The 144179-nt window shown below is 40.9% G+C and overlaps 1 protein-coding gene across 1 annotated transcript; it reads right to left on the bottom strand.

The window, feature by feature from the left end:
* Positions 1 to 48499: 48499 nt before the first annotated feature.
* Positions 48500 to 125367, bottom strand: STAC (SH3 and cysteine rich domain). Its single transcript, XM_074891331.1, has 11 exons — positions 125108 to 125367; positions 100842 to 101118; positions 79550 to 79650; positions 77244 to 77325; positions 75383 to 75498; positions 70950 to 71031; positions 64771 to 64835; positions 63794 to 63882; positions 60623 to 60674; positions 60360 to 60497; positions 48500 to 51540 (listed from the first exon to the last, which is right to left on the bottom strand). Exons 1-11 carry the CDS (start codon positions 125222 to 125224, stop codon positions 51442 to 51444), a joined length of 1218 nt encoding a protein of 405 aa, XP_074747432.1. The 5' UTR covers positions 125225 to 125367; the 3' UTR covers positions 48500 to 51441.
* Positions 125368 to 144179: the final 18812 nt, after the last annotated feature.

Genomic DNA, 144179 nt, shown 5'->3' with positions numbered 1-144179 from the left:
TTTTCCTCGGAACTGCTTAGACTTTTGTGTGTGCTTGAGTGAATCTTTCTTTGAATTCAGTGCCTGAGATGATGATAAGCTTCCTTAATATCTTTACAAAGAAACCTATCTAAAATCATCCAGCTGCTGTGGTCCAGAGAGCTGTACACCAAAGCTATATTTATCCTGTGATGAACTGTTCTGGCACTATATGGGTGTTATGTAGGTGTGATAAGGCCCTTCTTAATGATGGTTTCTCATAATGTCTGTTCAGAGCTCAGAGGGAAGCTGCAAGGGATGAGAAACTTCCCTGGTCTCAATGATTCATTGTCCTGACTTGGACCCGTGGCCTCTCCCATGACAGGAGTTCCTGTGCTTTGTCCTCCACCATTTTTTTCTATTGCAGAGGAAAATGCAGAACTCTACTTATTTCTTAGGTAAAATGACAGCTGAGATCCTAGTGAATGGCAAAGGGGCTGTTTTCCTCTGATCCTAGCACTGTAGCAGTGCAGAATCCTTCTCTATCTCCTCCTCTCCCCCTGTGTCTTGCTCTCCTTCCGCTGTGGGGTTCGTGTTGTGTGATCTGCTTACATAGCTTTCTGGGATGCACTTTAATCACACCGCTGCAGGCAGGGTTGTCGCATACTGTTAATGATGATTCTTAGGAGATACAAATAACTTGCTGGCTAACTCTCTTTTCTAGCAAAACCCCATGAAAAGTGTACATGGATGTGCAGAAGGAATACTGATATGTGTGAGCTACAGAATAAAACCAAAAAACAGGCAGACTGTTTTCTCTAGATTAAGTAGGTGAGGACCTGTAGGTCCACCCCAAACCTGAAGTGAGCCTAAACACGGTGTTTGGAAGAGTGACTGAGCAGTTCAGGTATTTGCCAGCCTTTTTGCTGCTAAGTTACTTTGCAACCCCCAGCCTAAATTAATAGTAATTAAGAGCCTAATCTAAAAGCTGATGAAAATCAATGAACATTTTCTGTGACTAACAGAGGGGGTCCTTCCAGAAGACTCTATCTGCTTTTTCACTTGTCAGTAGCCCAGATGAAATAAGGTCTGTGTTTTCATGGGCTGCTGCGGCATGGAGACCTTATCACTGGGGCGTCTGGTATCTTCCCTGACCACAACAAGAGCCATATCTGACCATCTTTCTGCTTTCAGGACATAAACAAACTTGCCTTCTGACTTTACCCCTTTAATGCAGGCTGGGGCATTTTGCAGAGCGGTGATAACGTGCTTTCCCTGCAGCTGAAGTCAGGATGTGCTGTTGACCCTGATATATATCCTGCTATATCCTTCTGGGGGTCTTAGAGGATTTTAAGCTGACCTGCCTAGAAAGAAAATGCTCTCACTGTATCTGTGCTATAAGGTGAAAAGTGGGTCTGAGAGCAGGCAAGAGGAGATTATTTGCTGGCTGTAGTTCCTGTTCAAAGCATGCACTCTGTGAGTAAGAAGAGTCAGACAAGGGCTTAGGCTACTCCTGTATCTGGTGAGGTTTCATCACTTCTTTGACCAATTTTTCCCCTCATCTGGACTGTTTTGCAGGTGGGTAAATGCAGTACAATCTCCTTTTCTCACCGGGACAGAGTAAAGTGAGTGGCAGAGCCAGAGATAAAATGCAGGAGTTGGACCTGCAGGACCAGATGAGCATCTCTGCCATGGGAGGATCCTGTAAATCTGCCCCATTTCTGTTCCCTAAGAAGTTCAGCCATCATTAACACATCCTGTCTGCAGGGAGGACAGTTTGCTGTCCATTGACAAAGCAATTTAACTATTAGGGAAATCTGTGTTTGATGGGTAGCCTATATGATCTGTTAAAATGAGTGGCTGCAGCACATACAATGGCTTGGATTTTGACCTTGCTATAAATTAGAATTTATTACAATGTGTGTCATGCTTGAGACTATATCTGAGCTGGGAATGTTCCTTCATGATTGCTTCTCTTGGGATACAGAGATTTTCAACATATTCTTTTCATGGCAGTCGATACGCTATTAAGGTGATGACAAACCTTAGTGACTGTAATTTAGCACTGAGTCTGAAGTGAGGTAACCAATTTGCTTACCTAATGATATAATCGATAGGCACAGAAATGGTGCAAGGGCAAGTCTGTGCTTTTCTGCTTGCTGCTGGCAAGGAAAACAGCAATGTAGCTTAATGAATTACGTGAACTGCCTGTTACATGACTTGAGAGTCATTAAAGATTAAAAAAAATAAATCACATCTCTTTTGGGAAAGTTGCCAAAGTGTTTTGGAGGGTATAGCAATGTCTCTAATCAATTGTCATTGGCAAAATACTGTGTTGCATTTCTTATGATAGTTTTGCAAGACAGATATATATGTATATATATATATTTTTTTTTCCTACCAGTTTTGTTGTCAGTGAGAGACCTGCAGGAAACTCTTACCTGGGTTTCTCGGTGTTGAGAACCTTCTCTGTAGTAGCTAAGCCAACAGTCAGTTTTACTGTGTTTCAGGGGTGTTCCTGTCCATTTGAAAACATTAGCAACACTGTTCACAAGGAACTAGAGAAAAGATACAGAAATCCCTTTAATGAGCAAATGATGTTTCCTCCCTGTCCAAACCAGACTAGTCATACCCATCATCATTTAGGAAGACCTTGCTCACCTCAGTTACAAGTGCTAGTACTCCTAGTGATGTTCTTTAGTTCCATCATTTTAACACTCATTTTATCAAACCAGTCTTGCCAGTTAATTAGTGCCTCTGCTCTCCCTTGGTGCCACATCTACGCTCAGGGAAGCAGGTAGGCTCAGAGTACATGCAATTCCCACAATATCCCACAATATCCCATGATGGCTGCAGTGCCTCTGACCCACACAGAGAAAAGCCAACCTTCTTCATTTGTCGTTGTCCAAATTAAGCCAACGGAGAGGTAGAACCTTGGAGGATGCCAGCAAAAGCCCAGGCCTTTGACGCTGAGTTCCCCTGTCCTCCCATAAATGACAGCAGTGCCTGGGGCACAAGGCACCAGTAGCACTTTCTCCTTAATTTCTTTGTAACATGCCTGGGAGGGAAGTCAAATACTAGCACCTTGCATGGAGGTGCTAGTTAATGATCATGTATCAAAGGCAGCTTTTAATTTTCCTTGTCACACGTTGCTGCCGTTTCCATCCCCTTCCACCGGTGGAGAGCATCTGCATGCCGTCCTCATTAACCACACTGATATTTGGCCTGCTGTGCTCTTTCCTGGTGTCATGGCTCTACAAGCCAGGTTTGCTCAGATGCCTGTGGTTTAGTACCTAATGGAGCATGCTGGCTCGGGCAGCTGAGGCTGGACCCGTGGGTCATCTTTGCAGCATCCCGAGAGTGTGTGCAGGCTAAGTGAGAAAGCAGCCCCTCCTCTGCAGGAAGGCTGTGCTTTTCCAGCCAGCTCGGAGCTCCTCTGGGGACACAGGTGTTCTGCAAAACTTAGAGTGTATTTAGGTGTCCATTCAAAAGAGCACCCAAATCTACTCTGAAACAGATGAGACTTAAGCACAGCCTAACTTTAATGGTGTATTTATGGCACTTTATGTAACAAGCATGCATTCCTGAATGGTGTCATTTTCTGCTTTTATATTAATAGGTTATGATAATTTCAGGGGTATGGAATAGCAAAAAGGAAGCATTTTCCATCTGAAAAATTCTTGCTGTCAGCAAAGGGAGTGACTACTGCAGTTTTTAATTTTTTCAGGCAGATTCTTCACTGTCCAACACAGGCAGCTTACAGCAATTATATTGCTTTGCATTGCTATTCATCCAGTTAGATGTGGATTGCTGAAACTTGGGACAGTTATCTGCAGACTCATCAGATCAAGTTCTAAAAATTTGAACTCTCCTGGGGTGGCAAAAAAAAAAGAAAAAAATGAGTACATGAGAAAAAAAAAAGAAAGAGTGAGTCTACTGGGCTTTAACCCTGCAGTTGCCTCACTTAAGATTTGGGATAAATTAGGCTGAGAAATATTGTGTATTATCATATACCTATATTCCAAAGAGCCTCTATTTTCGTACACCCTCTTTCAGAGTAACGGTGTTATGGTTGAAGATTACAACATTAATTTTGCAAGACAGGAGGGTCTCATACCTTGTGAGGTTTGAATGAGGGATGTAACCTCTATGTATCTGAAAATTGCACCGTGCCCCATTCAAGTGTGGGTTGAACTTCCACTTCTTGCTCTGCAATGCCATTGTTTTTTTTACGTTCAGTACTGATTTCTATTTATTCATCTCATCTGAAATGAGTTTAGAGTTTTTTCATTAAGCATGTCTGCCTTCCACTTTTTTCTCAAGTGGAATCTTGTGAAACTGCATACATTTTAGGTTTTTTTAATTTTTTTCTGAAGAAGTCAGTCTCTAGCTTCTAGCCTCTACCTCGCACAGGGATGAAAAACTACACAAGATGTGAGTAAATCTGGGAGTGGGACTTCACCGAAACGTGTGATCTACTTTTTAAAAATGTGGTGATACAAACTGAAGATAGCTACATCTCAGGACAATTTAAGGCAAAAGATAGCTCCATCCAGTAAGTGCAGAGAGGTGACAGATGCTTAGTTGGGTTTCCCCGCCCCTGTGGCTGCCGGGAGGTGAAGGCACCTTGGCTGCCCAGTGTGGCTGTGCACAGGAGGTGGTTGCTCATCTGGTTTTCAAGCACTTGGCGGTGGCTCCTGAAGCAGCAGAGTAAGGCTGGCAGGTTGTACTGCCTGACGTACTGAATCCACCTTCTGTGTGCGAGAACGGTTCTGATGCGTTGCTGCAAAGCCAGGTTGTGTGCAAAGACCTACGCCGAGTGCTTGCACTGTGTTGAAACATCTGCTGAGCAAACTTAAATTAACCAGCTTAAACAGGGGCAGCTGTTTATCCTGGGAGTTACAACAGTGCAATTAGCCTGATCTGAACCAGATTTGGGCACGTCAGTGCAGGCTCTCTGTGGCAGTTTGTGCCTGAGTTTCTCTGTATGTTGTCTCAGTTCAAAGTAGAAACATGCTGGTGAAACAGTGCTCTTGTCTTTCTTCTCTACGGTTGTCACGGGACTTCAGTTAACTTTTTGGACACATTGGTTACAATTGCATTCAATCTGACCAGAGTGGAAGGTTGGCTGTAGCATCAACCATGCTGATACTCCTGTCTTCCTAAAGCCAACAGGTATCCAACCAGCCGATCCTCCTGAGATAATGACTACTGAGTTAGATTCTGTCTGGCTGAAAGCTAACAGCAGGGAAAGAATAACGTCAAAAACATGTGAGTATTAGCCAGAAGAAGAAGGGCTGCTTTAGTATCAGATCTCCACAAAAGATGCAGTGAAAATACTTGGAAAGGCTCCGTGTTTTGTCCCTTCCAGACTAACTTGGGGAGCTTCACAATGAATGGAGCAAAATACTTGTCTGGGGGCATAAGTAGTCACCTGCGTCTCTTTCTAATCTCCTTTGTGGTTCCCTGTTGGCTACTGTGTTAGTCTTCACTCCCATCTGGCTAAACTTGGTTGAGCCTGCAGCTATTTTTATAACAGTCCCTTGAGATGCCCAGTCGGAAGCTGCCTGTTTGCCTCGTGTTAATGGAAATCAGGCCCAATTATATGCATGTGGGGGTAAGTTGTTTCCTCTTACTCATAATGAATCCTGACCTTTCCCAGGATCTGTCTTGTCTATTTATTCAATAACACGCTACCCATCACACTAAGGAGGGAAATGGAAAATCCCCAAACCTGCCCAGTGGCAGCCATCTGTCTTCTGTTTAAGCAGCTAAATATGATAAAGCACATGTATTTAGCAAGCAGATATGACTGCCCAAGTGGGCAGGTTTGACCCTTCGGCAGAAGGAACAATTCAGCTGCAGTATTTGATTGGAGTGTGCAAAAGAGGGTTCCCACCCTCAGCCTGGAGAAGCAGCAGTGGGCATGGGGTGTAACAGTGCTTTTGTTCTGGTCATACTGGTTTATGTCTCTAGAGACCAGTCCCTGAGAAGAGCCCAGCCTTCTGGGGAGCACATCTAGGTGTCAGTGTGGTATGGTTGTGGGTGGCGATGTGCATTTGCCTTTGTGCCTTGGGGCTGCAGCGTCAGCAGGGGAACTGGATTTCAGCATGATGGTTTTGCAAGAGGAGAAGTGTCATGGAAATTTAAAACTTGTGCTCTGGGGTAGGATATGAATACATAAACCACACTGAGTCTTTTGAAAATTTTACCCTCTAGCCTTTGGCCGTGGTAGTTTTAAGCCCAATTTTTCTCTTGTTGTTTTAATCCCTGTGTGTGTGTGTGTGCGTGAAGATGAGGCAGCTGCCAGCTGCTGAATTACTGGAACAAAGGCAAGTTTTCTAAAGCATTTTATATAACACTTGTTCCCTTTCATTTGATGAATGATTCATTAATGCCTCTGTTTGAGGTAATTATTATGAAGGCTATAACCTTTTTCATTATTTGAACGAACACAAAACATTACAACGAAAAACTCTGGAAGGACCTAATTCACGCCTAGCAAAAGAGGTGCTGCTCTCAGCAAGCTGTCTACACATGTGTTAAACAGCAAAATCATATTTACTTCATGGGTTGCAGAGCAACAAAGTCTCTCTCCCTAAGAAGCCGAAGCATTTCTGTTGATGTTTGGGAAAATTTCCAGTCATTGCTTCCTTGCTAGTGTTTGTCCAGCCCTATGTTTCCTTGGCGGCTCTTGGCTCTGCTAGACACATCTGAATGGACCAAGACAGTAAAACCACTGGGACAAGTCTGAGGGCTGGTCCAACCCTTGACCATCAGAGTTTGTGTTTAGTTTCTGTAGTTTTTCCCTACCTTATTCTCCAGTTCTGAGAGTAAAGGTTTGCCCTGTGGAAGGTAGTGATGGTATGTTATCCTGAAAACCGTGAGTGGGAAGGGGCTGGCACCGCCCTGCAGTCTGTGTGGGAGGGGGGAGTGAAAAGGGACTGACCACACACAAAAGAGAGAAGGGGGAAAAAGTGGGTCAAGCAAGAAGAATAAAGTAGTTTTTACAACTGAGTGTGCTGCAGACCTCTTTCACCATCCTTGGTGCAGTGTGGTGCATCCAAAGATCTTGAGGTGCAAGATGGTGCAAGGTCCAGTGATGCTACCCATGGCCCCAAAGTAGTGTGATCATTTAAAGGAGGATGGTTTGCTCTGCTGGTAATATCTGAGCTCAGCAAGAAAATAATCTCTTGCCTGTTAAATCTGAGCTGAACCTCTTTATTTTTAGTCTTAGTTTTCTCTGGTGGCTTCTGTGCCTTCACAGGAATCACAGGGGGAGCACAGCCACTTGCTTCAACCACAGTGTCCCCTTCAGTGTCCTGGATATTTTCTGACAGTTAAGTTTTAATTTTACTCTGTGTATTAATATTTTGAAACTTTAGTTTCCTAGCTAGTTGGGAAAATGTGAGATCATGGCATCACTGTTCAAAACCTTAATTGAGAATAGTGCTTTCTAATCTGCTGTACAATTTCATTCATTTGAAATTTTTCCTCATTTTCCAATGAGTTTCTTAGTTAATATCAGTTCTGATTCACAGATTAGAAGGCCAGAAGGGGCTTTAGATTGTCTAAAATAAGCCCAGTTTCAATGAAATATTCCTTGAAAATATTATTTTTGAGTATTGAAACCTTAGGATGGCAACATCCTTTTTGCCAAACCAGAATTTTTTTATCAGCCTTTCTAAACTTTTATTGTTCATTTTGTGCTAACAAATTTTCCAGAATTCTCCCAGATAAACCATGTGTCCAACAGGTAATTTTTCATCACAGAAAGCCCCATTGCTGAAGTGTCAGTAAGTGATAATTTAATAAGAGGTTGTCAGTTGGCATGAAAGTTAGTAGCTCAATGGGTTGCTTGTAAACTTGCCTTATAACTGTGTAGTAATAACAGATATGTTACTGACACAACATCTCTTTAGAAGATCTGTAGGTGATTTTAACAATTTATGAATGGAAACTTGGTGTTAAATGTAATCTTACTGCATTCTGTGTCGTGAAAACTATGGGGGATAAAGAGTATTGTGTCATTTTAATGGATGAGCTCTGCCATAGGAATGAGCAGCATTACCACAGGTGACTGGGAGCCAGGCATCAGGACTCCAAGGTTTTAATGAGAGATTTACCACTGATCTGTTGTGTAAACACCAAAAAAGGTAATTGCACTTGTATATCAGCAATGATGAAGCTTCATAGCATGTGGCTCTTAAATTGTCATGAGCAATACCCCTGAAATAAACCCAGCGGTCCCCATGGGTGGAGGCAGTGGGCTGTGTGGAGGGCAGAGCGGGACAACACTACCTGTCCAGCTGTAATGAAAGGGCACCATCACTCACCAACAGACTCCTTGGGTAAAACTTTGCAGGCAGGATTAGCGTTCCCAGGAATTAGCTGTGGGAGCACTGCGTGTTTGCTCAGTCACAGCAGTAGCTCTGAAGGGATCAGGCTGAGGAAAGTATCTTCCTCTTTTGCCTTCTTAAGCGTGATAGCTGTGTCACTCTAATTCCGACAGCAGATGTTTCCTGACGCAATTGGATGCAGTGGGGAGGAGGAAGGGTACGATCCACTTTGTGAAAGGGTTCTGCAAGGCAGCCCTGCCCTGTCATCTCTTTTTTTTTTTGGCAGAACAGCAGTTGTTGAAAGTACATTTTTAAAAAAATATTGATTTGTTGCACATATTTCTCTCTGCTGGACTGATATGTTCCATGTATGTCATTCAGTACCTTTTATTTACTCAGAAAATGGAGCAACTGAAAGTTAAAAACCATGCACATGCACTTTTTGTTTCCAAACTGAAATGCTTCAGCCTAAACTCAAAGCATTTCTTGAACACCACTCTTCAGCTACGTTAGAGCCGTCAACATTTTAAACTCCTCTCCAGCACCACAGTTGTTCTCTGTCTCCCAAAGCTGCTGTGTAATTGCTATGATCTCAAGTCCCTCTTGACCAGACATGGTTCACCTACTGTAGGGAACCATGGGAGCTGTAGCTTGATCCAGACAGCACAGGCTCTGGGAGAAAATAAGAACCAAGGCATCCAAAGTACAACTTCTCCCAGGCATCATGTGACATTTCAGTAGGTGGTTTAAAAAACAAAACCAAAGCCCAAACCCCCAGCCCACACCCCCACCCCCAACATTAACATCAATACTTTTTTAGTATTTTCTTACAATGGAAACTTGCCCTTCCCACACGGGAACCCAGCACTTTCCAAATCTCTGGTCTGGGAGTCCCTGTGTGGGAAGCAGGTAAAAGTCACAATCACCTTGATAAGAAAGGATGATTCACTGACAGATGTGAGGAGTTCAGGTTGCAGCTGTTGATGTGAAGGGTTAAATCCCACCCTCCCCTGTGCCTGGCACTAGCACGAAAGGAAGACATCGAACTCTCCAGAGCAGTGAGGATTGCTGGGGAGGTGCTGCAGTTACAGCTGGTGCAAGTGAAGGTTTCAGGAAATCGAGGATCCACAAGCAATAGCCAGGTACAGAGGTTGATCACCTCTGGCATTTCACGCAGCGTTGTTTTAGGGTTTGACACATGTATGGATTACATATGCACCTTGCTTACAGTCAAGTCTCCTTGGGACTGTGAGGCTATAGGAGGTTGTTGCACATTGGGCTTTTTATTTCCCAGGAGGAGGTGCAAACCTTGGAGCTATGGCAGTTGCTCAGCCTTCCCAAACAGCTGTCCCTGGTAGCTGCTGCCCTGCACTCCTCCACACTAGCTGCCCTCATGGAGGTTATTTATCTTCCAGCTGTGTTTTTGTCAACACGTGTGCATCACCAATCAGAACAATGTGTTTTGAGGGTCTACTTTGGCTGCTCTTTACCTTCTTTCCTTTTTGTGGGTTTGCCAGTGGAGGGTGCCGAAGGGAAAGAGCAAGCTCTGAGATGAGGTGGGGGTGAAATGTATTGGACTAGAGGAATATTTAAAGGATTTGTCACCGAGGACAATTCATCCATAGTTTATCTATAAAAACAACTCTCAAGGTACTTACTGATGTGAGGTCTTTTGAAGGGTATATATCCTTTGAGCATTTGTCCTCTTAGTAATTAAACAAATTCATACTGTTGACTCTTAAGTTTGACAATAGACAGAGACAATTAGTGACTGGTCCCAGCAGGTTGGGAAGTAAAATCGCACATAAAAGTATAAAGGCATCTGGTTGTAAGTGGGGTAACTGAATCTCTGATAGAAATTATAGTTTCCTTAATATTTTGCAATGATACCAGAGTTGTGTGAGCTTTGAGATGGACAAAATATTATTTCTTAGAGCTGTCCACAAAGAGATGCAAATAGTACAACGTATTTGCTGTTTACATTTTTGGGGGCTTTTTCTGGCTTTTGTGTGTGTGTGTGTGTATGTTTTGTGTGGGTTTTTTCAGTGCAGTTAGTGGGTTTGTTATTTTATCCCAGCACTATGGGTGGGGTTTTATATGGAGGTATTAGTGGAGAACTACCTTGATTGAGTCATAAAAATATACATCTAGAACTTTGTGTTTGCTAAAGGATGAAAAAGATATCAGGGAAAAATGGGCTATGAGTACCTTTGAGCCTGATTCAATATAATTTTCTTCTGTGAAGTCTTTGGAAACCTCTGAAGAAGGAAGAGGGTCCCCATCCACTTGCCAAAAGGGGAGATTTGGAGGCATCTTAATGTTTTTGCAGTCTGTACTTTTTTGTATCTGACAGAATTGGCTTTTTAATTGGAAAACTAATTATTCAATTAATTTGGGAGGAGGTAAACAAACGAATAGTTTCTATCTGATGAACCATGCATAAAAATGATATATTTACCATTGTTCAAGTACAAAATGGAAGGAGAGCACATATAAGATGTAAACTGCCAGCTGTTATTTTGATTCCTGCTTTCCACTGATGGAAAACTAGGAAGTTCTGCCACTGCTAGTTCACAAGGCAGGATTAGAAATGGATGAACCACCATGCCTATAATGAAAACTAGCGTAAATTGAAAATTATGAAATGAATTCTAAAGCTTTCGATTCTTTAGATTGAAAAGAGTTGTTTTTTTTCTTTATTTTAACAGTTTTATTCCTTTTTTCCCCCCTTTCTGCTTGTATATATAACATGCATGGATAGGAGCAAAATTAGGGAAATATAACAAATATCTTGGACCTAGAGAGTTTCTTGTCTCCATTGTTGTCAGAGTGCGGTTGAGCCTGAGGAACTGGAACTATTTTCTCGAGGCTAGACAAAGCAATTTCCAATTTCTATCCTTCCTTCATCCTTTCATGTGAGATAGATAGGAAGGAACAAAGGAATCTTCCAGCCTACTCCTGACATGCAAGGAAGGATTCATTTTCATCTGGTGTAATATAAGGTGGTTAACCCTATATTGCATTTTCATTCAAAAATATTTCCGTGTGGCCCAAGGATGGGATTGAGAATGGGAATAGTCCAAGTTTGTCCTTAGCTCTTTCAGAAGTGGAAATCAGGCAAGCTCATTTGATGATTTCATGCTTCTGCAAAATGGGGAAAGATACATTATTTAGGATGAATAAAGATAATTTATTAACATCTGAAAAGCAGTTTGAGTTCTCTAGACACAAAGTATTGTAGGAAATGAAAGATATGTAGAAAAGAGATGCTATTATACATCAGGCAAATCTTTCTTTTCCCCCATCAATCAACTTAGTTTGCTCTGAAATGCCAATGAAATGTGTAGTATTGTAATAGCTTTAAGCGTGAGTTGAATTTTTAACTGGGCTGTCACCCTTGTGACTGACCTGTGTTCTTTGGAAGAGAGTGGCCACTGACACACAGTGATGTATGGTATGGACCAATGTGTGGTTTGTGGCCCTGGGGAAAGGAAAGATTTTTGGAATAGTTTAAAAGTTTTCTGACTGGGGAAAAAAAAAAGGTTTCTTAGCTGGAAAAAATGGAAGTGACATATTAGTGACAGAACTAATACAGAGCATCCTCGCACACTGTCAACCAAAAAGCACTTCTGCTTCTTTGCATTAGTCCTAGTCAGTTTTCATAAACTTTGCTAAATCCTGGAAGCTCTTAAGGAAGAGAGAGAAAGGAATAAAAACCTCACTTCTCTCACCTGCTCTCTGCAAACGCAGCACACAGCTCTGTGCCTAGCAGAAGGATGACAGATATGGCTCTCTGTAATGGCGCTGTTGGTCCTGCACTGACAAGTGTAATGTGTGTGCGTTGACACTGTCTGCTAACAGCTCGGTAAATCATCCGTGGGAGCATCATCAGGGGGTCTGTGAACTGGGTCACCGCTACTGGAGGAAGCAAGCTGAAACAACATGCAGACGGTGCCCTGATTTACAAATGTTTCCTCTGTCTAGGCCAAGGACGCCTATACTTCTACAAAGATCTGGTTTCTCTTCTGTCTACTGTCTCTTGCCTGTAAAAGTGTCAGTCCTTAGTAGCTCTCGTTGTTCAGCTCCTCACATTTATTTCTGTCCCTGTGGTGCAGCAAACTGTGTGCCCTTTTTCTACATATTCATGTTCTGAGCAAAGACAGGGCGCACTGTCGCCTTCAGCTCAAGCTAGGTCCACATCTATATGTGCTCACAGTATTTTCTGTGACTTCTCAGACAGACCTGTCCCAAAGCTAACAGAAGTCAATGTGAAGTTTTCCTTCAATGAAGGGGAACATTGCTTCAGTTTTCTCAGTTTTGTCTTACACAGAAATGTATGAAATAGATGCACAAACCTGCAAAGTTATGGCTTTAAAGGTATACCCCTAGTAGGAGTGAAAAATCCAATGAAGGCACAAGGTTTACAAAAATGTGTCATTCCTGATGGCACAAACCTCTCTCTCCCGTTACTTATGGCTCACATGATATGCAATTATTTTCCCAATTGGAAGCTGAGATTCACATTGAATGACTTATTTTTTTCATTCCCTATAATAGGGGAGCCCATCCGAGACTGACGCACAGTGAATATCTTCACCTTTGAGTCTACATTTGTTCCAAACCAAGGTCCACTGCAGGGTAGTTGCGTTTTTTAATGTTTTCTGTCAGGACTGGTTTCCCATTTACACACTGCTGATTATGTTGAATGTATGGAGATCATGATACTGTCCTGAAGTCTAGTGTATAGGTAATCTGTTTAACCTCTGCTTTGTGACAGGACATGGAGATGAATAAAATCCTATTCCATAAGCAAGGCCCTTTAGAAACATCTACACAACATTTAATCCTACCTGAATGTGTAACTGCACTGAGGGTCTGGTGCAGGCTGCCTGTATAGACAAGAAATTACATTGTTGATAAATTAGATATACAGAAAATCTGCACATGCTTTGGTTAAAACGTCACTGCTTTAATTCTGGTGACACAAAGAATATCTGGAGAGGTAAGATTGTACTTAGGATAAAATGATGCTAGATGCTAGCTAGAGAAATCAGGGAAATATCAGACTATGTCCTGGTTTTTTATATGTCTCCCTGACCATCTCCTGGGGGCATTGTTAGTTTCAGGATGTTATGTTAGCTACACTTTTTGTCTGATCCATTATCATGGTTCTTTCGCTTTTAATAGCTTCAGCATAGTTGTTTGCACTTCTTGTTTGAAGACTTCTAGAGTACTATCAGTCTCATGCAAACAAAATGTGTCTGTTGCTGAAGTGCACAGTTACATTGTTACGTTCAATCACCTCAAACACCATGGGTGAATTTTTTTCCTCCTTAAAGGTAAAAGGGAGGCACCTTTGAAGAACACTCTGGGATAAATATCTAAAACAGGTGACATGAACTGCTCTATGGAGATAACTGTGTCAGTTATTGAGGGCAACAAGATAACTGCCTTAATATAGGTGCCTAAATTTTAGATCATAAAAGTTAGGAGAGATGATACCTTTTTGTAGTGTCATTTATCAGCTGCTCTCTTTTAATGGCAGGGGAAGATCTAGCACTCGTCCAAGATCTAAACTGTATCAATGCTATAGCTTACAATAAGTAAAGAGTATGCCACTCAAATCATGGTGTATCTGGGTGTATCTGGGAAGATTTTTTTGTCAGTTCTTGCATTATGTCAAGTATTACTCTTGCCCCAAGGCTGAAATTTGCTGAATCAAAATGATATGTCCTTGGGTACGTCTCATCTGTAATGCCCTCCAGTGAACGTCAGTGAAAGGTTGATGCTTATTTATTACACTTTGGGAAATTGCTTGGGTTAATTTATGTGGGGAGCTCTGTTACATGGGTAATCATGGCAATCCCATTGGTCTCAGACCGGAGGGGGAAGATTAACAAACAGCTTCATCTGCCATGAAAAAACTTCTCTCTGATATCTGGGCCATTAAAGTAAATGACAGGTTTTACTGCAGTGTCCATCTCTCGGAGGGACATTCACAATTTGCTGCTTAAAACCCAAGCCACATCAGAGCACTTAGCTGACAACTGGGACCTTGGCATCAGCAGCCAATATTGATAATATACAGCACAAACAACACACGAAGGGTGGAAAACATCACTCAGACATGCCTTGCCGGAGCAGGTCAACAAATAATGCTTCCTTCTCTGTTATGCTCCATGGAGAGAACCATTTGTTCAGTGTGTGGTAAAGACAGAAGGTACCAACTTTGATTCTGTTTTTATTTATTCCTGACAAACGTGATTTATGAATTAGAACACTTGTTTCATTACTGAAAGGATCTATCTGCTCAGTGCCCTGACACAATGACTTCCTTCTAAGATTTTCTGCCCCTGTGTTTCCTAGACCCATTTGTACACTGACTTGTCAGTTCCATAAATCATTACAGATAAGTAAATCCTTCTCTTAACCTTTTGGGGTGATAGTATTGCAAATATTTTCTGAACATATTTCTCTCAACCTTTCTAGAACAGAAGACACGTTGCTTTGTTGTGTAGCACAATAAATAAAAAAGCATTCTTGTTCCCCTTTTTGGTCAAATTAGCAGAGTTTTTAACCCTTCTCATTGCTTGCCCACAAAGTCTTTTAAGTGAGAAAGCTTTGAAACTACTTTAAAGTTCATGTGTGCATCATCATATTTGACTATTTTATCACTGAATACAGATATTGAACATGGCACAAAGCTTCTTAGCAATTTCATGGATTGTAAAAAAAAAAAAAAAAAGACTGTACAGCCTTTCAACTCCTCTCTCTGCTAGCAAAGTAATTTGATGTACAGTAGCATGGGATTCAAATTACTTTAGCTTTATCATAGTTCTTTTGCCATATTGAAGAAGAGCTACAGTGATTCAATTAATGTTTGACTTAGAATAAGAAAGTAAAGCCTGGAGCTCAATGGAGATTCTTATGGTAAAAAAATGGAGACCAAAATGGACTGGAGAAAAATTGCAGCAGAGATGAAAAATTTCTATATAGAAGAAAATCAAGAAAGAAATGTCATGTCATCTAAATAACCTTTTTAATATTTCTCCAGAAAAATTATATTTTGGGCTTTAAAAGAAATTTTTTTTTTCTTATGAAGTGTTTGAATACGCATACAGCATTGTTATAGAAGGGTTCTGATTCCGTAGCTCGGTGAAAGGTAGGAACAACTTTCCTCCTCTGTCCAGAAAAGAGATAACTTGATTTAATTTTATTCCCATGACCATTTAGCAAAGATGCAAGAGAAACATCTCTTGCGCACCTGATGTCTTGCCCCCCCACCTCCTTCAAAGTTTCATGTCTCCTTTGATGTCTGAGTAGCCAACTAACCAAGCCTTCTGTGACATGAATTAATTAATGGAGATTAAAACAAGTCAGGAATACAGATGTTCCTTCAAGCATTAGCGCATTAGTAGAAAACCAACCACGAGTGTATCCCTGAGAGTAACATGAAGTAAGACCATAGCTGTGTTGATTATGTCTTCTCTTTTGTTAGGGTGGGTTTTTTTTGTAGCTTTCTAGGCTCAGATAGGTCACATATAGCCCACACAGAGAGGTACTGCTGCAGTGTTTTCCGTTACAGCAGTAAGTTCTTTCTAGTGGAAATTGGGGGGGGGAGACAGGATGGCTGCACAGCTAAGCAGGGGCCAGATTCTGCTATGCTTTGAAGAGGTGAGGATTTACACTGAGTGTTTTAATTCATTTCCCTGACTTGCTCCAGTAACAAGGTACCACTCATTGTGAGCAGAGGTCACCCATAAAGAGAGAAGTTGCTATAATTAGCTGTCATCATTCTGAAATGGCAAGCACTAAAAAAAGCTCTCCAGGTTGGTTTTTTTTTTTTAATTCCCTTTTTTGGCCTCACCCTCTCAGAATGAATAGGTCTTGCCTGAAATCTGTCAAAGGACCGTCAAGTTATGTTTCACAAGATAATGCAATAGGTTTCTGATTGTACTGGACTACGCCTTCTTTTCTAGCAGTGAATCTTTCAATCCAGTGCATTTTCTAAGACTGTGACACATCATCTTGTTTCTTCTCTTTCAAGGTACCCCATCCATATTTAACATCGACTGGAGTTTCATCTGTATCAAATTTCCTCTGCATGTCTTGGTCTAAATAGTTGTCATGTAGCTGCCATTCACAGGAGTTTTATTCTGTTTCCTGGATTTTCCAGTGTTCGGTGTGGTAATTCTCACATCTAGGAGCAGAACTTACCCAGCAGTCTCCATAGAGGTTTCAGGAATGATGACTGATACAGGAATGATGACTGATATACCCCTGCTCTGTTAATCCAATCGGCTAGAGATGAGTGATGAAGGTAAAATATGCCATATTCCTATTTTAGAGATAATTTGAAATGGAAGATGACTACACTTCCCCCCCAAAAAAGTAGATGTCTGATGCTCCATTGCATAGGCATCAGCCTGTTCCAGAGCTCATTGAACTCTGAGGCATGGAGACTGGTAACTTGTGAAAGCTGCTAAGGCTGTGATGTTGCTATTGCCTTGTGGTCTGTTTACAGGAAGGAAAAAAGCATTGGTGTTCCAGATATGTGAAAAATGTTAGCTTCAAGTTTGATGCTACGGCTCCTGATTGTCAGACAATGACTAGCTAGAGCAAAGGAGATGTTTGACTCTGTGACCCATATCTTTGAGCAGTAAGTGTGCATTTAATTTTCTGGTGGCTAATGAGATGAACCTCCATTGCAAACACAGGTATTTGCTAATCTTAATGAAATTGTAGCAGACAGAAGTCTGAATGCAGTGTAAAAAGTGCTCTTTACAAGGAATAGCAGTCCATTCTACCCTTAACCATATCAAGTTGTGGCTTGTAATTTTCCCTTTGAAAAGGACAGATAAAATGAATGACAAGAGGATCTGATTTTGTAAACTCTACTGCTTGAAGATGTCTCTGTTGGAGTCTGTGTGCTGCATTTAACTGAAAAAAAATCCCAAAACGTGATAAGGTAGAAGTTAATCTGGAGAAGCATTAAATCAATACCATCCTATAAAGGTTACACCCCACTACTTTCATTGCCCAAGGACAAATAAGAAATAGAGATCTGTTCTTCTGAACTGTCTAGGAAGGTCAAGGATGTACAAGTTTGCAGTTGTGCCAGTTGCAGTCCTGGAGGTTGCTTATCGGTGATGTAGCAGAGGTGTCTGGCAGATGCCAGCAGAGCTGAAGAAAGCAGTAAAACCGCTCTGTGGAGGTAGGTACCAGGAGGTTAGGCAGTGAGACTTGGATTTCCCTTCACATTTGAAAGGAAAGAGAATGAAAGGATGAGCTGGCAAAGCAGACTTCCTGGTGTACAGCGCCCATGGCTGACACCTGTGTGTCTGGGAATGTGGGCTGTTGAACTGGCTATTAGCCCCTGTCCACATCCTTTGGATGCAAGGAGGTTGAGATCTGGTTCATGCTGTCAAAGACCTGAGTGAGAGAATTAGCTTGACTGGAGAGTCTGATACTGGTACCAAGAAAAAGAAAGTTAAAAATAACCACCATTTGACTTCCAGTAGTGTTTTTAGCTGGTATACTGTTTTGATGGTGGTATCATAGATGTCTGTCAAAAAATAGGATAAATTGCCCTCTAGAAGTACCAAACTCCAAACTATCACATTGTCTGAACTGCATCACTAGTGGCACTCTGATTAATTACTAACATTACAATACCTGCTGTATAGCAGCTCATACATGCACTGTAATAACTATTACAATGTCTTGCACTGCAACTCTAGGCACACTATTCTTATATTGGACCTTATTAATAAGGTTAAAGAATATTCAAGTCATTTGGAGCAGACATTTTGTACTAGCTGTGGAGGAATTTCTAATGAACTGTTTCCTGATGAGACTTGAAGGCTTCTAACAAACAGAACATGACATTCATAGTCTCTGACATAATTTTAAAACTCTCCACTTCCCTTACTAAGTATCTCTTTTCTGTCATCTAGGCAATGGAAAGCACTGCCGTGGTCATGTTTTCATTCTTTACTCTTCTCCTAAGTGAACCTTCTGGTACTTGTCTCATCTTAGTACAGTTCTTCACTTTTTCTGATGTGTGAATTGAGGGGTCCAGGAAAGCCCTGGACACGGATCTTCAGTCAAGCACATGCTCTGACAATTTTGGTACCATCAGCAGTAATGTGAACTGCCTATGCTTTCCCACCAATCCATCCTAATTCACTGCTTGAATTCCTAGTCTTCACCCTCTGTTGAGGTTGCCAGTAGGACTTTTCTTTAACAGTGGTTAATCTTATTCTCTGGCAAAGTCTAAAGTTTTACAAGATTCCCTTTTGTTTTGTAATGATAGCAAAAACTGCTTGGATGACTGTAGAACCAGAAGAGTATGTGATAACGTGCACCAATGCAGACAAGAGATTGTTTGCTGCTCTAACAACATCTGAGCCTCTGTTTCACCCTTTCAGCGTGTCTGCATGGTCTTACATAGCATTTCTGTTTCACTTACTCCTACCAGAGACCCAAAGTCAGACGTATTTTTCTCTTGCAAAGTATCTGAAAACCTTGGGAGACCAACTCAGGGGATTAATTTGGACACTGAACAAGGAACTTCTTAGGGCCATCCAGAGGAACCATAAGGCCAGTGTGTCCACAGCACTCCATGGAACCCAAAATCCAGCAAAGATGGTGGGGAAGGAATGGTAAAACATTAATAAGTCTCAATATTTTTTTTACTGGACCTAACTCAATGTCTTTCTAATTTCTGTTACCAAATTCTGCGTTAAGACAAAAGAAGAAACAGTAATGTGGGTGCAGAGAAAATTCAGATTTCCCTCTGTTTCAGTGATTGAGTACTCAAGCATGTTTAAGAAAAGGTTGTTTCTGCATGCATTTATTATATGTTCCAATAATAGAGCAAATATAGCTGCACTAGTGTGTCCCTTTGCCTGGGTGAAATAATCCTGTCAAGATTAGCTCAGGATCATATAATCTTAATTTAGAGCACAGATTTACTGAACCTGGGATGAAGCTAGGAGATTATTTCCACACTGCTTCACTGCATTGTAAAGCCATTGTGTTGGGCTCTGGCTCCAAGCTGTAGCACCTTCAGGCTGTAATCTCTCTTCCCATCCCTGCTTGACAAAAGCTTGGCCCTGATTTAAGCAAGGCAAGGCTCTGCCTTTAATGTAGCTGCCTATTGATGCTGATGACATGAGTAGTTTATTCAGTAGATGGTATTCAGAGTGGCACTGAGGTTTGGTCTTCTTTCAGCATCCCATCCATCAGCTGAGCACTGCATAAGCAATGCTCTGACACTTACTAAACTTAGAGCTGTGGGGATTTTTTTAGACAACTTGATTTGTTTTGGTGGCTCACAGAAAACATGTGCTTTCTCTCCTGCCAAGAATACAACCACTCCGTTTTTGTTTACTTGCACCTCTTTGGGAGGGGGAAAGGACAGGACAGGATTGCATTCTTAGGCAGAAATACACAGTCAACATGAGAAAGATAGAAACCTGTTTAGTGGAACCTAAGGCCGTAGAGTTGTAGGGTAACACTTTCAGAAGGTCTCAATACATCTGTCTGTTGTTGATTTGACTTCAGGATGATAGAGAAATTTCTAAAAACTGCAGAGTGGAAATACTTGGAACCAGACTGTAGAGCTGTAGCTTTCTAAGCAAGGGCGAAGGGGATCAGAGCATGAGAGCCTTTCCAGTGACTTGGGAGGGAGCTGAACTGGGTCCTCTGTCTTAGGATGAGGCCACCCAAGTTACTCTGTGACTGCTTTTCACTAAGGATGTTCTTCTTTCCCTGTCTCTGTCTTTCTTTGTGTGCTTTCCTTTTTTCAGACAGAGACGAACAGAAGAACAGAACAAAGTCCCAGGCCAGCAAAACCCTCCTACAAATCCTTGTGCAAGACAGTACCTGCATGTAAGACTCCTGTGCCTCCCCTGGAGCCGGTGGCTGTGCCAGCTGCTCAGCCACTCTCTGACAGCCCATCTCGCTCGTCATGCCAGTCCTCCCTGCTGTTCAGTGGCCTCGCAGCTCTGCTTTGCCAGCCACAGTCTTACCACCAGTCCCCCAGCAGATGTTCCCTTTCCAGTTTGTTAGCTGGGGTTGGGAAAAGTCACTGTCATGGCAAAGCAGGGAGGGAGAGAAGTGTTGTCATCTCTGACAACTCTCCACTGCCCCTTTTCTGTATAGGGTCTGGCCACTCAGGACAACAGGGAGAGCTGCGTGCACGGAATCAGGCAGTGAATCTACCTGTCCTTTTCCTGCCTTGAGATGAACATTGGTTAGCTAAGGTCTAGGAGGCAAAAGTGCTGTTGGTGCAGGCACTGGGATTGCTGTGAGCAAGGAGGGTTTGTAGATTTCCTTGCATGTGATGAAGCAAACAACCAAATCATTGTTCATTCTGCCTTCTCAGCATTTTTCTGCCCCTATATTACACATTTTGTAGGTTCCCCAAGTAGCTCACCTTCTTGAGGTATGGAGCCTGATGGGGTGGCATCACAGCCTGGTTGCAAGTGCCTCCGATCTTAAGGGTTTGCCCTCTTCAGTTTGATTCCCTATGGAAATGAGGGCATGTCATCACATGCTCAGAGTACGTGTCCCCCTACCTACTAACTCCTTTCCAACATCAGTCATATCTGACAGAGGTGTATCTGTCTCAAAGATCAAAATTTCCTACAAGGTTTATGAAAGTAAGTTTCTGGGTGGAGGAGCATGGTGCATCCAAAGAGAAGAGGCTATAACCATGTGCTACACAGGCATCAAAGAGTCACTAAGGGAAAGAGATGCTGGAAACCCTGTTCATGGGAATTACTTTTAGAGGGGAATCAGTCCCATTTAGGCAAGAGAGGGGATTTCCTAATGACATATGTATTTTCTTCTGCATTTATTTATAATGTTGCTTAGAGTAGTCGTTGTTTTGGTGTTGCAAAGTGGCAAAGAAGAAAGCACACATTGTCAGTGCAGTTCAAAACCAAGCACTAAAAGCAAAGCAAGCATGGGCTAAAGTAATACAACCTTTGCACAGCTCCCTGCAAAGGTGAGTTTAGTTTAATGGACCATTCAGGTTGTGTTTGGCGTCTCTTATCTTACACAGGAATGCTCTCCAAAGGAACCCACAGACTAAGATGTGTGTATCACTGGCATCATCTTGAATTCAAAAGCTTGTTGATAGCGCCTTCTTGCCTGTTATCTGACCATTCACCAACCAGCTAATTTTACTTTTCTGTAAAATATAAGGTGATTTACTGCATTGTGGGTTAGTATCTCTTTGACCTTTCTGGTCATCAAAGATCACTACCAGTATCTTTGGATCATATAGATGAACCAGGGAGCGTATGAGGCTCCTGATGACTGGTACTGCAGAGCAGTCGTGCATTAAACAGGAGATTAATGTGGGTTCCCATAATCTGGATCAACACACAAGAATGTAAAGCTGGCTTTCTCTCTGAGTGCTTTGTGCATTATGAGCTGTCATTAGTTCCTCCATCTGCCTGAACTAGCCTCATGGGACCTGCAGCTCCCTGCCCCTCCTCCCTGCTGTTCCCCTGCTCTCTGGCCAAGCACTGGTTCTCAGGCTGTGATGTGCAGGATCATGTCTACCATGAATTACAAGCACTCAGTCCCAGCACCAGGGTATGAAGGTGAGGATAGAGGAGGAAAGCAGGGTGGGAGGTCGTGTTTCACTCCTGGCACCAGTGGCAGATGTGCTGTGCCTCTGATGCTCTGTTTTCTCCCTTGCCTTGCTGGGGAGATGCGATGCAGCGGGTGCTGCATTAGTGGTGTCTCTGGAAAGGCTGATGTGGCTCCAGGGATGTCTGATCCAGCTGGGGCCCAGGACCCAAGGGGAAAGTGAGAGCAATGGGGAAATAAACTATGACTCCAGAAGTGCTCTGTAGTAGCTCAAAAGCAGCAGATTTTCCTTTTCAGACAGCTACAGGCACAATGTATGCCTTTCCTTTTGCTAATAGTAAAATGAATGGAGAAACAAACAAACATTGGGGATTTTACTGTTTCCTGGTTCAATAAAACCTCATTTTCCAGTAGGAGAATATGTAATTCCTAGAATTTTCATGCAGCTGTGCTGTTGCCTATTTCCAATTTCCTTCTCATGATGTGGTGTGCACCAGTGGTGTACCCTGAAGATGTGCTTTCATCAACTCCTTAATGTAGGTGAGTATATCTCACTGCAAATTACCCAGGCTTTTTGCAATTTGTCTTTTGGAAATGATCTGTAGACCTCTTACATGTGGTCCTTTGTTGTAAAACCCTCTTAAATCTTTGTCAAATAGGTAATAATGAAGAGAATATATTTCTATGCAGCATGAACCTTCTGACTGCAGCACACAGTAATCTCTTACCCTCCAATGTTCTTGTAGTACATTGAGCTGTCAATCATCAAATGACCTGAAGAGAAAAGGAGACAAAGAAGCTGAAGAAAATTCTAGTACTTGAGTGAAAATAGTGACATTTAGCCAACAGAGCTCTAATAATGTTTCATATCCTAATAAAGATTACTGCAAAATGTGCTTAATGGCAAACTAAATTAGCAGTATATGCTTAATTTGAATCTGGTAAAACTGATGTTTTTTCAGGAGATAAAACTTGCATTGAAAAATTCACAAGAAGAGAATCTCCCTTTCAAGTTGTATCTACAGGTGCACCCACACACCTATACCCTTATCCATTGTACAGCCTTGGTGTCCCCACAGCCTTTACGGCTGCTGCGGTACTGCCTGGATAATGCACATCTGCATCCCGTCCCATCCGCACAAGGGTCTGGGCACCGAACCCACGCACCAGTGTTGCCTTTACCCGAAGATGTTGCAGGTAGAAAAGGCATGAAAGAGGGTGGGCAGAAGGGTAACAGCAATGAGAATATTCATTGCTGTTGACTAGCTGGTGGCTACTGAGGACTGCAGCTGCCAAAATCAGCTGGGGGATGCTATGTGTTGGTGGGTATTGGGGCTTTGGTAAAAACATGAAGCAGCCAGAAGCTTTCAATGAAATGATGAGAGTTGGCGTGGATATGCCTCTTTCTGACAGAGGGCAGATTTTTAGAGGTACTGTAACTGGACTGCATTTCCAAGCACCAGCCTAAAGACAGTCTTCATCTCTGAGCTGTCCAAGAAGGAGTTCTGCAGCACTGATTTTGACCAGTGAGTGAGGCAAGTGTCAGCTGTTGAAACATCACTGAATAAGTTGTTGGTATTGGCTCAAGTAGCAGCCAAGGTGTCCTACAGCTAGTATGAAGGGTCACCCACATCTTTCATGTCTTATTGGGAACTATGTCGAAGTAGCCATGTTTCTGTGAAGATGAGCCAGTCTTGTGATGGATGCAGCATTTCCTGAGCGTCCGCAGGAACCAGAGAACATCTATGTTTCACACACAAGTCCTGTGTTGAAAGAAATTACCCTCTGTCATCTAAATCAGCATGATGCCCTCTTGGCAGGCACTAGAGACCACTTTCAAGTCAAGCTGCAGATCTGCTCAGTAAAAAGGAAGATCAGTAGCATTAGTCTCCAGTTCTGTCAATAAGGTACACCAGTGAGACTTCATTTTTCTCCTCTCAAAGTGTCATATAAAATGTTTCTCACTCATGTGCAATATTTAATATGTAACTCACTGTTTGCACATATGTCAGTAACCCTTTAGATTCCCAAAACTAAAATACATCTTGTTTTTCTGAAAATGTGTGCTGTTGTCAGTACCATATTTTTGTATTGCGGGATGCTTCTGAAGGTTTAGGGCTGTGGAAAATCTGATTTCTGTGTTAGAATAAGAAATCACTGAAGCAAGTGACGTGAAAGTGCACACAATATTACATGGGCATGTAAACGGGGAAGGAAAATATTAGCTCACATTTTGAGTCTTGTAGAGCAGTCTGCCCGTGGTTTCTTCCTCTTTTCTCCTGTACCTGACTCATCTGTAAGTACAAAGTTAATTACTGTCTTTATATGGACAAGCCTCAGATCAGTCTCTCTGTTCCAGACCCATCTGCTTGTGTCCAAATGAAATCTCAGCCTGTCTGTCTGGCATTTCCTCTTGATGTGTCATCCCCAGCTCCAGTTCAAGAAAGCTAAAACTCAGCTGTTCATCCTTCATCACAACTCTTAGCTGTTAATCAACAATCTCTCCCTCTTTTGGGGCAGCTCTGCTGTTTGCTAGGTTGCCCATTTCTTATATTTTTCCAAATACTTTGGGGCTTCTGCTTGTCCTTTGCCATTTACCATTTAGGAGGTACTCCTTAAGCATCCAGAAAAGTGATCTCTCATCTGTTGTTGAATCCTCCAATAAAACCTTCTTTTACTGGGAGGTCAAAAAATCCCTCCAAAAAAAAAAAAAAAAAAGCAAGCATCTTATGTATACCTAAAAATATCAAGATTTTTTACGTGTGCGTGCTTTCCTAAACGGAGGTTTAGATTATTCAGATTTTTCTCTGAAATTTGTTTGTATTGCTAGTTGAGCAAGAAGCTAGCACTTGTAAAAACAGTGTGATTTGGAATGGAGAACAGTCCCATGATTTTCACTATAAATTCATCTACTCTGGAATAACAATAGATTTAATTCTTTCCCCAAAGGACTCCCATGGCAAGAGTTTAATGGTAACAACAGCAAAATCGGAGTAGACAAAACACCAGTGCCCCATCTGAAATCAGTCCTTCAGATCCCTGCATATGGTTGTGATTTGGTACCCTTCTCTGACTTGGGCAAGGGACCTGTGCAGTTGCATTAGATCTGTGTTGCATGCCTTTGAATTTATATGTTTTTTGCCCTTGTATGGGGCTTTGTGGCTACAGCTACGATTTGCAAAGATCAGTGTCTTCTAATTCATTAATTTGCTTGTTGCTGTTACCATGGTGCTTCTATTTGGCAGTCAGGGAGCACTTAACAAGTGCACTGAAGTCAAGCTGGAATTAATTTCTGCTTTCTCTCTGTTTCTCTTCCTTGCCCCTCCAGTGGGGAGGTGTGGAAGGAGCCAGCCAGGAGTATTTCTTTCAGTGTGATGGGAAGTCGCTGAAGCTGGAAAAGAGGCACACGCCTGTAGACCTGCTCTCGTCAAGACATCCTGTCCCCCATCCCAAGTCAGCATCTCCTGGGGAAAGGAGGTGGATGAACCTTCCTGCATTGACCCAGTCCTGATGACCTGTGGTGATGGAGAGGGAAGGCACAGCAGAGGTGACAAGAAACATGTGTGTGAGGTATGGCAGAAAGGTGTGAGGCTGACCTGGAAAGCAGAGAGGTGCCCCAGTGACCACCTCCAGACATGGGGTGGGAGGTAGACACAACCCCCTGCCACCAGCATGTGTACGGGTAGCTTTCAGGTCTGGGGTGGTTCCCCGTGACCCCATGGAAAGGCAGTTAGATAACCTGGCTAAGAAACCTGTTTTCTTGCCACTCCCAATGTCAGAGCATTTACCCTTTCCAAAAGTTATTTTACTAAAGTGTATACTAAAATAGTTTATTGCACATGAATCCTGATTTTTCCAATTACGGAACTAAATAAGATGTAATGCTGTCATACTAGAAGAGCTAAAATACCCACCAGGAAGCCTACTGCAACAGGTCTAAATCCTCACCAGATGTTTGTGAATGGTATATACTGTGCCCAGGAGCTGTGACTTTCAGGAGAGACAGCTGGTTTTGTTTCTTGGATTTCAGCCTAATTAGAGCTACCACAGAGCAAATGTGGGTGGATCAGGTCTCCAGAGCTGGTCTGTTTGTACGGGTATGAGCTGTATGTGCGGTTTCAAAGGCTGGTCACAGTGGGCCTGTGGTTGCTCTGACTCCCACCAGCAGACAGGAATCTGAGTTGATTTCAACAGGGTCACGTCAGATTCATGCTGTGCTGTGAACACAGGGGCCTGGGTCCCCAGAAGCACAACAGCAACTGGGATGGCAAACCCAAGCCCTCTCCAAAGACCTGAATCAGGCAATGGGACAAATTCAGGAGGATCAGAGAAATCTTCTTGTCAGAGTCACTGCTGCAGGGGGTAGCTCTACTAGTGGGGAGGTCAGGAGGCACCAGAGATGTTTGTCCTCCTTGCATCCTGGAAAATGTTACCCAAACTCTTCTCTGCAGCCTGGGGTGGAGGTACACTGTAAATCACAGAATCATTCAGGTTGGAAAAGACCCTTGGGATCATCGAGTCCAACCATCAGCCCTACTCTACAAAGTTCTCCCCTACACCATATCCCCCAACATCTCATCTAAATGACCCTTAAACACATCCAGGGATGGTGACTCCACCACCTCCCTGGGCAGCCTATTCCATTGTCTGACCACTCTTTCTGTGAAAATTTTTTTCCTAATGTCCAGTCTGAACCTCCCCTGTTGCAATTTAAAGCCATTCCCTCTTGTTCTATTGCTAATTACCTGTGAGAAGAGACCAGCACCAACCTCTCTACAAGGTCCTTTCAAGTAGTTGTAGAGAGTGATGAGGTCTTCAAACTAAACAGTCCCAGCTCCTTCAATCAGTCCTCATAGGATTTATTCTCCAGGCCCTTCACCAGCTTCCTCTCCTCCCTGGGAATGTGTAAGAAGTGGGACCGCTCTGCCCAGGGGTGACTCAGAGGTTTGATTCAGTGGGGCTGAAGTCAGGGCAAGGACCACTCTTTGCAAGCCTTGACCTTCCTGCCTTCCTCAGGCACTGGCTGCCGACTGTTGCTCTCATCAGTCCTCACCCTTGCTGGAAATGAGTCACTGAGCTCACTGGATTGTCAGACCCCAAAATGCCATTCCTACCTTGTGCCTGCTGTAATCCTGCATGGTGAATGATCTACATGCTTTCATCCTGATCAGCATGTACAATTTCCGTTAAGTAATATTTGCTCTGTTTCCTCATCAACTTTTTGCCCCTTCTTCTAATTCAGCAATTGCCATTCAGTTTTTTCAATCAATCTTCTAAATTCACCTCTGTGGTACCTTGCCACAGTATCCAAGCTCACAAAACCTCAGTTCTGGGCAGAATCTGACCATATGCTTCACCTCTTGGCTTCGTGTTGCTGCTTACTGTCATAACCCTGAATTCATAGCTGGTTGATCAAGTTTCTGTCCAGGTGACAGTGTTCACATCCAAAGCAATTTGAGCTAACTTTGACAGTAAGATTTTGTGACATGGCATTAAATGCTTTGCAAAATTATTGTATATCATAGTTACTCTCTTGCCATCATCCATACTATTTTTTTATATTCCCTTATACACTCTCCTCAGTGTACCATTAGCTTGGTGTCTTCCTTCCTTTCCTTTCTTCCATTTTTTGGAGACCTGCCTTGTGGTTATTGTAAGTGTGGGATTCTCTCCCCCTCCCTTCTGACTCCCTCGTTTGTTGTAAGACAGTGAAATAATAATGATTATGATACGCCTCAACATATTGACCTGATTAATAAATATGTTAATAGAAATTATTAAAAACATAGAACATGTTGCTAAGTCAGCTCCACATCTTGTAGCACAACCCTTAATTTAATTATGTAAATAATCACCCCACAAACAGTCCTATTGGGCTCAACAGCAGTACATGGACAAGGGAGGATTTCTTATTAAGCATTCGAAATTGGGCCCAATGAAAAACATAATGAGTGTATATTATGGTAATGATGCCTACCAAGGTAAAAATAGGAGAGGTAGATGGTAGAGGAAAGAAAAATGTTGAATATTTATCCGATTAACAGTTCGAACCAATTTGAGTCTTAAAATGAGAGCAGGGAGAGACAGCATTGTACATCCTTTTCCTTGGGGGTTCAGCTTCAGGTTTTCTTGGTCATTAATTCAAATAGCAGCAGTACCTCTGCTTCTATTATGGATAATGCCACATGAATACTTACTGTGCAGGCTCCTATTTTCAGTTTAGTTCCTATGATCAGATCTCTATTACAATTCCACATATTTATTGCTATTAAAATAAACAAGTGAACAGTGTAGGTAACTGAAGCCTCCCATTAAGAAGCAAACAACATAGCCCTTTCTCTTGCAAATTTGATTTTATTGATAGCAATCTCCATTCCACAGCCCCTTTCTTGGGCAAAATTCTTTTGGGAGGTGGAGATAGAACAGAGAATGACAACTCTGAAAAGAGTTTCCACTTTAACATCTCATTGAAATGGGGACTGTGAAGTTATGTGATCCTCAGTTAATTCGCTGGGTTCACCAGTGTCACCCTGCGAGTAATGTGGTCTGTCATCTAGCCAAGGTAATTAGCTCTATGTGCAAGAAACGAATATGAAACTTTGAAATTCAAGCTCTAAGCAGAGTGCAGGATCAGTGTGAAAAGGAGCAGTGGGGATATATTATTTCACTGGACTCTATTACTTCAAACAGCGTTGAATAAATTGACTGACAGTGAGAAATACAAAACTTAAAATGGGGCAGCCTCATGGTAACCAGAGCTCAGATGGGGCAGAACTGGTGTCTTGTCCTGTTTTCTTTCGCATCTTCATGACCACTCGAATGCTTGGTTCTTCTTTCAGATGAAATTCTGGTATCCCTTTCAAAGTGAGTCTTCTCTAACCCTGTGGTTATTAAAGGACTGCATTGCCTTGTGCTGCAAAACTGGGAAAGTTTACTCTCTTCTGGTTTCTGCCCACCATTCCTGAAGGTCAGTTCTTCCCTTCCAGCAAGCCAAGTAACTGCACTGTGATAGAAGATAATTCACCGCCCCAGGCAGAGCCAGTATCCTTTTCCTATTGGACTTGGTTGACATCCTCTATAGAGTTTGCTCAAGGTCCAGCAGGTGCAAGATCCATTAAACTGAGGATATACAAAGCAGTGCAGTGGTTTAAATCCAACAGACATGATGCTTGAGAAAAGTCAATGTGAAAGCTTTACCGGGATTTTGTCTGTGCTGAAAAATGTGAAATTGAAAGGGAGGACAGTTAATAGGCATTAAGATTATTATAATAATAATTGGAATTATTAGAAGCCCCATCCAAAGAAAATAATTCATACTATACACAAGATCACTTTTTAATCAAACTGGTTTTGAATAACAATGATCAGAAGTGTATCATAAAGAAAAAGGTGTGAACCTGATCATTGTATAAGTAGCATAAATAACTTTCAGTTATTGGAAGCTGCCAATTTTCCTTAAGATTCAAGTATTCACAATTTATTTCAGGGAAATAAGGATTGCTAGATATTTTTTTCTCCCTTGCTCTGTAAGCCAGATTTTCTTCTCATTTATCCAGGTGCAAGTCAACTGCAGTCAGAAAGACGGTGTTTCATTCAGAAGTACATAATAAAATAGTTTTATTAAATACACTTGATATTAAATGAAAGTTTTTGCCATGCCCAGTCTGTTTGCATTAGCTTACACTCTCCTCTCTATAGTGAAATCTTTTTATTGACCGCACATAGATAGATTGTAAATATCTAATATATTCTGCTCTAATTTATATTTTCAGTGGTCTCTTTTGTTTCCAAAAGCATTTTAGGGAAAACAAGGATGCAATTTGACCTACAGTTTGATTGTGACTGAGTGACTCAAAGTGATCAAATTTTATATTATCAAATGTTCATGTAAGGGAGGCAGTCAATCAGCCCTAAGTTGGTCCTTCCCTGAGATCTTGCATGTCAAGATAAATCTTAGAGCAAATATTTATTTGTCCCTTATCATTTTAAACCACATGTGCTTTCTCTGAAGGAGAAGAGGCCAATAATGTTGTGCTCCACAGCAGGGTATGAAATTTGGCAGTCTGTAAGGGTCCAGGAAACTGGAGACTTGGAAACTTCAAAGTGAGTTGCTGGTTTTGAATTTTTTTCAATGTCTTGGTCATTTGAGACATCACTTTATCTCCCTTTCTCTTTTAATTTCCTCTGGTCTCCCTCTCTTTCTCTTACATAAAAGTGAAGGAAAAGGGTCACAAAGGGCCACAGCTCAGGTTTTCCATGAGGCGGGTTGGATTAACAGGAGAAATAAAAGAGCTCTGTGCCTTGTTCATCCTCTTCGTAAACAGATGAAAATTAAATGACACATATTCTTGGTTTTCAATAGCCAAACCTGAAATTATATATTCCCATCATATCTAGTTTGCTTACTGGTGCACAGGCCACAATGTGTGGAGGTCATGTTGCAAACAGACTTTTCCTTGAAACAGATGCATATCACACACTTGCTACTTCTTTACAGTGGAGAGGTGGAAAATCAGCATTTGAATGGAAGAATGCCTTGTGTTTCACGTAACCCTACCCTGCAGAGAGATTCTTCTCTGTATTTCAACAGGCTGCAGGTTTGATTATTAATACTGGAGGCTGCCAAGACTGTTAAGTATTCATGGATTTGCACCTGCTTGTCAGAACAAAAGAAGAGGACCATGTTCAGCTTCCAGTTTTTTTTAGCCCTGTGCTATGGCTCACAGGGACAGGGATGTGACTGCGATATTTGGAAGACTAAAGTCAGAGGTTGTTAGGAACAGGTCACTGGGGATGGTAGACCATGCTGCCAAGAGGTCTTATGAACACATTCAAGAAAATGTTAAGATTTGGTGAGAGATGGAAATATTTAATAAAGATTCACGTACGACCACCAGCATGAACTGAGCACATAAAGAAAAATTATATATTATTGTTAAAATCCCAAATTCATTGGTTACCTATTACATGCCAGCATGCAAAATGTTTATGCAAAATGTTTATTTGTCATTTGTATGCAAACATAGGATAGAACACCCCAGTGAAAGCCCATATGGGCATGGTCTGATTGATGTTAGTCCAGGGTCTCTAAGTCCTGTGCATAGAACAGGCTAAGTATAATTTCTGCTTAAGTTTTTTTGTTGTTGCCCTGTGAAATAGCCTCTAATAGCCAATGGGCCAGTTTGTGCTATCTCCTATAATGGACAACAAAGTGTATTTATGGGTAGAAAAGCAATCATAGTCTGACTTCCCTTCCCTGGGGTCAGCATGGCTTCATGGTCTACAATGTTCATTCTTGCTTCCTTGCAGGAGTAAAGAACAAAGTGCTGTACAGTGGCCTCTTGCTGCTCATGTTATACTTTACAACAGTTACATCTGCAGAGCAGTGAGGCAATGCTTTTGCCCCATTTGCACAAATGAAGATAAATCCCAACTACTAAGGAAAGGCAAGTTAATTCCATATTTTTTTTTTTATGAATATAAACATCAGTGTAGGTACTGCAAACTATGTTAATGTGATAAGGAAGATACAAGATATGATAAGCATGGTAACTCACAATAATCTTTTTTCAGTTGTGTTTCAAAGATTTCTGTCACTGTCAACCTGAAAGGAAACATCTATCATTTCAAAGGCTTTGGATAAAGGTCTGGTCATGATGTCAGAAATATGTGGGTGTTTCAGGGAACCAACACAATTCAAAGGACAGACATTAAAACACGTTTTTAACTATGTGGGACCTGCTTCCCCACTCCCATATGTTTAGTAGATCAATATTAGCTCCTCTACAGTCAATAGAGCTCACTGATGTAAAACTGCTGTGTGCATGTTCTTAATGATTCATAGTTTTGAAGCCTGGCCAGTTCTATAATTCAACCCTCGCAAAAGCAAACAACCTTCTGCCAATCTGCCCTTTCTTCTCTCATCCTGTTATTTGTTAGGTGTCTGTAGCCCATTAGCTGGCTTACTATGGTATTAATATGTGGTATAATTATTCATAGTCAGATCTGCTGATAAGAAATCGAATGCTCTGGTAAACAACTGACTGCTTTTTTTCCATGACATCAACAACAAAGTCAAATGGGGTACTGGAAATAGGATAATTCCCAGGATTGTGTTGAAAGATTACATGGTTATGTGGGGGAAAAGCTGTTTTCAAAGTACTGATCAGGAATGTTCTCTGTCATTTCCAGCAGACACACACCTGCATGTCTTCTGCTCACACCAGGAACATATAAACTCATATGGCTGATCACCACGTGCCAGGTCTGTCCACCTTTAAGAAACAGATGGGACTTCACAGTGTAGTTCTTCAAAATAATTTTTTTCCGACCCTCCTCCCTGACAGAAAATTTATCTGGAAGAATTAGGGTCATACTTCTTTGTGCCTGTCCCCTTAACCTAAAAGATTAAGTCAGTGGTAGCTCTGTTAGCATAGTTCAGCTTTTCTGTATGGTCATTGATATTTGGGGTTGCAAAATGCGACTGCAAAGTTAATACACTGGTACTAGCCAGACGTTAGTCTCACACTTGGGTTACTCAGGGCACACATAGTAGTAGTGACAGAAACACGTGCATGCCCTTGATCGATGGTGACTGTGATTCACAGAAACAGACTCTACAACTCAGAGAGAGTTATAAAGCAGGTATGTTTACTCCGGCACTGGGGTGCAAGGGGATTTCTCCACAAAGCTTGCACAACCACCAGCACATTTTACCAGAAATTTATCGAGTGTGGATATACATATTCATTGGATTACATAATACAAATATCCATGTGCATGAGTAAGGCTGGATTAATTCAAAAGGCTGGTGTCAGCAGTTTATGTTCTCTTTGAACCTGCGCATTGCCTCCTGGGGGGCGTCTTCTGGGGTCTTTGGGAGGAAGGCTCACAGTCTTTCTCGCCTTGTACTTTTCCTTGGAGCATGTGCAGATTCTCTTAGCCAATTTCTTGAACAACAAGAGTGGTTCCAGCTCGTTTGCCACCTCTATTTTATCTAAAAGCATCGGTATATCAGTTTCTACCACCCATATATGGCTATCTATCCACTACAAAGACTCAACTTGTTAGAGCACATCTGCTTTCCAAGGACATGTCTCTTATTTTTGCCAAACATAGTAGTTCTTGGTAAGTTTCCACAGAAAACTGCTTTGTTTTGATGAACACAGTAGTCCTTGGTAAGCTTCCACAGAACAGTCAGGGCAAGCAGGATTATTAAGCAATATTCAGAAATCATTATAAGTTGCAAAGCAGGTGATCATTTCCTTGTATCAGCTGTTATTCTCTTTGTCCCCTGCTGCTGCAGGTCCACATCTGCCCAGGTCAGCAGCTGGGTCTCTGAAATGGTGGCTATGCTTCCAGGTGTGGTCACAGGGCTGGCCGCCAAGGGAACCTGCCTTAGCTCACCACCTTTTCGGCCTCCGTAAAACTAGTGCCTCAGGGTACAGGAGAGCACACCTGGCTATTGGATTACTATCTGGTATTTCATTTGCATGTTACTTTTGCAAGTACTTGCTACTGCTCACCATCTAAGAGAGTGGGGTTTGGGGAAGCTCTTTGCGTATTACAGGGCTGGCTGAGCAGGCATCTAGCTGCACACAGGGCTGCTTCTCAGTGTTGTTTGCTCATGTGTGGGTCACGTTGGCATGGGTGCAATCCCCAGAGGCAGAATATGTGTGTTTTGCATTATATGTGTTTTTTACATTGTTGTGTTTCCGCTGGTTTCCTTAGAGTTGCTTTTCATTGACACCTGTGTGACACCAAAGTCTTCCCCTCCTCCCCTCCTCTTCCCAGTGGCTGGCTGACTAATAACTGGTTTCAAGGTTGACATTAACTGTGATTAGAGAATTGAAAACTCTGACTAATGCTGCAAACACTTGGGCAACACCTCTTGAAATAGTAAGTGCCATTTTCAAGGCTTAAAATCATTTCCACTCCTTGTTCCTGGATAGCACAATTGCTCCTTTTTGTTTCTTTGAAGTACACTCAATAACTTAGTGCAGGGATACTTATAATGACAGGCCTCTCAAAGTCTTCTAGCGATTCATTCCCATTTTATGTTTCAGGTTAATAACAATGATTTTCAACAAAGCTCCAGAGAGGTTAAGTTCAGATGCGACCCTTACACCATCTCCCACATTTCCTGGCTTATTCCTGGTCTTGCAGGTTTATGGCTGTCCTGAGGCTAATAGCTTCAGTGCAAGATGAAGGTTATTTCTAAGTCACCTCTTTCTCAGACTGAAACTCTGCCATTCTTCTGGTGTCTTGTCCAACCAGTCAGTTATCCTTCCTCCCCAAACATGGACTTTATTTCTGGTCTGAATTTGTCTCATTCATCTCTGAGTCCTTGGTGCTTTTTATGTCTTTCTTGGATGAAAGAACTTGTCATTGGCCTTGGCCTTGCTCTCTGAAAGTAATAACACCAGGTGAAAAAAATTACTCACAAATCACCCTTTTGATGAGTTTCTGAATAACTACCTGGCTGGAAGTAGTTTTTGATGTGTCTGGCATCATTTTTGATGCCTTTTCCAGCACCAGGTTTTTCAGCACCTAAATTGCAGCTATTGGTTGGTGTTCATCTTATCTGTGTTGCCTGCATGGGTAACACAATCTCCTTTACAGTAAGCCACATATTTATTTTTTACTGTATCCTAGGATCTTTTTTTTTTTTTTTTTCTTTTTAAATCCCTACAGCATCCTGCTGAAGCTTCTTTTGGACTGTGTGGGAAACCAGTAGGGCTTATATCCTTTTCAGTGATATTCAGGATGCGACTGTCCTGATCTGAAGGTCTGTGGTTTCTTTGTCTTAGAGAGAAAGTGTCTCTGTTTATCCATCTGGGAGACATCTTGTGTCTGCAGGTGCCAGCACACAGGTATTTGAGTGGGTCAGCTTTCAAACGGCTCACCTCCTTGTGAGTAGCTTTTGCCATGACTTTCCAAAAAGATTGGAGCAGTATTTGTCTAGTGTTGAACCAGAACTCCAGCATCAACATTGACAGTTCTTAATACAACTTCTGCTGTACTGAACATACTCTGAAAACTCCTCTTTCTCAGTTCTGACAGTCCTAGATCTTTCCCTGGTATCTTCAGCATAAACTCCAAGTTTTAATGTGTAGAACATAAAAAAGGAAAATTAAAGACATTAAGGAAAAATCTAGAATCAATTTTTATGTATTGTAATTTATTCCAAATCAATTTCTATTGATTTCTACTTTTCCTTGTTTTTAATATCAGCAATTACATTCTTTGTCTGAGAACTAGGGAGGGTGTTTAACAAAGCATTGTTTTTACATTATTACACTAGAGTTCTCCCACAGTCAGAGACAGGGATTTGATGGTGTCTTTTAGCTAGCATCTTTTTATCCAGGACGTATTGCCTCACACAGAAGTGACTTGGAAGTTCATTCTCCTTTACTGACAGTCTGTACAGCATCACCCTCACCCTGGCTGTGGCATCTCCTTAGGTGGGCATATATGACCTTTACTGGATCCAGTATGTTTTTCTTTAAGGAACATGTGTGTAGGCATTCAATTTAAAACTTCTAATTATTAATTATTATGTTGAATTCATGTATCTTTTGTTGTCTTTGAATTTTATATTTTCTCCCAGATGCATCAATCTGTCCTTTCTTTCTCTCCCTCTTCCATTGCATTTTTTTTTTTTAAAAAAATGTTTCTTAATCCTTGTTTAACTTGCTCCTTAATTCTTTTCAACACTAGAACACAGGCAGTGAGAGGTCTGATCATATTCTCCATGGAAGTCTTTCAGCTGACTTCAATGGAAGCAGGATTAAGACCTGTTTAGTCTGAACTCCATCCTGCTGTGAGCTATTTTGGCAGTTAAAACTTCTTGCCCACACAAAACCCCTCTAGCACCACTGGGGCTTGACTCACTGGGGATGAAGACCATCATTTAAAAGCAAGAATGGAGCACAGATATTTCATTTAGTCCTCTGGAAATCCACTGTTTTCTTCAGGAAACTAGAGGCCATTGCCAGTGTTATTTTGCTCCCAGTGGTTTTAAGGGTGATCAGCGCTGAAGTGCTATATGCACTTGCACAAAGAATGTTGGCTTTTCTGTGGTATTGATTTAACAAAAGATGTCTGACAAGTGGGAGGGTGTGTGGGTGGGCCAACACATTCCTGGGCATGTATATCCCAGCATGTCTGAGAAGTGTTTCAGCAGCTTGCCTCTGAGTATGGAAAGAAAGGCAGAATAAAAGGGCAGGTGGCATGCCCAGTTCAAAACTAGTAAATCTAAGAATAACAAACAATACATGAGTTTCATGGCTTTAGTTTGCAGTGTTGTGGCTATTTGGGTGTGAAAGCTTACCAGTTCTACAACAACATCAGATTATTTTTTTGCTGGAAGGAAGCTTATGTTCTGGAAAAGCCATTACAAAGTTACTGTCTTCTTTTAATTTAATTTAAAACCATACACCCTTTTATAACATCAGTCTCTGCATCTCACTACTGAGAGATAGTAATTTTGGGGAAAAAAAGGCCCGATAATTAACTTACATACACGTGTTTATCTACAGAGCCAGAACAGCAGCAAGAGATTTTTAGAGGACTGTTCCTTCTCTTTGCTCTCTGATATCTCTCCGTCCCCTCTTTCTTTTCCATCTAGTTGTCAAACTTGCCATCTCTTCTGTTCTTAAAAGGAAGCAGCAGAGGTGGTAAAGCATGCTCTGCGTGGCTGATGCGTTATGCTCTGCACGTGCATTTGAAGGTATGGAGGAATACGAAATACTGGAAGAAACACGCAGTCTTTTCCTTAAACCAAAGCAAAGTTTGCAAAGAGATTAGTTGTAAGTAGAACTTGAAATCATGTAACACCATAAAAGACACCACCTGAGAAATCTGAAATTCTTAGGAAGAACTGCAAGACAAATTTTCAAGTTAGACTCCTAAGGAAAAAAAAAATTAAAAAAAAAATTGTTAGGAGTGCAGTACTTACACTTGTACCACAAATGTCTCTACTGAAGGGGCAAAGCCAGACTGCACCTTTCCTCCCAAGGGAGGTGTGTGTCTGTGCTTGGACCCAGGGCAGAGCTGTAGAAATCAACTGGGAGGTTTGCTGGGTGGGAATGGGTCGCTCTGCTGAGGCCTGGATCTCAGGGAAGTTGCTGCAGGTGTCCTTGCAGGCTGTGGGTGGGCAAAGCTGTCTGGTGGCTTGGGGCTGTTTATCAGAGGACTAAAAATAAGGTGTTGATGGAAAATACACAAATCTCTGACCCTCAAGTACCACCACACCTGGACTTGGTAGCAGAAGGCCTCATGCTTCACTTCTTTTAATTATCTCACACTTCCTTTAGGATGCCAGGAAGATAAAGCATGTCCACAGCCCACTACCAGGGACTAGATGACATGCCAAAACTTGTTCTGAGACATCTCATTTGTATGCTCCAGCCCTATCTGTCTATTGTATTATTTATTCCTGTGACTTTCCCCCTTTAATCTCAGTTTTCAGAAGCTCAATTTTCTCTAGCTATCACTCTGTGTTGTGATGTATCATGAGTCATGCCCCATATACTGAGCAGTAACAGTGCATGCGAAGAGAATTGTACTAGCCAGCATATCTGAAGAAAACATCATTTTTAGAAAGTTGAATCTGTCCTGTTGCAGCAGAGCTAGTTTCAAATTCCCAATCTTAATGAAGTTTCTATCTGAACATTTATTTTTTTGAGATTTATTCTCATTTTTTTGAGATTTATTTTGAATATATGTGATTACAACAGCCTTGGTATCTTAAAAGACAGCAGAACAATTCTTGTCTGAAGCCAGCAGGACTGTAATTAGTATAATGTCCACTAAATGACAGCCCATTGTGTGCACTTTAATCACAGCTGTTCTGGGTGTTACTGGTCTTTCAGGACTTAGACTGAGCCAAGTCAAGCAGAAATGGTGTTAATTTTGTATTGCAAATATGACTGAGAGTTTATTATGAACTTCTCCAGTTTCCTCAAGATTGATGCTTTAGATCAACCTGTCTCTGCATGCTCCAGCTAGGATCTGAACAGGATATTTATGCAAAAAATATTGCACCAAATATTGGATTTTGATTAGAAGGCATCAGAGATTTATTAAAATTGGACTTTTATTCAGCAGGAATGAAAAAGTCATAACTGGATGCTTCACACATGTGGCACAGGGATCAGTTGTCAGCTCCAGGAGGTGAGTGCTTTTTTAATTTGCTAGCTATCACAACGCGAAGGGTACCCTTTTGAAATGTTTTTATTTTTTTAATTTAAATGAAGGTGAAAGGGAGACTGATGACTGAAAGGCTGCTAATTTATATGGAAGCCACCACTCCAGGACAAAAGTCTGCTCCAAGGGGTAGCTTCCAAGAGGCCCTGACCTTTGCTGGTTGGATGTCAGGATTTACTAGGAAATGGACATTCTGGGCACAGGGATCTGAAAACTTAGTCCTGGATGCCTCTGCCTCCATTTAAAGACTGTGAGCTGTTCAGTTAGGAGAGATCTTTTGACTTCTGAACATATATGACTGTCTCTGAAATGCAGTTTCAGCCCTGTTTCCTCCTTTCTTCTAGAGAGTAACAATCTGAGCCAGCTGATAATATCGGTGAATTTAATTAATTCTGGCTCCTGGAAACCTTTCCCTTCCTGAGGTTTCCTCTGAGATCAAAGCTTTTTTTGTCAGCTGCTCCAGTAGCAAACTGGGATTCTGCCTACTCTCCAGTGTGATTTCACCATGTTGCACCAGACCTCTGCTGAAAATCCAAATAGGCTCAACAGGGAAGCATGGCAGACCCTGCCAATGGATACAACACACCGTAGCTCCACTGCAACTTTACAACGCCCCACTATATAAGAAGCAGCGCTCATTGCCATGTCTGTTGAATGAGTTAAAATTTTTGTAATGCCATTTTCTTATAGAAATGGCAATTTGTAGAAACTAAAGCATTTTATTTGAGATTTTACTCATCTTGATGAAATTCTAACTCTGAATATGCCATTGGGAAATTTTTTACATGGGTATGGGACAACAGATTTCTTTAGTAGAGAATGTATTGAGCTTAACAAAGAGGTAGAAGTAACCCATGTGGAAACTGTCATTAAAAGATTATATGTTGGTCAAACCATATCTCCCAGCGACTTTTATGAATGCAGGCTTTTTACCACTGAACATGGTAAAAAGTGTTTCAGCCCCAGTTGTTCTGACTGTAAGACTTTTCAAAGGAAAGGCCTCATGAATCTTTCAGGTATTTTTAGGTTGTAGGCAGGTTTTATTGTGTTGTGTTGGCTCTTCAAAGCAGGCTATTTCATCGGCTATTGGCATCTCCTTCAGAAAGAAGATAAAAGCCGGAGGTGTTTTGGTGATATTGTCTGTCCCTGTAAAACAACGCTGCAGAAAACTGTGGGAGGTGAGGGGTCAGCAGGAGCTTCCCGGGGATTCCTTCATACAGAGGAAGGCTTGTGTGAGGAGGAGGTGGTGGAATTGGCTGTGCCAAAAGCACAGGTTGCATAAAACCTGCAAAAAAATATAATGAGAGCTCATGCAACTCAGCAGTTGCAGTATTCCAGGATATATATCTGTGGTGTCCCCAGAGTCTAACTGGGAGAGAAAACTTTGTCAGAGATGCATAATGCAATCACTGTCTGAAGCATTCTTCTTCTGGAGCCTCAAAAGTAGCTGATGTTTGGCTCCCATTGCTTTGTCTGTGTAGTACTGACGTGACTAACATAATTAGGAGGAAAGGCAGAGTCAGATTTCCAGCTGAATAATTTAAAACAATAAATAAAATGGGATTATCACTATAAATCTTTTTCTCCATTCATTTACTGCTTTTTCTTTTTACCTTATAACTAATTTTCTAATTTTCATCTTTGTCAGCTAAGATTCCTCACTCAATTTTTCTTAATACCAGCCCAAATCTGTTGCCTATCACCTGCTACTTACTTTTGAGTAAAGAGTCTGTGCCCATCTTACTCGTTTCAATTAACTGCCATGCTTAAATGATCTTTTCCAATACTAGCTAACCCCAAGGCAAATCTTATCTGCCATCTTGATAGGTGATTAATGATTTTCCATTCCTGGAACCAATGTGAAAGACAAAAGAGAAATAAGACAACCCAGAAAATACTCTCTTTCTAACCTTCTTTCACCTCAGTCATTTCAGGAAGGAAGAAGGGTAATAAATGTTTCACTCTCCTCAAAGGAACATCAGTTCTATTGGTGCCCAGTGTTAATTACCTGAAAAATATTTAAATGAGTGAATACAACTTGAAAAGAAAAAGTCCTTTTCTCTTGTCAAGTTGGGCTGGTGACAAAAATAGATTTATTCTGTGCCTGCTGACACTGTTAACACCCTCTCCCTTTGAGTAAGATCTGATGTTGCTCCGAGCAATCCAGCCAAGCCTAAGAGCAAGAGCAACACATTTCTTGGGTGTGATTTTAGACCTATCTGCATTTGCCCTTGGAGTTAATCTAATTCAGTCTACAGTGATTTACAGAGGTCTGTGTTGTGGTAACACTTTGGGTTCCAGTGGTACAAGATTCTCAAAGCACTTCAGTCTTAACTCACTTGTCCCATGCTTAATGGATTTTTATCACTCTTGTCCACTTGTTCTCAGCCCTCAGTAGCATGGATGAACATGGATACAAGCATCACACGACATACAGTTGTTATTATGCCATTGCACTTGGGCCTCAGGGGTTTAAATTGGATCAGAAGGTCTTCCTGCTTAGCTTCATCTTCCCTATAGCAAAACCAAGTTCCCAGACACATCCTGCCTATTTGAGTGATGATCTGTCATGTCAAACTTTATTGCAAGTGCTTGACTGAGGATTGACACGCATCTGTGGTTTTTGGATACCCCAAGTTTCCCTGTGCCATTTCCATCATGGTGGGAGCTGTCTCCATTTCTCAGCACTACTTGAATCTCATTGGGTGAACATCAGCTGGGGCCTCTTTCTTACCATTACCTCAAACCCATGGTTAACTAGCTTATTTCTCAGCCTGCAGATGAGCAGAGTCACCACTCCTCCACAGCTCTGTGCAAACGTGATGATCTTGTTTTGGGAAGAAGGGACTTGTGGTGACCTACAGGCTTGGAGACAGACTCTCAGGAAGCAGAATCACAGAATCATCTCGGTTGGAAAAGACCTTGAAGATCATCCAGTCCAACCATTAACCTCACACTGACCATTCTCAACTCCACCAGATCCCTCAGCGCTGGGTCAACCCGACTCTTAAACACCTCCAGGGATGGGGACTCCACCACCTCCCTGGGCAGCCCATTCCAACGCCTAACAATCCGTTCTGTAAAGAAATGCTTCCTAATATCCAGTCTAAACCTTCCCTGGCGCAACTTGAGGCCATTCCCTCTTGTCCTATCGCTTGTTCCTTGGTTCAAGAGACTCATCCCCAGTTCTCTGCAACCTCCTTTCAGGTAGTTGTAGAGGGCGATGAGGTCTCCCCTCAGCCTCCTCTTCTCTTGACTAAACAATCCCAGTTCCCTCAGCCACTCCTCGTAAGACCTGTCCTCCAGGACAGGAATGGCATATTTACTTTATTTAAGAGTAATTTATGGCCTTGTTCTTAACTCCTGCTGGGACTCCCACTGTTTAAGGGCAGCCTTGAGTACGGCTTTGATATCAGCTAGAGTGTTTTGGTTTTACTCAAAACAGTTCATTTTATATTAGACTGTATCTGGTGTGGCTAGGGTGGTATCATGCAAGATGCTTAGCAGGTATCACTAATAAATCAATGAACCCTGAAAGCAACATTTGTCTCATCCTACTCAGGTTCTCAGATGATAATTACATCACCTGGTCTATATCTCATTAGCACTGACAGCTCTTCCTTCCCTTGTTTTTGAGACAATGTGGGGAAGGCATTTACAAATCTGTGTTTGGATTTCCACTAAGCAGGTGTTGAAGCTTCATCTTTTGTGGAGAGTCTCAGAGGCTACAACATTACATTAGATGCTGCTCCATCTACTTGTCAGGCCTTTCCTTAACTGGTCTGAGACCAAAGGCACAGTCTTTGCTTAAAAGAGGCTGAAATCTTACTTACAAGTGGGCAACATCTTTGAAAGCTGGCTATGAAAGTGGTATTACTCTGAAGGGACAAGGGGTATCCCCCCAGTTTTTAAGTTAAAATATGTAAAGACCACTACCTGGTGATGCCTGCCTGCAAAAATTACTCTTTGGGGCTGAGGATGACCTTACTTAGTGCAGAGGTGGGACCACCCTACGGGAATGAGAACAAAAATGACCGTTCCTATTACCTCCACCACCCACGGCTGCACTGATGCGGCAGGGAGAGGAGTTCACTCACAGAGTCAGCACTGGAGGCAAGAGGCTTCTTTGATTTCTCTGGCCTGCTGCAGATTGTTTCATTAATTGCTAACATTAAATGTGACTAGTGTGCTAAATCTATGAGGGGGTTAATTGGGGCACTGAAGCAGAAAGACTTCTTAAAGAGCTCTTAAAACTCAAGAAATTATGGAGCTTTCTTCTCAATTAGCAGTTTTTGTGTAACCGAAGTCTAAGGGGTGTGTACAGTGCTGTCAGGTGAAGAACTGTGTGTCTGCTCCAGCATCTGATCTCTCAGCTGACACGTTATGTTAATTGAGTTTGCGTTTTGTGGGGGTGGGGCATTATACAGAACCGCAGACTGTATTTTTGCAACCCTTACTAATGTCACACTAGCCAACGTAAAGGCCACTGGGATTTTGGAGAAACCAAGCTAGAGCATCATGACCTGAGAAAACAATACAGTCAACACAGGGCAGACACTGCCTGAACACAGACTGGAAAGTGGTGCTTTCTGCACAGCTAGCACTTACCCTGTACACTGGCGGTGCTGCAGAGCAGCTGAGACCTAGCCTACAATCAAGGCTTCCTTATGTCTGCATGAAGCACGTTGTAGATACAGGTATGCCCAGCATGCCACCTTTTTTTGGCACAAAATGAGTATAAACATGCAGGATACAAAGACTATCCCAGTTAACAGTGCGTGCAGGCTTGCATGTCTCATTGCACTCCTGGTATTTGGATGGAAGGCCAGAACGAGTTCTTTGTGGTGTCTCTGAGGTCTTTAAAGAGCAGAGCCTTGCAAACAATGTTCTCAGTGCTGCAGCCTTCAAGAAGAAATCTGTCTCTCCCACAGTCTGGGCGTGTGGGATCTTTTGCCTTTCTAAGGAAGACTGCAGGAAACGTCTTTCTGTCCAATGAGGATTTATATACAGGAATTAAAGTGATTTTCTGTTCCTTCCATAAAGCACCTGTGAGTTAGTTTCAGGATGTCAGTAAAGCAGATTTGCCCGTCATTTGTACTAATAATTCGTATTACAGTAGTCTCTGGAGACCACAGGACTGTATACATCTCTACAGAAAAACTACAGCAGATGGTTTAAAAGCTGCATGTATAAGATGATGGGTAGGAGTAGGCTAATAGTTTTGTCTTGGGCTATTTTTGTGTATTTACCATTTTATTTACATGGTAAAATGCTGCAAACTATATAAATACTGAAAAACCTATCTACTCCAGTATACCTTTCTAGACTGTCCCACCACAGTATTAACTTTCATTTTAGCTCCAGTACCATTAGATGAATTGCCTTGTCCATGGTTAAGCAAGAAACTGAACACATGGGATCTAGATACTATTTTTATGGGGTAACCTCGTTGCACTGTAATAGCCTGGGCTTACTTCTTCCCTGTGTAGCTGATACCTCATTTCTGGCAGGACCAAGCTTCAAATAGCTTGGTCAATTCAGCCAATACTTAGTAATTAATGTGCATAGCTGTGCTTAGGTAATACATGCCACACAGACTGTCAACTTAGTCTCCCCTGTGCCTACTGACATAGGATGATGTACTTAAGCCTGCCTGCAAACATGAAAGAGTGGCAAGCAAGTCTGCTGTAGGTGGTTAGGAGCCTGACCATACTCAATCCCACTAATCAAATTATTCACCTTTCTAGTATCCTTCTAAGGTCTAGTGACTTCTGGTTAAGTGGCCTACTATGGTTTTAAAAAAAACCCAAACATGACCCTATACTTCCTTGCATCAGGAATGAATTGCAAACTTGATTGCTGTGCTGACCATCTTCAGACCTGGCTGTGGTATCGGTATGTCAATGGGGGCTGAATGCTGTCCACCTGGAGATCAGGTGTTTTACATTCAAGTCACTGCAGACCCTACCCAAAACAAAAAAATGCTAATGAAGATCATTACCCTCCCTCCCTTCCTTCTGCTTGGGTGTTGGTGTCTACGGCATGAACAAGGGTGTCTTCAGGGAACTGCTATTTACCAGGGGACACTATCAACACAGAAAAGCCTGTCCCCACGATCCTGCAGGGAGGAATTTCTTACTGTTCCTTGGATAATATCCACAGGAAGCATCGCCCTTGGCAGGAGGAAAAAAGCCAAGGAGGGGAGACCTTTGCAAGACTGAGCACAAAGACACAACACAGCAGCTGATTAGGATGTAGACTGAGTGAAAGAGGGAGCAGGAGAGATTTGCATTCACTTTGCATTTCTTGAGCCCAAATGTGGAGACATGGAGTAATAAATAATGTGAATGGGCTAAAACCAGAAGTTGTTCTCCCATGACTCACCTAATACTTGGGCCTTAGAGACACAGACTTCTTCCAAAGGGTCAAAATAAGGTAGCACCTGTTTTTCCCCTTCCATCCTTGATCACATGGGACCTCTCCATCCCCAGTGTTGGTAGGCATGTGGCTCACAGCAGTCCCATTATCTCTTTGAATGAGAGTTTCCAATCAGTTTGTAGAAGATGCCCACATGGGAAGGCTGCTGAGCCAGGGCCAATGCCAGCCTTGCCTTTTTTGGGGCAACTTGCTTGACAACAAGCATTTAACAGAGCAGATGCACTGGATGGGTCCAAAAGGTTTTTCCTGGCAGGACAGGGAGTGACACTCAGTGGGTGTAAAATGGGGATGGCTGGTACGTTGGTGAGAAAGGTGCTGCAGCCTGCCCAGCCAGAGAAGGACCACAAGAAGCGGAGGGGAACAACACCTCGCAGGGAGGCACAAAGAATGACCATTTACTTGCAGTGCAGTTTGCAACACCACAGGGGTGTGCAGGAAGACCAGACTCCAAGGTTTTGGGGACTGCTGCCACATTGGCTGCTTTGTTTGGCTTCTGTTTGCTTGGGATAATTTTGGTTATTTTCTCCTGCCAGACACAAGGGCAAGCAGTGGTCAGCCAGCAACAAAGCTGGCATGATCCCTGGAAGGAATAGCAGCTGGAAAGAAGCTCTGCTGGCATGGGTCGGGCACGCCAGGAACAGCTCAGAGGTCTGTTCTGTGACTGTGCCCGCACACCTGCAGTGCTGCCCTTGGGCGAGAGCATGGGGTGGGAGCCACTGCCACGGCCACCCAGACCAGCCCTGCCAGGGAAAGGGGGCTACATGGAAAGGATTGACGGGTTTGCTTCAGTACCACTGCTGCACGGGTTTTTTTAAAAATTGGATTTTACCCACAGCTACCTCTCATTTTTTCCTGCTTGTGATGCAAAGCTGGAACAACTCTCACAGCCTTTCAGTTTTGTGGTGTCAGCCTCTGACCCTATCAGCTGGCAAACTGTTGGTAGAATAGTAATTACTCAGATGTTGATTTACTTCATTTTAATGAAGGTAAATTTATGTGCCCTTATCATGGTGTGTATGTGGGACTGACTAGCACTTTTATTAAAATTTCATTTTAAGCCCAGGAATGCCTCCTGGCTTCCTCTCCTTCAGGCCTCCAAGGAGAAGTTATTCTCTATTTTCAATATCTCATTATCGTGAGGCAGCCAGGTCAAAGAAGTATGATTTACATGTTGTTCTGACAATGTTTGCAGGCTGCCAATTTGTATGCGGCATGCAGTCCTAACTTTGCCTGATGAATGACATGCATTTCAGAGCAGCAGGTATCTTGACTGTGCTCAATGTATTGCATATTTGCAGTTCAACTGTCCGTAACTCTGGGTTTATATGTTATATGCTTTGTCTAACACAGATAAAGCTTGTCAGGCTAGACTTCTCTGTCCGTATAGCCATCTGTCTCGGTACTTATCAGACACCAGTTACCATCCTAACTAGGTGCTGAACACATTAAGATAAGGAAAAATTCAGTCAGGACAGATTTCTAACGGCATGTGCTCTTGCCATTGGGTTGATGTTACTGAATATAAGATACACATAGATGTCTATATAGGTTTATGTGTTTCCTGTATGTACATAAACAAAATATGAAATTAATTTAAGCTTATTTGATTGAACACATGACATTAATTTAGGTAGGTGTTGTATAGAGTTCCTTAAGCCACTTAAGAGATGGAGATGGACATACATGTTGACCTGAAGCAGTCCTACTAGTTTTTCTGGACCTCTTTTCTGGCGACCCTGCCAAGTGTTCGTTCTTCAGGCATATAACAATTTTCTATATAAAGAATAGTTTTAAAAATAACTCTCATGTACCTCTTAGATTCAGATGTTCTTTTTAGCCATGGAAAACTCAACATTGTGATGACATATATTCCCACTGGGGAAAGTATTTATTCTCCTTGCTTTAAAAAATATAGTGCACACAATCTGGATGATAATTCGGGACTACATTTTTTATGAAATGCCTCAAATACGAAATTAAACATTTGTATTGGTTTGACCTTATTTGTAGTAGAGCAAAGTACAGAAGGAGTATGCATGGGAGTATCATTCACGCTCCTCCCTCCTTATATTTTAAACAGAACCTGATATACTTAGTATTTGTTCACTTCCTTTTGTGCTTATTTTCATTGCTGTACGATCTATTTGAAAGCGTATCACCAGTGCATAGAAAATACATATCTGCATTTTGCTTTTTGTTATGTATGAATGAGCACAGCAACACCCACCCTGGTCTGATTGCCCAGGCCAATCTGATGGTTCATAGCGTCTCAGAATGTTGTCCAGCAGAAACACTGTGAAATGTTAGGAGAAAATGAACCACACACAAATCTACCTCCCTAGGCATACAGTAAGTGCTGCTGCTGTCAGAACTTATCGACAGTCAGTATTTTTGCAGGCAGGGATAGGGCCGTGCTAATATTAGTCTTGTTCAGTACTTTAAATTACAATGTCCTTGATAAGATCAGTTCTATACAATATTAAAGTTATATTTGTATTTAAATTCAATACGTTCTATTTAGGAAGCCAACCTTATCCGCCAGCCAGTAAAGGAAATTCTGTAGCAAGAAAAAGGGGAAAAAATGCATCTCTTTCCTCATTTATAATAACCATGACTAGTAACTTCAGAGGCACCATAAAAAGTAAAAGACACATGGTATCAGGTGTATCTGTTACAGAGATATATATGCTACACCTACATATCCAGAAATTAGGGCTAGGAATTCTGCTGCCCTGATACAGATGTTACATCTGCCAAGATCTACACCTGACCCAGCTATCCATTGCTCCTTTGGTTGTTGATTGGTAGAAACAGGAACTTGTGAGGCACAATGTAGTTCATGCAAAAGCAGAAGTCTTCAGTTGGTCAGATGAACCATAGTACTGAATTGCATGTTACTCTCTTTTCTGGGGAAAGACGAAAGCAAATTGATTTACTAGCTTAGTTGTAGACATTTGCAGTTAGATCAGACAAATTAGATCATAGATTTTTGGGAGAATGGTAACACTGACTAGCCTTTTCCAAGATGATAGCTGAACTCCAGTCCCTGTGGCATTCAAGTATTCTTTTTATCATGGATTTAAAGGGGACAAGATTGATATGGCTTGCTGCATTTATTCAGTGTCCTTTAGGGAAAGAAAATTGTCATTTGAGTGCTCAATAAATCAGACTTGTCTGCACATATTTAAAATAAATGAGTTGGGTTCATTTTCCAAAGACATCTGTCTAGTGCCATTTTAGACAACCTACATGGTCTCCGATGGCTTCTTTAGAAGGTCACAGCTCTTCCAAATCTCCACTGTCACTGCCTGCTGGCCCTGTGCAGGTTCCTCTGATGGCACTGGGTGCTATATTTAGTCCGTTGAATCTCAACAAATAATTACAAAAAAAAAAGGGTCTGTAAGCAATGCTAAAGATACACAATGTTTGTAGGAATAAATGTCTCAGTTCCCCTGGGGCAATGAGCCCACAGCTATCTGTGCACTACAACATCTGTCTCTGAAGGAAGTCACTGAGTCAAAATGGCCAAGTCTAGAGAAAGATGACAATAAACTGAGATACTGTGTTATTTATGGGTGGGAGGAGATTATGATTCAGGCAGCTCATCCTCAACTCATGTTGATCTACTGTTCCTAGCACTTATGAAAATATTCTGTAGCCAGTTTTATGCTGTGATGAGATGTTGAATGGCTTAAAATACATTCTGATCTGCCAGAAACAAATGTTCAGGATGATCCCACCACAAAACTTCACTCCAAGTCTACACATGCTACATACATTGCAGAACTACTTTAGAAATGGTTTGCTAAATGTGGCAAATGCAAGTGCTATAGATTTTAAATGAAAATGCTCAGTAACATCTGTTGCTGATGGGTTTAGTGAATGTTCTTGAAGGTGGATAACTGGAAAGGATACAGTCTGATGCAAAGAAGCCAAGACACATACACTTCTATTCTCCTTCCAACCATCACATAGTCTTTATTAAGCAGAATATTAAATTAAATCTGAACAGCATTTATCTCCTAAAATTCAATTTTTCTGAGCATACGTCAGATAAAGTCCATTCCGTCTTCTGTCTGACTTTTAACTGCTTGCTAATGCAGTATCTATTGCGAACTGCATATGGTAGGAAAAAAATGAGGGGATACTTGTCTGGATTCAGAGTAAGGCATCCAAAATAAATTTGAGGAAAATGACCTTAATTCAGCAAAGTGCTTCAGCTTTAAGCATGCAAATAGCCAATGAATCACATGCTTAAAGTAAGACTCATGTATCTGCTTCTTGCTAAATTAGGCATAAATTACATCTACATATCAAACGGCAGCAAAAGCCCAGTAAAAAGACAAAACAAAAAACACAAAGAAAAGATAATCATGAAAGCTTTGGTTCAGAAGCAATGCTTTCTCAGATGTAATACAGTCCACATAAGGTCTGTTTTGTTTTTACTCAGTCACTTTATTATTTATTGCTCAGTATCAAAAGGAATCAAACTGACATTGATTAAAGGCCATTGTGAGTTGTAGGTAATATTCATATAATTCTTTGAATAGTACAATGCACATTGTAGGGATAAATTGAAATCATAGAAGACTGAAATAGGAGGGAATCACAGTATGATGCAATCATGTAAACAATAGCACACATGTATAGATTAATACAGATTTCCTTTGTCCACTTGACAGGCCTGATCAAAAGTAGCAAATATTTTAATTCTAACAAACACTTGAGTTTTTCCTTTGAACAGGTGAATATAAAAAAAGGTTATCTTATAAAGCAGAGTGGATTAATATGTCTCTACTGTTTTTCCTCTTGATCTTTAAGGCTTATCAGAATCCTCTGTCCTCCCACTAAATTTATTAGTTACTTATGAAAATGAGCTGAGCAAATATTCATTGTTTGAACTGAAAAAACCCCATTTATAAATTGCTGATATTCCCACAGAAGATATGACATCAGATTCTTTTGATCAGCTGGGAGGACATTAATAATTGGTATAGATCAGTTATGTTACGAAGGACCATGTTTCAGCAGTTGACACCCCTGCAACTTCCTCCTCTGCAATTAAGTGATACGTAAGAGCTGCAAAATGTGTCTTTGAGAGGTTGAAGACTGATCTGCTCTGTGAACTTCTGGTCATGTGTAGGGTTGCACTGGATTTCATAAGGCTTTGAGTAAGATCAGTTATTCAAATAGGGCAACCCAGCTATTGAGACCTGGGCTGTGCAACACAGATTCACTGCCTCAGTATACAGAAGCAGGACTGGTAGCTTGTTTTTACAAACAGTGTCATTTTTGCAAAGGCCTATGCTAGCCTGGCAGCATGTGAATTTCTTCTTGAAGTACCAGGATTTAGGACATCAATTTGGGGTTAATCGCAGTAAAGACTGGCATTCAGTCTCAAGCTGGTCAAATAAGGCATGGAGTCAGCAGGGAGCTTTGGGAAAGGACTTAATCTCTACATCATAGCTAAGCTGTTTAAGTGTATTTCGTGCAATTACAGCCAATTAAATACTTGGAAATTAGGTTCCCTGTCTTTGAACATCTTAAGGCCCCTGCTCTACAACAGTATTGGCACTGGCTGACTTGTCTAATTTGGTTAATATCCACAGGTCCCACAGACTGCTCTCCAGGTACCAAAAGGTTCATATGTGTTTGAAGATGGAGGCTTACATGGACAAAATAGAGGTGTCTGCACAGTCTCACTAGGATGGAGAAGATTTACGTGGTGCTTATGGTGGTTTATGCCAAGGAGGAATTCATGTCAGTGTATTTACTGCTGAATCTGCAAAACTTCTATTTAGCAAATGAAAAAGACACCTTTGGTGTGTGAACACAATGCTAAGACACTCAGTGCCTTTCTGTCACGAGTTCTGGATTTTGATAATTACAGACTTCACTTCTATGTGCAGTCTGTTCTTTCCTAGCATTTTAAGTCTTCTGGGGGTTAGTTAACTGTTTTATTTTTTATAAATAGGATCAATATATAAAATCTTTTAAGTGCAATAAACACAGAAAAATATAAAACGTTTCAAGCCTGTGGCTCTCTCCCAGCATTTCGCCCATTTTCTGTATCACCAGACAAAGGTGCAGGAAACACAGAGGGACGCTTCCAAGCAGGCTTGTGAATTGGAGGACTGGCTATTTCTGTGAGCTATGAGAGCAGCCATCACACCCAACATCCGCTGAGAGCTTTTGTTTGTATACAGAGAAAACAAAGGACACACAAGTTTGCTACTCTTTCATATGGGAAGATTGCACAGAAAGAGAAAGCTGCCAACTTCCAGGGCACAGTGCATTTCTCGAACTGACGTTCACATGGTGTCTCCAAACTGCTTTGTTATGAGACTAAACACCAGGTTTAAACGCTTAAACTGATCGGTTGATACCGGGGACAAAACTGTAGAACCACAGTCACACTTTACTACAAGCATCAGACTGTAGTACGAGGACAGTTTGAATGGTATTTTCCCCCCTCCCCCCTAAATACACACTTCAGACAAGAAAGCAGTCCAACAGTTTTCTAAGACACAAAAACGGGACATGAGTTTAGTCCTTCAGAACAAGCTGTCCGTCTCCATCAGGGTTGTAACAGCCATCTTGCACCAGAAATCAGCCCAGACATTTTTTTTTCCTTACCTTATTCCTGTTAGTATCCAAGGACCTCTCATTTTCCTAGAGGTTTCTGACTATATTTTCTTTCAAACATTCCACTTTTCTTATTTCTTAGTGTTGCTGTGGCAGTCTAAATGTCTTTTTCTTCTTGTAGTTGCAGTTCTCACTATTTCCCTGAACACCTGCAAGACAGCCCATCTGGGTTGACACAGTGTGAGATGAGGCAGACAGGCATTGCCAGCAAAGGGCTCCTACTGCAGCAAGTGGGCTGTTGAAATCAGATGTTTTCTAAGACGTCTATGGGGACAAAGCCTTTCTTCTTCCCGCTGAATACTTTGATAAAGCCATCATGTTCCTTTTCAGAAGTCACACAAATCTGAATGCAAAGAAGGTACAAAAATAATAAACTCTCTGCCATGATCAAAGTGACAAATTAGTCCAGGCTATTTATCAGGTGGGTTAGACATCCTGCTAGTTACTTCTATAAGTAGAACAATCCTTTTTAGACTCTCACTGCTTTGGTAAGAAACTGAAACTCATATTTAGAGTTACCTTTCCCTTGCCTCCCTAAAGTGCCACATATACATGAGGGACATAAAAAGTTAAGAACTTTGTGGTGGATCAAAGATTTTGAAACTTGAATTATGACTTCAGCCTACTGTAATGATTGTGATTTAGTTGTCTGTGTATGAGGAATGGGTATTTCAGATCATGAGCTAGCTGGCTCCCTCAACAATTGGGATTACAACAGAAAAGTAATCATGATGCCAAGGTGGGTCACTTGTAGCAGCTGATCTGAATGCAAGCCTATTCTCTTTTGCATGTTTAAGGAGCCCAGGTACTTCTCAGATGAGCAGTAGGTTACGTTATTTATTCAGCCCTTGCACCTACAGGTGCCTGTTTTGGATACCAAAGTATGTGATCTGAATCCAGCTCTGCAAGTGCATTTGCATAGCACCTACCAAATGGAGGCAGTTGTGGTGAAACCGTATGGTCTTTACAATAGCACAAATACTACATCATGGTAAAGGTTTGCATCTGCTGAAGACCTTTGTGATCTCAGGTATTTCCACTTTAGGGCCCTTCCTGAGACACTTCTGGTAATAGCCAAGCCATTTGAAAGCCTAGTGGCACAGGTACTTTAGACTGGGCACTTGAGCACAGAGCCACACAAAATAAGGAATTGTTTTCAAACATCTGTGCCGAAGAACTATATATTTCCTACTAATCAAATCAGGCTAAAAAATAGCCAGAAAACTGATGGTCCTATTGAGATCAACTCACTGATTTCTCATGATGTCAGTACCAGGACTTTAATGCCCTCTCTCTGGACTAACACTCACAAAGGCTCTCTCTGATAAGTATTTACAGTGTTTAATTACAATAATTAAATACAATAAATGACCAAAAATGGCTCTAAAGTGTTCCTGGCTAAATCCATATCAGCATGACTGTTATGGATTGTATGGTGACACCTAAATACTACATCTGAATTCTGGGCCAGCTTGTTCTTCTGTTATATACAGAAAATTCACTAGTGACCACTCATGCTGCCAGAGGGAAATGAAAGGTCCTAAGAAGGAGGTGAAGCTGCTTCATATTTGTCATCTTCACTATTTGGAAATGGTAAAGTGTGTCTCTGTACCTGCAAAAAAAGATTTGGAAACCAAATGGACTCATTAATTTTCTTACTTAAACTACCTACTTAACACTAACCACATGGGATCCCTGGGAGAGAATGACTGAGCACATCAACAGAGCTGGCATGCAACTAAAAAAAAATAATGTATTGTTTGGGCTAAATCACATGGAAAGCATGGGAGAAGTATGGAACTGGTGCTGTTTAGTTCAAGTTCTGTTGCAAAACAACCAAGCTCATCTGTGTCATGAATCTCTAGCACAGCAGCTGCTCCCTCTGCACTCACATCACCGTTCGAAGAAGAGAGGTGTAAAGCACATGTATACAGAAAGGTGTTTCTGACTATTGCTAGATGTTGGACTTGTCTCTGAGAAAGACTATGAAAACTTCAACAAGAGAAAAAGCCTGCAAAGGAGCACAAGACTAGGATAGCTGAGCATGGCAGAGTATCCAAGAGTGGGAAAGAGCATCTTGGTTGAAAGATGCCTCTTCTCGGCTGATCCCTGCTGCTGTGTGGGAAAACGAGCCTTTGCAGCTTCTCCATAACTAGACCTGGCTGGTTAAAAGGAATGCCTGACTCCACTGCCGTGCTTTCCTCCTAACTAAAGGTATCTGCAAGGCCACTAACTTTTTGCATGGGCCAAAGAATGCCCCAAATAGTCAGAATTCTAGAAGGGACCTCCAGCAGGTCTGCACTGCTCACTAGCCATGCTGCATTTCTTGCTTAACCTCTGGCACTGTGCAGAAAATATTACAAGAACAGAGTGCTTTTCCCTGATGTCTTGTACTGTCAGCAGAATGGTTTGTGGACAAAAGAAAAATAGTGAGCTTTCTGAACACAGGTCTTCTTTATCTTTGGAGTGAAAAAGGAAGACAGATTTGGTCTTTTTTTAGAGTTTTTTTTTTGGTTCTGCTGCTGGTTTGAGTGTTCCTTCATATCAGTGGGAGTGCTCTGTTACAGCAATAATTTTAGATCTTCACTGGACACGAGGAGTACAAGGCCTTTCCGTAAGAACGTCTCTCATTCTACATACTAATACCTTGATCTCAATTCTCCCAAATTCCAGTTCTCTCACACTAATATACTAAGCCTTGCATGTGCTGGCCCCCAGATGGCAGAGAAAAAACTCTCCTTCCCACGGAAGGAGAAGTGTTGAGGGCGGAGCAAGCTTGGCTACAATATGGCACACTTTCCTAATCCTGTGTGACTCAGGAAGTCTCCTTGGGCTGTGGCAGCTGCTGGAGCTTTGCAAAGCCCTGGAGCTGCTCCAAACTCTGCAGTTTCAGAAAAGAGGGAACACAACATAATCTCCGGCCACTTTTGTCCTCATCCCCTTTTGTGAGTGCTTCCAAGGACTTCATCCACAAGTTGTAGCCTTGGGTTTTGGCTCTTGACTATATTAGGTGGGTGTAAATCAGGAGTAACCCCAGATAAGTGTATGGTAGTATCCAGAGTTGTGGACTCCACCTGATGAATCAACTGTTACTGAGGACTAGCTCTGGTGACAGACAGCAAACATAATGGTTCTGAAGGAGCAAGGTGCCATTCCCATCAGGTGATCACAGTTTTCTGTATCAAATTGGAAACTGCTTAAAATGGCAGCTACTCAGGCTGGCATGTTTTGGGGGAAAGGCTGCTGGCCTGATAAGATAAGTGAGCTATTGAGCCACTGAGCAGCCACTCTCCAGTGAATTTGGTAGCAACACAAACGGAGACAAACTTGCTTGGTTTTTTTCCTGCCCGCTGGCTCAAGAGGTTAGTAGTGGAGTAAGCCACAGGGTAAGAAACAACATCTCAGGCTATTTCTCAGTCACTAAATGATCTTCATAGCTAGCTGAAAGTGGGATGTAATATTATAAAGTCACTTCCTCATTCTTTCATCTCACTTTGTTTAAAAAAAATCCCCAAACACTTAAACAACTGTTTGGATCATGGCTGTTGTCTAAACTTGTCAACATCTGCCCTGAGGATTTTTTATTCATCAGTCAGCCTGAAGCAGATGAGGGAGATGAGCAATTAGGAAATGATTCTTTAAGCTGCACAGTCATTAATACTCTCCTGTTCTTCTAAGTCCTGTGCTTTAAATTTGGGCTCAAGTGTCAGGAGTAATTGTCCAGGAGTAATTCTGAACTTCCCCTGATTTTCCACAACTGTTTCTTACTTATCTTCTCTTTCCCATATATTTAACTCATCTGTCCACCACAGACTGGTTCTGATGAAGTAGGAGTTTGGTTATGAGGACAGTACAGTTTCATGAGCTGTCCTGGAGCCTGTAGACAATGCCAAGTCAAGAGATCTGAAAGCTCAAGTTTTCTGTTTGTCTGTAAGAATGACAGCACAGGGACACTGTGAGTTTCTACATTTGCTGCTGCCTGTGCACCAAAGTTCTTGCCTACGTGAGCTTTGTGGAAGGAAATGATAAGTCGTTCAGTTTTCATACCCATTCAGCCATAACGCAAATGATGATGATGACAGGTTTTATATCAGCTCTGTCATTAGCTTTTGGACTGAGAACACCATCTTGTTTTACCTACGGCACTTATTTAGGGTTTTAAAGATGATCTAGACTAAACTGGATGCATAATGGCCCGTGCCCATATTTTGGACTCTTGCAAAACTTGTGTGCCACTCAGTATCTCTGAATGAATGGGGACACTCATCCCTGTTCAGCAAAACTGATGTCAATGAAAATCAGAGTTAGCTGGAAAAAGACCCTTTTCCCCTTAAGCCTAGCTGTGAAGTGCAGCAGTTATAGCTGGGGAACACATAAAAAACTGCAACATCAATTTCTGTGCTGGGTTTGTGTTTTAAATGATTCAGTCCAAATGCGTAAGTCACTGTGATGAAACAGATTTTCAAAGGCAGCTGAGTCATGCTCTTAGAAGTTCATCCCAGGATGAAAAATGTGGGGCCATAAAGTAATTCCTAGGCAGTGAGGTGAAAAGCCAGGTAGCAACAAAGCATCCAGTCTAATCAGAAGAAGATCCAAGACAGGTGGATCCCCTGGGACTGGTGACCAGGGCTGCAATCCTGCCTTGTTGAGCCTAGACTTGTGGACATGTTTAAGCCCACTCTCAGGCTCTCCTGAAGTTGCTGGATCATATCTGCACATAGCTGCTAATGTACACATGCCTAAATGCCACTCTGTTTGAAATTCGTGTGATTAGGTGTTGGGCCAGGAGGGAATTTTTTCCGGAACTGTGGTGCCAAGGGGACAGCAAGGCTGACAGCTCAGGGTTGGAGGCTGTGGCCATCACAACAACGGTGACCTATCTGCAGTCACTGCAGAAGCTGGCTGAGAGATGCTTCTGGTAAAAGGGCTATTTTACATCAGTGACATTTATAAAACACATCCATCACAAAATGGATCTGTTGCACTGATCTTTATGTAAACTCACAGTCCAGATCTGGATGAGACAGAGAGTTTCTGACTGACAGTCTTGTTACAAATGTCATGGCTTGAGGTAATTTCTATTGCACAAGATCAGTTATGCAATTTAAAATCAATTGTGTTATTTAATCACAAAAAACCCAACTCTAAAGTGGTTTGTGTTAGTGTGACTGTAGATGTCAGAGAGGCATCCAGTGAAGGGTGTGAGTAGGTTTTTTTTAAAGAGGTTATTTCCTTTATTTAAGTAGGATGTTACAAGAGGAATAAAAACAGACATTCAGACAATAGATTATTATGACTTCTTTAAAAATAAGGATGACTAAAAATGTTAGAGGCATTTTAAAAGATGCTTTTCCAAACATTGATGATATATTAGATATGGTGACCTTTTCTTTTGTGAAAAGAGGTCAAATCAGAGCCTTTAGTCACGCAAAGAAGCATTTGTATAATGTGTTGTAATGAATTCGGGTATGCTAGAGCAGAAGTTACAAGCTGGAGAAAACTTTATATAACCAAGTGATGGTACAGTCAATCAGAGTTGAAAATTATGCAGCCAGTATTGTGTGTGAGACAGCTTAAAAGAGTGGAAAGCCACAGAAATTGGCTGGTTTTGGCTTCCCTGTTAATAATCCTGCTTTATTGATGTCAGGGGCTATGTCTGCTTCCTTCCCACAGATTCCTGTTTGAGCCCTGTGGTGCCCAGTCATCTTCTGAAATGGTTTCAGGACCCACAAATCTGTCAGTGAATGCTAAACTGCAAGATGCTGAAGCAGTACACTTTTCCTCCCCCAGGGCTGGGTTTCATATTTCATAATGAAATTTTCAAGGGATCCTTTGTGAAGACTAGCTCGTGCATATTGCTCAAGATGGATAATCAAATTGTGTTGTTTTTCCCTCAGTCCTCTCCTTGAGTACTGGCTTTGCCAGAAAGGTTTGCTTGAAGCTGAAGCTCAAAATGTTGTTCCCAGGACATGAAACTGCCAAGCAATTCCAGAGAAAGCCTCACCCACTGTGCTTCAGACTTTGAAAATGTCTCTGCTTGGCTAGTCGTGTGGCTTTTTTGATGAGAATGTATTGTCTTTTGCCTTACAAGAATAGGCTTTACCTGGGAACATTCGTATAAGGCACAAAGGGGATAGAGACCTGCAGTATAAACCAAAGATGGTATCAAGCGATATAATGCAAATTCATATTATTGTCACTGGATAAGTTTTTCTGTTGGTGTATCATCCTTGCCTTTGTTGCCAGAATGTCTCTGGACTCGTTAGATCCTGCAGAATTTGACCCAGTGAATTAACAGTATAAAATTGAGACAATTTGCCATACTATCATCACAAGAATTTATTAAACCAGTTAATGAGTTTTTCTAGATAAAATTAGACTTAACAGAAATTGGTAGCAATGAATAATCTTCCCTTCTTGCTAATCTGGAACAAGCCAGTGCTATGCACATAGTACATATATCACACTCACAGCACTCTGGACACTGTGACCAGAGACAGCTAAAATGTCTGGTTACATCTCACAGAAATACCCAAATAGAACAACAACAACAAAAAAATTCTGCCAAGCTTTTCCCAGAAGTGTCATTTAGATTAGCTTTTTTCTTTTTATGCCTTCCCTATTGCACCCCTCTCTCTGCTTCACATGAAAAACAATGGGGAAATAAAAGACAGAAAATAAGATAACTGGCTGAAGAAAGAAGAAAGGAAAATTGACTTTGGAAATATAAAATAAATTTTTAAAGTAAAAATTTCCCAATAACAATTAAAATGTTTTTCACAATAAGAGTTTTTCAACAGTGAAGGCAAGGTTGTTCTGTTAAAAAAAACCCCAAACCAAAAAATTATGCCATTCAGGCAGTGATCTCCATGGCGGGCACATGTCCCATAGGTCAGGTTTGGGGCCTCCTGTCCCCATGCTGCCTCTACACATTGGGCCTGTGCACGCTGCCAGCTCTCACTGGGGGCTATTATGGGGGGCTGAAACCCCGTATGGAAGGACAGCGGGAAGAAGATGAGTGTCCATAGCCTTGTTGTGACTGTCCCACCTGGAAATTACTCAAAATGGCCTTGAAGGTACTTGAACGTTCCCTTTTTGCATAATTTGTGCTAGGGTAGAGTGGGATCTGTTGGCTCCACTCCTTTCCTCTCATGTCTCTACATTCATGTGTTTGTTCAGTCTGATCTCTGCCCCTTGTTTTATACCAAGTATTTATTTATTTCTTCCTCTGAAGCCCACGTGGAGTGAGGACCTGACAACATCAACATTCAACCTCAGCATTTGAGTGGATTTGAGATAGAGCTGAATAAGTTTGCTAAAAAAGAGAAAGAAGTAGACAGACAGGATGGATTTATCCCTTTCTTTACCTCCTGCCCTACCAGACATGATGACGTGCCCCTGACTACGAGCTCCCTTGCGAGTCTATTATGAAATAGAGACAATAGGAAGTCCTTGTGATTAGATGAAGCTGCCAGCCATGCCCACTTGGAAACTGTGATTTGGTAAGAAATAAGACAAGAAACTGGCCCTTACTGTTTGCAGCAGCAGCCACACTAACAGAGGATCTGGTATGCCCATAGACAACAAGGGACTCAGACCTTGACCATTCTTTCTTGGTGGCACACTATATTCCCACACTATCATTGCCCCAAGCTTTGCCCTTGTGTATTGCTTATTCTAGAGCACAAAGGGTGCAAAGTCTCTCATTCTGCTTTGGTAATATTTTTTCCCTCCACGTGCACATATATAAAAAATCAAAAGAAATGCTGGGTAAAAACAAATTAAGTCCTTTCTCTCTTTCTAGCAACTTCAGGGCTGCCCAGTGTACTATGTGCACAAAGACAGTTAAAATATATTCTGATCACTGTATTGCTGTGCCTTCCTTAAAAAGCTGTGTATACCCAAGGATTGCTAGCACTTGTATGTTTTGCTATGCCACAAGACAGCAGCGGCAAAGGTATAAGTTAATCTTATTCACCGGTGAAGTGTTACAGAAGTTCTGCATGGAAAGATCTATGGCCCTGAAGTCCCCTCTGATTATGACTTCTGCTCTACTTTATTAAAATCAGTGCTGTCCAGGCACTGTAAGGCAATCACTTCCTGGTGATGTGACATCAATTGCCAGAGGAAAGGAAATGCCTAATGAGTTGGAAAAACATTGGGCTTCACAAGAGGCAGTGAGAAAAATCTAACTTTCTGTTTCATCCAGGTGTCAGAGAACTCAAGCTGTGCATCACTCTTAGTCAGCCATCCTTCTATTTACATGAGCTTATACCACAAACCTGACTGTCTCTTAATGCAGCTTTTGAGCCATAGTCTACTCTCACTTTACCACAGCAAGAATTTATAGCAGCATCACAAGACTTGACACTTGGATGTATTAAACATCTGGTAAACATTGTGTAAAAATCATGTTTAAAATCAGATCAAAGACCAATCTCATAATGGTGGCCACGGCTTTTGCCTAGTGAACCCACCTGAAGGACACCAAGTAGAAGGAACTGATGAAAGTAAACCAGGGAGAGTGGACCCTGCAAGTCCTCACTGTACCTGGTGTACTTTAGCTCACGGCAGCTCTTGTTTAGAATAAATTACAGCCTGTGAAGAGGGTAAGTGGTGACACAAGTAATTAACAATTAAAGATACCTTGCAGCTGGTGAACTAGAGCTAAATTTAAGATTTACAGGTTTGTTTGGTACTGTCTTAACTCTGTTCCTGCTGAAGCCAAAACAATGAGTTGTGTTTAGATCTTTAGGTAAGTTAAGGTCTGGGGAGGGAGCCCCTGTCTTTTATTAATTAGTTCTAATAGTGAGGAGAAAACCAGATCATTTTTCAGCCACACAATATCTACCTCCAAGACTGTGTGTTCTTCAAGCTGTCCTTCTGAAGTCAGTAGGAGAGTGCATAATATATAAAGTATATATATGAACATCTGTGAGGCTGGAAATTTAGGCTACATTAGGCAAGGATTATGTGTTTGTAGAAGGCCAACACTGGTCTTAACTGGCCACTAGACACTATTACCGTACAAATAATAAATCCTGAAGTAAAATTCCAGTGAAGAGCATCTGCCTGTGCTCATCTTGCACCACTTTCCCTCCAGTCATTGGTCAGACTGCTGGATGCTCAAGTCCGGTGGGGATCCGGCACAGGGGAACTTACCTGGTTCTCTTTCAGAGTTATCTGTCCCTGTTCCTTGCAGCCAATGAATGTCCTGATACACCTGTAAATCCTCTCATCGTGTTGCACTCTTTGAACAAAGTTAGCAGGAAAAAATCCAGTTCTATCATCAATTTTCCCCTGTGGAGAAAACATATTGGTAGAAGAAGATTGCTAACACTAGTATTTTTAATACAAGTTCAGCATTGAAAAGAACATATTTTTCCCTTTGGAAAGAAAACAGATATAAAATAATTAGCACATACCTTCCACCAGTCTTCATTGGAGTCTTCCAGAAGAGTGATCATATCCCCTGGCCTGTAATTAGAAGAGGAATAGTAATTAAGATGACTTTTAATTGTTATGCTGCATCAGCTTCCACAATTACTTTCTAATAGGAAGGTGGTCTGTTCTTGGTTATTTTATATGAGCATTTGCTGATGGTAAACTCAATGAGGCAGCAAGGTTTTCTTCAATCGTACATGGTAATATAGAAAGAGAGTCTCTGTATGTTGGGGCTAGATCTTTATTTTGAGACAACATCTGTGAACTGGAATTTTGGCTTCCTGTTTGATAAGAAACTGTTTAAAATACAGTCCCTAGTTGTTACAGACATTATCATGTTACTTCAAGACATTTCACATTGTTGGGACACAGCACTTTATCATCTGTGTTTTCAAGCTGTGATTGCAGAAGGAAGGCAGCAGGAAAATAGTTCTATTTAACTGACAAAGGCAATTAGTCAGCAGGGATATAATTCTGCCCAAGAATGTCTTTTTGATTTGAATGGGACATATTTACCTTTATAATGTGTGGTGCAGGGTTGTAATTGCTAAGTATCAGCATCCAGCTGACTAGTTCCAAAGCAGAGCTAGGAGAATAATTTGGCTGGAAATGCTAATAGCAAAATGTGCTGAGCTGATTTTGTGCAGGTAGTTGAACAGTTATTTGACCTCCTTCCCCCCATTGGTGGCACTTCATCAATGTTATTATGTAATTATAATAGCGCTGCGTTGTAGAAAGTAAGTGGCAGCCCATTTCCAAATGGATTAACCTCAGAAAGCTCTGTCTGCTTGATAACAGGCATTTCTTTGATCTTAATAAAATTAATGGTTGACCCCTAATTATTCAGCTTTCCTTACATTCCCTATTAGGCTCACTGTATTGTTGAGGTATCAGCACAAGAGCTTGCAAACACATCTGGATAATAGGTCCAATTTAACCAACTCTTTCAGAGCATGCATAGAAGAAGTGGACCTGTCCAGGATGCAGCTGGAAGTGGAGGCAGTGGTGGGCCTCTTTGGTCCACTTCCCAAGTGGTTATCGTTGCTGCTGACAACTGGAGAAACAGGCATTTAGTCTTCTAACCCTGTGCGATCTGAATCAGTGTTTTCCAGCTTTCACAGAAAGATGCTATCAATAGCAACAGGGTAGGATTTTCCTCAAGCCCTCTTCAGGAAGGTCTTCCAGTGTGTTTGGAATAATTAAGTGTTGCTAAGGTGAGAAAGGAAGCTAGAGTAAAAGGACAACTTGGTATCCCAGTGGTAAAAGATTTTTTCCATGGGAAAGGACATCTGATTCCAGTTAATATTTAATATAAAACACTTCACGAGGTTTTGAGGGAACCCATCTTGCCACTTCAAAGTGAATAGGCTGTAACACCATTGGAACCCTTACACTGCAAGGAAGAACATTTTCAACAAGAAGGATTTAGGCAGCCCCATGCTCCAAATACCTTTCAGCCTGGTTATTAGAAAAATAACCTAGAAAATATAAATTTATTTGGCTGTCAGAGAAAGATGGCAATTGAACCTAAAGTCTTTTCATGTCAATGGTCTGAGCACTGAGATTTTTAGATGCAAGACCTGCAGATTTTGCTTTCTGATGTTTTTTTAGCACAGGGCTAACACAGATGTCTCTAATCTGCAAAAAGGATTCAAAACAGAAGTCCCAGCTGGACTTATGTTACTCTTGCTGCCTAGACGTAGGCTGCTAATCCCTGAAAGCCAGCAACCTGCTTGCTGTTCGCTACTGGTTGAAATCACTCTCAGGTCTCATCTTTTTCTTCTGTAAATAAAAACCTTGGATAAGTTGTCTGCTCTACATCAGAGCTCTAGATTTCAGTAGGTGGCAAGATAGGCGCTCATCAGCCCTGAAGTTTACTAGATATTTGGCATCCCTTATGAAACAGTGTTAACCCATGTATTACTGAATTTCTGGCCATGGGACAAACAACACTGCTTTACCTGAGTAACACTAGTCTAAAGCCTGGCTGGTGTCTCTGGAAAGAACATGTTAGTTGTGACAGGTCTAGGTTGCAGACCACAGGTTCCTTTTCTCCCTAATATGAGGGACAGGAGAATTTTGGAGAATGATGTGTTTTCTGGATTGCTATGTCTTGATGAGGATGATAGTCCAGTGCAGGCTTGACTGAGCAGTGTTCCTCTTCATGGAACAAACACACAAGCTGGAATACACCCCTAAAGAAGCAGGATGCAAAGTGGAATCCCTCAATCCCTCAGAATAGCTGGCAAGTTGCACTAAACATCACCATACCCTGTGGTTATTTCCTAAAGAGCTGACATTCCTAAAATAATGATTAGTTATGCTAGCAAAGCAGAATGATAGGGAAGCTTGCAACTTCTGCCTTACATCCCATCCATTAGTTCCAGGGAAATGAGAAGGCACAGCTGAGAACAGGAAAAAGGTTTTTGGTGAAGGAGATGCTGATGAGAGGGGCATTTCCCTGGCAATTCCCTAAATTCTGTGGCATGTGCATGATTATTTTGATGTAGGGAATGCCTTGAAGAGAGCAGACACATTTCATGACAAGAACTCTAGCAAGACCATGCAGAATGCAAGTAGCATGAGTCAAACTAATTGTGCTAAAAGAAAGATGGCCTTTCACTTCAGTGGGCTTGGATTAGACCTTGTACAATGAATGCAGAACTGAGGAAGGAAGTGTTAAAAATTATAATTAATAAGGTTATTTTGCAAAGCTTAGAATGCATCTTTCTCATGTAAAAACACTGCCATCCAGCAGCTTGACATCATTCTCTTTTCTCAGACATAACCTGAATGTGAGGAAAAATCCAACAGGACTGGCAAAATGTTCAGCATTAGCATGAGAGGTGCTGAGGAATTCCTAGTTGAAACCTTCTGGTTGAAAAAACAAAGCAGCTGAAAACTGAATATTTTCTAGCTGAAAGACATCTTGTTCCTAAAGTGACATAAGTGTTTTTGAAACTTATCTATTGTGTCCTTGCCAAAAAAAATGGTCACCAGCTTTTTATCTATGAGAATATCTTTGTATCTACAAGTGTCTACCTCTATAAAAAATGTTTAGTATGAACCCTCTCTCCCCCCAAGTCATATATAGCCATATGACCCTCAGTTTGCATGGGTCAAATCAACTAACAAACATTTTGGTTCTTTACCTCATCTCCAAGTCTTCATTTTCTTGTGGTACAAATTTGTACAAGGCAACATAGGTGTTCATTTGTAACGTGCTTTTATAAAATGGTCCCTTTAAGAAAACACAGAAAGAGAAAATTTAAATATCTGTCCTGTACAGGAATTTGCTACACTTTTTTAGACACTGAGGAACCAGGGCCTGATCTTCCAAGAAATGAACCAGAATCATCTCATTGCTTTCACACCTTGGAGGACTATGGCCCAGATACATTGTGAGCCACTAAGGCAGTAACTACTTCATTTAGATATCAGATTCTTTGAACCCCAAGATCAAATCCCAGGATTCCAAAGAACAGAATCAGAAATCTACACAAGTTGGTCTTTTGGGTGAGATCTTAAAAAAGGAGTCTGCCTTTTGCTCTCTGTTAATGTATGACTCTTACAAGCCCAGTAGAGTATTACTGGCATTATGTAAGGTGTCTATTATACAGTCCTCATTATGGATAGAGCTAGAGTTGTACAATGCACAGGTCCAGAAAACAGGGTGGGAAAATCACTTTCTTAAACAGAAAGCTGCTTGTGCTGGGCTTCCCACAAAGAAGACTGGCTACTCTCCTCACTTTCTCCACTGGTAATCCAAAGGAAAAAAAACACATAAAACAAACGCTAAATAATTTTCCAAATCAAATCTGTGATTTTTGTGTTCCTGCAGTTCTATTGTAATGACACAGCCTACACACTGGATCTTTTGTGTCACAATATCAATTCGTAATAAACAGAAGGACCATAACAGGTAAAGCAAAGAGCCATCCAGGCCTGTATATTGCTTCCAAGTGCAGCCAGTGGCCCCCAAGTGGTATAAGAACATGACAGTCAGATATCAATGCTTCTCCAGAACAGTGCCCCAGCAGACCTACTCAAGGTCCTCACCTATCCATAAAACAAGACTGTTAACTGACTTCCCATTCACATTGCATTCTCACAAAACTTATGCCCATACCGAGGAATGTATACTTTTTGGTTCTTCTCCAAAGTGTTCTGTGCCATTTTCGGAGTATGTAAACACTGAAATAAAGCAAACACATGACATTTTAGGAGTAGTTTAAGACTCTTCACCTTGTCAGGATCACCTTTATTTTCTTAATCTCTTCCCTTTCCCCCTTACTTTCTTTGATCACTTGTTCTCTCCTCTGAACTCTTCTATACCCCCAACAAAACCATGTGTATCACTGGAACATGACACAAAACAATCTGTCCTGAAAAATTTACAATTGTAACAAATAAACCATTTTGATCAGATGAATATACACAAATGTGGGAATAGAACCTAGGTCCCCTAATTACTTTGCTATTTAAAGTCCAGCAGCCTGAATGCTATATTTTCATGTTTAGGACAAGCAGTATTTCTGTTTAAAAGCACCTGCAAAACCTGATGACTATATATGAGCAATATTGTGGGAAGTCTGTATGCAAAACCTTTTCTTTCCTCTCTATCTCTAAATGTTTGATAGCCTTCTTTGAACTCTCTCTCCAGTAGTCCCTGACTGAGGGGGCACTGGATACGATACCTCTCTCTCTGACTTTGTAGGAGCTACCTGAATTGCTTTCAAATCGGGATGGGTTATCTGAGACACAGGTCTGTATGTGAGAAAATTTGCTTCTAAGTTACTAAATCAGAAACTCACAGACTAAGCCAATGGGCACAGAACCTAACATACCTGGTATCTAATCACTTATCCTCTACTGTAATTTCTTCATGATCTGACTGACCACAGTGGCTTTATTACAATGACTGAATTCTCCCTTCACATTTTAATAATCGCCTGTGTTTCTTGCTTCTGGATAAAGTCTGAGTATGATTTTAATAGTTGGAATCTTTCAGCAGCGAAAGCCATCAACACCTTCTCCCACCATTTACCTCTGCAGGTGTTTAGAACAAAAGCTGGATTTTGGAGTCTCTAACAATTTGGAAATCTCCAAAGTGGTAATAAGTACCAGATTGATTGAGTGCGTTTTCTTTTTGTTTCTCTGTGATAGTTACATGTGTTCAGGGGAAAGAAGGTGCCAGGGAACACCAAACTGCTGAATTTCTTTCCCCCTCTGCTCTTTCAGTTACTCACCCGTTCTTCCATTAACACATATTTCTGTGGCTATTCTACACTGTAAATGACAACCAAGCAAAGAATCTTTGAAGAAGTTTTATGAGTGAAATAATAAGGTTCCTTGATAGTAGATAGTTGTACTTAGACATTAAAAAAAGGTAATGTTCTCATAACAGAGAAAAGAGAGCTAAAATGACAGCCACAGCATGCATGAGAAAGATTTTGTACAAAGTGACATGCATTCACAAGCACACACAAGCACATGTTCTCTAATAAAATGTAAGACAATATTCACAGAATCACACAATCACAGAATCATCTAGGTTGGAAAAGACCTTGAAGATCATCTAGTCCAACCATTAACCTAACATCGACAGTTCCCAACTACACCAGATCCCTCAGCGCTATGTCAACCCGACTCTTAAACCCCTCCAGGGATGGGGACTCCACCACTGCCCTGGGCAGCCCATTCCAATGCCCAACAACCCCTTCTGGAAAGAAATACTTCCTAATATCTAGTCTAAACCTTCCCTGGCGCAACTTGAGGCCATTCCCTCTTGTCCTACCGCTTGTTACTTGGTCCAAGAGACTCATCCCCAGCTCTCTGCAACCTCCTTTCAGGTAGTTGTAGAGGGCGATGAGGTCTCCCCTCAGCCTCCTCTTCTCCAGACTAAACCCCCCCACTTCCTTCAGCCGCTCCTCGTATGACATGTGCTCCAGACCCTTCACCAGCTTCGTTGCCCTTCTCTGGACACACTCGAGTCATTCAATATCCTTTTTGTAGTGAGGGGCCCAAAACTGAACACAGGAATCGAGGTGCGGCCTCACCAGTGCCGAGTACAGGGGTAAGATCCCTTCCCTGTCCCTGCTGGCCACGCTATTGCTGATAAAAGCCAGGATACCGTTGGCCTTCTTGGCCACCTGGGCACACTGCTGGCTCCTGTTCAGCTGGCTGTCAATCAACACCCCCAGGTCCCTCTCTGACTGGCAGCTCTCCAGCCACTCCTCCCCAAGCCTGTAGCGTTGCTGGGGGTTGTTGTGGCCCAAGTGCAGCACCCGGCATTTGCCTTATTGAAACTCCTCCAGTTGGCCTTAGCCCATCGCTCCAGCCTGTCCAGATCTCTCTGCAGAGCCTCCCTACCCTCGAGCAGATCAACACTCCCACCCAACTTGGTGTCATCTGCAAACTTACTGAGGGTGCACTCGATCCCCTCGTCTAGATCATCAATAAAGGTGTTAAACAGGAGTGGCCCCAAAACCGAGCCCTGGGGGACACCACTCGTGACCGGCCACCAACCGGATTTAACTCCGTTCACCACAACTCTTTGTGCCTGGCCATCCAGCCAGTTTTTTACCCAGCGAAGCGTGTGCCCATCCAAGCCACGAGCAGCCAGTTTCACCAGGAGAATGCTGTGGGAAACGGTGTCAAAGGCCTTACTAAAGTCAAGGTAGACAACGTCCACAGCCTTTCCCTCATCCAATAAGCAGGTCGCCCTGTCATAGAAGGAGATCAGGTTTGTCAAGCAGGACCTGCCTTTCATAAACCCATGCTGACTGGGCCTGATCATCTGTCTGTCCCACATGTGTTGTATGATGGTACTCAGGATGAGCTGCTCCATCAGCTTCCTGGGCAGCGAAGTCAAGCTGACAGGTCTGTAATTTCCTGGATCATCCTTCCGACCCTTCTTATAGATGGGCGTCACATTGGCCAGTTTCCAATCTGTTGGGACCTCCCCGGTCAGCCAGGACTGCTGGTAAGTGATGGAAAGCAGCTTGGCGAGCACCCCAGCCAGCTCCTTCAGCACCTTCGGGTGTATCCTATCTGATCCCATAGACTGGTGTATGTCTATGTGATGCAGTAGGTCACTGACTATCTCCTCCTGGATCGCAGGGGTTCATTCTCCCAGTCTCTGTCTTCTGGCTGAGGAGGCTGGATTCCCTCAATACAGCTAGTCTTGCTATTAAAGACTGAGGCAAAGAAGGCATTAAGCACCTCAGCCTTTTCCTCATCACTTGTTACCATGTTTCCTCCTGCATCTAGCAGGGGATGGAGGCTCTCTCTGGTCTTTCTTTTGCTGCTCACATACTTACAGAAACATTTCTTGTTGTCCTTGATTGCTGAAGCCAGATTAATTTCCAGCTGGGCTTTAGACCTCCTGATTTCCACCCTGCACAGCCTCAAGCATCTTTGTAATCATTGTGAGTGGCTAGACCCTTCTTCCAAAAGCTGTAGACTCTCCTTTTCTCCCTGAGTTAAATATTGTAGTCATAAAGTCCAATGTGTGAATGTGAAGATAGCATGTGAGCTGATACCTGCAGCATTTAACCTGAAAATGCCCCAAGTTGTGTCCAGGTGGTCTGACTGCAGCTGATCTGGGGGCCTCACTGTGCTCCTCACCAAGTCCTGTTGTAGAGGGACTCTGACCCTGAAAACTGTCATGAGTACCAGCTGAAAAACCTCAAAACTAAAATTCATTTCCTGTATCTTCTGGTAGAGGGATATATGTGTATCTGACATCTGTATAAAGAGGTGTAAAATGCTGCCATTAGAATCTGGCAGTGTTTTAAGTCCTACTCAAATGACTATATTTTGTTTTTTGTGTCCAGAGGAAAAGGAGTTAGGGAGACAAATAGAAAAAGTTCTGGTGAATAATGAGTCGGGTAACCAGGAGCATTTTGAACTTGCAGAAAGTCATTCACCAGACAAAGTGGAAGTATCATGTTTGGAGTAATTTCTGCTCAGTGTCAGAAAATAAATCCAAGTTACTAATGTACAGCCTCATGAGCTGTGAAGTTGACCCAGCAGGTGGGGAGGGAGCTGGACTGTGTCCTTGTGTTTGCTGAGAAGTGCTCACCAAACCTGGGTTTCCAGGGAGTACATGCGGTACCTGAGTCAAGAGGAAAGTGCTCAAATCCCTGTTGATAACAGGCTCATACATGCCACTTCGAGATCATTTTGGCTTGCAGGACTTCTGTTACAGATGGCAATTCACAGCAGTGAAGGAGTATAACTGGCTTAGAGGAGGGTGAAGGGCTGTAAATTAGATATGCTATCTTACAGTTGTAAATGTGGAAGCTTTGCTTCATAGTATGTATGCCAGAGCCTGAATGAAAGAATCTTCCCTTGAAGTTGTTGTCATAGGAGTCTATAGGAACAATTATGTAGCCACACATGTGCTGGGTCCTTTCACCCTTCTGCAGGTTGTGTCTTTTCCGCTGTTTCTCTTTAAGCAGAGTCTCAAACATACATTCTCCTAAAATCTTATTTGCAGAGACAGTTTTTTAATGGGGAAAAAAAAAAAGAAACTGGACTGGGCCTGATTCATCAAGGTAATAATGTGGGACTGCCTGCTAAAGAGGCAGTGGACAACTGAGGAAAAAGAAGTGGTGAATCACCCTGTAACAACATTTTGAATTTACTTTGTTACATTTTTAATCTCTGTTTAGCTCATGGTCTCTGGATATTCTAGGAGGCACATGAATCTGAAGACTATCGAGGTGTGTAGCTCACATCTCCACACAACAGAAATCCATCTTTTTTCATATTTATTTGCCCTAGCAGCAGCAGATGAAAAAAAAAAGCAGGGATTTTTACAGCTGGAAAGGATTGTACCATTTCCATAGCTTGTGCAAACAGTGCGGGCAGTTTATTAAAAATCTACCAAGGGGAAATTTTTGGAGTGACTGATGCATAATTTATACCCTGAGCCTCTGAAGGATGGATTGTAAAAAAGCCAGTGCTGATCAAAGGAATTGTTAATGTGCCGCGGAAGTTATTTGGAGGTTTGACACATGCTGAGTTTTTAAACTAATCTCTTTGAGTAAGTTCCTTGAATGCCTCCCAGTGCATTCAGTGAATACAGATCTCAGAGAAAAAAAAGTTTCTTTGGGTTTCAGAAACGAAACCACTGATCAACAATGAAATAAAAAGCTGAAAACTCAAACAGGGCCAAATTAATCTCAGATGGGCAGGATTAAACAATGTGAAGCAGACTGAATTCTTTATCTTTAACCAGGTCAGGTCAGCTTGAACTTGCAAGACAGAAAACCTAAATAAATTGTCAGGAGAAAGCAGATAACATAGATGGGATGTTCACAAAATGAGAGGGCGGAAATGACTGAACACAGTGAGAAGTGATAGGACCAGGAGGGGAGGAAAGGAATAAGGAGGTAGCATGAAATGGGAATGGACAACTGAAGCTGGCATTTCACCTACATGAATTGCTAGCAGCATGTAAGGACCACTGGGGGTGCTATGAAGAAGAAATCTATGCTCACTGTGATTTATTTTAGTAGTGTACATCTCATGTGAGATTCAGCAGAGCAGCCTTCAGGTGCTGCTAGAGAAGTTGCTCTTATGGTTTGGGCCTGAAATTTTTCTTAGTGCTCCAAATCCCTTTGTACTTATTGCTTCCCTCACCATGACTGAATTCAAGAACAGGGTCACACACACCATCCCTTGGTGGCTGAGATTTCATTCCTAAGCTCTTGATTGGTATGATGATCTTGAAATTCCATCATACCAGTAAAAACATTACTCTTGTACTGCAAAGCAGACAAAGGAATTGGGCTGTTGATATTACTGGGCACATACTATAGTTGTACTGAGGAACTGCAATTATAATCAGGATTCAGTGTGCTGGATATTCTACAAACGTATGGATATTATATGATTCATTTCCTGATCCAAAGAGGTTATGGTGTGTAGAGACATGTCGACAAGTCAAACATGTGGAAAATAAAGTAATTTTTTTGTTCCATTTTGCTAATGTGGAACTGAAGCATCTTAAGCGATTAGTCTAGTCATGTTGATGAAGCATAGGAGATAGGGAATGGACCTGAACCTTGTCCAATGCCAGGTCTGGACACAACAAATTAAGAAAACTGGTGGCTTGGATTTCATCTGAATGGCAAAAAGCGTTCCCCAAATCCTTGCACCAACTGCATGCCGCACTCACCTCCCACTTTGAAAAGCAGAATGCTGCTAAAACATGGACATGCCATAAAAAAATATCTGAAATAGGTTGTACACAGGCCTATACATCTGAAGATGCTGTCCTGGCCTGGCAGCACTCACCGCTGTTGCTGCGTTTCCTGCTTATGTCAAGGGTGCCTGCAGAGCTATCACCTTCCTCAGGAACTTCTGCCAGGTCAGCTGTCTGCAGGGACAGAAAGAGCAAATGAGATGGGATAAGCCAGAAAAAGTGAGTGATGAGGTGAAATAAGACCACGCGAGAGCCTTTGGGGAATGCAGTACTTAAGGTGCTATCAGAGCAGAGCCAATCAGCCTAATGGGATTGCAAAAAACATTGTATCTGGTGACGCACAAAAAACACCTACTTCACAGGGAGCAGTGAAAGCCCAGGATGAACTCCAGACCAAGTTTACAGTCTGGAGTACAAAAGATTTCTACAGTATAAAGTGAAGTGAAAGTTAAGGAAGGAAGGATTACGTTAAACAATGTGGTGCTCTGTATACAATAGAAGTGGCTTGGGGGAATTTGTAGATTCTGCAGGTGTACTGAATAGCTATCTATCAAGGAGACTGGACATGAATTGAAACTGTTAATTTATTAACCCTGAATACATTATTCAGTAAAATAACCATAATGTAAGCGTGATTTTAATTCTGCTAATGTGCTGTGAAAGAAGGAGCTGGAGTGTGATGGAATTGATGAAGTCAGTCTTCAAATATCTGCCCTCATTTTCTTTTTGAACAGTCATCTGGCTGGTATGGGTAGGGAAAAATGAAACCCAAATGTTGTTGTTAGAATTACTATGATTTTTTACTTGTACCACATTAATGTCAATTATGATTAGGGACCCATTGTTCTAAGGTGTAGGAAAACATGGGATGACATAATCTCAAGCCTCAGAAGTGTAAGTCTGCATAAGACACCAGATTCCTTGGTTGGGTAGTCAGCTTCTCCATGTATAGCCTGACAGGAACCAGGAGCTGCTCCAAACAACTCTGTCCGAATCTGACCTTATGGAACTTCAGTTTCTGAACTCTCCACATGTGACTTCTTTTGGATAAAACATCTTCGATAACCATAAAAAACACAAACACTGAACTTGAGTCAGGTGTTCTCTCTAATCTGAAAAACTGAAAATCTTTATATGTTCCTAAGCTTTATTTATTTCTTGTTAACAGGTCTTTAAGACACATGGAAGGATTTAACTTCATTATTCCACAACACTTTACAATTGTACTGTACACATCGCTCTGTCCGTTGCTTTGCAGACCTTTGCCTGCATTACAGGAAGAAAAGCCAAACAAGGAACATTCACTGCTTTTGTTCAGGGAGCACAAAATCTGAATTGCTTTATGGATTTTTATATGTTTTTTCCTTTTACTAGTGCTGACAACAAAGCTTTTTTTAGAAAGTACTTTGACAATTTTATTTCCCCTATCTAGTACTTTCCCAGCTATTTCTCCATCCAAGGATACTAATGAACAAAGAGGTTAAAAGTAGATTTATGCCACAGGTATCTTGTGGTTATCTCGTTTCCCTTGCTATTTTAAGAGTCTTCTACTTTACTGCCTTGTTTTTAGAGTCAGGCCTTTTGCAGCAGGTCACGCCTGTCTTACATCTTGCACAAATGGGTCACCCCTGGATGAGAAGGCACTGCAATAGCAATGCTAACACGGAGTCAGTGTAGAGCATATCTAGGGATTTCTAGTTGCTGGGTGGAGAACGGAAAGACTGTCTTTGTTGAAATAGTAAGCTATTTTTCAGCTCATTGCTATGGATGTTCCTCAGTCTTCACAGACTAGCTTCATAATTGCTGATTAACTTCATATTTTGTTGGGTACTACTGCATATGGGATGTGCAGTGACTGTCTCTTCAGTATATACCTCATCCAAAACCTCCTGAAGTAACCTCAGTTACCTTTAACAATTTTTCAGTCAACAGCTATATGATAAATGGTCTAATAGAGATGATAGAGGTACAAAGCTGCTTTTGAGAGGAGCTGATCCACGAGAAACTAACAAGAACTGGAGTCACATTTATATCACCTCAAGTGACTTTCTTTATAAATGTGGGTTGCAGAAGCAGATTTTTGAAGGAAGCAGTAGGTAGTAAATCTGAAGCATATGGCCACTTTCTTTTATGGGAAATGCAGAATCCGGGCTGAAAAATCACAGTGGGTGCGTCCACACTGCTCAGTCATGTTAAAAATACCTTGGCTAGTTCAGAGCAAGACAGTTATCTCTACTCTCCACAGAGACATGAACTGCAGTCCTGGAAGCTTCATGGCTGTAGAGGCAAGGCATGGCTCCTAGGCTAGTCGCTTTGCTTTTAACTACCTTCAGCAGGAGCAGCACCTCCTCTGACTCAGAGCTAATCCTTTGACAGCTTGGACACCACCTATGAGGTAGGACACCAGGTATGTCCCTGGTGTCCCTGGTTTGGAGACATGGTAGAACCTTGAAGCACTCCCCGGCTCCCAGGGCTGGGGCACAGTCTAGCCACAAAGTTTCTGTGCTGCTGTGAGCCTCACGGCTGCAATGCTGTTTCTGCTGTTAAAAGCAGCAGAGTAGCACAGAACTGAGGACCTCTAGGGAAAGATCTTAGTCGCTATGCGTTATTAATTGCGCATGTGCTGCTAGTGCACATGCTCTGGTGCGTTTTTACCTGGGCTCTAAGGGCTGTGTCACGTCCCTGTTCTGGTCACCGGTCAGTGCCTGCTCTTGGGTCACACATCATAGTCATAAAGCTCCATGGCCCCATCATTTGGATCAGGGTTGTGTCTGCCCCTGGTTGTTATCCTTGTCTCAATTCACAGACTTGCACTGACAGAAGTTGTTGGTTTCACATGTCTGTTTATTCAGTTCTCTAATGTTTCCTATTTTCTGTATGCTGACACATGTTATATCTTCTCTCAGCCTCAATACCCTGGAGAAATTCCCATAATGAACTTACATTCCTCGTTCTACACCCACACCCCACCTAGTTATGATCAGTTCCCTAGGGCAAGCTGACACAGCATTTGAGATTTCTATGCTTGCGTTGTCATTCATAATTCAACAGAACGCTTTATTGATTTAGAAAGCAATAATTACATTTGTAGAACTTCTGTTTCAAAGTAAATTAAATCATTGAAAGAAAGAACTGTAATCACAATGCGACAGGTGGTAGAGTCACTCTGGGTTTTAAAAAAGAATGGAAATTTCCTTTTAAGGCACAAACAAGGGTGGATAGAGGACATGTCCTTTAATCACTCCCTTGCAGATTTCACTTAGTTCTTGTTTAAATTTGTCTGTCTTCTTTCCCATCTGACACAAATGGACATCTGTTTAGAGGCCACCTATACCACCTGAGGTTACAGTTCAGCCATGTGAGTGAGCATACATTTAAGCGCCAGGGAAATGTTGTACCAAACATAAACAGATATTAGCACAACTCTAAATTAAACATGTAAGTATTTGCTCTGAGGCCTGGAGACCAAGCCTCATTATGTCTCTGTGCCTGGTGATTTTTATTCTGAGGTGAGCGCAGGAGAGATTGTCAGAAAATGTGGGTCTGATTTTCAGACATGACAATCAGTTTTAGCCTCCAGTGTATTCAGGCATGATTTTTTTTTTTTTTTTTTTTTCAGGCGTTGGGGGGGGTGAGTGGGGAGGATCTCTTGGGAAAAAGAGAGCCTCAAATGTAGGTTTAAGTGCCTGTTTATGAGAGGTGAGTGGGTATGAAGCATTCTTTCAACACCATGAATGAGCTCCTGATGTTGTGGCTCCCAATACTGTTGAAACAACCATTTCCGTAAGGAAAAAATTGGTAATTGTTAATGTTGAACTAGGTATGGATTTAAAAAGGGCAGGGTTAAGGGAACTATCGTTTCCCTTGTCCTCATTCTCCAGCTCTTCTGCCACGGTCCTGAAAAAAGTGACTTTTATGACAGGAAAGAGTGATTGACAAAGATTAGGATGAAGGTTAAAATCTCCCTGTCCGGATACAACAAGCTGAGTACACCTGCCTGTATTTGGGTTTTGGAGAGAGGAGCTCAAATCTGTGATGCCTCCCTCCTGAGTCTACACCCCTGAGTCTACAGGGGTGGAGGTGCCAGTCCGTTGCCTTGTTGCAGTACCAGTAGCTTTATTTTGTCTGGGCTTGTACTGTGGAGCTTGTATTTTTAAATCTAGGCTCTGAGGACTCCAGCCCATTGCTATCACTTCTTATGAAGGGTAAATGCCCACCACCACCACCAGACAGTATGCATGTACTCCAGCATGACAGTTACATATCTGTGTTCCACTTTTACACAGATATGTAAAATCAAAAGAATACAAGAAGATTATTCATTTAATTTGTATTTTTCTCAAGAGTCATCTAAAAGATACTTAAAACCTGAGTTTGCAAAAATAATGTAATTTCTGGTCTCATTTTGGAAGCTGAGAGTGAGATAAATTTTTTTTACAGTTTGAAATACAAGTTTTGTAAACTCTGATACAAACTCCTGTTGTTCCTCCAGAAAGAAAATGGAAGAAAGATGCGGGATACTTACAGAGTTTCTGTTGGGAGAGTCAGACCCACTTCCAGAACTGCCCTTTTTGGTCTTCTGGGCTAAGGAAGTCCCAAAGCGGAGAGTTTCATACACAGGGTCAACCTTATTTCCACAGGCTGCAACAGAAGGAGCAAAACATGCATCAATCCCTTGAAGATATTTCTGGTCATGTTCCTGCTCCACTTGGAAGAAACACCGGTCTCTACCAACATATTGGGGTGTATGCTCAGACACAAGTTGAGACACTATCCTGATAAAAAGTGTTTGATGAACTTAGTGGAATTGACTTTTGCTAGTGATTTTCTGCTGCCTCTCTGATCTCATAAAGATCATCCTTCATCATACAAGCTCTTCAGGTCCCAGCCAATGTCTTGTCTCTCTTTCATCCTCCTTTTCTAATCACTGCTGATACTGCCTACACTGCGTTAAGGCAGACAAAGTACCAGGAGGCTTTAATCCATGTTTGCTGCCTGTTCCTACTACTGACCTCTTGGATTGCTCTCAACAGTAGATGCTGGAAGGGAAAAACCCTAGACTGTGCCTGAGCATCCTTGTGGTATGGGTGGACCATCACCTTTATCCATCTACCCTCACAGTGCTCCTAGTTGGTTAACATGGATAAAAGGATGGCCTGGAGCTGCCTTGAAAGTACCAACATCCCCACTGTGAGGCCTTATGGGGTCTGGAGGCAGGTGTGAGTAAGCACCTGCTGTTGGGAATGTGGTCCAGGTTGCTCAGCTCAGTCTAGGGGTAGCCAGAAAGGCCACCACCCCCACTGGTGTATGTCCATTCAATTCTCACTCCCACTCTTCCTCATAGCTGGCCCCAAAAGTCATCTCCCATGGCAGAGAAATGGATGAATTCAATTGGCATGAGCAAATTAATTTCAAATCTTCTTCTATATACTGCATTATTAGACCTCAGCCTCCCTTGCAGTACAAGGCAGTAGGCACGTAGAATACAGTACATTTGTAGCACTGTGTAGGAGGAGGGAAATTTTGGCCAAAGTACTGAGAAAATACATAGAATTTTGAATTTTGATGAGAGCAAAGCACACCTCATTTTTTAGCCAGAGTTTGTTCGAAATGTTTCTATTACTTCTGACAAAAATTATGGATGTATTTTTAGAAAGAGAAACTTAGATGAAATCCATGTAATTAACTTTTTTTTTTTTTTTTTTTTCTGCAATAAAGTAAATGTCCTCAGACAAGTCATGTTAAACTGGCTGCCTAGTTTTGGCTTCCATTTTTGATACTGCCAGGCTTGCTTGGTCAGAGTACTGGTGGGGAGAAATATTTTCCAGAATCAACTCCTCCATTTCAAAATTTTTCTTTTTGGAAATTTGGTATTACAGTGAGCAAAATCTGCTCTTTTAAATACTCAGACAATGTGTAGACATGGTCAATAAGGAAAAATATGAGGAAAGGAAGAAATGTGGATGAAAAAGAACAGGAACATAGCAACATCCCTCAAAAGACAGACCAGTGGTTTGAACGCCTCCCGCTGTTTTGATCTCTGTGTCTTTTATCTGGTTCCTCCCAGCTCAGATCTTCACCTCAATATTCCAGCATTTCTTCCTTTTTAAGTTCCTACCTTGATCTCAGGTAGTTATTATTACAACCAGGGTAATTGCTAAGAGGTTACATGTACAGGGGTTTGAGTGTAACACACAATAAACACACCCTCTCCTCTTCCAGCTTTGTATCTTTGAAGTGGTCCTTTCCTGAGATGGCAGAAGGACATCCAGTCACCGAAAGGAGCTGGAAGGCTGCTGAGGGTAAATACCATGGCTGGAAGTCTGCCGCTGCTGTTGCAGAGCACTGCCAAAGGGAGACTGAACAGAAAAGCAATCAAAACCTACCAATAGGCATCACTTCCTTGATGCAGCCAAACTGTTCGTGAATGAGTAGTGGTGAGCTGTAGTACCGTCGAAATCCCTTTGGCTGGAAGGAGAGAAAGCAAAAACAAGTGAAGGGCATTGCTGCCACATAGTAGAAATAACCTCAGCTCTTTGGCTAATGGCATAGCAGTGTGGGGAGGCTGGAAATTTGACTCCTGTTGTTGAGTCACGGTAGTGTTTAGAGATCAGGGATTTACTTGATTTTTCTTCTGGAAAAAACAATTTCCCATACTTATGTGGAAGGAGGGGCTCATTTTCAGCTCCCTTTTTTCTTTTGTCTTACACAAAAGCAGCACTAATTAATTGCAGCAGAAGTGCTGAATCGTTAGAGATTCTGGGAAGTTTCCCTCTCCCTTTCTTCTTATGTAATGTGAATTTGCATTGTTTTGCATTTGCTAAACATGTGACTGTGCTTCCCCACCCTACCTCCAAATCCTCACGTTCCCATGTATGCACTTGTGAAACCCAAGGAATTTAAAGCCTTTTTAGATGTTTTTCTAAGGTTTGCTGCTGGCTGAGTGCAACTTCCACTGCTTTTTTGTCTTGTGTTGTCACCAGATGTCCCCTCAATGTCAATTTTTAGAGAAATGCACTATAACAACTCAAGCTATTAAAGAATATCACAATATGGCAAATAACAGTGCCCTATACCACTCTAAAAACCATTCTTAGAAGGTTAAACATTTCCTGTTACCTCCCTATTTACTATCTCAGCTATCAAATACCTCAGGCAAAGGCTGAGTACCTGAAATGAAGGGGTTAACATCTAAGTCTTTGGAAATGGCCTTTAAGGTATTAGAGACTCACAAATGGTCTCTCAGATTTCTACTCTTTGCAGGCTGTGAGAACTTCCAGTTACAGTGAGAAGTGGAAAAGCCTCATGGAGATGTGCATATTTTCCATATCCTATCAGTAAACATCAAAAAATGGTAGACAACTAGTTCTTTTGCGAATGAGCTGCAGTACAGATTGAGAAGGAATGAGGGGATTGATAAATTTGGTTTCTTAGAGGAATAAATTCCATATTCTCCAGCCTTGGTTTGCCCCCAAACTAGATTGAGACACAACACGAGCTCATAAAACTCACATGACTTTGCTGAACGACTTCCTGCTGTAAATTTAGCCTCTACTTTTCTGCTTTTGTAAACTAGTGACCACAAACGCTGAGGCTGGAATCAAGAAATGAGTGAAACAATACACGTGATTTAATATTTGGCTTGTCCAGGGCTTGCAATGAGGTCATTCAACTCTTCACAGGCCAACTTCCTAAACCAGAATGTCTCACACTAGGGTTATGATTAATGGTTTAAATGCATAAAGATTTGCCTCAGGTGTATAAACAACTATAGCTTTCACTAAATACTCTTGGAGAGAAAAGATCTTTCCAGTGAAAGGTGGGTTTTCTAGACCTTTTGAAGTCAATGTTTGCATTTTTTCATCATTTAACAACAGTGAAACTGTTTGGTTTTAGCTCATATTTGTCTCAGGTGCCTTCAGGTTGCAAGAAATCTGAGAACATCTGAAACATGAATATATGTATTCAGTTTTCATATTCCAAATGGTCATTTTTCCAAGTTCTTTTTCCAAAAGTAACCAAAAGAACCATATTCCCATAAAAGTCATCAAGTTGAGATAGAATAATCTCAAACACAGTTTCCTGCCTTTGCCAATTATGAGAATCTTCTGCTCAGGTGACCCAGGCACTAAGGTGCTGTGTTCATACAGGGGCAGGTCTCCTCCCAGCCTCTCCTACTGAGAGACTGCTTGAAACTCTGTATTGTCTCACTGTGAAATATCCTTTGGTTTTCTTTTTAAGATGAATTACAGTTTTTCTTCAAGCCCTAACAGTGGAAAAAACCAATAAAATATAATTTGAAGGATTTTTCATTTGTTAAACTCCATTGAAATATTTTGACTAATTTATAACATTCCTTGAGAGATTTACACTCCAGCAAACACAATTTAAATCAAGGGAATTAATTCTATTATTTAGCTAAATTTGGGTTATGTAACTGTATTTTCACATCCACAAAGCAGATTTGTGTTTAATTTTTGTTCAGGTTTTTGAGTAGTAGCAGTTGCCCGGATTGATAATAGGGCACTACCTGCCTTTACTTTTCTCACCTCTGTAAAGTGACCTGGTATCAGTTCTGTTAATGCACCAGCTAAATGCCAGCCAGGGGGTCAGGAACACAAAATGAGTGGCTCCAGCACAAACTGGTGCCTCCCACTGCATGTGCTGCATGTGCCCTGAACTGCTCACTTACCAGCTTGCCCATGCAACGCTGTTGTCCAATACTGTCTGCACACTTGTGGTGGATGCTCATCTTACAAGCCTTACAGCGCAGTCCGTGCTTAGCGTTTGTCCCTGTGAAATTCATGGAAATTATTTAATTAGACAAAATCAATAGTTTCCATGCATTTAATGAATGACCTGAAAGAACTGATGGGGAGGTCAGTTGCAGTAGAGTAAATATTGACATCATTCTTCACCTTGCTTACTGTTTTTTATACACATTCAAACATACGTTTTCTTTACAGTCTCTCTATTTTAGGCATTTCTCCCTCATGCTCTTTCCTAGGCTACTGCTGCCTTTAGATATATATTGGATTATGTTCTGCTGTATGATAGTCTTATCAGTGATGTTTACGTCATGAGCATCAAGCAAAATCCCTTTGCTACTTTGACAGGGCTTGGCATGAGAGCTGTACATGGCTGAGGGAGCCACTGAAGGAGCACCCAGGCTCTGGAGCTGCCGTGGAGAGCCAGGCCATCAGTGGAGGGCCAGGTTTTTGGGGTGAGAGGTAGCTCCAGGGGTGTGTGAGAGGGCTAAGCCAGCTCCCTTACCATTGCCCACCCATGTGCCAGGGACTCCTGCTCTCACCTCCCTGGGCCAGTGCTCAGAGGCTGCAGGAAGAGCTCCGTGCACATCCCTGAGTGGGGCAGTGAGGATGCCATGGCTCTGACCTTGCTCTCCTTCACTAGCAGTGGAAAAGTTCAGCGCCGCAAGTAGGGGAGCTCCAGGAGAAATTTTGTCTTACAGAAGCAGACTTCTCCCACTTGCGCAACAGTAGTTCTGCATTATCTTCAATGTGGACCTACTCTTAAATGACAGAGCCAAGTCTGATTGCTTCCAGGCAGAAACAGTCACTCTTATTCATAAGACTTCCTAAACTATGCAGAAGCAGTTAAGCTGCAGCAACTCTTTTATCCCCACAGGACTGTATAAATGGAATGAGTAAACAACATGTCAGTTCATTATCATCTACTGTGAAAGTGAGTAAGAAACAAGGTAGTAAAAAAACCCCCCAAAACTCTTGACATTTTAACCGGCCCTCATTAGTCAGACATGATAGGAATATTAGTCAGAAGGATCCTGCATCTGAAAACACTCATGTAGCTCTTGGTTATTTGAGTAGTCAACACCATATACATGCTGCTGACTTCATTTAGTGAAATGCTATGTCTGAAAGAAGCACTTCAGGGAAGGGCTCATCAAGTCAGTGACAAAACCCGAGCCTTGACAGGACCAATTTCAGGGGAAGAGTTCCCTGAAGTGGCCACTTTCAAACCAAATAAAGGCAGGCTGGAGGCACTTGGGGGTGGTTGAAATGAGCCAGGCTCAGACATTTCACTTGTACAATTCTTGTAGGACAGGGAACCAGCATTCTCGCTGCCTGCCTTCTGAGACTGCTGGAGAGATGGGGAGTGAATGGGGTTGAGTGTGGGGTGCACCCTGGGGACTCCCATGGAGTGTGGTTAGTGCCTGCTCTCCGCTTGTTGCCTGCCTGGCCCCTCTCGGCTGAGCCAACGCACCGCGCTTCACTGCTCGGGTATGTGCAGACATCTAGCCTCATTCCTGGGGTCTTTTGTTCTAGTAAACACAGGATTTACTAGGACACATCCCTGTTTGTTTTTGTTTTTGTTTTTTTCCTGTGTGGTTGCACTTGGATTACTGGGCTGTGAGGATTTTTTCAGTTATAGTTTCTTTTCAATAACACATGCTCAAACTGATATTGACTTCTATGGCTTTGAGCTTTTATTACTGATGATGAAATGCTGAATCACTCTTCCTGATGGTCAACAACCGGCACAGTGAGAAAGCAGGACTTCCTCCACATTTTTTTTTTTTTTATATTTATAGGGTGGAATGAAAAAAAGGAAAATGACATCATACTTTGCCTATACAACACATACTTAGGGTCTAGTTCTCTCACTCTGGTCTGTACTGGCATAACTCTTACCTGCTTTATCAAGTTACTCCTGAGATTCAGCTGAAAAGGCAGTCAGTGCTAGCTGTGTTACGTTCTTGCAGACATTTTAGTGTTAACATTACAAGGTGGATATTGGTCCTTCTTATAACCATGTGATCACAGAAGATACACATCTGTCAATATAACTGCACATCCAAATGACATGCAAAATGAATGTGAAGTATCTGTGCTACTTTCAAAAATCAAAATCCAGCTTCTTCAGAACTGTGGTCATGTGAAAATGAGTAAGACAATAAATTACAAAAGAGCAACACTATATTTCTATTACTGAGTGTCATTTGTTACCCATGGGTAAGTAAGTAGTGGCTTCAAAGAGAGAAAAACTATTTCAGTCACACACTTGAGTCTACAAGAAGTCTTTGTAAATCAAAATGAAATTCTCTGTAACTAGTAAAAACTTCAATCTTTAATTCATTGTCATTTCTAACTACTTGGTTTACTGTGGGACTAGACAGCTTGGAAATAATTTACATGTATCTCCCTGCCTCCTACTGAGGAATAACAAAAGAGCTTAAAGAAGCCTTTATTCTGTATTTACACTCAACTACCATATCTCAAGCTCTGAAAATGACATTTCTACAAGACACATTTTTCTTTTTTCCCCAGGATAATTCTTTCTTCTTCAGTTTCTGATCTCCATCACACTAAATCAAACCTCTTCAGAGAATCATGGCTAAGCTATTTCAAAACTGTATGCCAGAGATTAGACAATTACATATTGGCAATGTATCTGACCCAAAAGTTCCTAAGATGCAGAACTGAGGCACAGCCACAGCTCACATTATGGAGAAAAACAGATCCACAATTGGTATAGGTGTAAATGAGACTAGGGTTTGCACCTTTGCATCAGTTTTTAGCCTCCCATGTAAACAAGTTGTTGACTTTGCAGTTGCCTGAATGGGGCTGGTTTTGGAAGGCATTGCGGTAGTTGGAAATGAGGAAAAAGCAGGCAAAACATGGAACTTGAAGACAAGTTATGTAAAACTAATTGAGTACGGTGAGAGTCCTACAGTCATGCTGGTATAAGAAGTATTTCATTATGCCTAAAGTAGTGGCACAGGATATAGCAATGCATTGAAATATTATTTGTCAGTAAGTTCTCCCAGAGAGCATTTGGTCTGAACATACATGAAATAGTAGAGAATAAGTGGTATTAATGACTAAAAGTAAAAAATGATGATGATAATAACAATAGTAATAATAATAATACCACCACCACAATGGGGAAGACTATATTAGGGCAACTTGTATCATTTTACTTATCTGCTGGAGGACACTAGGTCTCGTTTGAATTTGAAAGACTCTCTGTGGTGGGCTTATTCCCGCTGGGTTAATCTTTCTGTAGACTGAAGCATGGGGAAGGGGAAGAGTAAGCAGAGAGTTCACATTTGAGATAGCCACAGCAATGTCTGGAAGGGGCAGTGTTCCTGCAGAAGTAGTGAAGTCTGGAATAGTAAAACACTCTCCTCAGGGACTTCTGCTGAACATACTCTGATGACCTGCAAGCCTGACCATCACTCTCTTGTTTGCTTCCTGCCCCCCTTAATAGGTGACAGCCTGATTGCAGCCTACCATTTATTCCCATTAGCAGATATTCCCCTATGACAACCTTAATGCACAGCTGGAAGCTGCTGGTATAAAGTACTTACTGAAATGTCTTAGTCCACCTGGAATCATTTCAATTGGTGGTGTATCAGAAATAGAAATAGAGGCTTAGCAATTAAGCTAAACTTGGAGTACCCTAACTACTTTTTTTTTTTTTCCTGTTTTTTGTTCAGAGGGGTAGTAGACTAACAGCTTTGATAGACTTTTTGATATTACCTTCAAAAAGTAATCATTCCTCCCACCCTCTTCTCCAGAAACCCTAAGGTTACTTAATCAAATTGAGCATGCCAGAACAAAGGTTTGGCTCAGTCACTTTTTGATTGCAATCTAGGGATGTGGTAGTCATTATTTTTATTCAAGGTGCACTACTTCATTCACTGAACAGGTTGGACAGCATTCAATGAATGGGCACCTCCATTCAATACTTCTTTTTTATTTTCATTGTTCAGTGTGTGTTCTTAAGCATCACTTCTTGAGTATCACAGTAGCCTAATTCCAAATACAAGGTGATTAATAGCCTCATGGGCTTTTCTATGGGATCAGTCTTTTCTTTTTATGCCTTGCAATACGAGCACATTTGCCAAAATTTGGATGGGATGGCTCTCATTTGAGGGATTAATGGGTAAAACCGTCAGAGGTGTCACTAATATGGCACTACTTGGCCCAGATGCTGGTGTTTAGGTTGCAAAAATTGCAAGCTGCTAAAACTAGGGGTTTAGAATGGAAAATACTGGCATGGTTAGCTGACTCGTGGTGCTCATAAACATAACTGTTAATGCAGTCGTGAAATTCATGTAGGAAAAAAACACACACACATTTGCACATATGTCCTCTGTGTCCTATGTATTAATGTATCTATTAATTATCTCACAGTCTGTAAAGGCTGATATTCCTTTTGCAAATGAAAAAGCCAAAACTGACAAAAGAAACAATGTTTCACTGGAAGCAAATGAGGAAATTTCATGTCAGGATAGCTGAGGTTCTGCCACAGTCATTTTCTTCAGATACCAGCTAATGCATCCAGACACCCAACACTGGAAGGATGCGTTGTTTTGAGAAGCAGGTCATGTTTAATAATGCCTTGCTAGAAATACTCTATGACTGGGTCAGCTGCCATTTGAATATCTAAACCAGTGGCTAGGTTTTTCAGAACAGCCATGGAAAATTGAATCTTAAACTGTTCTGATAATCTGACTTTAAATACTAACTAAAGGACACACTGCGTCACTTTTGTGAATCTAAGCCTTTTTTAGAGGAAGCCTAAATGGAAACAGAACATCTTAATATAGGTGAAAGAAAAGATTTGAAGGCAGAGACAGAAGAGACAGGGCAGAACTTTATTCCAAGTCTTTATGTCTGTCTCTCCTATAAAAGTAATTTAGTTACTACTCTGCATTTCAAGAAAGTGACATTTATCCTAAGGAATGCAAATGAGAGTGTCCTTTGCACACACATGCAAAGGAAACCTTTATCATCCTCTTGGTCAACACAGCCATGGCCGCAGCATTGTTGGTTAATGCTTTTTGCCTGTTGTTTCAAAACTCAACATAAGATTAATAGATACAGAGGAAGAATGAGCCCAACAGCCTGGAGAAAATTGAAAGAAAACTGCAACTGTTGGTAACAACATGACATTATGTTGACTGTATAAAGATAACTATATTAGGCACTTATGCTAGAGTGAAAAAAAAAAGAGACGATAAAAAGATTCAGGTCTATAAAAGAGAGAAAGAAGAAAGAAAAGAGACACAGAGAGACTGTCACCTCCAGCTAATCCAGCTAAGACCCAACTACTATTTTTCATCATTCCAGCTGAGAGGAACGTGCCAGTCAGAAATTGTTTTGATTTAAAACTTTCATAAATAAATACATTTAAAATTACATATTTTCCATAGATCTTCAACTTCTGCTGTGGGAGGCTGATAAAAATAATGTGTGCCTTGCCCCTCTCTCCCCAAGTACATTTGCAATTGTCACCAGAAAGCTGTCTCCATGCCAGAATTTATGGGAAATGGAGAACTTTAAACAAGCCAGGCCAGTATTGTAGCAGTGAAGGGTTTAGGATGTCACCTTAGAAGGAGAAAGAAAAGTCTCTGAAATGGCACTGGTGCCCCTGCAGTCATCTCTAAGCCTTTGTGCAACCTCCTCTCCTGCCCCCTTCTTCATTTTTATTTAATTGTTTTTGTGTAAAAGCTCTGACGCTGAAAGGGAGACTATTTTTAAAAATTCCTCTACGGCTACTTCCTGCCCCTGAGGCTAGCTGCTGCTGGACAAGCACTTGTCCTCCTTTCCCTGCTCTGCCTCAGTCAAGAGCTGTGGGTAGATCAGAGAACAGCATTTTCTATGCAGGACATCCACACCTTTAAAGTTAAAAATCTTGAGCTTAATTCCCCCAAATCATTAGGTTTGTAAAGATGAGCTGGGCATCCCTTTGTTTGCCCTTCCTTGGCCTTCAGACTCCTCGGGTGCTTCTCGCCACCTCAGGAATTGCCCCCTTACTCTGCCCTAATACCTGGCACCCTCTTGCTTCTTTTTTTTAACTGATTCTGGGACCCCACTGCTTGCCTCACTGCCATTGCAGAGAGGACAGAGGCGCACATTCTCAGCTGGTCATCAGGTGAGTCATAGATCAAAGCCTGATGACCAGATGTCCCCAGCCACCCTAAATGGCTGGAAGTCATTGATACCTGATGACTGACCAATAATTCAAGTTGCTGGATGCACAGTTGCCAGGTACGTGGACCAATAGACAAATATTCACCTCACATAAAATAATCAGTACTATTAGCAATCCTCCCATTGCATTTTCCACTGCTAAATACAGGACTGAATGGCCTGTTCAAAAAAGTAATAAAAAGAGGACGTAATAATTTTGTGGTCTGCTGTGTATTGTTCCTAACTGACCACAGATAAATGTATTATGGCAGCTCTTGGCATTGTCATTTTGATGATTCAAAAGGATCAATTTTCCTTTTTTAAAGAGATTAAATTGCACTTTACAGCTACCCTTCTCTTTTGACCTGACTAGACAGTCTACACTCATTTGAATACTGTGGCAAAGGCACTCTATGCATGAATAACAGATGTCTAGGATGAAAAAGTTCAAAATGTTAGGCAAAAATCTTATTTAGGCAGTTTTTCCTGAATAATGGTAGCATGGAATTGACTTCAAAAGTTTCACTCTTTAGTAGGGTTTTTTTTTGTGCTGGTATTTGTGGGAGCTAGAGGAAGATCCCCTCCATTTGGGACCAAGCTGCCAGGTCTGGACCTGACACCTTGACTGGTTGGAGTGTCCCGTTCCCCTAAGTCCACCTTGTGTCAGTCTAAACCAACGGGGTGTGGAGAAGCTGGGACTTGGATGTTTGTGTTCTGCATAGTAGGACTTGATATCCAACCATGGTACCTGTCTTGACAAATTAATAAATTTTAGATTATATGTCACTGAGAGGTGTGGGTCTGTCTGAGTGCCTACCCCACCCAATTTCCCCATAACAATGTCCAACGTTTAAATAGCAAGAAAAGTTGCTTTGCATGTAGGCAGGCTACAAAACAGTGCATAAAATTAGAACTGACTTCCTAGTGACATAGTTTTCTTTAGAAACAACATGCTGAGAAAAAACTGAGGCAGTAGTAATAGGCAGGTTTTTCTTAAGGCTGTTACAAAGAAGAAAAATATCCCTACTAAAATAAAGTCCTTTCTAACTTCATAGTTTTAAACCACATATCAGCAAGAGTAAATGCCTTTATTCCTCTTGCAAATCAGCTCTGTAACTGCTTGACAAAGAACTGCCAATGCTGCCAGACTTTTTATGCTGTAGTTCAGGACCAATGAGACTTACTTAAAATGCAGATAGGCCTTTCCTGTCTTTTGGTGCAAAAGTGATTCTCATTCTTGATGTCTGGTGATCAGAAGAGGATGAAACTCACTGCTGTGTGCTGAAAAATTTGGCCACAAGAGGTTTTTTTGCAATGCACTTTTCACATATTCAGTAGCTTTGCTATAAATGTCTGTCCCTGAAAGGAAATATCCACCTCCATACTACTTAAAATATCATCAAATGTTTTTGATCATCTAAATGTTAATTAAGATGCTGGAACGCCATGATAAATAAACTAACAGCTATTACCGAAAGTCTCAGTCCTCTAAAAACCAAACACAGTAAAGCATTTCTAATGTTCTTTGCTCTAAACATACACTGATATCCCAATACCTACTTTTCTAGACAATGTTCTAGACTGCTGAGCCTGTGCTTGTAGATCTTTGCACGGTTGCTCTGCTGAGAAGGAAAATAGCTCAAAGAACATAGGCGTAGACTTGCCTATGGGACCTGATGCTGAACTGCTCCAGAGATGATGATGGTACCAGAGCTGAACAGGACAAACAAATATGGAGAAATTAACCCTGGTGTGGTGTCCCAAAGGAGAACAAGCAGAGATCAGTGACTGATCTTAGTCTCAGTAATATTAATAAACATAGTGTGTTCAGTGACTCTTCTTGAGACGAAGATGATGAAAGCCAGATTTCAAACAGGATCTCCATGTTGGCAGGCTCAGGTTATTTGTACCTGTGTTCTTACATGTGTTGAAATGAAAAGCCATCCAGCTACAGCCTTTTTGTGTGTGTGTTTTGAGATGCTTTGAAAAAGCAGTTGAATTTTGTAGGGCCACTTGTATGTACTGAAACCTTGATCTTTCAAGGATGTTGTACCATTATAGAGGAGCTAGAAAACAGAAGAACAATATCTGAACAAAAACTATGCTGCAAAATGAAGATCAGGCCTGTAGGCTTGCTGAAAATGTGGGAAAAGTTACAGAACAAAAGAACAGTCTGCCCTCAGCAAAGGGATTTAATATTCTCTCTGGTCTGCTAATGGATTTTTAACATTGCCTCTTGTTTACAGAGCTATGTGTCAGAAGATTAGGACAATCAATTAGGACTATAAAAGGTGTAGTTAAAAAAAAAACCCCTGGTATGTAAATAGCCAGTTTCTCTCTGGCCTTCTGTTTCAAACTTACTGAGGTTTTTGGCTCTTTGCTCCTGTAGTAAAAACGCTCCCTCATCAGCTCAACCTCTTGTTGTTCCTGGTCTTTGTTAGCACAGACTGACTGGCAGCGCCTGCAGCAATGGGTCTTGCACATGAAATGCTGATGTCTGACTTCCCGAGGCCACAATTCCTCTCCCTCCCTCTTCTGTCCATTTCATAGTAGCTAGTGATGGAGCTGGAAAGCGAAGCAGCTTAAGATAACTACAAGTGGCTCTACCTAAAATCTAGTGCATGGTCAGGATCTGGCCACACGCAGGCTTCTGCTCCAAAGTAATTTCTTCCTTTGGATCACGCGTGGGTAAGGAGGACTTCATCAGAAGCTACAGGTGTAAGCGACAGCATGATTTGCTCAGACTAGAGATGATTCAGGGCACCACCATAAGTAATTGGGCAGTTATATCAGTTTAGTGGGATCAGTTTTCAGGGGAGTTATTTTTACAATTAGTCACAATCTCTGGCTTCTTTACAGAATTTTATAATCACATTTTATAACAAAGTATTTCAATTTCTTTTCCACAGCAGTTTTGAAAACAAAAAATGAAATGGTAAATGTGGAAAAACATTCAAATGAAACCTTTCAACCCAAGTGCAAGTTTTTTAAAATTTCTTTTTTCCAGAAATAGTTACTGATTTCAATGAAATCACACAAGTTGGGAAGAAAAATACTTTCATTTACTACTGTCATTTGCTCAAAGAGGCAATCTCAGCCTTCACTGTTACAACCTGAGAGAATTTAGTACTCGACATATAGCAGTGCTGGCCTAAAGCACACCTACAGGTAGACTTCCAAGTGGCATCAATTATTGTTTAAACTAATAAGAAAAACTTCTGCCAAATGATTGTACAGAAGTTTCTGCAGCTCAGCAATGCAAAAATTCCCTGACTGGGGCTCAATCTGGGGAACAAGAGAAAAATTGACATTAAGCTGAAATTTTACTTTATTTCTATATCTTTATATCATTAAACCAAAGTTACAAAAAATCTGCTTTCTAAGATTTTGTCTATCAACAGGAATAATTCAATGCATCACTCATAAACTGTCCATGGTTAGAAAGTATTTTCATTATCTGAATTCACCCTGGATACGGGTAGGAACAAACCAAGCCAACTCAAGCCATAGCTTTCTCATCCACACATGTGGTTTGCACCAGCATGACTATGTGATTTGTTGTCCAAAAGCCTTAATTAACGTTGACCATAATTGTGTTACCACTATTGAGATAAGGAAACCCATAGGGGTAGCAATAGGCTTGGCAGCTACAAATGTCTGGCCTGTACAATGATACAGCCTATAACAAAAGTGTAGCAAAACCTTGGTTTTAGTGAAATGATTTCCAGTGCAACAGGAGCTGTTGGTGAGAATTCACTGAAGGCATGATTTGGAGGGGGGAAAAAAAGCAGATCAGTGTGTCAGAAGGTACTGCCACATAGCTGGATCTCACTAACAGAGAGCTGGGTCAATACACATATTCAGATTTAGGAGCTGTCACAGGTAAAAAATAGCTGAAATTGTGATCAGCAACAGGCAGCAGTTTGTATGTGCATCAGTCTGAAACTGAACCCCTGAACTCTCAGACAGGAGCCTGCTACTTGCCAGCTGCAACCAGTATGGGCTGCTTGGACTAAACAAAACACTTTGACTAAACAAAAGTGATGCATCATAATCCTCCAATTAATAAAGAGGTAGGAGACCGATCCACTAGTTAAGAGGCTGATCATGTGTTGTTCTTATGCAAATACACTATTTAGACTGGAGGACCTGTGAGCTTGGAAAGAACTGGTGTCAAGAGATGGGTTGCCAGAAAGAAGGTGGTGAAGATCCTGGCCTGGGGAGAGTTCTGGGAAATGGGGGAGGATCCTGGAGATGAGGAAGCCATGACATCAATGCCAGGGGATGCCCAGGAACCTTGGGCAGTGGTGTCTGAGACCAGTAACTGCAAGCAACATCACAGCTACTTTCAACCAACGCTACTTTCTGCCCAACCTTCCCAGGTAAGCAGCGACCTCCCTGCAGGGAAAGGGAGACCTAGGGAATGAAATGCTGATGGGGAGGGAGGGAGGGAGTGAGTGTGAGAAAGAAAGTATAAGTATGGTAAAAGCAGTAATGTCACTGATTCTTCAATAAAATCTGGTATCCAGATCCTTTCCACATTGGCATTTATGCTGTCTTACCCTTGACAAGAACTCAGCGTAATTTTTGATTCTTTGGTTAAGAGACCACCTCAATTTCCAGATGGGGCATTTTGAAAGAACATCTGTGAGATCCGCACCCAAACCCCATCAACGTCTGAACTGTTGAATTTTCTGTTGCGCTTCAGAAAAATCTCTGTTTCCGCTAACAAAGAGTTTGTTGCCCTTGGAGAACACCACTAATCAGTTCAGTCTGCCAGAGCGTGTCATCAGCTTGTTACGGAAAACAACTGCTCATCAGAGGCTGTTGCTCATCTGCTGTTCTCCACGAGAAATGATCCTCTGTCCTCCCTTCTGGTGACATTTGAGACCCATCATACTCAGTGGCTGTTTATCCCATAGTGCTGGTTCTGGCTGAGGTAGACTTAATTTTCTTCACAATAGCTGGTATGGGGCTATGTTCTGGATTTGTGCTGAAAACAGCATTGATAATACAGAGATGTTTTAGCTGTTGCTGAGCAGTGTTTACACAAAGTCAGGGCCTTGTCTGCTCCTCACACCACCCTGCCAGCAAGTAGGCTGGAGGTGCACAAGAAGTTAGGAGGGAACACAGCCAGGACAGCTGATCCCAACTGCCCAAAGGGATATTCCATACCATGTGACATCATGCTCAGCAATGAAACTAGGGGGAAGGTTTGGGGGGGGACGCTGCTTGGGGATTAGCTGGGCATTGTCTGGTTGGTAGTAAGCAACTGTTTTCATTTGCATCATTTGTCTTTCTTGGGTTTTATTTCTCTCTGTTATTTTTCTTTTCACTACAATTTGTTGTTATTATTACTATTGGGAGGTTTTTTTGTTCTTTTTTCAATTATTAAACTGTTTTTATCTCAACCCATGAGTTTTCCCACTTTTACCCTTCCAAGTTCTCTCCCCCGTCCCACTGCAGGGAAGTGAGCGAGTGGCTGTGTGGTGCTTAGCTGCTGGCTGGGGTTAAACCACGACACCCATCCAGAGGCTATTAATAGAAAATGAACTTCCACGCTCAGCTGTGTTGAGGGACTAGATCTAGCAAAACAGACCAAGCACCTTAGTGTAACTTCTCCACATTTGCCAGCTGTAACAAACACTGCAAGACAGATGACATCACCTTGCAGTCATAAACAGAAGTGCAGATGAACCCCTGATGATGCCAGTATGCTGTGCCTGGGCTTACAGAGGAAGGCGAAGTGGTGGAACAAAAGGAGGTTGCACATAGCAGCCTCCCATTTCAAGTCCACTGATGATGGAGCTCTGTAAGCAACCAGCAACGTTAAAAATTCATCCCCATGCTTCATAAAAAAAAGACCTGGGGCAGCACAAAGTCTATCTGGAGAGTTTCATGTGCCACAGATCTTCAGATATGAAAGCTTGCTACATTCTGAAAGGTGCAACTGGAAAAACAGGCAATATTTGCACTGCAAATACAAGTTCCCTCATCAATACACCCAGTCCTCATTTGGAGGGATCTTCCTGTGCATTAAATATATAGTCTTTCTTTTGTGATTGCTGAGAAAGGCAATCAAGAACATACTGACTATGATGTTATGGTTCATACTGGCTCAGGGATTATACCAGCTGTTATGCCATTTCCTCTCTTGGCTGGGAAAGTGGAATTGTTGCAGGGAGTGGGGGAAAGACATAGCCACCTTTTTTTTTTTTTTTTTTCTTGCTTGCTTGCTTCTCAGCCTTCTATTAAGCAGGAAATAGTCTCGTCACCTAAACAAAATATTTCAAGATTTTCAAGATCACTGCCTGCAAGTTATAAAGGAAACTACAATGCAATCACATTTTTTAACTGCAGAGTGTGTCTTCAGAGTTAGAAGTCAGGGAGGGGATCCATGGATCCATGTGTGTGCAGCATCCTTCAGCATATAAGATAAACTTATGTCAAAAAAGAAAAAAGTTACAGATTGTGTATACCCGGAAAACTAAAATTTAGGCAGTTTAGAGAAGATAATTGCTGAAATTTCATTTATTTGCCTTCATACTACCAAAGCAGAAAGAGCATGCAGTGCTCCATGTAAGCCACAAGGATCATTGCTCTCCAAGACATCCTTCTGTATTAAAGACAGCAACAAGCAACTGTAGGTAGGCATTTTACTCTGCATAATGGCAATGTTCTATTTCTTGCAAAAACATTTCTGCTAATTGCCTCATTTTATGGCTTCTGCAACTCATACTAAGGTGAAGCTCCTAATAATTTCCCTTCTAGATGACGCTTTTGTCAGCTATGTGGCAATGTAATTATCCACATAACAGTGATACTCTGGTAGACAAAGACTCTAAGTAGAAAAATAATGTTTTTACTAGAAGGTCAGCTTCAAAGAAGATGCATTTAATTTGCTTATCTGAAAACACTCGATGTCTCATATAAGCTCAGGAAAAGTACATAGCAGGACATAAAAAAAGAAATCTTGTTAAAGACCTAGGGATGAAGCAAAATCCAAACCTTAAGCTTACCATTATGTTCTTCACTAGGGCTGATCTCAGGAGCAATGGCCACTACTGAGTAGAGTGTTCGGTGTTTTTCAAGGTAGTTTTTGGTCAAAAATCATCCTGGCTAACATCACATTAAAATACTGATTAGAGACATGCTGGAAATTTTTATTGTTTTCCATCTAATTAGGTAGTAAATGTTGGTCAACATCTTTAAAGTCTCTTCACTAAGGATTAACCATAGTTTCATATTAATAGCAATTTCCCTAAAATTACAGTGAGCTTGAAAATTATCTAGTAACAAATGTGAAACATGCTTGATGTTCAAGGACAAATTAGAATTTAAAATATATTTCCACCCTCTTTTCTCTGCTAAGCTGTTCCTGATTATCCAATTTACTGATAACATTCTTGCCTCATCTCAGAGGAGGAAGCCCTCCCAGAGGATAAACAGACTACATATTTGCTTTTCAATATTTGTTTTACAGGATATTTAACTCTTTATTACCAAACAAAAGTATTAATTTAATGCAGGGGTAATGTGTGGCACTCTGTAGCTACTTTACAAATGTGGAGCTTTATTAATTGGATGCTTTTTGTCATGCTTATTAAAAATAGAAGACGTACTGACAGAGTACACCTGTATTGCACATACTATATGTTTTTCTACCTCTTTTCAACTGTTCATCCCCACTTTATCTATTTTAATAGACAAACTATCCACTTCCTGGAAATTTTGCAGAGTCCAGATGACATTATCTGTACCTGACTAGTCTATAACTAACAGTTGACTGCATACTGTACAGTTTGATTAATGTAATACCTCCTATTTCCAGAAGGCTTTTGTTTAGGTCTTCTAACAGGGTTCCTCTCAAAAGTGGCAAGTACACTTATGGAGAGTTATTAACTCAAGAAAGAAATTGTAGGAGAAACCAGGTTCAATTTCAAGGTAACAGATATGGTAAAATTATTATTTTGCAACATTTTTTTGCAGATGTGTGTTAAAAAATACTATGGTTTTTTTTGCCCTAAACCCTGGCACAGCAGGTCAGAGAGTTCTGAGGTAATTCTCACTCATACCGATTCTCAAAAGTGCTAGAAGATTTAGGTGCCCAGAGCCATTCAGCATCAGTTGGAGCAAGAACCGAAGTCTCCTAAATCCAGGAGTGGATTTACTGGAGGGAAGGAGAAAGGAGAGACAGGGACTTTAGGCCATTTAATAACATATGGGATGGCAGCTGGTACCAGTCACTTACAAGGTTATGCAACTGCCCCTTTTCCTCACAATCAAAACCAAGGAGGCTGGATTCAGCTGCTTTTGAAAACCTCTTTCCATAGGGAAATTCTTTGCCTTCTTGCATTAGTAATAAACAACATTCACACACACTATTTTATACTGTAATAGTCTATCATCTGGAAAATATATCTGGGAAGGCTCAGCTGTGACTGCACAATCCCGTTGGAGAGGTGGACAAGAAGCTGCCCCCACAAGCTGCTGCAGGGGCATCTCCTTTCATTGGCAGCTCTTTACCCTTCTCTATGGGAGACAACTTCCATGCTGACACAGTGGCAACATAAATCTCTTCCCCCAAGGTCATCTAGGCTGTGAGAGGCTAGACAGACTGGAAGGAGTGAAGGTTAGGGTGAACACTGAATGAGTAACATTATTTTTTGCTTTATCCTGCAAGAAAAGCCTCAGTAAATAAAAATGCCTTTTTAAAAAAAAAAAAAAAAAAATAAAAAAAGCTCTGGAAGAGTCCTCCAAACTACCATAGGCTTGGAAACACAGTTTCAGTTACAGTCATGCTTCCCAGGAGTACTTCTACTCTGTCCAGCTGCCAAGCAGTGGTGATCATCCTGTGACTGTTTATCACATCCTTGTCTTCCTGGATAATGCTGAATAAAGGCAGTCTTGGATCAAACCAGAATGCCTACTTAATGGAGTGAGGTAGCAAGCTTAAAAAAAGTCAAGAATATTCTTGAGGGATCTGATCAGACTGGAGGCAGAAAGCACTGTGTCATAGTTCCTGTGAAATTTTGCTATATTTAATAAACATCCACATAAATTACAGTTATATAAACACTTCCTCAAACTATGGAGTCTTTCCATTACTTATTAGTCACAGTTACAGATCGTCTAAGAGAAGAGGTTTGGATGTAGCAACTAAGAAAAATGGGGGACCATAGCTCCAATCCAGATCTCTTTCTTTCCTTCAGTCCTGCATCTGAAAAGCTGGACCAATTTATTAACTTTGAGCCTAGCTTTATGGAGGATGTTGCATTACAGCTTTAGGGATAAAGGAGCTGAAAGTTCTAGCAGTCACAGCAGCACAGTGAAACAAAGAAACACAGGCTGCTTTTAAAAGATGTGGCTAGAAAGAATTATTCATGGCACTTTGTTTGTTGTTTGAAACTCCAGAATGACTGGCTAAACCAGAACAGACGGTGGTAGGAGTGAATCAATACTGAAGGGATAGCACAATTTCACTGCTTAAGCACTGTTGATTAGTAGACTGGAAGTAAACTGTGCTTGGGGTTTATTATTGGTTTTGACTTTTTGTTTGGTTGTTTTCTACAGGTTTCTTGGACTGGAACCTAGTTATTCCCCTGAGAAGGCAGGTACTGAGTTATTTACCTCCAGAACTGCGAAGGTCTGGAGAATCTGCATCCAAACCAGAAATTCGATTGTCCTGAGACCAACCATAAATGCATATACCTCAGGTACTTAAGCCAGCAATGGCATGATCCAGAAGGACCTGGTTTTGACTATTATTGAACATTGCAGACCACAATTTTGTCTGGTCTTTCTGAAAGTTTGTGGCCCTCTAGCATGTTTTCCAGGAAAAGATACACCCACAGGTATGTCAATAAAACAGGGGTTTGGTCAAAATTCTGTGTCAGAGTTAAGGTTAAGCATGGAATTAAACTGCTAAGTACACTTTTGAAACACAAAGAAACATACAATGATGTTGTTATAAATGAACAGTTATTTCTTTAAAACACAGCTTTAAAGGACTGACTTCAAAGTCAGCTATTTTTAAAAGCAAAGTGGCTTACATTTTTGCTACACTACTTATATTTGACTTAGATGGGAATACATTAATTGCATGTAATATGCTTGGAATGTGTGGAAAATAACATTTTTTCCATGTGAGTCAGCACAGGAAATGAACTGCAAATGAGTGAAATGTTGAGAAGTCTACAGATGGAGTTTTTTTTAAAATACACAATGTTTTTCAGGAGTAGAGTACTGACATCATATTTTCTTCAAGAATAAAGTATCACAGAGATGACTGATGACACACCAGAGACTGAAGAAGAGCAAGAACTTGCTTCTGATCAGCATAGCTTAAGACTCTAATCTGATGCAACATTAATTTGATAGTTTCTATCTTTGCCAGGCAGTTTTGCCTCCCCTTATTGGACACTGCCAAAGCTTATCACGTTCTTGCTAAACATGGAAAATGGTAGATAACATGGAGCAAACTCAGAGGTGTTCCGATTTGATTTGCTTTTCACAGTGATGTAAAATAAACAAACCAGTATCTTCTAAATAATGATCTGGTGATACATTCCACAAGATGTTTTCATTTGCAAAATTTTCCCTTGCTGAGGTTAGATATTAAAATAGTAATAGATACTACTTGTAAGAACAGCAGATGAACAAGTTTCTAAGAGTCATACCGTGAGAGGATGTTCATAAGTGTATATATTTAGGAAAATATGTAACCCACCATGCAACTGAAACCTCAGTCCTAAACTAACCAGCGCTTGGAGCTCACAGTGACAGAACAGTGAGCGGCAGAAAAGAGTACAGAGTCTGCTCCAACATACTGTTTATTTCCTCTGAAATTATGTGAATTACTACTGTTGACTTCAGCATTAGAACCAATGATTGTATTGGAGTGTTTGACGTGGCAAGAAAACCCCATTAGTGTAAAATGGATCCTCCATGCACTCCTCAGAGCTCCCTTGAATCTAAAATTTTCTCCCTTATTTCATTTGCCAGAAAACTACTGTTTCTATATCAAATTTTCTTCTGTTTACTGAGGTGGGACTTTAGGCCCAGTCTAGTAGAGGTGGTAGGAACACTTTAACTCCTGTCTTTAATGTGAGATATGAAACACACTACTACTACTGTTTTTTCTTTTTTGAAATTGAACCAATAAGGAGTTTCTTTTGAATAGGTTGCATTGCACTCTGAGATGCATGAAAAGCATTTGAATGAGTAGGTTTGCATTACAATGATCCTAGTAAACATCTTCCTCTGAATGCTGAAACCAATTACATACTATTTGGCCTTTATGTTATGACTGTACTTCTGTCAAATGAACAAACAGGCACATGTGCTGCATCCCAAAGGCAACATTTGGCTCATAGTGCCTAACAATCAAGAAGAGATGATGCACATATTTTTTGTAGGAAGATAATGTTTCACATTCCTTTGCTTAATTTTGCTGTGAAAGGAGCATCACGGGGGGCCTGCTGCCTCTGCTCCGAGTGTTCTCTTCACTCTGAAGCTACAGACAGATTAATCATAGAACCATAGAATGGTTTGGGTTGGAAGGGACCTTAAAGATCATCTAGTTCCAACCCCCCTGCCATGGGCAGGGACTCCTTCCACTAGACCAGGTTGCTCAAAGCCCGGTCCAACCTGGCCTTGAACACTGCCAGGGAGGGGGCAGCCACAGCTGCTCTGGGCAACCTGTGCCAGTGCCTCACCACCTTCACAGGAAAGAATTTCTTCCTTATATCTAATCTAAATCTACCCTTTCTCAGTTTAAAACCATTACCCCTCATCCTACCACTGTGCTCCCTGATCAAGAGTCCCTCCCCACCTTTCCTGTAGCCCCCTTTAAGTACTGGAAGGCTCTATAAGGTCTCCCCAGAACCTTCTCTTCTCCAGGCTGAACACCCCCAACTCTCAGCCTGTCCTCGTAAGGGAGGTGCTCCAGCTCCTTGATCACCTTTGTGACTCTCCTCTGGACCCACTTGAGCAGGTCTATGTCCTTCTTATGTTGGGGGCCCCAGAGCTGGACACTGCACTGCAGGTGGGGTCTCACGAGAGCAGAGTAGAGGGGAAGAATCACCTCCCTCGACCTGATAGCCAGAGTTCTCTTGATGCATCCCAGGATACAGCTGGCTTTCTGGGCTGTGAGGGCATATTGCTGGCTCAGATTCTGCCACGCTAGTGAAGACTGAAATGTGTACTGCACGTTCATGCTATGCACAGTTCATCGCGCTGCCTTGTACCAAACAGAGCAGCTTAGTTCATAGATCAGAGAGCCATTTAAGGTGAACCTGGAATCATTCTTGGTGGCAAAACTGAAACCATCTAAAGTCAAGCCGGGATTTTCCTGGACTCTTTCCCCCAGTCTTCAAAACATGTATCTGTCTTTGCCTTTATTCTCATCAATAAGGAATTTAAAGCCATAGACTCATTACTCTCAAATGTCACTGCCCATGAAAAATGCAAATAGAGAGAACAAATAGGCTCCATTTTGCAAGTGTAAATTCAGAGTCCCTGCACAGAAGTGAGGTTTTTTCAGTCTGCCTTTGGGAGTAGGCTTGACACGGTTTCCTGAAAAGCTGCCTGCTTTGCTTCACCATCTCCACAACCAACAGTTGCACAACTTATATGGATTAATTGAGCTGCAAACAGTAACATCCAGATCTCCCATGCTGCTTGAAATACAATACAGCAAAACCAGGCATGACTGCAATAAGGATCAAAGAGAGAGGATTACAGGAATAGAGTAGATGTCTGCCTATGAGAATCAGGGCATCTAGACTCCAAGGCATTATAAGGTAAAACTCTTAACATCTTTTCTGTCATACCTCCAAGCAAAGATGAGCTGGAGGAGGTCAGAGCAATTCACCTGACTCAGCCTGCCACCAGACAAAATAGGTCGCATTAGCTTCTTCAGCAATTATGAAAGGCTTCTTTCTCTAACGAGGTGGCTAAGATACAAAACAGAAAAAGGGAGCCTTCAGAGGATAGGAAAGAACAACAAAAGTTCAGAAGGCAGGTGGGGTTAAAGCTGGTGTTTTGAAGCTTATGGCTATGCTTCAGGACTTTCCCATCCCAGGCGGGACAGAGATTGCCCAGCAAAGGAGAAGGGCATGGGTGTTTATGAACTGGAGTCACTCCCTGCAAAGTTTGCTGCCAGTAATAATCCATCTTGAGCAACAGTGTTTTGAAACAGTATTGCTGAGTTGTGCAGATTTTTGATAATACTAATCTCCATACAACCTCATGAGAAGCTGCCAGAAGTGCGAAGGACTTATATTTGCAGTATATACTTGTGAAACTAAGCTTTGATAGAACGTCCATCCACATTACAGAAGGAGACAAGTTCTGGGCCTGCTTCCATACATGAAGATATTTCAGCTGCCTATCTTCCAGACTACCTTTCAATCTCTGGACTATGAACTTCACTGATACTGATGCTTAGTCCTTCTCCCTTCAACTTGTTCTACCACTTAAAGTAGAAAAAAACTTAAAAGACTGCAAAATAACACCAAAAATCTGGGATCAAAACTCCTCTGTTTCCCTGGATTCAGTAGGGCTGTGGCACAGGGAGAATGAAATCAGGCCTCATGTGTTTAACTTAATTTATGGAAGCAGAATTGTCTCACATCAGATTTAATGTTCTGCAGACAGCTGCCTTTTTCAAAAAACATGAGTTCCCTACACAAGTGGGGGACACTGAGCACCCTCATATGGAAAAGGAGGTATCATTCTCTGAAAAAGTTTGAGCAATCCTATCAGCATCTTTCAAGAACTTACCATACTGTTATCTGAAAGGCAGTGACTTCCATGCCAAGGGACATGGGTTTCTTACAGTAAGCTAGACAAATTACAGCCAATAGCTTGTAGTCAAAGACCTGCACTGCTTCTGCATGAAGCTAAACCAGTGTTTTACTCCTTGTCCTGCCTACAAACCTGGAAATTGTGTCACTCACTTTCACATTGCTACACTGCCACTGAATTTATTCCTGCTCTACCGTGCTGGGACAACTAGATGATGAGTAGCAAGACGACTAAATTATGTACATAATAACGTAGCCGTAATGATGTGATTTTCTAGGACTAGACTTCTGAATAGCAACTCCTGCAGCTTCCCACAGTGGTGACCATGCATGTTCTACATCTCCAGCCACCCACTACCACTTCTTTTCTGACCTCTCTTGCACAGCCCCATAGATAATCTTCAGCATGAAGGCTGGCTTTTTAGGGCTCAGTATGGAATTGTTCTCTGTACAGTGAAGAGAATAATAAATTATTAACTCTGTCCTCTACGTCTGTCTGTCAGTCAGTCCCTGGCAGTAACTTACATACCTGTGGACAGTTTCAGAGAGAAGACAGGGCAATCTTTCAAAGGTGTAAAGTTTGTGTGAGGTTTTGTGAGTAGCAGGGATCAGGTAGAAGAATCCTAAGAAAGTCTGCAGTGTGAATTCAGCTGTTATTTGTTCTGTTGACCTTGTCTCCCAAAACGTGTGTCCTAGACAGCCAACACACACACAAGCAGCTCGGAGTCTACCACCCAGCAGATGCTATTTCTTGACAACTGTCACTTAGGAGAGATGCGAGGCAGCTGGAGGAGGTAGGCATGATCGCCACAGTGAATGGGAACTGAGGGCACTGCAGGGTGTGGGGGCAGACACAAGGAGCAAGACAGAATTACTGCTGTGACAAAGAGTAAGGATAGCAGACAAATGTGCAAGATGGATTTCTGCTGGTTCTAGTGTAACATACAACCAAGTTTGTGCTTCGTACTCAGTATAACCTGAATGAGAGATGAATCTGACTCTAGCTGAAACCCTCACTAACAGTACATGTCTGCAAGGAAAGAGATCTGTCAACAAATATAGTACTTGTATTAGCCTGTGGCGAATGTGATGTAAGTCCAGATCCTTTTTCTATGAATCTTCTCAAGTAGAAATCTGGGCTCACATAAGTTATGGAAAGGTCATCCTGCAAGTTCTAGCATGGACACTCACACAGATTTAAAAAATCTTTTCTTACCAACAATCATGTGGTTGCAGACATCGCAGAAGGTGGGTTTTTTGAAGATGTGCTCCTGGAAGATGTGAGCCTTGTTGTTTTCTGTCAGCTGCTGGGCTCTGGTGGGAGAGGACGCCTGGCTCTCTGAGTTAGGAAGCTGTCCAGTGCTTGTGCTCACCTCAGGCATCAAGTCTACTTGCAGTTTCACATCGCTATTAGTCCTCTGGAAGAAATTGTCTGCACTTTTACTCCGCAAGCTTTTGGTCTTGAAGGAGAGCGATCGTTTCAGTTTCTGCAGCTGCAACAAATAAACCAGTTAAAATTACTGTCTTTTCCTCTTCAACAGCAAGGCAAGGCTCCTGATTTTGGGATGTGCTGTTGATAAATGAACCTGGGAGACCTTGAACAACCTGAACAATAAAATTGACTTTCAGAATTTAACCAGCAATTTCAGAGCAAAGAAAACAGATCCCAATCAGAAAATAAACTGCTCTACATATGCTTAATGATAAGACTATAAACTTGATAGCCCTAATGAAAGCTTCTATTGGTCGTTTCTTTCAGGTATAACAGCAAAGAGGTACTACAGAGAGTTGTACACATTGGAGAATATATCCTTTGTATTCAAGCATGAGAGAACTTAGAGTATTATTCATCCTCGCGTGGTCCTTAGGCAGCCTGTAAAGTCATTTCAGGAACAGCTGTTAAATACGAGTACAAGAGGAATGAATTCAGTAAATATATTTAAATTTCTTGAGTTTGGCAGAAACAGAAATTATATGCAGTCTTGACATAGAAATTCTTGTTTTCTTTTATTTTTTTAAGGGAAAGAAGGCTAAGGAACAGTAACAGCACAATTAACTAGCCAATTGATAGTTAATACATTGATTAATACTAGTTAACATACATTCACATATATTCCTGTATATTGTATTGTGTATTGATTGTCAGACTATTAAGAACCACAAAGACTATTAAACACCACAAAAAGGCATTATTAACTTAAACTTGTTAACTCAAACTCTTTACCTGTAAACTGTCTTGTACCTTATCAGAGCTCCTCTCATCCTTCCCCCCCAATTTTATATAAGGCTGAGAAGGGCGCTAGGTGAGGCACAGAAACTATCAGGATATCAGCTACACAAATTTGCAGGCTTGTTAACTCCAACAGCTCACAAGTAGAAGCCAGGTAAAAGGAAAGGCAGCTCTGCATCCACTTCATGTTTGCTATCTCTGAAGTGTAATACCTCTGTATCACCTTTCACTCAGCATTATTCCAACCACTGCAAAATCATTTCAGTCACTGCTGCAATTCTCTGGGCGAATGTGATGTAACAACTGAAATTTTCCATGCCGCTTGGGCTGTCTGTGGTAACCAGCAGGAATGGTTTATATTAGAAACTGTTTATATTAGAAGCAATGATGATTTGGAATAATAATTCAAACTAATATAAAGGGAAGGACTTCACATACTTTCCCAAAAAAACATGACATTGGTCTGTCACAGTGACTTAGTGGCCTCAGAGCACTTGTTCTCCCTAGATTCTACTCCTGATCCATCCATTTTTTTATGATGCAGCCAAAAGCATGGTGTCAGAGAGGCAAGTCTGGGGCAAAGCGTCTCTTCCACCTTCACATGAGCAGTTTGTTCTTGGAGAAGTGAGACCCTCCAGCTCTCTTCTCCATATTTCACAATAAACTCGTCCAGTCCAACAAACAGGCAAAAAGCTGCCATTACCTCCAGGTTTGCTACGTGGAAGCAAACTGCATTCTGCTCCCTAAGCTGTTTCTTCACAGTGACTTTGGGAGCAGGGAGGGATCAGAAGCAGGGGACCATCCCACATACACCATTCTCACCCACGACTCTCTCTGGGTTCATAGGAGGAGCCCTAGATCCAAATGAAGGAAATACTCACCTGTTTGCAAGAAACTCTCAGTCTCTAGGGGAATGTGTAAATAACAGCAATTAAGTCATTAAATAGCAACTACAAGGTATGTTTCTGGTTTCTTAAGCTCTTTCAGCGGAAGCCTAAGTCTAGCTGAGCCCAAAACTCACTGTACAACTGCACCAACAAAATGTGAGATCTTCCCTCTTCTGCTTGGATGTTAAGTCACCGTCTCCTGAAATCACTGAGGTTACTCAGTACTGAGATTACTTCATCTCCCTTGTGACAGCCAGGAACTCAGCAATAATTCACCCCCTTGCTCCTGAAATGCTTCTCACTGAAGTCAGACCTAATTAGTGTAGCAAAACACAGAGAATTACAACACCACAAGGTGACTGAAATGGCATTCATTATTGATTTGCCATCCATTTCTACAGTGCCACATGAAGTTAATTAAATTTCAAAATGCTGTTTCTGCCACAGAAAGAAGGATAAGCTGTGCAATACAGTATTTGTTTTATCACAGGAGAACTTTCCTGCTAGTTTGGACAATGTCTGCAGTATATTTTAAGAAGCTCTGCATTTACTATCCATATCCTGTTCTCCTGTACAGTCATTTGCCAGTCAAGGGATGTACCAGCAGTTTTCCAAAGGGTAGTCCAGTATTTAGGCTATGCATATCCAGACATATGCATACACACTAAGGTGAGCACACAACTGTGCATACTCCATGCTTCTCCAACCACAATGTTCAGAGCAGGACACATATTCAAGAATGAGTTGACCGAGTTGCATTCACAGATTTGGCAGGCATCTCTGCACAAGCTAATAGCCCTCTCTGAGATCCCCTGAGCACTGTCCTGTGTTAATGTGGTTAAATGATTTCCAGACAAGGTGGGCATCCTTGTTGTTACCCAAATGCAGATTTCATACTTATTTGCATTCAGGCTGGAAAACATCTACATGTTTGGCTTGCATTGCATAGCTAAAGCACCAGTGAAAGTTTGCAGCTATTATATCCCAAGTAAGTTATATATGTATACAGAAATGACTATGCAAAAATGCAGAACACAGGCAATGTTTAGCATTTTGCGCAGCTAATTATAGACTTTGCTCAGTACTATTAAAAAGTACCTCTGAGATCAGTGTTTTACACCCATCTTGCGTGCGAGTATACAGGGCAATAGCAGATTGACATCAAGTTTTAAAATTTGATCCAACTTTCTCATACTAGGACCATGAGAGAATTTGAAATAGGGTACTAGTATGTGATTGTTTACTTAGGAAAAGTTGGCCCAAGCAAGGACAAGGGCAGGTTGTTGTACAGATAGTATAAACTATAAAACCATAAAAGCTTAAGTGCTTATTATGCTGCAGTCAAGTGAGCATCATTTCCCTTACTAAAATATCACCATCTCCTCATTTTGAAGTTTGCTATGGCCTAACCCTGTTCTTTTATTGGAAGATTTCAAATGCATTTAAATACAGGCATGTAATATATGACTGATTTTGATCTGCCTTAAACTGATTTAATGCACTTCTGATGCCACTGGCTCCTAATAGAGCTACAATAGCATTCACCTGAGGCAGGAATCAGCTCTTTCACTAGAGAGGAAAATATGAAAACTTTACTATTTATAACCTCTTTCTGCAGAGTGAATGAGTCTGAAGTTAAATCTTAGGAAGAAACACTACCAAACTTTGGAAAAGCCTTGTTCTCTACTCAATACTTACTTCAACACTTCAGTGAAAAATGATGTATTGGGACTGAAAAAAACCCACAAACCAAGCACAAAAAGGTTTTAAGAAACATATTAGAGATAAATCTCCTAAGCCTTTCACATTTTCTCCTCTGCAAGGAAGGCTACAAATTAGCTTTCATTTAAATAAAAGAAAAATAAAATTCCTACAAGCACAAGAGTTTTTCTAGACTCGTGGTAGCATCACAGGACTTCACAACATTGACGCTTCAGAAACATGAACCCTTGATATCAAATCCAGGATGTTCCTGTGGTTTGAAATTACAGTTGGGGAAAAAAGTTTGTCTCTAGTTAAAGGCATTTTATCAGTCACACAAACTCTCAGCAACTGCACATACTAACCCCACAGGCAAGGTAGAGATAAGTGCAATAGCTCAACCTCAGAGCTTGATTAACGGTTTTTTTTTCCAGTATCTTCCAGCACAATCTCCATCTTCCTCAAAATTACTTTATGTTCAGGCTTCAAGGGATCAGGAAGCTCTGATGGACCACAGTTTATCAGCACCTCCTCTGTTCCTAGTTCCCCTATACTACAACTCTTTAGCTGCTATAACCAGAAAACAGGAGACAGCAAAGACAGCTATTGAAATTCATTCCTAGTGTTAACTAGGTAACACTGCCTTTGATGTGAATGGGAATTGCACCTGCCCTCACTAAGACTTTATTTGACTTAAGCATTGAAAGCACACAACTCTTTCCTACAATTTTAGTTCAAGAACTTCCCATGGAAGTTGGGAAGATATCAGTGATTTGAGCTGTTTTATAATCCCTAGCTTTGCAATTACAAAGGATAATAATACAGACTGCAAAGTGTAATTTATTCAGGCTCCTAACTGCTCCCTGATATCTAGAAACTCTTTTTTCCCTTGCCTCTCCAGCTTGTCTACATTAGCAGTCAGTGTGGCTCAGTAGAAGTGGATCTGGAGAATGAAACGGGGGCTGTTGAGGACCCAGCATACACACTGTATGCATTTCAGGACACAGAGTACTCTGAGCAGACCAGTCCATTAGTCCAAGCGTGCATCACATGCACACCTGGAGCACAAGCAAACCCCCAAGTGATGCAGTCAGTGCTCTATGCACCACAACAAGGACCAAAGTGGGGTAAGCAGCAAGAACTGGGAGATTTGCTTTGAAACCACACTCCTAAATCAAACTACAGTGTTAAGATAGGTGTCCCCTATGCTGTCACCATCTCTCTAGCACTTCTTCATCACACCTTCTCACCACTGAAAGCTCAGGGAAAGCCTCACTTCCTCCACATCCTACACACAAATTCTTCATTCCCCTTCCTGAAGCTCCCTCCTTAGTGATCTCAGAGTGAATGGTGGTTACTAGGAGGACAAACTGTTATGTTATGTTATGTTATGTTATGTTATGTTATGTTATGTTATGTTATGTTATGTTATGTTATGGCCATCAGCTTTGGCATTCAGAGCAACCCTCATGCAGCCTGCCCACATCAGTTTATTTCCCAAGATGCTTGGTCTTGTTCCCTTCTCAGCCACTGATAACCATCCTTGCCAGCAGCAGAGCTCCCTGCGCAGCATGGGGCCAACAGGGAGATTATTTTTATACATTTCCACTCTTAACTATCTTCCATGAGAAATGAACAAATGAACCAGGCTTATCAACTGTACTGACAAACCAAGCCCTCATTTCAGACATCAGCTGTAAGCTCTATTGCTACTGTGCTAGCAATAAAAAAAAAAAAAATATTGCTTGCTCTTCTCTATCCCTTTCTTTACACTAGTGTTAACAATATCATTAGATGGATTACAAGTAATACAGGGTATTAACAGAGTTGGAGTGAGACATCAAGCCAGTTTGATTCCTGCAATTCTTATACAATATAACTATTTTGTTTGGCTATGCAGTCTAAAAATGCTCTGTCAGCAGATTTCACTCTGCTGTGCGATAAACATCCACCTTCTGTAACGAACAATTTATTCTTCCTTTCAGCTTCTTATAGCAAGTTTCCAAATTATTTGACTCCCACATTGTTATAAAAGAAGGATTTAAATGCATAGGGCCCAGATGATGTTGTGTAGATTCACTAGAGAGCATGTCAGGTACATGGGATATTACCAAAAGGGACTCAAACCAAAAGCCTTTCAAATAAGGGAAAGAACAAAAATCGTGATGAATGGCATCTATTCTACTCAGTACAGACCATTTTCTGGGTCAAGGAGCATTCAATTTGTATTTGCAACCCTCAGAACATACTTCAGATGTTAACTAGATTTGCTGAAGGACTGAATGTTACCAGGGTGTAAGCTAGCCTGGCGCCATTGCTGGGCTTCAGCTAGCTATGCTGATTAAGAGCAAACAACAAAATAGCTCAAACAGAAATGCTTACTTTTTGTGAGCATGAAGGCTAATGTTTTTCTTCTTAAAATTGAGGGATACAAAACTAAGTGATTTTTGAGCAAAGACAAGGGTGGGGGTTTTTTTGGATTTGATTTGAAAATACACTGCCTTAGCATGTTAATGAGTAAAAATAAGATTATGACATGCCCAGAGCCAGTATGCAATTTCATAAATAATATGTGTGTTTGCCCACATTAACAAGATAAAAGGATATTTCAAACACTTAAGGGTTTGGTAGTTATTGGCAAAACATCCATGATAAAATTCATGAGCAAAGCTGATTCCATTTCTACCTTCTTCTTTGTGAATAATAAATAGTATAAATACACTACTAGTACAAACTGAATTAACTAAACTGGCTTCAATTGTAGCTGATTTATACAGTCTGAGAATCTGGCCCCATCATATATCTGTGTCTGCCCTAACCAGCTTTCTTGGAAGCTGTATCTTTTTAATCCACTACAGACAAAGAGGGAGTGTTCGTTATTGCAGAATCTGCTACCTATTATATTTGTGTATTTTTGCAAACAGATTGCATAGCTGGCATTAGAACAAATATGTTTGTTATTGTTGTAAAAAATAAATAAATAAAACCGTCTGCTTGAATACTGTATTGGACTAGTCAAAGGGGAGACATTTTCCACAATACCTACATTGCAAAAAAATACACCAACGTTGTTAGTGACTTACAGGGTACTTCCAACTACTCTGGTTGGCTCTTGCTGCTCTGATTGTCATCCTCAGATTCTCCTCCCTGCCCTATACTGGTTTTGAAACTCACTCACTATCCTCAAATATATTTAGGATATAAACCTTTTCAGGCAGGGCTCTTTCTGTGGTTCTGTTTCACATGTAGAGTCCTAACTACAATGAAATGCTCTCATTGGCATGCCAGAGCATAACAGCAAAAATCCCTGAAAGAGCCTCAGGGTTTGAAAGCATGAAATCTGAAGGAATGCTCAGTTGTTACTGCTCCCACAAATGTCACTGTGAATCACACGTTCTCAGCCCTCTCCTGGTGTACTACATCCTTGACAGCTGTGCGCTTGCATCTCTAATTGGCAGACCTCTAAATTATCAAGAGGTATAGTCTGCACGTGTAACCAAACAGTGTGTTTGCTTAGCAGACCTGTTCATTGTGTACGAGACTCTGGTTTGGTTTATACCAAGCTGAAAAATTCATCTAGTTCTCAACAACTGCTCCTGCAGTTGGTTGGAAATTATCCTACAGTTTTGTGTGGCTCTTCTAATATTGCAAAGAACCACGTTTAGCAAATACATGAGACAAACATGAAATAAAGCGCTGAAAGTTTTAAGGCCTTAAAATATGAAAAAGTCTCCCCTGTGCTCCAAATTCCTTAATATATCTTCACAATTCAGCATAAGATGTGACAGGACAAAGTAATGCTGTCCAGAGAGTGATAGATTTGAAGACTCACAAACAGTTTATTAACTATAACAATTGCCATCAAACCTCAGGGAAATCCTTTTTGTCTCCATTATGTTTAGAACTGTCTACTTAGTCTTAAGGAATAAAAAAAGTAAATTCTGTGTTAGATATTCTGCAATTGTGACCTACCCTGAGCTCATATTACCTTTCCTGCCAAATATATTTTCATATTAACTTCAAAAGACTCACAGTTATTTAAGAGTTTAAAACAGCTTGTAAAAAGGAGGAAACATATGCAAAATAAATATCATACTTGTATGCATGTCAAATCCAGAAAATTTTAAGGCTTTTTTATCAAAAACTAAGTAAAAGCCCCCCTGACATGTTTAATAAATTTATTAATTTAGCCAAAACTCTCAATTTTATATCTAACAGCATTTTTGCTGTTGTGGTTTTGAACAGCCCTATTTTGGAGTATTCCTTGGTTTTATTTTAATCAAGCTATATCAGAAAGAGTAATCTAGAAAGAAAAGAGTGCGTATTACATTTCTCTTCCTGAGAGATCTAGTGTCTATTAATATTTCTTCAAGCTTCCTAAGAGGTTTGGTTCAAGTTTAGTTTGGGGAAAATTATTACTATATCACTTAACTATGGTTTGTGTTCAGCCTGCTTCTAGCAAAGAGGAAGAACTGTGAATCTTTCTCAAATTTGCAGCATTTCAGGCTAACAACTCACAAGATCTTTCAGATCTTACCATAGCTTTCTGAAGTTTATCATCTGATTTATGAAAATCAGATTAACAGTCCCAAAGTAAGATCTGCTGGGTTCATTGTGTTGAGCTCAATGATTGTCAGTTCCTCCTCTTTTGTGAACATGTGCGTAAATCAAAACACATTATAAATCAAACTAAGCAATACTTCAGCCGTGACTAAAGCCTGTTTGTTTTATATCAGGATTAGAAAATGTTTTGTCCTTAGATCTCCTCTCCTGCCTCTCCTAGCAAAAGAAGACCTGCTTCTCTCAGGAGCAGAGAGAAAGACTACAAATCCCATATTTATATTCAGGATTATATTCTCCCTGCTGCTAAACAGCTGTTCCAACATAGGTGGCACCAACTGTGGGAGATCTTTTATAATTCAGGTTATGAAAGGTGGCTGGTGGAATAACCAGCTGCAAACCTCTGTGTGGCTTCTGTCTCTCTGTCATGGTCTGGCAATTGAATTGTCTCTGGTCTTTCCTCCTGAAACCAACAGGAAAGCTAACGAAGAAAGCAAGAGATGGTTAGGAATAGTCTTTCCATTTTTCTAAAATCCCCCCGTACTTTCAAAGATGGGTACTACAACATCTTGTTTTGTACTTTGGGTTTCACCTCAGGCATCTGGTTGCTAAGCAGCCGGTCATCTCCATACTTTATGCCCATTAGGATAAGGCATATGTGTGGTTATCTCTCGCTTCTTGACATAGAAGGAATTTGGACTGTTATCTCTGAGGTCCCTTTTGGAAATTCTGCATTTTACTGCCCTGTTTGGATATGTCTTTTCCATTTCAGCTTCTAAATGTAACAGTGATTTCCCTTTGGTAACTCCGAATTTAGTCATTTACTAATCTTTGCTGCGGTGGAAATGGCACAAGGGAATTTGGAGATTAAAAGGCTGGATTTCAAAGTAATGTAAATCCAGGCAGCCCTGCTGAGGTGAAGGAAGCTACACTGGTACCTACCTGCTGACAGTCTTCAAGAATAATAATAATAGGGCCTGAGTATTGCTCCTTTTCTTTCTCATGAATAATGTGCAGTTGAACGTGATTATGAATGTAAGATTAATCATCTTTGATTGTATCTTGTGTCTGTCCATTTATGAAGTGTGCATCACTATTTTCCACTATTGATCTTATGAGAAATTAAAGCTCAATATGACCCCCTTGGACTTTTTAAAAAATATAACAATGTTCTGCTAAAAAGTGCCGGTCTACCTATAGAAATAGTTTCTACTGATTTATTTTAGCCATTTGCTTTTCCTCTTTTTTTTTTTTTTTTTTTTTTTTTTGACAGATCTGCTTTATAATACTTTAAATGGTAGTGTGTTTCTTGAAGCAAATATGGAAATACATCTGGCAGGGAGGCTGATACTAACCAAGGGCAAATTAACATCAGCACCAGATCCCATATAATCACATTTGTACCATCTTAAAACAAAAAGACTGAGATCTACTGGGAGTTGTTATAGTTAATATTCTGTCAGTGTTTCCACTCCTACTTCTGGGGTTCCAAACTTACACTGTTAAAATTGCTTCGCAGTGAAAACATGTAAGTGCTCAGCTCTACAACAAAGTTATTGTCACTGGGCCAAATCTGAAGGTTTTAGCTTACTGCTAACTCCCGCTGACTTTGGTGAGCATGTTTCCTGAGTAAAGACTTGGGGTTTGGCTGTGTTGTTGGGTTTTTTTTCTTTTGTTTTGAAATGAAACTTTTTTTTACTGTTTTACCCTGTGCATTAAAAACAAAGGCTTTCCGCATGCAGTATGAAAAAACACCTGGCCACATCTGGAATCCTGTTATCTGGATGACTTTATTCAACCCTTCTCAATTCCCTCCTTTTTTTTAAGACATCTCTGTCAATCTCTGCTCCTCCACAACCAAATATAGATCGATTCAAGGGGACACATGCTTTTTGCCACTTCTGTCTTTCCTAGACACTTGTTTCAAAATCATATTTTGTATGAATTAATTCTGCTCAAACTTCTTGCTTAGCTACTGTGCTTTAACTCTGAGATGATGTTACCTCATTTTCCAATCCACGAAAGAACCAGAAACACAGTGCCACAATTTGGGTGCTATGTGGCCTATTGGCTTAAAAAAAGCACCCAAACATAGATATTTTAGCTTATTTGATCCCACAGGTTTCTGTACTCCCTTCTTTGCTGCCCATTCACAGAGATTCAGATTGAAATTTTACAACTTGTTTCCATCTTTCCATTGCAAACTCTTCTCAGTGGGAGATGGGGTAGGAACTTGTGCCTTACAGAATATTAGCAGTGTTCGTTGGTTCACTTCCAATTTTTTCTTCTTCACAGTTCCCTTCCCCTTCTTGTACATATTTTTTCAATCTGGTAGCAAATTTGCTGCATCGTCTTTGTATCCCTCCTGAAGACTGACACTGTTCCATCCTGCAAATGTTGCTTCTTGCCAGCCCCTCTGGGGCCAGGGCATGCGGCCACCCTGACACTGCCCGTTCTGACACCACAAGTCCAACAGAACCCATATGGTCCTGGTGTGGAGCCATGTCGCTGCCCTGGTACCTATCACTCTGTCCTGAAGCCCTGGTTCAGGGGGAAGAGCTGACAGCACAGGTCGAGCAAAGCTACTTAATTCCTCTGGACTTCTCCATGCTTCACTTGGGTACCCACTGAGTTTCCTTCATCGCATATTTCCAGTTCTAAAGTCCTACAGCAGCTACTAGATACATAACAAATACCACGTCAATTAAAATTTTTTCCTACCCCAGTAACATCTTCCTTATTATTCGTTCTACATCCAGTTATCTTACTGTCCACCATGGCAGAGACCTGTTTATTTCCAGATCCAGTCCAGATCTGGCACATTTTTTGTTAAAGCTCTTCTCAGAGTACAATTTATGGCATGCATTTATCCCTTTCAACACATCTACTCTAGTCATTTTCTAATTTTCAAAAAGTACTTCCAAATAATTTTTGGGAAAATTATGCCTGTAGTGCCAGTTTCCAAGGAACCTGTCACTAATACAGAAAGTTTCCATCTCAGTCTGTCTTTTGTCTTCTTATTATTACATGTTAGTCATGCGCAGCAAAAACTGCATGCAGTGTCCTACATAAAGAATAGGCCAACTCTCCACATGAAGAATCTGTGTAGCTTGATGATGATATTGTCATATATATGACATACAGTTATTTGGCACTTTATAGAGATGTTTGAAGGCCTAAACAGTGCTTCAAGAAGTTGACAATGTAAATACAAATATTTGGAGAGTTAATTGGCAAGAGTTGTTATGTATGAGATTTATCACACATCTTTGACTCCTTTTGCCTCAGTCTAATCCATTTCTTTTATATTTTTTCCTAAACCTCCAAGCTGCTGAACATCTTTAGCCAGCTATTGTTTCAAGATCAACCCTGCAAAACAAAAACATTTTATTTTTATCCCTACCAGCTGCACAACTTTCCTCCTCAAATTACCTCTATCAAAGTTTCAAGATTAAAATGACTGTCTGAACTGCAAAATGTGTTTTTATGCTGAGATAGCTAGCTTCACATAAAAAGATAGTTACATACAGAATACCACAAACAGAAAGGTAGAGAATTTAAGACTGTAACTCTTCCTGAAGAACTACATTTTTTTTCTAAATGCTAAATGGTTTTAAATCCCTCAGAATCCTCTAGAGTTAAACTGTTGCTAATGAAAGCCTGCACATAAACAGCTAATAAAAAAAAAAAAAAAAAAAAAAAAAAAAAGAGAAGAAAAAAGCTTTTAACACTGTCATGTAGTTGTGCTCACCTAATAAATGAAGCATATCTAAACTTCATATTTTTGGTGTTGAGAGAGGAAAGAGCTGTTGGTATTGACATAGACCCCAACAGAAGATTTAAAAGAAGTTACTCATTTGATAGGAAAGTGAGGGATCTTGAACCAGTAAAACTGTGAAGACTTGTCTGACAAAAATAATATTAGTGACTTCAACAGGAACAGCAAATTGCATGGGGCTCCCTGACGGATTCAGGCAGGCAGGAGAGCAGGGGAATAGAAAAAGGAAGAGGAAAGAAAAGTCAAGTTAGGACAGAGAGTTTTAAAGAATATGAATCTTGTATAAGAGGGGGAATTTCCATCAAGTGCCACACTTTGTCTAATCTATTCTACTGTCAGAGCAGGAACAATTTTTGGTATTGGCAAAGTACTACTGACTTATAAGGAGTGTGACATATTACAGCAGAAATCAGAGCTACTGACCACTGCCAAACCGAAGAGCAAGCACAGTGCTAACTTCTGAGATTTATATCTATTTTATCCTGTCCAGTTTGTTGTGTTCTGTTGTTTGTTGGTTGGGGTTTTTTTTTCTATGCAGTAGTGGCTACAAGTATGACTACTGGAGGGATGATAACTCATGGAAATGAGATTTTTTTTTTCTGGAACTCAGCAGCTGGTAGTAAGGACAAAATGATGATACCTCTATTGCTACATCACGAATATTTTATTTATTGCAGTGTGTTCCCTATAGTGCCAGAAAAAACAGGTTAGCTTTCTCATCTTGTTTAAAAAAGTTCTGACTTTTTTTGACCAGACTGAGTGGTCACTTCTTACGGGCAGCATCTAGTCATAGCTGAGTTCTCCTCAGAGGCAAATCACGGTGTTAAGATTTTTGTTTTAAGGTTTGGCTGTCATTTTTTGAACCTTTGTGAATTGCTTTTATTTACCCACATTCGAGCAAGATTCAAGTAGGTCTACTACAGCTGTTGGCATTCATTTTAACTTTGATAATCTCTAAGGAATCATTTGTCCAGAGCATTTTTCTTGGATACCAGGCAGGAACCGCTAAAAAGGCCAGTGCTGCCGAAACTCAGAGTTGCAGCCCAGGGAAGTCTGTGGGAGCCTAAGCTGCTGGGGAGGCAGGAGCTCAAAAGCCCTCCACTGGCAGTGCAGTTGAAAAGGGATCTTCTGAGTTTCAACTACCCACTCAGAGAGGAGACTAAAAAGACAGGGGAAACTAAGAAGAGGGCTTCATTTCTTCTGCGTAAGGAGTGTTTTCTATTACCTCATTGCCTAGGTTTTAAATTTATGTATAGTTTACTGCATATATATATATATATATAAAGAAAACGTGAGGCTATATCAAGATAAATAAGCATCCACACACAAGGAACAGACCACATAATACCAGACAACATAAGGAAACTAAAATGCAACTTAAGGCATTTGTGAATAAAGTAAGTACAGCTTGGGTATAGGTGAAAGGGAAAGTGCACACTGTAGGGTTTGCTTTTTTCCAAGTGGAATTATGGCATGAGTGCCAGCATCCACACAGTGTTTATAGAAGGTCCCTCCCCCTAACAGAATAACCACCATTCATTTTCTTAACAGGAATCTTTAAACTTGGCTAAGCTTGAAAACCTGGAAGTTTTTCCTGTAAAGACAGACCTTGCATGGGCTCATTGTATCAGAGAGCCTAGTCCTGGAATAAAGCAATGGGGTGAGAATAGGAACAGAGAGGCAAGAAATAAACTTTGAAAGGCAGAGAGTGTGTGGGTGAGCTAGCAGAAAAGTTACCTGTTTGCGGGGATCTTTAATGGCCAGGAGGATGAAGACCATTTGTCATTACAGCTAACTACAGGAGATAGATCTAACTGGTGTGAATCTGCCAAACTCCTGTGTGCCCATACTTCATGAAACTGGTACATGATTCATCTTGTGGCTACAGTTTAATAGCAGCACTTCACATTTTGAAGTCTGGATAGGCTCACATTTTTGTCATAGGTGCATAACTTTCTGTTATAGGGCTGGCTGGAAAACAGCAGTTCCACTTAGCAAAAATTTTCAAAGTTTGAATGATTTTGTTCCATGTTGACATAAAAAACAACTGCAGCCTTTCAAAATGTCTTTGAGAGAGCTGTGGGCAGAAGAGGGGAAAGTCAGACAGACTAACCTGCCAGGGGAACAGATGACTGACCAGTTTTTGTTGGCAAGATTCAAGACCTCACTCTGACAGCTTCACAGTGGTGTTCACCCTACTTAAATTCAAGCTTTTAACTCAGCTGTAGCTGCCTACTATGGTCAATGGAAAAAGATTTCCCCTCAGAGAGGCTAATTTAGAGCACATAAGACAGGTTTTTCCTCTAAATCACCTTTGATAAAACAATTTCAGCCTGTGTTCCATTTATTACATAGGTAGACTGAATTACTAACTTAACTGCCTAAAGTTGGTCTCTAATTGCAGGTGAGGCTATATGATTTAACCTAAGATGCATTTTTCTCCTCTTTTGACTGGAAATTTCATCTGCAACCAGGGAAAGCTTCCTGACAAAAGTTTACACAACCAATAAAACCGAACATTTCCTCAAAAACAGAAGTTTCACTATAAAAAAAAAGGAAAGAAAAAAGCACTTGACAAGCACACATTTCACTGGAATGCTCATTACCAGAAATGTCTGGCAAATCATTACAAGTCACCTTATGTTTATTTGTAAATAATTCCTTAGATAATTTGAATTAAAAGAGGATGTGTGAACATAAGTGAGAAATGAGCTATGCACACTTAAAAATAATATAAATAAGTACACCAAGAGGTACAACAAAAATTGTATATGCTAGATCCTCGAGTTCATTGATACTGGTTGATAACAGTAGGTGCATTTTAAAAACACATATGGACCTGAACATCCTAACAACTGCATCCTCAATTTAACTGCACAGAAGTCAGTGGCACTCTGCCAAGTTTACCATGTTGCATTTTGCTTAGTATATTCTGTTTACTTGTGAGGACAGAGATACCCAGTCCAAGGCCATTTCGTACCATGTGTATGCACAAAGGCAAATGATGGTGGGTCAAGGTTTTCAGCCTCTCAGTTCAATCCCAAGACATTTTGGTTTTGCGAATTGCTACCACAGCATTTAAACTGGCAGGGAAAATGCTGGCAAATCAATAATGATTTCTACACCTTTATATGTGATGTTTGAGGAGGTGACTTGTATGCATCATGCCAGAAATCAGAGTCTTGGCCAACAAAAGCTGATCCCTTCCTTCACTATGCATGAGCAATTTTGTAAAAAACAAATGAAGTACCAGGATAACAGAGATGCAAGTCTGTCTCTAAGACCATATTCAACAGTATTTGCTGTAACAACTTGTCAGGTTGACTTTGCTCTCTCACCTGAGCTATGCCTCCATGGCATATCTTTCTTTGTCTTACTCTGATGAATAAACTAAGAAAAAAAAATATTCTAAATGCTGTTTTTAATAGCTTTGTGAATACTAGTTACTAGTATTTTGCTCCTTTCTGAATTAATCATCAGTTACTATAGGTCAGCTGCATTTTACTTTTCTATTCAGAACACTAGAGTGCTAAAATGATCTTTATTAATAAAGCAGTGCATGTGTGGCATTTTACTAAAGCTTTTAAATGGCACTCAGAAATGGAGCATATTATGTCTACAGAAAAGAAAAACATTCAAGTTGTCACTGTTACTCGCCTAAAGGACTCTGTCTGCAATTCCGTATCGAACTTGCAGCTTCCTGCGTCTGGGAAACACCTCTCTCTCACAGTTATTCATGCTATGGTATTTTTAAGTTTCACCACTGCAGCCCCTAAACTGTAACACTTCCCTGTGATCGTGCTTAGCAAACTACTTTCATCAGTTAAAACCAGTTCAAAAACATAAGAAATAAGAAATGTTGACCTGTCAATGGGAAAACTTCTATGAGTGTCTAGCACATTTATGCAAGACTATAGACATGAGACTAATTTTTTAAAATAAATAATAAGATATGTAAGCCATTTGTCATATTTAACTCCTGATGTCAAGGACACAAGAAGTCTGCTTTTCAGACATCCATTGTAAATATGTCTTGCAGGGCTCCTGAGTTGAATTCCCTGACATGGAGCATACATCATATCAGTTGGTCTACAGAATCAAGGGAGTCTCCTCGAGCAGAAACATATGTCAAAGGAAAACAAGGTCAAGTTTTTTCAGTCATTCAGAGATAGATTTCTCATTTTCACAGCTGGTCCTCTTTGCTAATGAACATGCAAAGTTTGCTTATGCTTCAGCTAGAATACAGACATTCACTTGCCTGGAAAAGGCAGTGCTCATTTAACACTGAATGACCATTTGCTTATGCAACTGGAAGCTGTGCAAAACTGAATATTGTGTTAAGAATGTTCAACTCATATGCTCACATCTGAAAGATTAGTCCTCTGGCTGACAAACATAAGCAAAAATTTCTCAAATACGCAATCTTCTACCTATCAAGAGTATACAGCAATGGCTTAGGTAGGCAATAGGAGAAATACTCGTCATACAAGAAATTGGAGTTTTCTATCAGGTGGTTACGATTTACTTCTATTTAAATTAAATAAAGTGTAAGGGAAAAATGAACCGCTAAGCCGTGTTTTGGATTTCAATGATGTGCTACATTCCCTTGAAGAAATTCCAAGCCTTCAGTGCTCTCAGCTCCCTAGGGATATATTTTAGATCACATCACACTTTGGAGTGCGACACAGAAGGACCCAGGCTAGTCTCTGTCTGAAGGTATGAAGGTCGTAGCAGCGGTCTGGAAAGCAGCACAGTTGTGTAAGCAGGTCACTGCCTCTGGTAATATGTGCTGGATCTCAGCAGGGACTGAGTGCTGATGACCCCAGATGACCACGGCATGTGGAACAGCCTTGGTCTTTGCCAGCCTTGAGGTATCAGGTTAGAGGCATGCTTCATTGAGAAACTTAACTGATCAGAAATGGTCAGATACTGGACGTGATTGGATGTGTAAAAGGCATAGAATTTCTTCAAAGCAAATCTGTTAATACTACTTGGAAGATGAAAAAAAAAGATTCTGTGAATGTGTCTCCTGGCAAACTGCATGAAAATAGTTACCCCAAAAAGGAAATGGAAATCTGGAAGAAGCAGAGAGTGCACAAAGAAGGGGGGTGGGGGGTGGGGGGGGGGAGAAAGAAAACAAAAAAAACCCCTGGTGTGCAAATAAAAGTGGATCTTTCAAACAGACTTCCTTAGGTCTAGGCATGTTAATTGTCAAGAAAATCTGAGTGAGTCCTTGCATTTAAGGAAATGTCAATGGATAGATTCAGGCTAGGAAAAGAAAAAGAAGAAACAGGCTGTGGTATAGTAAGGATGGGATAAAAGGCTGGCTCAGAACTTCAGCAAACACTTCATCTTACTTTCTTCCCAGAACAATGGTCCTGGGGCAAAATAATAGGAATAATAGGAAAGAGATTGCAGAAATGGATGGTAAGACATTAAAAAAGCAGTTCAATGTGTCTGCTGAGGTGAAAGGGTGAAAAGAAACTAGTTAATCACCATTACAAAATTTTACTTCAGAAGTCTAGGAACAAATTTTCTTAACAAGATTTATCAAGCCAGAAATGATACAAAGGAAAATAGAAGTCTGTTTCAAGAAGCATGAAAAGTGGCCCCAGCAAATACAGATCTGTAGATTTGACCTCAATAGTGCCTGACAAAAATGAAAAAAAGTAGATCCTCCTAGACCAGTTGTCTTGGATAAGATGAACAATTTTCTAGACAAAGAAAATAGTTTAGGTCAAAGGTAGATTCTATCTATTTGGATTTCATTAAAATTGTGTATGCCACCAAAAGGGAATTTATTAGCCAAGACTGGAAAGAAGGGAAGTAGTGAAGAAATTTTAAGGAAAGCTCAATGGGAGATTGTTGCTGTTGAAAGGAGAAGTACTAGGTTGAAGGAAGGTCGTTGATGGAGTTCTTCAAAGAATAACACTGACCTGGTCTTAGGGCCAATCTTTGCTCTCTGTACTTTTATTACTGAATTTGATGCAAAGATTAGTCACGTCATAAGGCCATTTCCCTCTGACATGAGGTTGGAGGCATTGTCAAAACTGAAGAGACCTGTGGCTTGAGGGATAGGGTTGTGGAAATGTGATGAAGTTCAGCTGTGAAAATGCAAGTTTGTGCACCTGAGACCTGATCTAAACCACTCTAGATGAGGACAGACAAACGTATCCCGGGTCCACTGGAAATTACAGAGAAATAGAATGGTGACCTCTATTTGACCAAGGGGTGACTAGGAGACACAAACATCAAAAGCATGGTTTCTGGGAAGGTTAGTGAAGCATTAGATAAGAATACCATACACAAATTCCGTCACCTTTTTTCAAAGATTATTCAAAACTGAAACAGGTGCATGGATCTGCTACTAGAATAAGATGAAGAATGAAGAGTTTATCTTATGTCAGCCTGGTTTGTTTAGTATAAGAAATAAAAGGCTGGGAAGAGATTTAAAAGTCTATTCTTACACGATGGAAACTTATACCAAGGATGGAAAAGAGCTGTTCAAGCTAAAGCAACATTATAAAAATTACAGTGCCACACAAGCTGGCCAGAAATAAACTTAGATTGGAATTAGAAGGGGATGAGGCGCAGAGGGCATGCATCCCTTAGCCATTAGAGCATCCAAGTGTTGTGGAAACTTTTAAAAGTAGCGGTAAATCCTGAATTCAACAGGATTACTTTATGAAAAGGAACACAGCATAAAAGACTGAGACAGTAGGACTGGACTGTCTTCCAGCTATGAAAACAACTTGTTTTGTTTTAGTGAAAATTTGCATTTTTTAGTAAATCAATTTTTTTTACCACACTAGATTTCAGTCAAGTCATCTTTGGTTGTTGGAAGGTAATAGACATTTTCTTCATTTTGGCAATATCAAAAGTGGATAGAAGAGAATGAATTGATCACATTTCTATTTTGCTTTAGATATCTCAGTGTGCCTAGAAACTGATCTGACATATATATCAAAGCAAAAACAATACCAGAGTGTTTTAATCAGAAGAGGAGTAAGAAAGAGAGAAAAGTCAAAATAATTGTAAATACAAGAAAAACTCTGCTCAAGAAATTATTGGTAGGGTAGAGTATTAATTTCCTGCTCTTAATGAAATCTTCTTGTACATAAATTTTTCTAACACTTCATCAAAACACATAAAAATACTTAAGCTCATTTCTTTCCCTTGGTCTTACTTTCACAGTATGTACTCACCATTTTACGCAGAGGCATGGATGTAAGATTAAGAAGGAGAACCAGTTTTTTCTTCCCCTTTCACAGGATTTTTTAAAGCTGTTTGGTATTCCTTTGAAGACTACAGCAGTAGTTTACATACTGGATATTTATCACTGGTGTAGAGGGTGAAACACTAACTGCACACCATACTCCCAACCCTTTTAAAATATTAATTGATGAGTAACCATCTATGAAGCCTTATAAAGCATTAACTCTTTCAGTGGAGAAGATCTCTGCTTAACAGCATAGCACAAATCCTACATGATATAAATCCCATGCAATCCTATTAAAATCCAAAGAGTTTCAAGCTGTTTACGTTAGTTCAGTATCTAATATTACACCTGGTTTTGAAACCTCTCATAAACAATATTGCTCTATTGGACTAGCAGGACAGGGGCAAGTAAGTTCAATCTTCCTGACAAATGTGGGAATATACATAAATGAAATCTACATCTTGAACTTCGGTGCTTAGTCCTTTTCTTGGCTTGCTACTTTTCAGCAACTTCCATTTTATGTACTACATATCAGGTTAGCTAGTGTTTGAACAATTGTGCTACATCTCCTGAATTGCCATACCTGAATTTGTAGATAATGGTCTGCATTTTCCTGAATACTGGCAACTGGATAGTCAGTGTATGGAAGTTTCAGACTGAAACAGACTCATTTATTTTGTGAAATACCTAGTCCAGATGTTATATTTATTTGGAGGTCTAGTTTCTCTTTTTTTTTTTTTTTTCCCCCCTCATATTTCAGCTATTCAACTTACCTAACTGACCTAAGTGTAAGCAATTTGTTAGGCCCATGAATTTGTGGTTCAGAGGAAAATTTTAAAGCTATCACACCAAAGATGTGTGACTGCAGTGCATCACAATTAAGCTGGACTTTTTATAAAGTAGATGGGAAATGGGCAAAGCTGTGAAAAAAATATTTGGTCTTCACAGATATCTACTGATATCTATAAAAAAGTAACTTTCACATGTCAGATTGTCTCCAATGGCAGGGGCAGGGCTTGATAACCCCTTCTGGAGTGTATGCGAGAGTCTGGAAGATGTTTAACATACTTGAAATGAAACAATAATAGCTTGAAGGTCAGCAGTGCTGACCAACCCAGCTGGTACTAGCTCAAACATCACAGATGCTCAGGCCCCTCCTAAAACTTAAAAATGGTAAGGGAATTTTCTGAGATATACTCTATTGTCTATGTATATGCCCAGCCATTATTGACAATACAGCAGTAATGACTTGACTCACACCTAAAGAAATCAGCAGATGGGCTCTTTCCTGTTCATATAGAAATGTCAGTTAAATATAAGAAGGATAAAGCTAACAGAGTTATGTGCCAACTATGCCAAAACATAAAGAAATATTGCTAGGTGCAGGAATCTTTTCTTTAGACATGTATTCCTTCAAAATTTAATTTTCTTTACTAAATTCCAAGGTTCCTTTACATAAAAGACCTCAAAAATATGATCTTTGATTGCTGCCACTAGATTTCTGCTTATATTGCTGAGTTCGTGATTGTACAAATGTGCAGTGTGTCCTTAATTGCTACCACCAGGAGGAAATTTTCCCTTAGGACTCATTAGCTAATGACTTCCTCCCTCATTGAGTTGTAAATCTACAAAAGTCTTTGGCAAACTGGTAATTTGCCTTCTTGGAAGCCAGATGTGAAGGACCCAAACAAGTGGGAGCCATAGGTACAAACATAGCAATCACATGTATTCGTATGGTACCCTCATAAAGTTATTCTCCTATTAAACCCTAAGTATCCACTCAAGCCATACTTAGGTGTGAGGTAAATATTTTCAAGAGCCAGTAGATTAATTTAATAAATTAACTATTAGTTTTGCAGTATTTTTAACCATTCAAACTCTATGGTTTTTAGCACAGTAGCAGTATATATAGTGCTACAGGATGGCTCAAAAACGTATTTGCTACCCTTCGGACACCTCTTTGAAGTTGTATTAATGAGACAGTACACTGAAGGTACTATGTGTAAAGTACCTGCGGACACATAATCCAAAAGACACAATTACATTGTATAGCAACACATACACCATGCCATAAGGCAAACATGTACTTAGAACATGTAAATGGATCTGCTCTTAGGGCCCAGCAAATGTGGTGAATTCAAAGTGTATTTGAATTTCGTCATTCTGAGCAGTTGTACTGAAGTCCAGGTGGTAAGGTGCTCATGATGAGGAGGACAGGCATGAGAGTCTAGTCTTTCAGCTTCCAGCATCAGAGTGTTCTCACCTGTAAACATGCTCCTAATCCATAAGAAAACGTGGTGGGAGGCTTTAGCATTTATTAAAGAGTGAGCTGCTTTCTGGTGACAGGGGTGTGTGACTAACACATGAGAGTCATTCTTCCAAATTTGAGCTATTTGGCAGCAGCCTGAGGTTCTGCTTCTCAAACTCACACTAGTCAGGAATGGCAATCTCTTCCATGTCACCTTCTGAGTACACCTGGAGTGTGTGAGATAAAACTGTTTTTCTGGACTTTGGTACTACGAGGGACTATGTGTCACAGTGGTCTATGATTACACAGGACTGGAAGCAAGCTTGCTAGATTAGTTCAACACTAGTTTTTCAAAACTGTTTTTCTGCTGAAATGTTTTCAAATGCATTTTGAAGGTTGCTATTATCCATGTTGTTTCTGTTCCTATATTTGGAGTCATAATAGTGTTTTGCCACAGAAACAAGTCATTGTGGGGTAATTAGATACTGCACAAACTGTTCTGCAGTAACTCCAGCAGACATGAATTTGTTAATCTATGCAACAGAGAGTACCTGTACAAAGTTTAGCCCTCTGTGAGTGACAGGATAGCTCCCTCAGCAGGGGACACTGCGGGATAAAAGCTCACACACTGGCCCTTGGCATGCACTGATTTACACCTTTGTCAATGTCTTTAGCTTCTGAAGTACCTCGATTCTCTTAGAAAAAAAAAAAAAACAAACACAAACAACATCTTTATGAAGTCACTGATAATTTTTCCATCCTGCTGTTTACTAAGAACAAAAAAAGAAAGCTTATCTCATTACCCGAGTGATCAGAACGTTCTTTTGACTCCATCTACTGAAATGACAATACAGCATGCTTTCTGATCATATTTCAGTTCTAAAATGTAAATATGAGAATTATATGTTTACTAAAAATATCCGTATGCAAGTAACGGCATCAACTGTACAGTCATAGCTTTTGCCTATTCCAGTGTATCGCTTCAAATGCTCACAAGACTGGAAACATTGATGATAATAACGTTTGATTATAAACCAGTTTGTAGCGTATTTGTTCTCTGGCCAGATGTGCCTAATTCCTGTTGTCATCCTTGTGAGCGCATGGATGCACAAACACCAAGAAGGAACCCTACATGCAGCATTTCACTTTCTCTCAGTTTAGGATTCATGCTGGTCAGTTTGTCTTGGGCACGGCGCTCTCTGACCCAGTGGGAAAGTCCCTGAAGCACCATTGTAAAGAAGTGCCTGACCATGTGAGTGGCCCTTTGAGCTCCATAACCACTTGCCTGGCACTGAGTGAGGACCATAGCTGGGAGCACAGGGAGCACAGAGCCCACCAGGCCCTGCGCACAGCCCAGCACACATGAGGAGCTGGTGCTGGCAGTGCAGTGAAGGCTCCAGTTACTTTTGAGACCTCACTGGGCAGCTGAGTTTCCACTGTCCAAATAACAATTCAGCAATTCCAGAGAAGTGGTCGCAGGAGGGGATTTAGGTACCGATCAACCGGACCCTTTCAGAGCCTGGGGTTAAACCGATAACTCGTTTACTTTTCATTTCCCATTAACCAGCAAGACTGCAGGAGTTTCCCAGTAGTGCTGAATGTGTATAGTGAATAGTGTATGCTATTGCTGCTGGGAGAGCTCTTTTCTTTTAAAGAGGCTGTTTTACATAGGGAATACCTTAGCTCTCCTCCTTGGAGTATAACATCTAATAAAAAAAAATAATCCCAAAGCCCACATTAGAACTCTACCCACACAGACAGATAATTTTGACTCACTCTCCAGAAACATAGCTATAACTGTGGAATAATGTAATAGTCTTCCTACATTAGACCCAGGCAGCCACTGCCTTTAAACTCAGGCCAGCACAAACCTTCCCTGTCAAGTAGCTGTTTTGCTCATACAGTACCTCCTAAGGCTCTACCCAGCTGTAAGCTCCTAGTGACAAGGACCTCACTATTTTTACATGTTTACACAGCACATAACATCACTATGAAGTTCACAGGAAGGTATGACAGGTGTTATCATGATATCAATCATAAGTAACAGAGGATGAGTGAAAGCACATTATCCAGGTAAGCTGTAAAGACCATTCATTATGTAAGGTTACTACTTTTTTCCCTTTACCTCTCTGTCTTCCGAGTAAGATACTGGCAGGCAGAAGAACTTTTCATATGCAAGTCAATTAAAAATTCAGAGGCCATGCCATTTGAGCTGGAAGTTGGTTTTCAGTAAGGTAAATTGAACCACATTTGAAAATTAATAAATAAATAAAAGGCTGTGAAAAAAAAAAATCCTTTTCTGGGTGGTGTATGTAAGGATTATTGTGCCAAAACTGTCACCTACATCCTGTTTCAACTGCTGGCTCCTTAGTGAAAGTTCACTGATGGGTCTGCCAGAGAAGGTGAGGCAGGTGTAACACCCCAAGCCCCCACGCAAAATTCTCTTCTCTGAACCTGTGAGAAAAATCAGTCTTTCCAACCAGGAACAAAACCCTTTAAGTAATCTGATGCTTGGTGTGAAAATAGCTAACAACATCTATTGTCATTGATCACCTCCCCGAGACCCACCACTCCCCCAAGGCCCTTACTGTAATAAGGAGGAGAAAACAGAATCAAAAATTCCCAAGCCCAAACATCTCAAAAGGCAGGTATTTTCCCAGTTCAGGCTCCTGAGCTGCCCAGATGACAGGGAGAATTCAGAAGTAGGAGTGTCAGAGCAGGCACCGCAATCAGAGGTGGCTCACAGCACTCTACCACTGATCCTGGCACAGGGGTCCAAATAAAAATCAAAGCAACACATCTCTTTTCAAAACAAAGAAAGAATAAAAAATAAAAATAAAAACCTCATTCTCTGAGTACCTTTGATTCCTGGCTGGTAGTTGATGCTGGAGAGGGGGGCTGCTCTGTGCTCTCCACTTCATTCTCTTTCTCCACACTATCCACGCTGACTTCAGTCGTGCTGCTCGGAGGAATCATTTTACCTCTAAAACACTGCTACTATCAGGAAAAAAAGCTACAGACCTTTCTTGCTTTTTTTCATTTAATGTCCTGTTTCTTCTCTGCTCTTCTAGAGCAAATGAACTCCGACCGCTTGGTTTCACTACATTTACAAGACTAGAATTCTCTGGATTTTCTTTTTTTCCTTCTCCTCCTCCCGCCCCCTCCTTCCTCCCTCCCTCCCCTCTCCTATGTAATTCTGCTGCGAGGGGAATAAGTTATCGATGGCTCTGTAGGTCAGTTGTGTGCTTGCTTCTGTGTTTCCCCAGTCCTCCTCCCCTCCGTGTGAAGCCTGGAGGTGTGGAGCAGCCGTGACCGTCAGCCCCGCGCTCCGAGGGGAGTGAGCTGAAGCAGAAAGCCTGAGCCACGCACACACACACACGGGGCACTGGAGGGAGGAGTTGTATTTCTAATGCTGTGAATAGCTTTGGAGAAGCATGTGCTGTCATAGTAGTGAAAGAAAGTAATGCACGCATGCACACACATGCACACAGAGAGGCAGGCGGTGTATATGAGGTTTGGAAGCATTTTACCTTTTAACAGGCTCAAGAAGGCAGAGTTTGGAGGCAGCTTTATATTCTTACAAGTCTTTTCCTGAAGAAGCATTCTAGAAACAGAGGAGAAAAATACGTCTTCCCTTACCTTGTCCCAGAGAAGATTATTTAAAATCCTAGCTACCCAGTGTCTCTAAAGCTCCCACCTTGCCTTGCATCCCAAACTTGTTAGCAAGTGACAGGACAGAGTCAGGGAAGAGTCACCTGTGGATCCACGTGTTCTCTGCTCCCCTTCCAGGCGAGGAAGCCCAGCTCTGAGCCATGCACACACGCAATCAGGGTCAGCTGGAGCTCCCACTACTGTGCACATCCTATACCTGTAGGTTGTCATAGTGATAATACTCCATCGGGCAGCAACAGGACGAGCAGAGGTAGCTGTCAGGAAGGCCCTGCTGTCTCCCAAGAGTGCTGTCATTCCCGAGGATGCAGCACCCGAAGTCACACTTGGGGCTGCAGTAGTACTGGCAAAAGGTCAGCATGACTTTGCTGGCTGGCTCAGATTGCTTTATATTGCTCGAGTTTTTGCCTCTGATGTAAATCTGCTGCAAAGGTGCCTGTCAGCTCTCTTCCCCACTGAATTAAGGTCCTTATTGTGAAAGGTTGAATGGATGCGCTAACCACCAGATATACGCTTTGCAGAGTGGGAGCCACTCCGTATGGCTGGTGGAGATGCCTCTTTCATTTAAAGGAAACAGAAAAAAGCAACCCAAACATGTTTCAAATAAGCTATACTTACATTGTGGAAAGTGAGAAGAAAAAAATCGTTGCTTAGTTGATCTATACTGGTGGTACAGGTATTTGGAGGTGATTTGCTGATGTCTGAGTCAGAGGAGCTTCAGTACCTTGTAGCTCTGGGAGAGGGTACCAGATTCCCTTTCAGCCCCATCCCTTAGAAAGACAACTGCTACCTGGAGCTGCCTCACAGGCCCCCTCCACCTAGAATAAGCCATGTGTGAAAGTGAAGGCAAGTTTTCAAGATAGTAGGGGTTATACGCATGAAAGACAGAGCAGAAAAAACCCTGCAGCCTCTGTATTCTTGATAACTATGCAGAAGCCAAGAAAAAAAAAAAAAGCAGCTTTTCTTTGAATCCCCGGTGAATTTTCAGGACTGGCAGTTAGATGGGGGAAAAAGCTTTATTTACTTGAAATAGAGCATATAAGATACTGAAATCTTTATCAGACAATAAACATTAAATGCTGCAATGCTATTTGTACACCTACTTCAGAGCAAAAGTGCATCTTAGGAGTCTGTCAGTAGAACCTATTATTTGGCCTGTAGCCGCTAACACCATTACAGAGATCAAAAAGAGAACACTGGTTGCTGTTGTGGCAGTGTCAGTGACAACTGAGATTGAAGCAAGGAAATACAGAGTTCAGAGGGGCAGGTTTGGCAGACAAGTAAAAGAATTTATTTCCAAGGGTTTGATTTCTAAAATACAACAATATCTTAGACTGTTCTCTTCAGAGTCAGAGGAATTCTCGAGGTGCAAAGCTCGTTTCTTCCACTCAGGAAGTGAGATTTGGGCTTTGCTGTAAAATCAGCCTCTTAGCAATGAGTGGGGACCAGGCAGAGTCACAGTTTGGGAGAATTAGGGCAGCTGTGGGCGATGGAGAACTTGGCAGGGCAACAGCAATTGAATGCTCCAGCTCTGGCAGTGGTATCCTTCCCTGACGGTCCAGCCTAGCACAGCCAAGTCAGGGCCAGGGCATGGGGTCTGCCCCCTGCAAGGTCTGTTCTGTGTGCTCAGCAATGCGACAGGTGAGAATCATGAAACTAATTTTTGTCCAGTTCCCCAGCAGTGTTGTGAACCAGTCTTTCCTGTTAAGAGGCTCAAAAATATCTTCTGGTGAACTTGTAGGGCTCCTTTGAAATGGACCTGGAGTGGCTGGTTAATAGTTAATGCTCTAAGTGTTGTAAAATCCTGCACACATTTTATATGAAAAGCTTGTAACGTCATGACTATGTAAGTGACTATCATACCACTCTCTACTTTTTTTTTTTTTTTGTTGTTTTACCAAATTAGTACTGACACCTGCTGCACTCCCTCTCTTCTCCCAATTACTCACTTGTCAACCACGACTGATCTGTCAGTTTCTTGACAATTAGCCTGGGAAAGATGAGTCAAACCTAAAATCTTACAAAAAAAGCAAAAAGGAGTAGAAGCTGGATTTCTTATATTTTTATTTCCTTCCACAGGAGCTGGCTATTGAAAAATCAAATATTCAGTATAACAAAACAGACCGATCAAATTAGATGAACCTACATCTCCCTCTCTCTCCCACACTTCACTCTGGAGAAGTTGGACTTGTGATTACTCCCGATCAGTCTCTAAGTGAAGGTACTCAGCGGAAATGTGAGCGCTGCAGCACAGTGCTAAACAAGAGGAAATTGAACAGATTCTGTAGTGAAGAGATGAGTGTAGATTTCTTGAGTGGGAAAAGGCAATTTGGATGAATAAAACATGAAAGCTGATTCTCAGCCCCCAGCTGAAGTTGTTGCACTGTGTAAAGGCACTTGAATGTTGCCTGGGGTCACCGCCCAGCATTCTCCTGCTGGTAGTCTGAGGCTGGCTGCATGGGTGCTATGCCTTGTCCGCTCACTGGCCACACACACAAAGGTGACAGAGTGTGATGCAGAGCACTCCTCTGCGCTGGGACTCCAGTGGCTCTTTCTAAGCTCTGGTTGCAGCCAGCATGATAAGAGCATCCCAGAGGCTCCTGATATCACTGCTGTACTGCCAAGTCCTACCTGCTGTAGAGCTCCACAGTGCCAAGATTAAGCTACTGTAGGGGTTTTGGCCCATACCATGTTCTTTTGCCTTCTTTTTCTGGTAGACATTCCTCTGAAACATTTAAGCACTTTTCTCTAAAAGAGGTACATGAGTAGAGGTGCATTTCACCAAAGGAAAGATATGAAATCGGTACTTATCAAAAGATGTTATTCCCCTTTAGACCCCCCTGTATTTACTATAAAAAAGTAAGAAGTGAAAAGGACAGAGGGAGCTGTAAGTGTCATTATTCACTGCCTGGTGCATAAACCATCCCATCCTCCTAAGCAAAGAGCTCATAAGAGACCATATAGAGATGATACTACCGATAAATGGCACTTGTTTAAACCACTACGTACCTCTCTCTAGAAATGTACAAAGCAGTGAGGAATCAGGCCGGTTGCCACCAAAGCAGAGCCCTTGAAGAAAGAGAAATTAAGTCTACTGAATCTCAAACTTCCGAGAGAATGCAGACTAAGCGCCACAGAAAACTTTTAGACACAGAAAAGAAGTCGTAGTTCTGGGACTTGCAGTGAAACTTGATCAGCCTCTCCCCAAGTCCCTCAGTCCAATTTGTGAGCATTCCAGGTGGGAAACAGTAGCTTCATTTCTTAGTCGATTCAATTTTTTCTTTCTGGAAACTGGCAACAGGATACCCCTCTAAGTGCCATTTCTGATGGGAATTTTCCTTTTGGCATGGTGCATTTGGCCAGATACGCTGGTGGACATCTTCACTAGGCTGTCCTCTCAAATATCTACTATCACCCACAGCTGGCTACTAGACTGCAAAGACCAGACCATTGCTCTAGTGGAGCATCTGCCTGTGTTTCCAAGTTATAGGTTTGTGGGCACTTCTCACCAGCAAACATTGTACCCACAGAGAAAAAACGGTAGTAAAATAGTTATCAGGTGGCTTTTTTTTTTGTTTGTTTGTTTATACTCAGACACCACTTGTTTGCTTTCAGTGCAACCTTGGCAGTTCATGGAGCAGATAACATAGTAACAACCTCCCCGGATTCTGCTTATCAAAATGCCATCTAAAGGCTACAATCACCAGCTCATCAAGCTGGAAGCACGAGCTGGTGAATGCTCTGAAAGCATTCCCAATACTAATGGGGTACTGCTGGTTTGCATTTTGACTAAAATGATCTCAAAGTACATTTTAGAAAGTATTAAGCCTTCCACTGCTCCAGGGAGTAATTATACTGTAGCAAACAAGTAATGGTGGAGGAAGCCAAACCAACAGATTTGCACTTAAGCAGGGAGAAAAATGGAACCTCTGCCTGAGTATTAATTTCAAACTCCTCTTTTCGCTCCATCCGCAGTAATGCCACAGGGAGTGATGCAGAGATCACGCTGCATCTTGGGCAACTTGAATCTGTCTTTCAGAGAGATCATGATGAGATCGAAACACTGCTACCCAGACACCTAGACCAGGAGAAAGAAGAATGCTGCATCCTCTTGTGACAGCAAGAAATGTTTGAAAAGGAGAGAAGAGGATGTAATTATAAAAGATGGAATTTAGCCAAGATACAGCATGTAATATGTTCAGTCTTACAAAAAGCATTGCAATACCTTTAAATAACCAGCGACAGTCCCGACCTGATTTTACATCTCTGCTGGCAATATGATTCCTTCTCACTTTTTATAGGAATGCGATATAAAAAGAAGAGGCCTGTGGAATCAGCAGCACCATTTCCTGCAACTCACAGATGCTCCTAGAAATTCCTGCTATTTAATAACCGTTTACTGACTCGGTCCAATACAACTGTAGCAGGAATGCCCTGAACCAGTTCAACAGGTTGCTGCAGTGGTGATTTAGCCATGTACTAAATCCTTTCAGGGTATCCATGCTCCAAATATTTAAAGAGATAACAAAGATATGATAATTAACATCATCTTCTCCACTCTTTCTGGATTCTGCTTTAACCTCACTTCTGTTTCCTTGGATAGTCACTAAAACTCTTCCTGATGGCTCTCAGTAACACTCAGAAAGGTCTTGTATAATCATTCCATCTCAGTCAGCTCTCCTCAGCATTTTCCAGGGTGGGGTGGGAGGATTCCCCCACAGGGTCACCACCCTGGATTTTGGGCTTTTTTTTTTTTTTCTGAAAGGCTTTTGATAGGAGGGAGCTTTCAATCATCTCTTCCTTTTCTAGATCTTCCTTGACCTGAATTGCCCCTTAAATTCCTTTGTCTGGTTGTTAGACTTACCAGGCATGAGCTGGGTATTACAGCTCTCAGGGCTTTACTGGATTTGTCTCAGGTTCCTGTTTTCTCTGTTCACTCTGGTATTGAATACTGTCATCATGAGCTATTTCTTAACTAATGTCAGTAAAAATGCATTGAGAGCAACATTTTGCTTAGACTGTAAATAGAATCCAAAATAAGATCTGGCAAACATTCCCAGCATAGCTGGTGGTGAACACAAGGATATGTATATGCATTTTTTTTTCCATACAGATAACTTATGGCTATGCACCAATTTTTAAAAGGCTGTGCATGCATAGTATTTCCTGTCTTAGGTAGTTACAGCATGTCTGTCACTAATATTTAGGCACAAACATGCATGCTGAATGCAAAATGAACCTCACTGTCAACTGCAACAGTTGTGCTAGCATATTTTGCTTTGGAAGAAAAAAGGATTTCTCAGTGTGCCAATGACCTTAGTCAGGAAAGTAGGGCTTTTCTACAGGGTGTGGTAGAACGCAGTTACGCACAGCAAATCTTTTAAATGTCTGCAGACCCTGTAGGAGGAAAAGCTTTGTAGAAATATCAGAAATTATCAAGATTAACATTCCACTCTATCAGAGTAGTGCATGTGTCAACTGGAATAGAAGTGTGTATGATGAGGGTTGCCCACCATTGCGTAACTTATTATAATGATCTATTACAGCTCTCAAACAAGAATAAAGAAAATAAATGTTCAGCCTGTTATAAATCTGATGGAAAAGTGAATATCTTACAGTCCAAATATGTTGTTTTTGTTCCTTGAACCTTGATAAAATGAAACATTTGAAAGATATTGATGGTAGCTGGTTTCTCTACATAGTTACAAGTTCAAAATAAAAATGGGAAGTAAAATTTGAATTGAGCAAAAAATAAAGGTAAATCTTAAAAACACTGCAAAAGGTCATCTATAATGATCTGTATTATTTTATTAAAGCAATAAAAAGTCTTAGAGTCCAGTGCAAAATGATAATAGGAAGATAAGTTTGTCTTCTTGGTAAAGACAAGACTATCACTATTCTATGAGCCTATCAAATATAATCAATACCTTTTTAAAAGGATTCAGGTCAATTTGCATAGAAGAAATCAGATCTCACTATTAAGTCTACAAGCAGCGATAAAACCACAAAGCATTGTACTTGAGAACCTTTCCAAACAGATTTCCTCATAGAAATATCCATTTTTTAAAGTGCTCCAGTGCATACAATTGTTATATTTTGTTGCTTAAAGCAATAGGAAAGAATATGGTCGCTTACTTGCATTTGAAATCTCAACACAAAGCATCTGGAGTCACTGCTTCTTTTGATAAGTACATATTACTGCCTCTTATTATTCAAAAGGGTCAAGCTCAGCTTCAAGAGCAAACAATTTCACTAGCAAAGATAGTAAAGATTTTTAGAAGTACCTATGTCAGAAGAGAAATAAAAGAAAAATGAGGGGAAAATTGTCTAAAGTATGAGTGCCTTTACCTTCCACATTCATAACTATTTCTATTCTTCATTGGATTTAAGAAAAATACCCAAGGTTTCCTTATGTTTGTTAGTCATACCGCCTGCAGTAATACCACTCTGTAATAGTCATTCTGATGTCTCAGAGTGTTTGAAGTGTTCAGGCAGAAAGGGGTTGAACACCAGACCCAGTAAGAGCTGGACCTCTCCTGCTGCTTCCGTGGAATGGATTAGTTTAAATTCAAATGCCTAATAATTGAGCTCTGTGGTTTCAGACTTTGAGTAAGCAGGGTACTGAAGTATGTTGTAGATTTATCCATATAATTGGTCAAATTGACTTTGATAACTTAGACAGTTACATGAACAATGATTTAGCTAATATATCTCTGTATGATTTTAAAATTCTATTTTCATATTGTAGTCCATAATACTTCTGTGTCTTATTAGTCTCTTTTACCGTACCATGAGGAAAAAAAAGACTACTGAGCAAAGTGCATCAGGATGGCTGAAATCTGGAGGAAAAGCAAGTTACTACAAATTCCTAGGGCAGGCTAATATTTGGGATGCTTTGATTTAACCAAACGCAGAACTAACAGAATTGAGCACAGGTGGTTGGACATATGTAAATTTGGCAGACCAACAATTAAAGAAGGAAGGAGTTTATGGCAGAAGGGATAACCATCACCTCATAATGTCAAGGATTGTTTCAAACTGGGGCATTCTCCTGAGATCCCAGATACAAGGAAATCCAGCAGACTTGGTAGTCTACATGATCAGAACACTCAAGAGATGCAGAAGATATAACTTCAGTCAGAAAAAACCTTTGAATCATGAGAAAATATGAAAAAGAAAGTACTAGTAATGAAGCTGGAATGCAACAGATGAGATTGTCTTTCCAAGGGGATGTGACCAGCCCTTAGATATGAACTCCTGCAAACACAGAAGGGTTGTATCTAAATTGTGAGCTCCTTTTATTTTTGAGTTTGTACAACACCTAGAAGCTAGGTTTGCTTTCTATCTGGTCTTAGGTATTACAGTAAACCAAAAAAATAATAATTTCAAAAAGTGGATATGTGTCTACCTCAATCCCAGCAGCACTGTAAATCTAACTTGTGCAATATTTGGCTGTGTTCAAAGATTTTATCACCAAAATTTTCCCTTTACTCTTCCCTCTGTTCCCCCTCTACCATTCTGTTATTATAAACAAAGTTCCGCTTTTCTGCACTGATTATTAAAAACTGGAGGAAGAAGTATAAAATTATTTTTAAAAATATAAAAACCTTAAATGGTATTTTCAAGACTGAAAGCTTAATCAAACACATTGAAGTAAAAATGTAGAAGCTAAACAGTAGTTTTATATATATACGTGTGTTCATATGTTGCATACTTAGCACAGTAATGGCTTTATATAGTGTAGCCATGTTGAGTGACAGACAATAATAGGCAGTAATGCTCAGGAAAGATCACTGCAGTAAGGACTCCATACATAAAAAGAAGTAGTGTAGAGAATGATCTGATTTATAAAAAAATGTCTGCTGTCTATTTGTGTGACCCCCTAATGAGAGCTTTGTGTAGGAAATGTATTTTTATCTTCCACATAGAAAAGCAAAGAATGTGCAGAGCTGTGAATGATATGCTTTAACTGCAGATAGTTGGTAAAGGTTTTGACTTCTTTGGGATATTTTTTTAATCCCATTGCACCCAGTGGAGTTATAAGGATGTTTGCAATATGTCTTAAAAGCCATTCCTCCATGAACTGAAATACACTGTGCTCAGATCATCGTGGGATTTTTCAAAAATATTTCATGGACCTTTCTCTTCTTTCACAGATGTGAAAGCTGCCTTCCTTTGACCTGAACAGAAAAGTTGGACCATGATTGAGTACTTAGCTGAAAATCCTAACACCATTTTGGTCCAAACCACTTGAGGTCTATTTTCCTTGTTATTTTTTTATTATTATTATTATTAGGCACCTAAAAATTACTCCTGGAGCCCATGCTCAGAAACAAAATTAGAGGTAATCTTGTGCTGGCTTCACTCACCTCATGTCCAGATTTTTACTCCACAAAAAGTCGGAATTGAAAGCTTTACTCTACCAAACCAAAACTTCATCTGATCTAAATGTAGAAAGTAAGTTGTAAGTAGCATAAAATACATGATAATAAGCAGCTGCAACCAATTTTTTTCTAGTCCTTTATTTTTAGGTGTTGTTTGCTTAGCAGCTGGTAAATAGGCTATTAAAAAAGACTTGAGGACAATTTTCCAAAAGACATGAATGACACCAGAGTCCTGAACTTTGGTTAACAAAAGACAGATAAAGCTAATTTTTAGTTTAAAGAGAACACATCTCCCTCCCACCCAGAGAGGTACATTTTGAAAATTACAGTAAAAGCCAATTCTAAAAAACGCCTTCCCTGAGAAATACAGCTTTGCACATGAAGTTTCAGTCCTACTATTCTATTGATAAGAGGGAGTCATTCACATTCAGCTATAAAAAGAATAAATATTTTGGAAGAGTATTAGCTTAAAGGAAAATTTTAAGGATGCATGCAAAATCCTAGGACAACTGAAGTCAGTAAAAGGTCCCAAGATTTCATCCCTGCAAACAAATTCAGGTGGTTCCAGTTAGGCATGTTTCCTGTTATCTGTGGGAATAAAATTATCCTGAAAAAACAGGCCGTAACAGTTAGCTGGCAAATAGATCAGACAGTGCTATTATAGTCAGCATGCAAACCATTTTCCCTGTTAATTATATGCATCTAATGTCAGAGATCTAATTATCCAAGAAAAAATTAAAATTCCTAAAAGAGCACAGAACTGAAAAATGGAATACAGCCAAACTTCCCTGAAGTTTTCACCCATGACAATGTTAGCCTGAGAGATCAGCATCAATTTTGACTGTTTTAACTGTGGTTTGGGTTTTTTTCCCAAGTGGCATGGAAAAAGGAAGTAATAATCCTGGGGTATACTGCTTTCAAATGCACTTTTTCCAGAGCTTCTTGTACCATCTGACTATACCAAATTACCCTGGTTATTTACTTTTTTTTCAGTCAGTGTGAGAAAGGCATCTCTGGAAACACACAAAATATACCAGTATTCATTTCACTTCTGAGAAGACCACTCACAAATTCCTAGAGCCATGAAAAATATCAGTAACTGCTCTGTTAACTATTTAAGGTCATCAATTGTGATTGATATATAAAACAGAAATTAGCGTTTAGGTGAAATTTCTTCCTGAAAACAGAAGTTTTCTTTGCATAGGTATTTGGCTTATTTCACCAAATTCAAGAAATGAAACATCTGAGTTAGGAGATCTTCTGATGACCAGTACTACTAGGCTCCTTTCCATCTTCTGCCTAGATATTCCCTGGATTGAGTACCAGCTATTTCTCCAGGCATCTTGGAAAGCATTTTCCAAGTCAAGAGCACGTTTGCGTTTGGCAACTTTGTCCCAAGGTTTCCTGCTGAAATACCCTGTCATTAATATGAGTCAAAATACTATGAGACCGTGCTCTTCACAGTTTTTTCCTTCAAAAATTTAACACTCCAGAGGAAAAAAAAAAAAAAAAAAAAAAAGGAAAGTGGAAACAAAGGTGAATGGAAGAAGAGGAAAAATTCTGTGAAATGCCCAGGTATTGAGTTGGCCTGAAATTGCTTGGCATTCAGCTGGGTTAAACAGCCGTAGCTCAACTGACTTTAGGGAGCTGTGTTAATTTACACCAATGGGTTTAGAAGCATGAAGTAGCATTGGAAAGCAAGTGAGACAGAACCTAAGTTGCATCTGAAGACACATGTAGAAGTTTCATTTTGGTAGCTCTTATAATTTTTTTTAGATCAAGCCTAAAGTCTCCGTTCTCAACTTTCAACATCTCTACTACCAGAGGGTATAATATGAGCTGAGGGCAAATTTATAGAAGAATGCACCAAAAGGAGGAACGAGTATTAACTTGACATTACAGAAACTATATTAACTACATCACCTGGGACCACAGAAGAGACACAAATTAATGGAATCATTGCTCTCATTCTGTAAGAGTCTACCCATGAGGGAACAACTTGACAAAATATCAGTTACTATTTTAAACGACAAAGCAGAACCAAGTCGTCTTAGCTGTCAGACATTCCTACTCAGAAAGGACAATTCCTGTTTTTAGCACACACGTACTTATTTTCTGTATTTTTCTGTATAGCCTGTCTCACAAATAAGTGTAACTATTCCAATGTATTTCAGAACAATTTAAAAGCCATGTCCCTATTTCAGCCTCAGGGGTTCCTATTAATTCCCTTCAAATATTACATGTTAGTTCAGGAAACAATGATTTTCTGCTCTAATTAGTCACCTTAGTTATCAACTTATATTCCACTATCAGTCCTGGACAGGTAAACGATTTATGTAGTCCTATAAGGCTAGCTTTGATATTTGGGGCCTTATCTAACAAACAGTTTGTCAGGGCTCTCCACCAAATTTAACTTACTATTTTTTTTACTCAGAGAATACCACTACACTATAATCTCTATTGGGGTTTATTGGCAGACGTAGAGAAGCATGATTGTCAGCTTAGGCAGTGTTGTAACCAGCTGGACAGGTTTTCCCAACATGGAGGAGGCGAATTGCTGCTCAGTGAGAGAACTGCTGGTGTCTTGGCCTTTTCAAAGACTCATGGCAGACCTGGTAGAGAGTCATCAACAGTAAGGCTTCTTGGGAGACAAGTTCTGAATGTATGTAAGCATGCCCCTTTGAGCTGTGGCCAGAGGATCTTCCCTGCTTCTTCAGGTGGGGATGAAAGAGCATGAAATTACAGAGTAATTTGTCTACACGAAACCTGTGTTTACACCATATGGACTCAGGAACAGACCATAGAAAGATTTCAGAACATGTTTAGGAGAAAACTAGGGTTTGGCCACTGATTAGCTGCCTCCTTAGATGGAGGTGAGAGGAATAACTGCTTCCTATTTATTAGAAATGAATGCCTATCCATCCACCACAGAGTCATCGGCTGTTTTGGCTTGATAGTCATCAAGGTCTGTCATTCAAACTGAAGAGGAATAAGTGTGTTTTTATGCCTTGAAATTCTAAATCAACAATGTAAAGTAGCCTATAAATGTCTCTTGAGCCTTTCCTAAGCCCAGCCTTTCAGTTGTAATGCCTTAGCCATGTTGGCATCAAGACATTAGGTAATACACTGAAGGCTAATACCTGGATCTACTTTTTGAATCACCAAACATATCTCCTAATTCCCTCACTCTCAGACCAGTGCAAACTACTCTCTCCCACCTACACTCTACCTTGGCTTTTGACTGGAAGAGCTGTGCGTATTTTATCTCATTTCTTCAGACAAATCTCTCCAGTATTTGTCATTTATGATGTGGACAAAACCTTTCAAAACTGTGAGTCATTACAGTTTGATAAAACCATGTGAGCTTATGAAAGGAGGAAGGAGCGTGCTTGTGGAAATGCTTTGCTTTCTTATCTGTTGTGTGTCTGAAGTAAGCCTTTTTTTAGGCAACTGCTCAAGAGCAATGATCTTTCTATAAAAGGAGGGAATGCACTGCGTATACTGTGTTCCAATCAGCTTTTAATTCTGAATGCAAAATTCTTCTTGGATGTCAGCTGTACATACCGATGCATGTCTGAAATGGAAAATGGATCAAATGTTGCACGGTGCTGCAGCTGTATCAGCTTCCTTGTTTTTCAAAATGGAACAATTTGGTGGTTTTTTTTTTAATCCCTTAAGAATAAATAAAGTTAAAAGAGCAGAATATTAAGAACTCAGATCTTGACAAAGGAATGTGCGGTTTGGGTTTAGTTTTGCTGGGTCAGATACAGGGATGGTGAAATTCACTGCAGTGCTTCCAAAGCTAATGGCAGCACTCTAAATTTGCACAGTGGAATATCAGATTATGAAACACTCTCACATGCAATCAAAGGAAGTCGCAAAATGTGTCTCTGATTTTGATGTAAATCTGTCAGGTGGTTCATCTGTTTTAGAGGAATATGATTTCTGCAAATTTTGATGCACTTGACACTAACTGCAACTTAACCGTAACAGAACTTTCACCCAGTAGAGCACCTGGTAGTTTTAGGTTTCCAGGCACTTAGACCGATTTTCCTTACAAGGGTCAACAAAAAAGAACATTTTCCCATATTAAATTCAATGTTATCACAGCATTCCCATGACTGCTTGTCAAAGTCAATGGATAATTTAAAGGCTGTAATGTAAGAGCTACATTTTCTTTGTGAGTAGGGCAAGCCTACATTTAGGAGAGAGTTCAAAATCCGATTATATGTATATATATGAATGCTGCATATTCTTTTCTGGGCATGGTGTGCTGTACTAATTGTTTTGATTACAAGAATTATAGCCAGCAGAGAATTAGCTCCTGGGCCACCACCACGAAGTGAATAAATCTTATTAATCTAAACACCTCAAAGTTTGGGATTTAAAAGACAAGTCAACATCTGAATTCTACTTCACACCATGCAGCCTCCTCCTCTCCCCTGCTTCCCACTTGATTTTGCAGCCCAGAAGTCAGACAGCTTGTTCCAGGCACAACCCTATCCTATCCTTCTTGTTGCTCTAGTGTAACTCATCAAGCATACTCTCCTCACGTGTTTTCATCCTGCTGCTGCTACAAAATCTATTTCTTATGCAACATTGGAAGCTGTATTTCTGAGGCCAATGGTCCTAAGCAAATGTCTCGGTCCCTGGAGGAGAATTGAATGGGATCACTGAATTATGAAAGGGCTGCAAGAACTGGGGCCCAAAACTACATCTGTTGTAAGCTCAGCCCCTTCAGATCTTTTGTTTATACCTTCTACAATGCAGATTTAAAGCAATCGGGGATGGTCAAAATACCTTTAAATGGAAAACCAGATTAATTAACCTCCACAATCTCCATGTACAGATCACTGTTATGTGAAGATCCTTCCAAGTCCTTATTCTGCAAACTCCCCAGACATTTTTTTCTCTCTTGATGCCACCGCAATTTAAAACTAAAACCTCAGCATATTTGTGGCATTACTTATAGCACATCTGCAGGACAGGTTTTACTTCTTCAGCATTACGTTGGTCATGGCATCTTTGCTTCAAGATGGAAGAATGGCTCACAAAGACCCTCAGCAAAGGTTCATTTAACACAAGGCAAAAGCAGTTAGAAATAAGGACACTGAGCCAAGCACACCTCTCAATCAGGTTGGCTCGCCGCTGTGAACCAATCAACCTAATTAGACAGTTGTGATGAGGAGTTACTGTCCTCTCTAGAAACACCCAGCTGGGCATAGAGCTAGCAACAGTAATCAGCCTTTTATCAGAGACAAGAAGCAAAACATTACCATCACAATTACCACTGAATGACACTCAGGTGCAGAGCCTTGTGTATCAGTGTGTATGGTACGGGGGAGTTTTTAGGTTGTGGTGAAACCGCTCCAGTAGATAGGCTTACTGAGAAAGGACAAAAAGACAGATGAAGGATGGATGTAAATTCTAGCGGAATTAATTGAAAACTGTCAAAACTGTGAGATGTTGGGGAAAAAAAAGCTTCAAAAAAGGCAATTATATTCCTGCAGTTTCATGAAGTTACTTCTACTTTAATACAAAAAGAATTGAACAAAACTTATTTTAAAATGTTGAAATAAGAGACAGAATTTCTTTTCATGCTGTCATATCTGCACACTTTTTTGAATAATTATAGTTTCTAGTCCTTATGATTATGACTATAATTTAGAAAACATTAATTGGAACACTATACAGAATAGAAGTGTCTGCAGTCACTGTCTGAAACAATAGCTTGGATGGATATGAATTACTTAATCTACCTTAGCATATATTAACTCTGAAGACTGATAATAACAATACTGTTACCATTTCACTACTATTCATTTCATTTGAAATATCTAGCTAAAGCACATATCTCAAAAATTTATGTTCTCTCTAAGCACAAAAACCCCCTTTATTATATTTTGTGTAATCAAGCACGAACTTCTTGGTTTCTTGGGGTTTCTTTGACACAAATGTTTTCTTCTGGCAAATGATTTCTTTCCACTCCTCAAAGAGGGGTCCATTTCCAATGAAATATTAATGTTCAATAAAATGAAAACATTTTTCTGAAGCTAAAGTTAACAAAATCTGAAATAGGAGAAGCATTCTTTCATATTTGGGTTTGTAACATTGTATATTGCATTTCCTTTGTGTCATGATGCTGCCTTTCCCTACACACTTTGTCTGAGACTCCAAGGACCCAGAAAAGTGAGGGCCATTTCTGCAAAATAGGTGTAAACTTAACTAACATTTAAGCTTAGCCTCAAATGGTCTTTAAGCTCAGTCAGGATCTTGTTAACCTAGTTACAAGCTGCACCACATTAGACAAAAGCCATAAAACAGAAATGCTGGAAAGCTTTTTCACCAATTTATTCCTCCTCTTTTTTTTTTTTTTTTTCTCCCAGTGAAAAAAAGGAACCAAAGCAAAAGACTTTGTTTTTTCCCAGTGTAATTCCTCTTATACCTCAGAGATGTTGTTGTTTTTTTTCCCCTCAATTACACATTCTTTCAGATGCAGATCTGGAAAGTAGTTCCCCGTTTCTAAATTTGTGTCACAGGCACAATGAGCCGGTGAGAGATGAAGGCCTTGGAATTCCACAGGCCCCCCACTGACTCCAATTAAAATGAGGGCCAGAAAGCAATTACTCTGTGAAAGTATATATATCTGCAACCACCCGGGAGGGGTGGCATTAATAAAGAGTTTTAATGCTGTTGCCTAATTAGGAGGAGGAGAGTTAAGGTTAGCAGTTTTGCTTGTCACAGTGATTCAAAGCATGACAAAGGGGAGTGAGAAATAGTACTTTGAAGGTAAGGGAAGCTTCACTTTCAAGCTCGAAGCAACTGCACTTTCATCTGGTGGCTGCATGACAGATGGAAGGAAAAAAGAAACAGCCTTAAGAAGCCACAGACTAAGAGAGTGTCACAGATTTTAGAAAACTGCATCTTCAAGAATAATGAAACTTGTCCCCTTGTCCCCATTGGTCCTATTAGAAAAGGAGCCATCTTAATTTATGTATCTCTTTTGAACCTCACTGCCACCCCATTACACCCTCCCCTCCTCCTCCTGTCTCACATTTGGGCAAATGCTAACTCAAAATGTGTCTCTCTGGGCTCTGGATGCTCTGCAAATTTGCAGGTGATTTTGTTCCTTTCATCATTAAGTAGTGAGAAGTTCAGGGGCTGAAACAGCTCTGTTAATGTTGTCTGCATCACTGTGAATTGATTTAAAAGGGCTCATCGCCCTACTCTTGGTAATCATGTCTCCTTCCTTGCACTCAGAATGAAATTGCCTGGTGGCCTGCCAGGCAGATGGGCTTCAGTCTCCAGCTCCTCCTTTCGGACAACGACACCTGTATTAAAAGCCAGATCCTCACCTCTTCTTAAGGAGGTCAGAGGAGGGTTAGAGACCAACTGTTCAGCCAAATCCACTTGTACGACAGAGTTTGCTAGGAAACTTTTTCTAAGGTGCTGCACTGCATCCTCTGCTGAATTAAACTGCCCTTTCCCACTTGACATGAGCAGGTCTGATCCAGTTTTCATAGGCATTTATACTGCATCACATTCAGTTTGACTGGAAGGTGAACTTGAGACAGGCATGAATACAATTAGCCTCACTAGGATGGGTAGGAAACTCCATTCTCATGGCAAGGCATATTAGACTATGTTATGCCTGTTGTTCATCAGGGCCTTTGTTTTAAATGTTATTAATCTGGCAGCGTGTCCAGAGGCAGAATATCCCCTACAGCTACTTTGGATCATTGGTGAATTTGAGGAAGAAGCACAGCTATTGAATCAATCTTTTTGCATTGTTCCAAGTTTCCAGCCATTTAGCAACCACCCTTATCCAGATTATTAGAATTTATGAGGCTATGGCCCTATGGAGTATATGTGCTGTCTAGACAGACAGATGCAATAGGTTTATATTGGACGAACTGGCACTGTATGCTGTTTATTAACAAAATAACCTCTTCCCATGTGCTAATTATTTACTTTGCTACTGGCAAATATGCCACAGTAATATCAACATAGAGCAGCCAGCACATAACATTTACACTGAACTTTGAGTCATTTCAAGTACGGTTGTAACGTTTAAGAATGGGAGTCTTCGAAATTACTACTCTCATCTGTTTAGGGTATGACCAGAACAAGCTTAATTGCTCTCAAATGCTAGCATCTCCTTACAGGAGGGTTAAAGGTGGAAAAAGTAAGTGTTTATACATACTCCTTCCTCTTTTGCTGTACAATTAAAGTAAACAATTGTTTTCATCTGTCAGGCAGAAAGAATGTATGTATACATTACAGTAAAACAGCACAAATGTCTCTCTCCAGGGCTGAATGCTGATGATATTTTTAAAGACCATCCAGAAAGATATATGCTCAAGTGCTATTATGCCTCTCTGCTGCCAACTAAAAAGAGAAAATCTACCTCGGCTACCCTTTTGACACCTCTCAGTTGTAGACTTTTCCTCCCTGCAAGCAGCCAGTTGAGAGGGTCAGCCAACAAGAGCAATCCCTGTATTTTAGGTCATTCAGAAACTATTCCTTCATTCTTACTCTCATGAGGGGGAAACAAGATGCTTAAGGAAGTCTGGAGAAGTGACAGGGTTTTCTACCCTTTCCACCACCCATACAACAGGTCCACACACAGGATGAGAGGAGCACTGATATTGGGGAGAAAAAGATTGCACTCCCACTGCCTGTGAGGAGCTAGACACCAGGGCTCTGGCTTAAAAGCCACCATCCAGCTCACAGGCTCCTAAGTGGAGCCACACAAGCATGCCAGGATTCCTGCTGCTATGGAAAGCCCTTTTATTAATTTCAGCCAAAGCTCAGCATGTTTCATCCGTGCTGCCCTATAGCAATAGTTTTGGTTTAAAACAAATTGAAGAGAGAAAGTAGGCAACAGAATTTAAAAATTTAAAAAAAATTTTAAATTAAAAATCCTTCTGAAATCAGAAAAATAGTGAATATTCATAATATGGGTATATTAAATGATGAACCTGTTTCTCCCAGGTAAAAGCTGCCATGAGTCTGCATTTTCCTGGCATGACCTCTTGTCCCTCATACATTTTGTTCAGGAAGAGATAAAGCATTTAGCTAGTCTGCTGAGATTTCAACATACACAGACTTCCCCTTGGGGCACTAAGTCTGAGTGGACTACACAAAATCCAGAGGTCTGGACAGGCCTTCTACAGGTATAAGCCACATGCATGTCACACATATAGAGTCTGGATGCTCTGGGTGGGACAGACTTGCCCCAGGACAACTGTATATAACCTAAATGTCCATCTAATAGACTAAATTATAGTCCCAGATAGAAACACAGATGCATTCACTGTAGAATCAACTTCCATATGAACAGTATGTCTGATAAATCCAGCATTCATTGGGTTCACTCTGAGTGACTTTATAGGTGTGTGTACCTGGATGATACCTGGGGAGCCCTGGGCTAGTACACGGTGCTAATCTGCCATGAGAGAGTAGAGAATGATAGTGCTGAGTAGCTGATGCCTTTTTACGTTACACAATGAAGTGTGGAAGATTTTATGATAAAATAGCAATGCTACATCTACTCAGCATGCGATTGCTTTAGTTCTAGTCTACCTGGCTTATTTTAGCTTGAGGCAAATGTTTCACTACAGCTTTGACTCCATTTTGAAATGCTTGCCTGCTGTGCTGTTCTCACTGCTTGATAATTCTCTCCTGAGTAACAGACTTCTTAGAGCACTTCTGTGAGGATGTCTCTACAGAAAGTTTCCTGAAAAATGCCTGTTAATACCAACTATAAGAACTGAACACAAGAATCCTGAATGTGCCAGAGACTACAAAGAAACAGCACAAAGTCTCTAACAGGGCATGTGAGAAGAACTGATTCTTGTTAAGGAGGAAAGGGAAAG

The sequence above is a fragment of the Strix uralensis genome, chromosome 1 (genome assembly GCF_047716275.1).
Source record: "Strix uralensis isolate ZFMK-TIS-50842 chromosome 1, bStrUra1, whole genome shotgun sequence".
NCBI classification, from domain to species: Eukaryota; Metazoa; Chordata; class Aves; order Strigiformes; family Strigidae; genus Strix; species Strix uralensis.
Note: the sequence above shows the minus strand (reverse complement) of the source record. Positions and strands in the feature narration are given on the sequence as shown.

What these genes read in the sequence shown, in the direction of transcription:
- STAC (XM_074891331.1), bottom strand. Translation starts at nt 125,224, where the DNA reads ATGATTCCTCCGAGCAGCACGACTGAAGTCAGCGTGGATAGTGTGGAG. An exon ending in CTGCAACCACATGATTGTTG is followed by an intron (nt 79,651 to 100,841) that starts GTAAGAAAAGAT and finishes TGAATTTCACAG; the next exon opens with GGACAAACGCTAAGCACGGA. An exon ending in ACTCTCCCAACAGAAACTCT is followed by an intron (nt 71,032 to 75,382) that starts GTAAGTATCCCG and finishes CTGTCCCTGCAG; the next exon opens with ACAGCTGACCTGGCAGAAGT.